The sequence below is a fragment of the Cydia pomonella genome, chromosome 2 (genome assembly GCF_033807575.1).
Source record: "Cydia pomonella isolate Wapato2018A chromosome 2, ilCydPomo1, whole genome shotgun sequence".
NCBI classification, from domain to species: Eukaryota; Metazoa; Arthropoda; class Insecta; order Lepidoptera; family Tortricidae; genus Cydia; species Cydia pomonella.
The window spans coordinates 9,034,997-9,179,175 of NC_084704.1; the positions used below are offsets into that span (position 1 = coordinate 9,034,997).

General features: G+C 39.9%; 8 protein-coding genes across 13 annotated transcripts; 2 read left to right on the forward strand and 6 right to left on the reverse strand.

The window, feature by feature from the left end:
* Positions 1-532: 532 nt before the first annotated feature.
* On the reverse strand, positions 533-1,083 carry LOC133533302 (protein Abitram). Its single transcript, XM_061872270.1, has one exon. The coding sequence runs from the start codon at positions 1,081-1,083 to the stop codon at positions 565-567; it is 519 nt and encodes a 172-aa protein (XP_061728254.1). The 3' UTR covers positions 533-564.
* A 49-nt stretch (positions 1,084-1,132) lies between these two features.
* On the reverse strand, positions 1,133-1,879 carry LOC133533313 (COX assembly mitochondrial protein 2 homolog). Its single transcript, XM_061872281.1, has 2 exons — positions 1,490-1,879; positions 1,133-1,312 (listed from the first exon to the last, which is right to left on the reverse strand). Exons 1-2 carry the CDS (start codon positions 1,568-1,570, stop codon positions 1,133-1,135), a joined length of 261 nt encoding a protein of 86 aa, XP_061728265.1. The 5' UTR covers positions 1,571-1,879.
* A 17,828-nt stretch (positions 1,880-19,707) lies between these two features.
* Positions 19,708-51,458, reverse strand: LOC133533454 (sarcalumenin). 4 transcript variants are annotated; one of them, XM_061872457.1, is made up of 11 exons: positions 51,329-51,458; positions 50,917-51,069; positions 28,393-28,473; positions 25,645-25,953; positions 23,710-24,419; positions 23,170-23,491; positions 22,722-22,894; positions 22,341-22,532; positions 21,252-21,515; positions 20,895-21,058; positions 19,708-20,699 (listed from the first exon to the last, which is right to left on the reverse strand). In XM_061872457.1, exons 2-11 carry the CDS (start codon positions 50,993-50,995, stop codon positions 20,489-20,491), a joined length of 2,505 nt encoding a protein of 834 aa, XP_061728441.1. In that variant the 5' UTR covers positions 50,996-51,069; positions 51,329-51,458; the 3' UTR covers positions 19,708-20,488. The 4 variants fall into 4 exon arrangements, with proteins under 4 accessions (XP_061728441.1, XP_061728425.1, XP_061728433.1 ...); XM_061872441.1 differs by having other exon boundaries at positions 50,917-51,098; positions 51,329-51,445; XM_061872449.1 differs by having other exon boundaries at positions 50,917-51,093; positions 51,329-51,440.
* Positions 51,459-68,896: 17,438 nt separating this feature from the next.
* On the reverse strand, positions 68,897-70,144 carry LOC133533692 (DNA-directed RNA polymerases I, II, and III subunit RPABC2). The gene is made up of 2 exons (XM_061872721.1): positions 69,797-70,144; positions 68,897-69,434 (listed from the first exon to the last, which is right to left on the reverse strand). The coding sequence occupies exons 1-2, from the start codon at positions 70,005-70,007 to the stop codon at positions 69,247-69,249; spliced, it is 399 nt and encodes a 132-aa protein (XP_061728705.1). The 5' UTR covers positions 70,008-70,144; the 3' UTR covers positions 68,897-69,246.
* Positions 70,145-70,486: 342 nt separating this feature from the next.
* Positions 70,487-72,529, forward strand: LOC133533713 (small ribosomal subunit protein eS27). Its single transcript, XM_061872749.1, has 3 exons — positions 70,487-70,636; positions 70,995-71,214; positions 72,373-72,529. Exons 1-3 carry the CDS (start codon positions 70,631-70,633, stop codon positions 72,399-72,401), a joined length of 255 nt encoding a protein of 84 aa, XP_061728733.1. The 5' UTR covers positions 70,487-70,630; the 3' UTR covers positions 72,402-72,529.
* Positions 72,530-79,414: 6,885 nt separating this feature from the next.
* Positions 79,415-95,440, reverse strand: LOC133533322 (putative riboflavin kinase). Of its 3 annotated transcripts, none has more exons than XM_061872304.1 (5): positions 95,355-95,440; positions 95,033-95,143; positions 90,900-91,051; positions 82,151-82,337; positions 79,415-80,691 (listed from the first exon to the last, which is right to left on the reverse strand). In XM_061872304.1, the coding sequence occupies exons 2-5, from the start codon at positions 95,115-95,117 to the stop codon at positions 80,660-80,662; spliced, it is 456 nt and encodes a 151-aa protein (XP_061728288.1). In that variant the 5' UTR covers positions 95,118-95,143; positions 95,355-95,440; the 3' UTR covers positions 79,415-80,659. The 3 variants fall into 3 exon arrangements, with proteins under 3 accessions (XP_061728288.1, XP_061728276.1, XP_061728282.1); XM_061872292.1 differs by having other exon boundaries at positions 95,033-95,184; positions 95,355-95,434; XM_061872298.1 differs by lacking the exon at positions 95,355-95,440 and having other exon boundaries at positions 82,115-82,337; positions 95,033-95,181.
* Positions 95,441-96,597: 1,157 nt separating this feature from the next.
* Positions 96,598-130,221, forward strand: LOC133515640 (uncharacterized). Its single transcript, XM_061848211.1, has 14 exons — positions 96,598-96,961; positions 97,049-98,652; positions 98,737-98,856; positions 103,136-103,263; positions 111,595-111,713; positions 112,027-112,097; positions 113,403-113,703; positions 113,763-113,988; positions 114,067-114,316; positions 115,537-115,610; positions 116,573-116,654; positions 119,591-119,775; positions 125,623-125,751; positions 129,843-130,221. The coding sequence occupies exons 1-13, from the start codon at positions 96,835-96,837 to the stop codon at positions 125,744-125,746; spliced, it is 3,411 nt and encodes a 1,136-aa protein (XP_061704195.1). The 5' UTR covers positions 96,598-96,834; the 3' UTR covers positions 125,747-125,751; positions 129,843-130,221.
* On the reverse strand, positions 129,533-131,433 carry LOC133533348 (uncharacterized). The gene is made up of 4 exons (XM_061872306.1): positions 131,021-131,433; positions 130,453-130,601; positions 130,259-130,370; positions 129,533-129,930 (listed from the first exon to the last, which is right to left on the reverse strand). Exons 1-4 carry the CDS (start codon positions 131,290-131,292, stop codon positions 129,795-129,797), a joined length of 669 nt encoding a protein of 222 aa, XP_061728290.1. The 5' UTR covers positions 131,293-131,433; the 3' UTR covers positions 129,533-129,794.
* Between the last annotated feature and the right edge of the window lie 12,746 nt (positions 131,434-144,179).

Sequence of the window (144,179 nt, forward strand, 5' to 3'; positions counted from 1 at the left end):
ACTCATAGTGTTGTGTTCCTGCCGGTGAGCAAGGTTCCCAGAGCTCAACGAGGGGAGGGGGGTTTAGGGTCAGCAACGCGCATGTAATTCCTCTGGAGTTGCAGGCGTACATAGGCTACAGACACTGCTTACCATCAGGCGGGCCGTATGCTTGATTGCCACTGACATAGTATTAAAAAAATGTGTGTTTAACTTAAATTAATTGGCGAATAAGTACATACAATCCAAGTTCACGTTGGTGCAATTATTCAATGTTATAAGTGGAAGCCACCATTTTGAACATTGTACTTTTACTGTTTTAATCATTAAAATTTGATTAATATAGGTATCAGTTTGGTTCTTTTCCTCACAAGGGTGTTTAAAAACGTTGTATGAAATGCGAGTGCATTGGTCATTACACACATCGGCTTTCTTATTACACAGTATCGCCTTGTGTGTAATGAATGATCAATGTAGCACCTTGTATCACAATGTACTATTTTAAAACTATTTGTAAAAAGGTTGATTGTAGAAGTAAATAAATACAAAGGCATTATTTATACAACCATTTAATAACTAAAGTTTCTACTTCAAAATTTTCACATACTCTTCATGAGTCAGCATTTCAGTTTTGTTTGCTTCAGAAACAGCAATACTTGACAAAATTATGGCGATAAATCCATCAGCATCTGGGAACTCTTTCAACAGTTTTGGATTTTTCACTAATTCCTCATTAATTTCAACAAGAGTCCCTTTCATACAGGACAACACATCAAAACTGGGGCCACTTTCAAACTCAACTTTACACACCACAGACTTTGGATGCAGCATTTGGCCACCCTTCTTACCTTTTCCTTTCACGGTGTTAGTCAATCGGTCAATATTACCAATAGTAAAGTTAAGCTTATAATCTCCATCTGTCCGGAAGAAGAAGTGGCTAGGAGCTAGTGTTATCAAAGTTATCCTATTAGAATGGAACATTATCATAATGTCATTATTTTCAATACCATTCACATTGAGCACATACCTTTTAGTAAAGTATCTCTCGGTGAAAGATTGGTAGGTGGATAAATCTGGGATATCATCTAAGATACTGTACTCCATAATAATACCTAACAAATACTTTATGCTGGTTAACAAAATTGAGTTCTAATTACTGTGCTTGACTTGCTTTTTCTCTCTGGGACTTTAGTATTCTAGCGTGTATTTCCGCATGCCGTTTTCGTGACTCGTCTAGATTAGCTTTCTGACGCCGAAGACGCTCTTGCTTCAAACACTTTCTCATATCACTGTCATAGTCGTTGCAGTAGCCCGTAAACTTCAGGAATGGATGCTAGAAACAATAAGGTTATGTTTTGATTTTTAATATTTGCCGTCAATTACTTAGATCAAAATAGGCAAATAAAACGTAAAAAATAAGTAACAACTTACAAAAATATAACAGGGCAAATAAGGAACACACTTCTCTATTATTAAATACAACGAGAAATTACAATAAACTGTTATCTACCTCGGAGTGGCAGTCCATTAACTTTTTTATCAAAACATTACACTCGTCAGTATGTAAATGGGGTGATAAATCTGTATGCATAACTTAGATGTTATTAAACAGTAATAGTATTCAATGAAGAAAAATAAATCCTAAATCGCATGCGATATAATTTGGATATAATAATATAATTGCAATGTATCAGTTGACATTGACACTGACGTAAATATGACTATTTGGCGGGGATGGTGGTAAAGTGGTGATTATCTCTGGTGAAACGGAAAAATACTGTTACTCGGGCCCGACGTCGGGTCTGATATCAGGCCTGCTAAAGTGTGGATGTAATTGGCACTTAAACCCGTGTTGTTCATTGTAAACAACACTCCAGTCCTGCGTTAACATTCACGATCCAAATCGCCACATGGCAGTCCTGATACGCAGGACACCAAGCCACTGACTATCCTGCGCCACGAACTGCAAGCTGTGGACGGGGCTTGCAGGATTTATAGAGCCATCCTATTAGGGTGTTGCAGGACGCCACGCAGTCCACGACCAATACACAATCCTACATAAAGAGTTAATGATCCTCAAGACAATTTAAACGCATATATAAATAGCTTACCTGTTCAATCGAGTTCCCTGGTCCTATTTACCGTAAGCCAAGATGAAGTCTTCAACACTCTGTCCAGTCTGAAATCTGGTAGCGCTCCTGGCTGGGACAATGTGTCAACCAAGTTTCTTAAACATACAGCAAAAGAAATAGTTCCAGTCATAACACACCTCATAAACCTGTGCATCAACTCAGGAATTTTCCCTGATTCGCTAAAAAAATCTCTCTCTAATCACTCCTGTTTATAAGAGTAGGGATAGAGGTGATGTCAGCAATTACAGGCCAATATCTGTTTTGCCTGCAGTATCGAAGATCTTTGAAAAAATACTCAATGCTAGACTGCTAAGCTTCTTCACAAAATATAATCTTTTATCAGAATCGCAGTTTGGCTTTAGGCAGGGGAAATCGACGGAAGATACTATAACAGCTCTCACTTCGGTAGTTGTAGATAACGTTGATGATAAGAATGAGAAATGCTTGGCAGTCTTCCTAGACCTAAGGAAGGCTTTTGACACCGTCTCTATTCCTATCCTTATTCAGAAACTTGAAAAATTGGGGGTTAGGGGAACTGCTCTCTCCTTATTTAAAAGTTACCTTTCGGACAGGAAGCAACGAGTTAAGCTGGGTGTGCATGTTAGCAATGATGAGTATGTATCGCACGGAGTTCCGCAGGGTAGTGTCTTAGGACCAACACTATTTTTGGCTTACATAAACGATCTCTGTGACATGACAATAACGAATGCTAAAGTTCTCTCATATGCTGACGATACAGCCATAGTCTTCTCTGGTAAAACCTGGATGGAAGCAAAAACATGTGCTGAACAAGGTCTAGCTCAGATTTCTAGATGGTTAAAACTAAATCTGTTAACGCTTAACACAGATAAAACAAAATACATGTGTTTCAGCATCACGAATTCCACCCAACCCAACTTTGATGTAGATCTCAAAATCCACACTTGTGACAGAACGAGTCCCAATAATTATAATTGCCCAATCATTGAAAAAGTATCAAAAATTAAATACCTGGGAGTCACCTTAGACCAGCATTTAAATTGGTACGCTCATATTGACCAGCTAATCTGTAGGGTCCGTAAGCTGCACTGGATTTTCAGAGCGCTAAGGCATATTGTACCAGGTAGAGCACTAACAACTCCGTCGAAACAACGGAATATACTGTCAGAAATTTACACATCCCTGGTACAGTCTGTCTTGGTGTACTGCATATCTGTCTGGGGTGGAGCTGCTAAAACTCGACTTATTAGCCTGGAAAGAGCTCAGCGTGCACTCTTAAAAACAATGTATTTTAAAAAAATCCGTTTCCCGACCGAATCATTATACCAACTAAGCGACCTATTATCAAGAAGGAAACTATATATTCTACAAATCACTTAAAAAAAACATAAAACCCTTTCTTACAGTGCCGAATATGACTCCAGAAGGACAACAAAAAACGTTGCAAGTATAACTAAAACTAAACCAAGTTTGCGCGCTCACAATACAATTTGAAGTCTAGTCACATTTATAACAAAGTCAATAGGTGCCTAAACATTTACCCAAAACTTCACTACGATTGTAAATCAGCAATCATAAAATGGTTAAAGTCGAAAAGCTACGAGGAAACAGAAGACTTACAAAATTAAAACATCCTATATCTTACTAGAGATCCACACATCAACTTACTAAATACACACACACACACACACACAATTACTGGCTCCATTATTCCATTTTTTACTTTTTTACTATTTTCTACTGCATGTCTGACAACCCCGATACTTACCTAGTTCTATAAACAATTGTTATATGTGATTTTAATTGTATACATATATTATTAGACTTACTTAAATTTTCGTGTGACAATCTGTAAATTAAGGAAGAGCGGTGTTGCCCAATACAGGCAAATTATGCTTACCGGGTAGCACTATCCCCTACTTTATAAACACCTGTATATTTTACGAAAATAAATAATTTTAATTTTAATTTAATTTTTTTTTTAATGAGGCGAACGGCGAACTGCTATGAAAATGTGTGAATGGGGGGCTTAAGAAAAAGCGTTTAAAGGCCAGTCGTGACGAGATGATCAAATCGACTGATTCGAGCAGGCCGCGTAGCCAACGTGCATATCGTTCACGTTCCGTGGCGAACGAAACGCAACTGTCACAGTCGTACTAATATGGAAGATAACTACGATACGCTACGGAGCGTGAACGATTGTAACGTTGGCTACGCGGCCAAAAGAAATTGGCGTCAAGCGACAATTCCATCCACACTTCCCGATTTCGGGCCTGATAATCGTTTTCTGTTTCACGGAATATCGTTAACAATATCTATTTGAAATGTAAAAAATTGTTTGTCTCTAATTGCCAAAAATTTTCAATGTTCGATATTTTTTGCATATGGAACATTTTTTTACATTTCAAATATTGTAAACAATGTGCTGATATTTGGTGAAACGGAAAAATACTCTTGCTCGGGCCCGAAATCGGGTCTGATATCAGGCCTGATAAATTGTGAATGTAATTGGCACTTCATTAGTGATATTAAGGGCCCTCCACACTCGTGCGCGAATCGAGGCGCGAAACGCGAACGCGAATGTGGAGGGCCCTCGCGTCGATTTCGCAGATTGTTCACGCCTTCGCACCTTATTCCCCGTTTTTTGTCGCTATTTAGCCCGCGTCAAAGGAGACGCGAAGCGCGAACTTGCAAGACTCCACAGTCGCAATCGCTTCGCGCCGCGATTCGGTCACGAGTCGGTTAATCTGTTAAACTGTCATAACCTTCTATGGCGGCTACTTGGTTATATTGGGAGCATAGAAATAAGCGAAGCGACTGACATGTCTCTGATTGGGTGCGAACTTGATCAACCAAAAATCAATTTGACAGTTCCCAGTTTGAATCAGTGCCTTGCCGCCTGTCTATGCTTGCCGCTTGCCGCAAACTAAATCCGATCAGCTGACACTTCGGCGCCATCTTGCCGCGAACCAAACTGCGAAATCGCCGTGAAGTTGTGCGAGTGTGGAGTCTACGTCAACGTCGCGGTACTCGCGGTATGTTCGCTCCGCGATTCACGCGCATAGTCCGGGGCTGGAGGGGCCTTTAGAACGCCATCAAACGCGAATACTAGTAGCGTCACAATTAGCCGGGTCCACACCAGGGGGCCTACCGCGAAAACCGAAATTCGCAAATTGCGGGGATCTTTCTCTTTTACTCTCACTAAAACGTAATTAGAGTGACAGAGAAAAATGCCCGCAATTGACGAATTTCGATTTTCCCGGTAGCCGCCCAGGGGGGCGACACTTAGAAACGTAGTTAACATTAGTAAAGATGGCGGTGGTTTCTATTAATGGCATCCGATAACCTACTTTTGCGTAAAGTTGACTATCGAATGTGCAAACTACATCACCAGATGTCACTATAAAATTTCATATGTCAAGACCTATCTTTATTCTAAACATGATAGCTAATAAGCTAGATTGTCCTCTGTTGTGGGCAATGGGTCAGCGGACAAAGTCGCTATTGTTTATAAATCATTTTTTTAAATTAGGTTACGGTTGCTACTAACATAACTGATAAGCTATAACTAACACATTTATGGACCATATGTTGTCTTTAATAAAGAAATTTTATTTTTATTTTTTATTCATAATGTTGTTACCTAGCAACTGTCGTTTACTGTCAAAAAAATGTAAACAGAGATTTTTTTTTTCTCTTTATTTAAGAGCTTGTCACCGAGGTGAACATGTCGCTCCATAAAAAAACAACAATACAATATTCTTATACAATTAACTAATTCTATTAACAATAGCCTTTCGTACAAGCTGTAGTAGCGCCATGGCAGAGTCTGACAGAGGAGCAGCCAGAACGCTATTGCAGCCCCCGACATCAAACATAGTATTATGGCTTGAAAAAGCCAGTTGTATCCTAGCGGCTTCATTCCGGACACATTCCATTATAACATGGTACACGTCTTCTAATACGTCACATTCATCACAATTAGGAGAAGAAACTTTCTTCATTAAATAACCGAACTGATTCAATGGGATATGTCCACAACGTAGTCTCATCATCAATACAATGTCACGTCTACTAAGGAAACAATCAATCCACGGTGTCATTAGAGGATGTGGTTGGATTGTCTTGTACCAAATACCCTTTTCTGTTGATCTCTTATCAAAGTATTCTTTCCATAAAGTATAGGTTCTCTGTTTGGCTGAAAAGATACAGTCCGTATAAAAAGGTAAGGTATTGCATTCTATTCCACCATGACAAGCCAGCCTGGCTATGGAATCCACTACTTCATTACCGGCTATACCTACATGAGATGGAATCCATTGCAGAATTATGGTCTTATCTTGCGATTGTAATTTGTCAATGAGATTCAAAATGGAATAGGCAACCGGGAGACATCGAGTGTTCGTGGTACACCGAGCGATATGTTGCAGAGCACTTTTAGAATCTGATAGAATGACTATGTGATAGCAATCTAGGGATTGGATATAGAATAAAGCCTCAACAATGGCAACCAACTCGGCGTGCATTATAGACATGTCATATTTTATACGTAATTTAACAGATACGTTCGATTGAGGGTCATAAATCGCATCACCTAAGGAGTTTTTTTCCTTAGAACTGTCCAGAGTAATTGGTACGTAAAAAAGTGTTTACAGTAGTTCTTAGGGAAACTTTGTCATACTCGCGCTTAGATTTGTTAATAGAAGTAATGTTTAACTTAATAGATTTAGAAACATCTATATGATTTACCCATTTGTCCAAAGCAAACATTTCCAGTAGTTTACTGGAATACATAGTTGTTAACTTATACATATTATGAATGGAAAGAAGAAGTGGTTGTTTATTTCGCAAAGTGACTCGAACTTGTAAGTCATTATTTAATCCTTCTAAGAGTTTGATAGTTGTGTTATTTTCAAAAGATCTAGATTTTAGCCAAAACTTAGATGCTAAATAGATGCGACGAATATACAACGGTTGTACACACAGTTCAGATTCCATTGCGTGTATAGGAGTAGACTTAATAAAACCGCCGATAGTCCTTAATGACTGATTTTGAATTTTATCGAGTTTATACAAATGAGAATCGCAACTATCATCATAAAGAAAAGACGCATAATCTATTCGACTGCGAATTATAGCAAAGTATAATCTCCTGAGATGTTTAGGGTAGACACCCCATCCCGGTCCAACTAAAACTTTTAAAACATTGTTATATTTCTGAATCTTTTGAGCTAATTCGTTAATATGTTTTTCCCACCTAAGAGATCGGTCCAACCACATTCCTAGATACTTAACACACTCGACTAACTGTATTTTTTTGTCATTAATTTTGATGTTTACAAGTTTTCTATTAATACCTTTTTTAAACACACATAACTTAGTTTTAGATGTAGATATTCAAGACCCAGATTATTCAAACATTTGTTAAATACATTAAGGGACTTTTGTAATACCTCCTCGGCCTCCTCTATAGATTTCTTTGTAACATATAAAATATAATCATCGGCATATTGTGAAAAGTAAACATTTGTAAGTGATTTTTGAATATGCATAGTGTAAACATAGCAATATGTATGCATAGTGTTTTTGAATGTGCATAGCAATGGCGAACTAGGATCTCCCTGAGCCAACCCGCGACCAGTACATCTTCTTAACATAAATGTATCAGTTTGTATAGTGAGATATCTTTCCCTTAAGAAATTCCATAAATATCGACAAATGTGATGTCCAACTCGTATCCTGTCAAGTATTTCAATTAAAATGGGAACATTTACATTATTATATGCATTCTCAATATCTATGAAACTTCCCAAAGTGATCATATTTTTTGAAAATCCGGTCTGAATCCGACTGACTAAGCTACTTAAATTATCCAAAGATGATCGACACTTTCTAAAACCAACAGTTTCCTCGGCAAACATACATCTTTTTTCTATGAACCATTCCAATCTCCTATTGATCATAGAATGAAATATTTTACATAGACATGAAATTAAAGAGATTGGTCGAAGAGCAGAGTCAGAGGAGGGGTCTCTTCCGGGTTTAGGTATCGGGACCACACTAATTTCTCTCCACTGAGTAGGGACAAAACCTAAGGAGTAGAAATTATTGTACAATGTTAATAATAAGAGTTTTCCCTTGTCTCTCTCGGGCAGATTTTTAATCATAGAAAATGCTATACCATCACTACCCGGAGCAGTATCTTTTGGTTTAACGCAAGAATCTAATTCATGTAATGTAAATGTTTCGTCTATAACCGTGCTAGCCGACTCAATCACTGGCGTCGACGGAGACACATAATCTGGCGTGAGAGAACAAAGAAGATTTTGAGCTTTTTCTACACTAACATGAGGCCGAGAAGACTTATAACCCTTTACCCATTTCATCCGAGACCAAACTTCAGAGGCTGATGAGGGCTCGCTTATGGAGTTGCAAAATTGTTGCCAACTTTCGTTTCTACGCGTTCTAATAAGTCTCTGAGTGTCTCTTATCTTAGTCTGAAGTTCCTCAAGATTTCGTGGTGTAGGATTTCGTCTGAACAATAAGTGAGCTAAACGTCTTTCGGCAACGGCTTTAGATAAAGCCTCGTTCCAGTACGGTTTTGGTTGGAAATTTTTAGTTGGTTTATTGTTAATTTTAATATATGGTATGAAAAGATCAGCAGCTTCATTTATAATACTTACAAAACAATTATATGATTCTTGAGGAGCTTCAGGCAAAGACAAATCAGCAAACGTATTTTCTAAATACATTCTATACTCATTCCATTGAGCCCCTTTATAGTTTCTCCTTGGTACAGATTTAACACAAGAGTTTAAAAAAGTAGAAATTTTTATAATAAGGTGATCGCTTCCTAGTGATTCTTTCATAACGTTCCAATTAAATACAAAATAAATATCAGTCGATACAATAGATATATCTGGAGACGACTCCTGTAACATTCCATTGACTAGGCGCACTCTTGTGTGGCTATGATCATTAAGAGAAACTAGATTACAGTCCACAAGAGAATCATATATTTGAGTTCCGCGAGCATCCGTTTTATATGACCAGTTGGTGTGATGGCCATTAAAGTCGCCCATGATAATCACGTTATGTTGCACTATTGAAAAAATGAAATCCCAATCACTTTGCTGAGTCACTACAGAAGACGGACAGTAAACTGAAATTACGTTTTTAACTTCATCACAATTAAACACTTTAACGTAAACGACTTGTACACCAGGATTAGGGTGTTGAACATGACAATGCTCAGACTTGATCGATTTATGCGTAAGAATTGCAACACCACCATAGCCATCCGATCTGTCCGCCCTATATATATTATAATTAATTACTAATGCGAAAATAACAGTCTGTATCTAACCATGTTTCACTAAGTGCCGCTATATGGATCTTCTCCTGAATAAGTAGATTTTCAAACGATACTAACTTTGGTCTAATACTTTGTGCGTTCCATTGCAACATGTTAAGTCTGCACTGCTTTAGGTTGTTAGCCATCTGTGGCGTTAAAAAAGGATTTTAAGCAAGACATGTCAAGTATATTCTTCATAACAAAAGATAAAAGCCATTCTAAACCAGTTTGAACTCCCAATTTTATTTTTTCAACTATCGTCAAGTTTTTCATGAATATAATATCTTTTAACTTATCAATTAATGAACTAAATTTAAGCTTATTTTCACTTACTTCCTTTGGTTTGCTCGTTATTTCTGGTAGAACGTCATTGTCATCAGTTTCCATATTTAAACAGTCTTTATCAGATATACTGTCATCTTTTTCTCTCACTTCGGGCTTCTTTTGTTTAGGTTTAGTACGGGTTGTCTTTTTAGGTGGAGTAAACAATACATTATTTTTACCTGGGGTATCAGCATGAACTACAGCTTGGGTCGTCACTATTTTGCATATGCTGGTTCGATTATCTCAGACTCCACTGTTGATGTTTCAGCCACTGAAGTCATCTCAGCTGGCCTAAGCGTCGGGGGAAAGTTTTCCTTATACATTGATGCCGCCGGGGCTGGCGGGCGGCTAGAACCTGGTTCGTATTTATTCAAAGCCTCTTTATATGTACAGTTAAATTCAGCCATAATCTTCCTTATATTTCTTTCTTTTTGGTAGGACGGACAAATTTTGTCTAGTGCCATGTGATTTCCTGAGCAATTGCGACAAGTGAATACAGTTGTTTCGCAATTCGTATGATGGCCTCCACACTTAGGACAAGTAGATTTTTTAGAACACGTTTTCTTTGTATGGCCATATCGCCAACAATTCGAGCATAGAGATACAGGAAATAGATATGGTTCAACCTTAACTCGCATTTCATGTATATAAACGTAAGATGGTAATATGGGGCCTTTAAAACATACACGTACGGTCTCACTGTCCTTCCATCCTGATTCATCCGAACTTTTTCTACTTAATCTTTTTACCGAAACTATTTCTACTCCGCATGTCATACTTTCTATCATATCTTTTTCATTTAAATCTAAATCCACATCTTTTATAATGCCATATGAAACACCAACTTCGTATGTTATTTGACACCGCCAGCCCAACAACTCGTGTATAGCAACCGTGGAAATAAGCCGCTCAGCGCTGGTTTCATTATCAAATTGGACAAGCACTTTATATGGATTAACGTACCTGACTCTAATGATACCTAGAATATCATGACTTTTCAATAGCTTCGCTAGCGCAAATTGTTTCGGCAACTTATCTTTGCAAGTTATGCTTATTTCTGTGCCCACGGATAAGTCTGGATTAAACACATAACGGCGTTTTGGATTTTTGGTGACTAATGTCCATTCATCATCCTTCCTCTTAGCTGCATAGGAATGATCTGTCGTAATAACTGCATCAGTACTAACCTTAGGAAACTGTCTAGCCTTAAGCTTCGCCTTGACCTTAAGTGGCTTTAGGTCATTTGATGGATTCGGTTCACTATTATCGGACGTCATTTCCTCTAACTCGCAGTCCATGTCGCGCTGAATTAAGTCCATAGAATCATTTTGTAGGATTATGTCAGAGCTATTTGCGCGATTAGTACCTTTATTTGCGCCATCATCTATATTATGGGACATTGGTTTCGGATCCCGACTGTAACAGTCGGGATCGCTTCAAATTTATGAAACACCAGATAGTTAATAATTTATGAATATTTTCAAACACAAATAACTGAAAGACACGCGTTAATTGAATATAAAATTAATAATTTTTTTATATACATATATGTTACTGTAAAAGCCCGAAGTACGGTAAAATCTAGGATATACCGGTAAGACCTAGGTTTTACCGATGCCGATCGGTAAAACCCCGAAATGTGAAATAATTATTGTTCACTTCGGGCTTTTACCGACATGGATTTGGTAAATCCTAGGTCTTACCACGGCGACCGGTAAAGGTTGAATCATGCACTGGTTTTTGACAGTATTAGATGAAAATCTTGTATCAGTGTAAGGGGCGTTACATGTAGCGCCATTTAGAGTGATGCTTCGTATTGTTTCGGCTATTTTACTAGTCATATAGGTCTAGGTTTTTCGGTTTTGCTGAAGGTGAGAGTGAACTCTACTCACTGCAAATTCGAACGCCGTGAGTAGGGATGTAGAAGTCCTGAGAGCAGAGTAATGTACAGTGTGTCACATACCCTTTGTAAGGAATGTGCCCAGTTGGTGGGAATTTTCGGGCTGTAGCTAGCCGCTGTAATGGGTAACAGAAACGCGTTCCGTATGTGCTTCGTTTTCCAGATGACTAGGGTGCACTGCATAATGCAGAGATTATTATATCGCGAACGATTGGCATCTTGACTAGGTACCAAGGTTTAGGTATAGTTTACAGTAAAAACAAATTAGGTATCTATTAATAGTTCTCGCTTGTTGAAGCGATCAAATAACACCCGCTTTCAATTAAATCAATCAACCTTGAGGATGCTGTTGCGGCTGTCGAAGCACTGCAGCGCGTCCGGCATGTTCGCTGAGGCGCGAGTAGATGACTTTTTTGCCATTAGGCAGAAAAGAATCGCCTCCATGCTGAGACGGGTGCGCGGCAGCAGCAATAGTCTACTCAAGGTATTGGCCGAGCGCCTCGAGTGCCCCGTTATAAAGTTTTGGGTGGAGGTGGCAATTGGGGCAGCGAAATAGAGTATGGCAACCTGCGCTCCTACTCTCCACACATCTTAGTTTTTAGTTATAAGTTCTCATTTTTATTTTTCTCTAAGTACCTAAATAGCATAGTTTTAAGTTTATACTAATAGTCGTTATGGATCAGTGATCTGAAATAAACGGTGTCTTTTGTTTTTTTTTTTATACCCAGGGTACGACGCGAAACTTAAATACGTCTTTTTCTACACATTAAAGGTTGTGCTAAACTATTTCTTTTATACCTAACATTTTATTCTGTAAGAAAAGGAGACCCTTGACCTGTCCGATGCGTCGCGTGTGATGTCACGGTGCGAAGCTCATGAACACGACCGCACAGGACCGTATCCTAAAGGCAGCAGTGCATCAGCGCCAGAGTACTCTGAACGTACCGCACGAAAGAAAAGTACGGTAAGCGATAAAAACTTGTACAAACAATGTTTTTTGTTTCCAAAAAAATACTAAATCGTACTTTTCTTCCGATTTACATAAACCAAAATTCAAGTGTCAAGTTTAGGTCCCAAGATTAAGTTTTATAAAAGCTTGTAAAAACTCAAGTATGCGAAAAACACATGTACAAAGAAACAACTTGATATAAATAATAAATAGTTTGTATTCAAAATACTACGGACGCCTTATAAAGAAATGTGTCGGAGAATTTTCCGGAGAATATTCTTAGGAGTAATGAGAAATTTGCTCTATTAAGTTTAAAATATTGTTTCGAGACCAGGTCGCTTTACTAATATCAATAAAACACACATAGGCATTTAATTTGAGCAAAAAAAGGAACATTATCCTAATAAATAAGTACCGAGGGACCGCGCTGGAGCTCAGGCAGTACTGAGCGAGGCCATCGCCTCTTGGAACTCCAGCTCGAGTAATAATTAATGCCCTTTACATTTTCGGGGGTCGGTGTGGGTGGTGCAACTAACACCTCTTGAACAGATGGACACATGATTCTACGGGGCATAATTGGATCGCCATTTAGAGGCGACGGGGTTACGTCAGGGTCACGCGGGGTAGTTATTCTGGAAAGCAACAGCATGAATGATAAGCGTGTTCTCCCTGTCCTCTTTTTTTTGACGCAGGGGTAAATGCATTTACGCATCTCACCTCGGGCTGGGGAAGCCCATTGGGGGGTGCACGGTGGGCTGCGCGCCAAGGGAAGGCGGCCATAACTAATATTTTATGATTTTTCCTGATTTCTTCTACTTTTTCTTTAAGGTAGTATATTTAAAAAAAACGTGTTGCATGCAAAATATATTCATAAATTCTAACAAAAAAGTCATTCTCTTACCACCCGGGTGGTATGTGGGACTCGCTCCTCCCGTAACTCCCTCTGTTAGCCAGAGGAAGGGGAAGAGAATACCCACTAACATCCCCTGCGGTGTCATCCTCTTTGCCGTTAGGGGAGCGTCAGGGGATCGCTTGCGGCATTCTATCCGCGACGCCCCTCGGCAGCCCGACTGACCTGTGTTGAACACCCGCGCCAATGAGGAAGAGCACCAGGACGCTTGGCTCTCCTCCCACACGTGCAGAGCCATTCCGTCTGGGCCCCCCAATCCACTGGCTCTACGAAGGGGAGGAACTAGCTGTTGGCTAGGGCACATTGCCTACCTAGGGAGGAGACCCTCCCTCTCCGCCTACGCCGGAGCGGTAGCGCATCAGCACTATCTTCGCGCAACCGCTCCGCTGCTTCCTTTAGGGAAATCACGGTTTCGCAAAAGACCTCAACTTCCTTCCATGCCCTCTTGCTGCGCAACATGGGCGACACGACGTCGTGCAGCGAGAGGTCCCCACTCGTGATTTCCGCTGCCACCACCATGTTTTGGCGTACCACAGCCCATCGCCTGCACGATTCAAGTGTGTGCTGGGCCGTGTCATGGCAGATTGTTGAAGCAACCGTGTCCGGTTGTTACCTGCGTCAATCTGTAGCTGGGCACCCCGTGTTCTCTATGGAGCCACTGGTTGAATGACTGGAGGAGAGCCCCTATACTGCGGACTCTATAGGAGGAATCCTCCTGGTCGCTCTTTCAGCGGTCCCACAGTCTCTTGACAGCCTGTCGTTGCTCTCTCTTCGCCTCCTCTGGGTCGAGGCGTTCTCCACGCGCTCTGGCCTCTGCTTTCATACGGTAATTTCCAGCTATCATTTTAGCTTCCAGCTACCAGGGTGGAGTACCTGCCAGGGCTCATGCCACCGCGAAATAAACCGTATGGTATGCCTTTATTATGCGCAAGGCCACCACCCTCAGCGGACGCCTTAGGAAGGACTTAGGAGAGGCTTGGCTTTAGCCAAGAGCCTGTCTGCCCAAATTCGTGCCCCGTATAAGGCCATGCTCCGAACAACGCCCACGTACAGGCACCGACAAGGGGCTATCGGCCCACCCACGTTTGGTAATAGCCGGCTAAGGGCCGAGGCAGCACCCACGATTCGGGGCGCTAACCTGAGGAAATACTGTTCAAAATTCCACCTCCGGTCAAGAACAAGACCCAGGTACTTCATGTGTGAATTGACCGGAACCCTCTCACCTGCAACAGCTATAGTTAAGTCCTCAGGTAGCGCCCTTCCAGGTCCCTCGAAGACAATTGCTTCAGTCTTCGAGAGGGACACATTCAATCCTAGGCGTTCGATGCGACCCACTGACATCTCTGTCGCTACCGCCGCTCTGAAAAAGTTATCGTCCATGTGCCTTCCCCGCACAGCCACCATGGTGTCGTCAGCATAGCAGATGGTGATCATGCAGGGAAGCTGGGCCCCCCTTATGGCCCAGTCATACGATATATTCCATATCAGGGGAGTGTTCTCCCTGTCCCACCTTCCGTACTCCAGAGAGAGCCGCCGCGGCTTGTTGTTGAAAAATTGTAACTAAACCTACAGCAAAACCAGAACATTAACAGTCAGCACTATGACTATTTTTATGAAATACGAGTGTTAAATATATTATCAGTGGGAGCGGGACAGCAATAAACAGTGTAACGATGCACGTTATTCTAATCAAAGTAAGATTAGGTTATACTCTGCGCGACTGTACAATCGCGAGAGTAGTTTCAGCGTAGCAACAACGTTAGCAGTTTTGATCGCGCGGTACGTTCAAAGTACTCTGGCGCTGATGCCTTTAGGGTCCGGTCCTGTGCGGTCGCGTTCATGAGCTTCGCGCCGTGACATCACACGCGACGCGTCGGATAGGTCAAGTGTCTCCTTTTCTTAGAGAATAAAATGTTAGGTATAAAAGAAATAGTTTAGCACAACCTTTAATATGTAGAAAAGGACGTATTTAAGTTTTGTCTCGTACCCTGAGTATAAATAAAAAAAAACCGTTTATTTCAGATCACTGATCCATAACGACTATTAGTATAAACTTAAAACTATGCTAATTAGGTGGGTACTAAGAGAAAAACAAAAATAAGAACTTATAACTAAACACTAAGATGTGTGGAGAGTAGGGGGCGCAGGTTGCCATACTCTATTTCGCTCTCCCAATTGCCACCTCCACCCAAAACTTTATAACGGGGCACTCGAGGCGCTCGGCCAACACCTTGAGTAGACTGTTGCTGCTGCCGCGCACCCGTCTCAGCATGGAGGCGATTCTTTTCCGCCTAATGGCAAAAAAGTCATCTACTCGCTCCTCAGCGAACATGACGGACGCGCTGCAGTGCTTCGGCAGCCGCAACAGCATCCTCAATATGTTATTATATTTAACGCGCAATGCGTTCTAGGCTGGTTGTGTAAACTTCACCCACAGGCTGCATGTGTAGAAAGTCTGACAGTAAGCTCTAAAGAGCGTCAATTTAACTGATGTATTACACCGTGGGAACCTGCGGGCAAGCATATTGCCTCTCACTGCTGTCGCTCTTTTTTCCCTTTCCAGATCCAGATCGTCATTCAATTCAGTTGTAAGCTATGCCCCAGATACTTAAAGCGATCTACAACTTTGAGGGGTACAACATGATCCTCGGCTCCGTAGACGGGTTATACTTACGAGCTTTGAATATAACAAACTGACTTTGGGCCGTGTTGTATTTTAGACCATGCTGCCCGGCGTATTCCTCACAAATATTGATGAGCTGTCGTACCGCGTCAGCCGAAGGCCTCAGCAACGCCATGTCGTCAGCGTAACTTATATTGTTAAAACACACATCATCTGTATGGCAACCGACATGTGCCCTGCTGAGTGCCTCGATCAACTCGTTTACGTAGACGTTGAAAAGGAGAAAGGATGTTAGCCCTCCCTGTCTCGCTCCACTTTGTAGTTTGTACTCGTCAGACTCCTTTCCCGCCCATCTCACTCGGTTGACCTGGCTGTTGTACCAATGTTTAAGCAACGCGATATATTCAATGGAATCTCCCGTTTTTGTAAGCTTGTACTATAGCTTGTCTTACACAACCAGGTCAAACGTCTTTGACAAGTCCAGAAAGTACGCATAGATCGGCGTGTTCCTGTCCTTGTAGTACCTGACAGCTTGCTTAAGACACAAAATCGCATTTTCGGTCGACAGCAGTCTTACAGAATAGAGCTGTAAGATTCCGGTTCAAATAACCCTTTACCGGCGCGGTTCCTTTGTTCCGACCGGCCGTACTAATAGTTCCTAGGGACGCGGAGGCCTCCTTTCGCATTCACATCAGCTGTCCACGGCGCTTAAAGACGTTCCTGGCTAACCAGGAGCGGCCCTCGGTACGACCAACTAGCATGACAGGGGAGTACCAACATACCACGGAACCAGACAGGCTTATTTCTCTCCCTTACGAACCACTACCATAACCCACGTTTGGCAAAAGGTTTTTTACTTAAAACAAAATTATTTAATTGAAAGCATCTGGGTGTCATTTGATCACCCATCCATAGTCGCTTCAACAGGCGGGAACTATTAATAGATACCTAATTTGTTTTTACTGTAAACTATACCTAAACCTTGGTACCTAGTCAAGATGCCAATCGTTCGCGATATGCACCCTAGTCATCTGGAAAACGAACCACATACGGAACGCGTTTCTGTTACCCATTACAGCGGCTAGCTACAGCCCGAAAATTCCCACCAACTGGGCATATTGCTTACAATGGGTATGTGACACACTGTACATTACTTACGAAGCATCACTCTAACTGGCGCTACATGTAACGCGCCTTACACTGATACAAGATTTTCATCTAATAATGTCAAGAACCAGTGGATGATTCAACCTTTACCGGTCGACGTGGTAAGACCTAGGATTTACCAAATCCATGTCGGTAAAAGCCCGAAGTGAACAATAATTATTTCACATTTCGGGCTTTTACCGATCGGCATCGGTAAAACCTAGGTCTTACTGGTATATCCTAGGTTTTACCGTACTTCGGGCTTTTACAGTAACATATATATATATTTTTTGTAAACAGAGATATGATTGATATGAACTTATTAGATTGATAGATAGATATAATACTCTTTATTGGCACACCTCAGTAAAAAGGTACAAGAAAAGAAACAAATATTTTAAATTATTATTCCTCCGACCGGTTTGGCCTAGTGGGTAGTGACCCTGCCTACGAAGCTGATGGTCCCGGGTTCAAATCCTGGTAAGGGCATTTATTCGTGTGATGAGCATGGATATTTGTTCCTGAGTCATGGGTGTTTTCTATCTATTTAAGTATTTATAAATATTTATATATTATATATATCGTTGTCTAGTACCCTCAACACAAGCCTTATTGAGCTTACTGTGGGACTTAGTCAATTTGTGTAATAATGTCCTATAATATTTATTATTTATTATTATTATTGTATCTCCTTGGATTTCACGGGCCTATAAATCCCGGTCTTTTGATAGGCTTGCATGGGGATATAAATCCAACACGTAGAGGCCTCTTGGAGAGCTTTAATGTCATGTAGAACGCCTGCTGGAACCCGTTCACGGGCGCAACAATAGACACCAATGAACCGGTCGCAACAGGCATTGGGACTATTGTAGTAAAGTGAACAGTATAACGGTCTATGGATTGAAGTTTGGGAGGACAATGAGACTGGGTTATTGCAAAGACGTCCGGACACCTGCCATAACAATGTTTTCACTAGTTATCGAGGCAGGCGGTGACTCGCCGCCCACTAGATGGGCCCCTGAAAATGCCGTCCTGAAGACGACCAGGAGCAACACCGGTGTGAGCGGCTCAGGGGTGTCGAGAGGTGTACGCCGCTTTCTACCCAGTGGCTGATAACAGCCACTGTGCCAACTCGCGTCTTATGCAAGTTTTCACTTCCACCCCTGAAGCATTTAGCTCTAACGACTCCTCTCTGGACGGCCAATGAAGGCAAGCCAAAGCTGAGAGTCCTGCGGGTCCCCTTGGGGTCCACTCCGACCGACGAAGACACGCCGGAGACGGAGACCCTGACCGACTCTCGGGAGTACTCGGGTCCGTGGGGTCGTTACTCCCCAACAGCTCGCCACAAGCTGCCCTGCGGTTTATTATTATTATTATTATTTGTTATCACACAGTACAGCTCAGAAAAACACGCACCTTGATCATTTAAAATAGAACCGGGAAATAATCTTCAGTACCAGTTCTCTAGGTACCGGGAATCCCGGGAGTTACTGGTACCGAGAGAACCGGGAGCAGGCCCTAGATTGAATTGAATATAATTATTTTTTCACATCAAACCAAGTTACTTCTCAAACAACCCTCTCGTATGCACCCATAGAGGTGGGCTAAACTAGCCACGGAGTGGGTGCCACAACGTAAACGCCGGTATGGTTGGCCCAAGAGGAGATGGCAGGACGACGATTTATAGGCGCGTTAAAAAAATAACAAAATACAAAAAAAAAAACCTCTTTTAATATACATGTTATATTTATGAAATTTCGTAATATTATCAATAAAAAAATTTAATTATTTTTATTTGTAATATTTATATATTAAAAAGACAAAATTTAATGATCGTTTATAAACTCGTCAACGCTCTTGTCTTTGAATTTAAAATTAATATCACTCATTAAATAATTGAATGAGTATCTCTAACGTCTTACCGTGCGATAAAACTCCGATGCCTACTTATGAGTAAAACCTATCTATAGTTAGGTATGTAATATTATCAATTATCATTGTATTTAGGAGGCATGTTTTAACTATTTTAATTAGACCGCGAAGAAAGCTATAAGTAAATGAAACCTAGGATTTATTTATACATATGTCTTTTCTGTCAGAAGCGTCTCAAAATGTGGACCTAACTACGTAATACAGGAAATAAAAAACATCGTTCAGCTGACCTATCACATGTTTGAGAAAGAAAAACAAAGACGGGTGTCGTTTAAAAATAGGAGCGAGGTCGAACAAGTGAAGGCCAGGACATGAACATCAGAAACATGTCAAACATGTTTATGTGTGGGAGAGGCAGATCGGACGTCTCCTAGAATTAATGTTGAATTAGCTTCCAAGAAAAAGTTATTTCCACGCAATTATTAAGGTCATTGAAGTTGTGAGTCTTAAGTTTACCTAGGTAAAATAAAACATAAACGACGGTTTTTATGACATTTTTATTAAATTTTTCTTATATAGTCACATTGTGTTTCATTAAATAATTATCAAAGAAATAATCAGGCGATAACAAAAATGATACACGATTAGTCCTCTAAGGATTGTAGGAATTCACTTCAAATAATAAATAACAATACCTATCTCTCTAACAAACTTTAATATAATGACTAGATTAATTTAATAGTTCTGCGACTCGTTCCTAATAAGTGTTAATTAGGACTTTGGAAATTGTCTTGTAAGATGTTATCAGCTATAAAATAAACCCCCGATACTAGACAGAATCAGTGGGGGAATACGCGAGTCTAAGAAAAACATCTGACCACTGAGACACGTTGCTTAATCGGCCATTCGATCACCTAAAGATTATTTTTAAATTTTTATGATCTCATGTTGCTGCAAGAGAAGTGTTCAGATATTTTAGCCTTTCGCGTAGGTAGATAGGTAAATTGGGCCCGTTCACAAGAAGGACTACTGGGAATTTTCAAGCTGAATAGCTAAACCCAAGAAGAAACTCATAATAGAAAAGTTACACGACACAATACCTCATCCATTTGATAAAAAGGAATAAGCGATTGTTCAAATTCAGAATAAGCAAAATATAAATAAGAATCAGAAATGCCGTTTTAAGAAAACGAATTATCCTGATGCCCGTTTAAAAAAGAAATGCAAAATGTGCCCAAAATAAATGTCCAATTTAAATATCTCAAATAAAAAGCAGGTTAGGACGGCGCGGTGCGCGGATTTCGTTCGTTCGGGACGGTATCAACTCTTGGGCATGCCCTGGGGCGTGGAGGTCTCCACCATCTTCTTGTATTTTCCGACTATCTCGGGGAGGTCGTACGCGATGGCGACGTCCAGCTTGTTGATGGGACAGCCGCGGAAGTACGTGCACGTCGCCGACAGCTGCTGGAACTCGTACAGCGGGTTGAGGCGGAAGAAGTCTCGGTATGTCTCGGGGTCCGGCAAGTCGTATCTGTGAATATAATATCCATTAAGTTGCGATGACATTACTTATTGACTCGTATACAAAAGGCAATAAAATTGTATTTACATATATGATACACTATACACCCTAAGAAAATCGGCACAGCGCCTAAGCAGACGATGATGATGCATCAAAGTAATCAATGAAATATGTGTTTATAAAAGTGTCATAGTTTACACAAACCTGGAAATGTTGGTGAGTGTGCTGAGACCCTCGTAGATGTGGTAGTTCTGTGGATTTTCAATGATAGCGTCGGCAATAAGCTTCTTGTTTCCGAATATCGTCTTGTGGTTGTAATACGTTGTTAAGTAGCAGTCGACCATCTTAGCGTGATTTCGCACCCGAACCTAAAAATAAGAATTAAATAATAAATAGCGGTGCATTTTTTACCAGCTCTCATGTGTTCGGGATTTTACCAAATTAATGTGTTGTCGATAGGGATTATGTGATGTCAATTCCCAATATTTAACATCGAGACACTTCGGAAATCGAGCATTACAACATTTACAACCTAAACATATAACGTATGTTTGAACTTACGGCAAATCTTCTTGCGCTGGAGATCTTGTTTTCAACGCGTTTGTCGATGGCTTGTCGCAGGTCTCGCAGGAGCTCGCGTTCCTGTGCCTGCAGCAGCCTGATGGGCGCCCCCGCCTCGAACGGCATCGACCACAGAGATACCGTGTACATCACTGGAGGTTGAGCGGAGCTCATAAGGGGAGAGATGTTCCAAATTAATGCGCTCTGGACGCGCATTAATTCTTCAGGCTTCACGGTATCCGCCTTGTTCAGCACGATTCGAGTCTTAAACAAACAAAATCATAGCAAGCATATTTTTTAAAGCATGCGTTTCACTGTTTTTATGTTCTGACCAGGCACAGAATGACTTTGGATGTATGGAGTATGGTTACCTACCTAACTAGGAAGCCTTCTAGTAAGTGATAGACTACATATATTGATTAGGGTATATTTTATATCTATAATAGTAACTCGTGCCCTTGCTATCGGAAAACAATACCTATTCAGTAAAGCGGAGCTGCTAATGAAGACCATAATACAATAATTGCACTTTAAACCTGCTCAGCGAGGCCTCGCGAGGTCGACTCTGATTGATAGTTATTTGTTTTACAAGGGGGCGATTGAACCACGAGCGTAGTGGGTGGTTCGAGAAGTGGAATCTTGAGCGTTGCGAGGGTTTCAAGACTCGAGGGTGAAACAAACTTTGCCTCCGAGTCAAATACTAGATGTTTACCACACCAACGCGAGGAAAATACTAACAATTCAATTCAACAAAAATCAAACCAAATCAAATCCAAATAAACGTAATAAAAAATGTATCATTGAAAATCATCATTTCAATGTCAATTCTACCAGCTAACATACGGAAACAACTCAAAATTTGCATCTGATTACTTTGCCCCACATGTGGTAAAATTAACTTTCCCATTACTTTTTGAACAATCAAGAGGGGTTTTACCACTTGGTGTGGTGAAAACATTATTTCATGTTATAAATAATATATTAAATTTTACACCCTGTTTCAAAGCAGCAGTTGTGACTTTTTTTACAAAAATAGCGAAACTTTCACGCTTTTTTGTGTCTTTTCTTTGGGTAGTTCATTGACTCTACCTGAGATTCCCTGCCCTTCAACTGGTCAAGGATGGCTTCAGTTTCTGGACCAACGTCAAGCTTAGAAGGATCATAGACGAGGAAGATGATGTCGGCCCGATCGATGAACCACTGGCAAGCGTCGTTGAAGGGAAATACGCGAGAAACTTGTTTCCTGACTTCCAGGATACCGGGGATCTCTACGATGTTCACCTAAAAATTACACCAACATTTATTAAAATTATATAACTAGTCCTGGTGCCAATTCTTGAGATTACCCTACCGAGCGGACCTCAGGGTTCCCAAGAGAGCCGTGTAAATATGCCGGGACAACACTCGTAAGAATAAGAAGTATATTTAAAAATATATCGAACGTTGGGAAATAATCAGAAAATATGTTACCTTTTCCAATATTTTGCTGGGATGCCTGAGCCCCCTTAGACGCTCTTCTAGACCCTGGCCGAACTTTTGAAGCCCTGAGAAAGTCCAGTCAGCGGCAAGCTGAGTGCCATCGAGTACTTCTGGATCCTTTCCGTGCATCAGAATATTAAAGTATGCAGGAGATGGCTCAGCACCTACCAAAACAACGATAAGTAAGTATTTCAATGTCTTGTGTAGCTACAGATTGTGAGGTAAAGGCCAGAGGAAAACTGTAAGTAATAGTTCATTTTACGATACTGATACTTAGTTAATCTTTTGCACCCGTTGAGTTTTCTTTGTGCTAATATTAAGTATACTCGTGTGGAAAATGTCTGCGTGGCCTTTGGGATCGCATTTCACGCCTTACTGAGAGCCTCAAAATAATTGTTAATATGTTATGGTTATAGGTATTACATTTTACTTAGCTTACCTGTTCTCAGAGACCACTCGGTAAATTCGAGTCCTGTCAAGTAATTCAAAATGCTAGATTTTCCGCCACTCCATGGTCCCATAAATAAAACGAGTGGCTTTGAAAAGATTTCTGGGTCACCAAAATGTCTGTTGCTCAAATCTCTGTACTTGTAAAGAGTTTCTAATGGTTTAATAGAATTTTCGTACAATCTTTTAATATCTCTTAGCACAATTTCAGCGGATCTTTCTATGGTCAATTCAGCTTCACTTGCTTCTTCGTCTAATCTGAGTATTTGGGCAATGTGGTCGCGCGACCTTAAATTCTCGGGGATTTCAGGAACCTAAAAAAATAAGGAATTGTAACAATGATCTCGAATTGAGGTACCAATGTACCTAAAGTAAAAGTTGTATTGTAGTTCGGGCGATTTTCCGCAAATCGACGACTGGCGCCTATTTTGCGTCAAAAAAAAGTAAAAGTTAAAACTTTACTAATATCCCAACTTCATGTAATTTTACTTAAACTGCATTAATTCGAAACTATCCTTCAAAAATTACTTACATTTAGCAACTCTTCTTCAGCTGCTTCTTCTTCTGTTTCTCCTTCCGTTGATTCTTCTGTCGAATCCTTTCCATCGTCATCTGCTTGTTCAGTCTCTTCTGATGCTTTGTCACCTTCTTCCGATTCTTTTCCTTCTATTGATTTTCCACCTTCCTCTGACACCTTGTCATCCTCTGTGGTACCTTCTTCAGCCTCCACAGATTCTACCTCTTCACCTGACTTATCATCAACTTCAGCTGTTTCATCGTCATCGCCATCGTCTTTTGATGGTTCGTCAGCCTGACTTTCATCGTCCTGATCTTCCGCTGTATCATCTTCATTTTCTCCTGACTTATCATCTTCTTGAGAAGCATCCTCTTCTTTCGTATCGCCTTGTTCAGCGGATTCATCTTTGTCCTCAGCTGTAGTATCTTCCTTAGAAGCATCCTTATCTTCAGCCGTATCTTCTTCAGATTCAGCCTTTTCTTGAGATCGATCGCCATCTTCAGAGGCTTTAAAGTTGTCACCTTCTTCAGACGCGTCTGCAGCTTCATCAGATTTGTTATCGTCACCGTCTGATGTTTTTTCTTCGGCTGAAGCGTCTTCAGAGTCTTTTTCTGATTCTTGAGTTTCTTTGCTGTCAGCGTCTTCGCCTTCCCCACCTTCTTCCTGGCTGTCTTGAGATTCGTCGGCTTGAGGTTGTTTGGACTCGTCTTTGTCTTCGCCGCTCTCTGTAAATTGAATAGTAATGTCTATTTATGGTACACATGATACAAGTAAATCAATTAATTCATCTCTTTCCAAATACACTTGGTTACTATGTTAATTGATAAGCCCTTGGTACGTCAGTTTGTTTATCTTGTTAATTTTAAATGACTCTTGAAGTTTGTGTTATTGCAAATGCTTAAATTGTGTGATAATAGTGGATTCATAAAAAAAAGTTTTACTTACCATAAACAATCTACCTATAATGGATGTATTTGATGTATTGTGATTACGATTGAATTATTCATTTTATGGTTATAGTGTAAAACAATGCTAATCAATTGGCTTAAAGATAAAAGCTATCTCGAAATTGAAGATCTCTTAACATAAGTGAGATACCATACATTAATCATAAAATCAAACTCTGTGTAATATGATAAATCCTGTTGCTTTTTATTATATACACTATTTGCTATCATAGATAATATTATTTACCTATAGACATTTCAGATACTCTCCCATACACACGGACACGCGCGCGTACTCACAGACACACACACACACACACACACGCACATGCACACTCACACACGCACACATACACGCACACGCGCACACTCACACACATACACCCCCCCCCCTACTCCCCTCTTAAGTGAACTGGAAACTTGGCATCTTTACCCTGTAAATTTATTAATTTTCTTTTCTATTTTCTACTCAACTCATCATGTAGTAATATAGTATTTTCTGTTTTTTAAGTTCATCTGTATCGCCTTTGTTAGTTAAGATACTTTACTGCGGAAGAGCGGTGTCTCTTATCACAAGTATCTCTGAATACTTAAAAAGAGACATCTACCCTGTTATTGTAAAAATCATGTATGCTAACGAATAATTTTTTTTTTTTTTATGGTCGAATTAAATGTCGATCGAATGGTCGTGAGACATGCTAACATTAAACAAATTTTACGGTTTACACTCGCCCACCTACTCTCGCCTACTACGACAGCGCAAGACCTCCCCCAAACCGGTTCTCTAAGCGCGCGCGCAGCATGCTAGGTGGCGCGGAGCAATGTGCGAAGCACGGCCATAGTAACCGCTGCTCGCACTGTTAGTACTTGAAATGGGAGACCTGGGCTCTCCGAAACATCTCGCGCAATTGATTAAACGTAAGTGTAAACCGTAAAATGAGTTTAATGATTTTATGGTGTCGAAACACCTTTGGGGTGTCAATGTTTGATGAAATGTATTTACCTGAATCGGCTGCCTGTTCTTCAGCTGATGCTTCTCCATCTTCTTTGCTGTCTCCTTCTTTGCTGTCTTCTGCGCTCTCAGCGTCCACTTCCTGTACCGTCGCTTCCTCTTCTTTCGATTCGTTGTCGTTGGCTCCACCTTCCACTTCTATCGAAGCATGAGCAACGTATGGCTCGTCAGCTACTTCAACCGATGGTCCATCTTCCTTGCTGTCCACATCTGCTGCTTCCCCACTATCTTCTGCTGAATCTGCTTCTTTCGTTTCGATGTCTATACTTAATTCACTACCGTCGTGTTTTTCTGAGGAATCTGAAATTGATAAAAATAAGGTCAGGTAGGAAGGAGCAGGGACGCCTTTGGAAAATACAGTAAAGCGTCAAAGGAAAATACAGTCAGCTGCGACCGAGGTGACCCCCCTGCATACAATCAGTCTATGCGAGGGGGGGGGGGGAGTCGCCTCTGCTGTTGAATGTACCTACTAACAACAACACGCTTGAGCTTGACTGATCAATGCTTAAATTATTACCTCCTTGCAATGAGGCTTAGGAATGAATAATAAATAAATATGACTGCTTCTTTATCCATATTTCCCCATCTGGCTTGGATCACGCTGGAAGACCCTTGATTAACCCTCACCCTCTACTTGTATTGATTAGTAGAGAAGGTGCAGACCAGGATCTCTAGAACTGTATCGTATCGTATGCATAATTGACTGCGGTTTGACTTCTGATAGTTCTGATCATAGTAATGGCGCTCCAAGACTTCAAGAGACTCGACTTTGCCAGGCTGAAAAGTGCCGTTTCCACTACCATCCCCTTGAATTTCCCCATACTTACAATTGTCATACATTCGCCGTCGAAAATAATACAACTTTTCACAAATCGGACTTACTTATTTGAATCTAGTCTTCGCGCACTTGCACTGCTTACCTACCTGATTGATGATATTAGTATAAATTAGAAGTGCCTACGTTTAATCAGTTTTACATTGACATATCTTGTGTTTACTAAAAATAATATTATTTTGTCTGAAAATGGGTAGATGATACTTATCCACTTACCAGATGTTAGAACAACGTGTATTTGAATCTCGTTTAATAACCCAAGCCAAAAAATTATCAATTTATGATCTATAATGGAAACTACTGATGCTGTACCAGTTAAAATGGTGCACTAGTTCTAATAAGAGTTGGGATGTGTAATATATTTACGATTATTCCAAGTGAAATCAGCCGTTTTGCCTTTTACCAGGTTTTAGAGGTTCAAGGGAAGGCAAAACTACATTTCATAGCCCGATTTGTGAAAATGGTGGGATTTTTTCGATGGCGGATGTATGAATATTGTATGGGGAAAATTCAAAGGTCTGGAGAAGGTAACGGAACCGCTTTCAGGCAAAATTGGATTTCTAGAAATGTAGAAACACTACTACAAGGATCAGAAGACATGATGCGGTCTAGTATTTAATGCATACGACACAGTTCTAGAGTCTAACATGACATGACAAAATGTAGCCATTACTTAATTGAAAATTATTATAATAGTCACATTACTGGATGGTAGTCTTGTCTTAACACTCTACGTTAGTAAGATATACGTCTCATCGTACGTATAAATATAAAATCGGCTAAAATTAGACGACCCTGCTTCAAGATATTTTGGAGGACAATGTTCAAGAAAAGTCTCATTTCTTATTTTTATTTCGCCAGCTGGCATCCATAGTTTATTCTTTTAAATTATGACATGATCATATGAGATAAAAAATCACACATATCAAATATCGGCATACAGTAAGCATATTTTAAGCCCAACACATTTTTCCTGAAATATATTTACCTACCTAGTAGCAAACATTTTGTAAAAATCAATAGGGACCGTGCGCGTTGGAGGGTCTGCCATCTTGTGGCCTGAATCGGAACCATAAACATGCACATGTACACGTCACGTGTTTTCTTGTGCATAGTACTTAGGTTCTGCCATCTTGTGGTCTACATCGGAATAAAACACATCACATTTACGCCTCGCGCCAAAAATCTGACGGCTCCTGTGCTGCCTCCTACAGTTCATGCACGCTCCCTATAGTGATTTTATCCGTTTAACATTATTCGTTTAAAATGTGATTGTTTATTCGTCAAATGTCCGTTTCGCTCCGATCGTTGAAATTTACGACGGGTGTGAAGTAAAAGTCGCTATTAAATCTGACCTCGATGAAATCAGAACAATCTTGGAATGACTTTGGTTTACTGAGGTTTGCTCTTCCTCAGTGTTTCAGTGTTGGAGATTCTATTTTAATTATGTAGAGTGGCAGAGACTGAGCGACATCACCGATATTTAATGCCGCTCAATAATAGAAGGCCAGCTGTGCTATTTTTTTATTTCATAGACGTGTTCAACTTTCGTTAATTATTCACAGAAACATTTAATGGTTAAAGTTTCTGAGAATGTATGAGCATATTGTAGACTTATAGCTACAACTATAACCTATTTTATTTGTTACAACAACAACAAACATTATTTAATGAATGTCAATTAAATAATTTACATTCAATTAAATAATTGACATTCATTAAACAATGTTTGAGTGGTCTAGGGGAACGCAACCATGGCAACGAGTGACAAAAAGAAGCTGATTCACGCACCTATTTAACACCTTTTTACCTACCTGCCTACTTTCTTAGATACCTATACGAAAGTGTCTTCTTATCAAAAGGCGACACTTTGTTATGGAAATGGGTGGTAAAATATTTCTCACCTGTGTCTGTGTCGCTTTCGAGCTCTTTAAGAGCTTTTTCGATGTAAGGTCGGCACTGTGACTCTGACGGCACGTCATCAGCTGAAAACAATTAAATTTTTTCAATGTGCTCTCGTGGACAGGATCAAAACGTATCTCTTAGCTAAATAGTACTTAAGTTGTATTTTAATCTAAAAGTCTCCTAGTAACCGATTATCGTTGAAGTCATTTCGGATATGGGTATATTTGATATCAATGCGTTCAGTATGATGTCCTGAACACAAGACAAGCGCGAAATGGTGGGGGTAGTAAATGTGAAATAAAATCTTTTAAGCATACCACTAATAACTTATTATTATCATTGTCAGTAATCACAATCTTGGCCATTTTTAGGGTTCCGTAGCCAAATAGCAAAAAACGGAACCCTTATAGTTCGCGGAGGCGCGAACGGATGACTTTTATGCCATCAGGCGCAAAAGAATAGCGTCTCTGCTGACACGCGTGCGCGGCAGTAGCAACAGCCTCCTAAGGACGTTGGCTGAACGCCTTGATTGCCATCTCACGAGCTACTGGGTAGACGTGTTGATAGGCAAGGCTAAATGAGCTGGATGATTTAGTTTTAAATTATGTTTTATGTAAATTAATTGGTACTAACGTAGGGTGTAAGATTTTTTTTTGCTGTTACTAACAAAATTTATGGATCCTATCGGTCTGAAATAAATGATTTTTATTTTATTTTATTTTATTTTATTTTATAGATTCGTCATGTCCGTCTGTCTGTTCGATTATGTCACAGCCACTTATTTCCGAAACTATAAGAGCTATACTGTTCAAACTTGGTAAGTAGATGTATTTTATGAACCGCATTAAGATTTTCACACAAAAATAGAAACAAAACAATACATTTTGGGGGTTCCCCATACTTAGAACTGAAACTCAAAAAATCTTTTTTCATCAAACCCATACGTGTGGGGTTTCTATACCCCACACGATAGGGATAGGTCTTTAAAAATGATATTGAAGTTTCTAATATCATTTTTTTCTAAACTGAATAGTTTGCGCGAGAGACACTTCCAAAGTGGTAAAATGTGTCCCCCCCCCCCGTAACTTCTAAAATAACAGAATGAAAAATCTAAAAAAAATATATGATATACATTGCCATGCAAACTTCCACCGAAAATTGGTTTGAACGAGATCTAGTAAGTAGTTTTTTTTAATACGTCATAAAATTAAAAAAAAAAATTTTTTTTCAGCAAACCCATACGTGTGGGGTATCTATGGATAGGTATTCAAAAATGATATTGAGGTTCCTTATATAATTTTTTTCTAAACTGAATAGTTTGCGCGAGAGACACTTCCAAAGTGAAAAAATGTGTCCCCCCCCCCCTGTAACTTCTAAAATAACAGAATGAAAAACCTAAAAAAAATATATGATATACATTACCATGCAAACTTCCACCGAAAATTGGTTTGAAGGAGATCTAGTCAGTAGTTTTTTTAATACGTCATAAATGGTACGGAACACTTCATGGGCGAGTCCGACTCGCACTTGGCCGCTTTTTTTTATGTATGTTCACTGATTATTCCGACACCCGTGGCTCGATTTGAGTAATTATTTTTCGTTTGAAAAGAGTTATCTCCAAGTTGGTCCCATTTTACGTTTTTAGCAACCTTTATGTATTTTTAAATACCTGATGAATGATGAGCCACAAGATTTTTTTTAACTTTTAGTTACATTTCTATGGAGTATATATTTGAAAATATATTTTTTAATTTTTTTTCGAAACTAAGAAGCGACTTACATAATACATTGTCACATAGCGCCATCTAGTGGTGTTAGCGTAACTTCGTTGTTTCTTTTTATTTCTCTTAGTGTTATATTTTTTTTTAGAAATATGAAACATGATTTAATTTAATTAGTTTAGTTACAAATATAAATAGTTGTATTTCAGCATTTCTTTCTGGATATTGTGTCGTTAGGTAATGAAACCTACATGTTTTAAAAGGTAGCACAATTGGACTGACAACACACAGTTCTGGCTGAAAAGAGCACTAAATTTGAAATGTAGGGAAAAAAAGAAGGAGAAGAAAAAACGGCATTGGTTTGTGTCAGAATACTGATTGTTACAAAAATTAAAATAGATATTTATAAAACTCAGCGTGGAAATTTATTGTCGCCATACGAGTATATTATATAGTTCCGGAGATTCAGATTTTGGTTTCTGGGTAAGCAATTCCCACAAGTGTTTTCATTGCAAAACAGCTTAATCCAAATTCGGAAGACTAAGTAATTTATTCTTTCCAGATTTTAATAGGTCGAGGCAAATGTTGCTTTCCTTTGCCAAGTTGCTGAGGAAAGAGGAGCGTGCACTTGAGCGTGGCAGGCTGATGTAAGAGACGGGTCTTCTCTTCGGCCAGTTCGGGACGCCTTCACGGCCATTGTTACCAGTTCCAACCCAAATGCTAATTTTGACTGCAGCAGACTTTTTCTGTCGTCTGTCTTGTTCGTCAGGTGGAATGCACAGGAGTTAATTCGGAGGAATAAACATCGTCTGTGGCAGCAGGTATGTGTTGGCCCTTTGAAAACCTTAGGAAATCCTTTGGAAACCCTTAGAAATCCCATAGGTAGCCCTTAAGAAGCTCATAGTTTACTTGTAGAACAAGTTTTGTCATTGTCATAGATCGGTAACCTTTTGCTTTTGTCACATTTATAATGAATAATTTTAATATCATAATCAAGGTTTACTGAGGTCTGATGGACAGTGTTGCTTGGCAAATTTAATGCTTAGGTGTAACTTTTCATATAATAATTACCAGAATAAAATTTAATTAAACAACTAGTTTGTTGGTGATTTATCCTATAGTGTAAGAATACAGATATGAATGAACCAACAGCTCTACCGTTAGCAGACTGAGCTAGAAGTTGAATTTTTTAGGGTATGTAGGAGTTTTGAAAGAAGAAATAAAACGACTATCAAGTGAACTCTTGTGTTTTCTTTCCTTTAGTACATCCCTAGGTATTATGTAACCAGCCGGGTACATTTCATAGATTTACAGGTTACAACATGTACACCTACGCTACGTTCCAAAGGTTATAAAATATATCGTATAGTTTTTGAGTAAACTGGCTGTGACGTACGCACAGACCGACAGACATAAGGACATGACGAAACTATATAATTATAATGGTAACACTTTGCCATTTTGGCTACGAAACCCTAAAAATACTATTTAATAGCGCTACGGATTGATTATGATAACTGTTTTGTGATAAATCGTTGAATTTCAATTATAAAACATTTTAGTGCAAAATTCGTTTTTTTTTTTCAATTTTATAAATTCTCGGTCTCGGTCTCGGCCGAGACAAAAAAAGCGTTCTCGGTCGGACCTTACCCATAATATTTATGGTTCTGATCTGATGAGGGAATCCATGAGGAATTGAGGGAAAATTCAATTTTTAAAGGCACATGTATGGTGATTTGACTGTATCCTTAAGCAACTCAAGCATTTCCTCTCGAAAACTACCAATTTGATGTAGTGTTAACTGTAGCCTTACTACGAGTTTGACTCTATATCTTAGCTGACGTGTTCGTAACTTCCTTTCTATACATCTCGCTCGCACTAATAGGATGCAAGTACGAGCGAGATGGATAGAAAGTAAGTTACGCTAGCGAATATGTCAGTGTTAAACTCGTGGTAAGGCTACTTACTGATAACATTTTTTTTGTTTGTTTTTGTTAACCTGTTTATGTGCAATAAAGTGACATACATATAGACATACATTATGAAAACCACGGGTGATATGTGGAACTTACCTCTTATAATTGGGTGTATTATGATTTTTGATGTAGGTGGTGTTGGAAATAAGAGGTGAGGGGTAGGTGTGAGAGGTGTGTGAGGTAGACGTTGGTGGTGAAGGTAGACGGGGGTCTGAGGTTGCGGGTTGAGGGGTTGGGGCTTGACGAGTCACGGTTTGAAAGGTTAGGGGGTTGAGGGAGCGGTGAGTTGATAGGTCGGGGACTGAGGGGTTGGGAGTTGAGGAATCGGGGGGTAGGAGATGAGTGGTCGGGGGTTGAAAGTTGAGGAATTGGGGCTTAGGATTAAGAGGTAAATGGAGGGGTCGAAGAATAGAAGTTGAAGGTTTGGTGGTTCAGGGTCAAGGGTATCAGTGATCAGGGGTTGATGTTCTGTGAGGTTGAGTGATCGGAGGGTTGAGGCCGTTGAGGGATTGGATCAGTGGCGGGGCGGAGGCTAGATTTACAGTAGTGGTAGGAATGATTTCCCATACGGACTCGAGGAAAATCCTGATTATTTATTAAAGTTAACGAATTCAGTGTTTAACATTATTGTGTTTTTCATTAATGCGTCACGCGTTACTCATCAGCTCTTCACTCACAATGCCTTAAAAGTAAAAATGGATAAAATATTTTTTTTTTACAAAAAAAAGTAAACCGACTTCAAAAAGGATAAAAAAAATTATCTTTTTAAGTATATGCGTTACCAACTGATATGTTTGAAGTCGGTGCCAAGCCAAAAAATAGTAACAATACCGGACAAAAATAATCAGCTTTGTCTATAAATCACATTACAACTGTAGTAATAGATATTATAAACGTAGAATAAATTTGATCTGTCTTTGTTAGCTTTTCGCGGCTAAACATCTGAATCGATTTAAGTGAAATTTGGCATGAAGGTTTAAGCCCTGAAGACGGTCCTTGTATTGTTTTATATTTTGAAATGAAGCTCTCTGGATAATAGACTGGAAATAACTCAGTCTCAATTCCACACGTACGAGCTATGGACAGTTCGAAAATAGGTCTTTAAAAATTACGACGGCAAAAATAAACGCATTGGATTTATACTAATATACCGACAAACATATATTGTATGGTACGGACTGGGCTAAAAAGGTTCGGCCGTGTGTTCTTAGGTAAGTACCTACCAACAGAAAGTACGTTCATTGCTGTCGTAGTAAGGCAAGCCAACATATTGTACATCCTTTTATAGCTGCATCTTTATCGAATCGCACCAAAATCATGGTATGCTTCTAAATTTGGCTTGGCACCGACTTCAAGCATATCAGTTGGTAACGCATATACTTAATAACTCCTTTCAAACAAAAGAAGAATTACTCAAATCGGACCACGGAGTAATCGGTGAACATACATAAAAAAAAATTGCCACAACCGAATACAGAACCTCCTCCTTCTATGAAATTGAAGTTGGTTAAAAAAGGATAATATTTTATTTTATCCTTTTTGAAGTCGGTTTACTTTTTTTTAAATTTTTATTGTTAGACGCTACTTCGCTAGGATGTGCTTCTACCGCAGACTTTATGACGCCAAGGTTAATACCCCCACCATTATCGCTCTTGTCATGTCATACATTTGTATTTAGGGCATCATACTAAATACATTAATACCATATGTACCCATATCCGAGATAACCCGAACGAAAAGTAACATAAATCCTGATTTGTCACCCTACTTCAAGTGGAACTTGATACTAGGCCCTATTATGTGATTATTATTTGAACCGAAGGGAGTAAGGCGGTAGGGCCGCTAGGTATTATAAATGAAAATTATTTAAGTTAAAAGTTATAAATAAATAATTGGGTCTCTTTGACTCGCTTCATACAAGCACACCCGCGGCTAACAAAAACCAAAGTTGTAGTTTAAAGTGTTTAAACCAAAAGTGACGATACTGATTACTGATAATCAGTGATAAGGATAATAAGTTGGTGTAGGTACATTATAGGATGTGTAGGTAGTAGTCGCAATGTTGCTCTGAGCTTTCTTCATTCGCTGATGGTTTCTTTGACTATTTTTGCTGTGTTAATAGAAGCAGTTCATTGCGTTAAAAATTTTAAGCTGACTAATAGGAACACGCGTATTTTTCATAAAGTTGATGCTCAGTTTGAGCAAGTACAGTCAGCGTCAAATACTTTGTAGCAACCAAACTAGCCAAATAGTTGGGTACACCATATATTTAGTATGGTGTACCGAACTATTTGGCCACTTTGACTGCTACAAAGTATTTGACGCTGACTGTACCTTCATGCCACAATGGCGCCTATTCGACAAATACGGTGAGACTGCACGTTCTTTATTAGATTCCGCTAAGAGAGAGTTTTGGAGTTAATCTAACCCTTACACCATAGGTAGAGGTACTAGAGGTACTCATTCGTCGTACGGGCACTTGTCCCGAACGACCCGATCGACGTTTTCTTATTTAGAACTCACTTATTTAATAATAACTAAATCAATGTCATGCTTATAAGTATATGTTAACTGATTTGTTAGTCTTAATTTAGGAAGAGGTACTAGAGGTACTCATTCTTCGTACGGGCACTTGTCCCGAATGTCACGATCGACATTTTCTTATTTAAAAATCACAATCAATTAATAACTTAATAAAAGTCATGCTTATAATAAGAGGCCTTTTCATCTGTGTGAGATGTTTTAACTTTTAAGCAGCATCCTGGTAACGACACTTGCGTTCGTGTTAATTTATTGGTGCATTAGTCTTAATTTATTGGTAACATAGTAAGCATTAGAAAGTACAACAGGATGTGGGGGTTTTAAAATATTTCAAGTGCAGCTAATTTTAATTCGTATATTAATTATTGTCATCGTCGACACCATATGTCCATAGCTACTTAACCTACACTAAAAAAGCTATAAGGGTTCCGTTTTATGCCATTTGGCTACGGAACCCTAAAAACAGGGGAATTTTTTCCTAAGAAGATGATGTAGATATGTAAATCGTTTTTGAGGTTTCGTTGTCACCTTAGCTACTCTTACAGTTTTGCCATATCCGGATATATTTATGATATTTATAGGGTTCCGTACCAAACAGCTATTATCTCCGAAATTTACCGAAAAAAGAAGGTACTTAAGAAATTTATTAAATAATTGAATGCCACAAAATGACAAACCAGGCTCAGTAGCTACTAAAAAGCATTTCATTACAATATAGTCCGGTTACCCATCAACCAGTTTCAACTAAGTAAGTATAATAAGTTCGTTCACGAATAGAATGCAGTAAAATCGTCATCCCTCCGTCAATCGTCCGGCCTAGCGATGCTCGAATAAGTTCGTTCACGAATAGAATGCAGTAAAATCGTCATCCCTCCGTCAATCGTCCGGCCTAGCGATGCTCGATGCTCGTAACCGATCAAACCGTTCCTTATTAGAAAGTATGCCTTCAACTGGTCACTGTAAACTTGATTTTCTAATTAGGAACGATTTGGTTGGCTACGGGCGTCGCTAGGCCGGCGGAAAATGACGAATTTTACAGCATCCTTTGCGAATAAACTATAACGGTTTTTGTAGGTTTACATACTGTATTTTAGGACCAACTTCGAAATCACTGGAAGAGTCCTAAAATTTTGTATTTATATAAATTAAAGGCCTCTTTTTCATGCCCACACCATTTGCATTTGGGGACCTGGAGGAATCGCAGCCATCGTGGAAAATGCGTACCATCCTGGAGAATATCAAATGGTGTGGGAATGAAGAAGGGGCCTTTAATTTATATACATACCAAATTTTAGGACTGTTCCAGAGATTTTGAAGTTCGTCCTATTCCGATTGTGGTATTCAAATACCGGCTAATGGCGTGTTAGACCAGCTATAATGGATGGGCAACGACGGCAACGTATGGAGTGTCCCCCTAAGTGTTATTGTCAGAGATCGGACAAATTTGCGTCATTGCTCGCAATAATGTGGACATGACTCCAAAATTAATCAAATATGTAATCATTTAATTAATTTCTTACTTGACTTAAATTTTAATTCCTAGTCAATAAATACAAAAGTTTGTTAAAGTATAGATTTATTAAAGAAAATAATCAGTATTTTTTCCAAATTTTCTGCAGTCAGTCTATTTCTTTTTACATCAAAAATATACTTAAGTGCTGAAAAACTCCGCTCGCACTCCACTGATGTTAATGGGGCAAACTTAAGTAGTTTTATAGGAATATTATTATTCCAGTATAATTCAGAGTTTATTTTCTGTTCTTTGTTTAGTTTATCCCGATTTTGAGGTTATCGCCTACAACTTAGCCCACAATATCGCCCACGTATATTTTTGATGTAAAAAGAAATAGACTGACTGCAGAAAATTTGGAAAAAACAATGATTATTTTCTTTAATAAATCTATACTTTAACAAACTTTTGTACTTATTGACTAGGAATTAAAATTTAAGTCAAGTAAGAAATTAATTAAATGATTACATATTTGATTAACTTTGGAGTCATGTCCACATTATTGCGAGCAATGACGCAAATTTGTCCGATCTCTGGTTATTGTATCCTAGCATACTTCATTCATTTTCATTTCATTTATTTATTTCTTTAACAATTATATATTGTGTTAGAAAACTTACGAACTAATTACATACTTATATTTTAATTAAACTAAGTAGGGAGGGGACATGTCAGCAAATAAATAAATTTTCTATGATTAAATTAAACAATTAATTCATAAGGGAATAGTTATATAAAATAAAATGTTAAAAATTCTTAATTTTTAGTAATTACAATTAAATAAATATTTGATAACATGTCAATCCATACAAAAACAAATACTTAACTAAAAAACAAATATATCTTAATTCATTTAATAATTTACAATGCACATGTCGGAATTGAATAGATTCATTATTGTATTGGAAAAACTCTTCAATTGAATAAAAGCATTTTGCTACGAGTAGCAAAAATGACCTTAATTTATTTTTAAATGTGAATGGGTTCGAAACAGCTTTGAGTTCTGTGGGTAGCTTTATTAAAAACTTTGATAGTCTGGTACTGAGCACAGTACTCAGTGACTTTTAGCCTTGGTGTAAAGGGGCGGTTCAGGTTTTTGGTCCTTGTTGCCAGTATTATCGCCTCTCTACAGTTTCACTACTTGCTAGGGACTTTACTAAGTCCGTACAAAGTATCATAATATAAAGGCATGGTACAGTCAGTCTAATTTTGCGAAGTAGTCTTTACATGAAGCCCACTGAGGTATACGCATCATCATTCTTATAATGATGCGTATGCCCGCTTTTGAATCATGAAAGCCCTTTTTATATTGTAACTATACGTTGCCCCCCAGAATTTAATACTGTATCGGAGTTTCGACTCAACCAAAGTATAATAGATAGTTTTCAATCGATCTATTCCGATGATATCTCTTAAAATTTTCAGAGCGAAGCAGGCAGAACTAATTGTGTTTTCTATTCGATTCAATTCATGTTTTCAGTTAAAAAAAGAATCAATTTCGACCCCTAGAAACCTGACCACCTCCACGGATCTTAGAGTGTCATCGTCGAAGGCTAGTTCTAGGATGTTCTTATTTTTTCGATTACTCTTAAACTGGACTATACTTGTTTTCTCCGTATTTAATTTCAAATTGTTATCTCTGAACCACTTATGAAAAACTGAAAAAGCCGTTTTAATCTTATTTTTAAGTTCAACTTCGTTTCTTGCACTGATAATAGCATTTGTGTCATCGGCAAATATTACCACGTTTAAATTACTTAGGTAGTTCTGTACGTATTTTATGACGTCGTTAATAAATATAATAAAGAGAATAGGACCTAAGATAGATCCTTGTGGGACCCCTCTAGTAATGGTGGTGATTTTTGACTTGAACACTTTGTCATGTACGTTATCATCTATCATCGTCCATCATCTACGTTACTGATTTCTACATACTGTTTCCTGCTAAGCTGTTACTGAGATGGATTGAGCTATATTATGCCCACGGGTGTAATAGATTTTTTTAATTTCATTACGCCTATATATATTTTTTAAGTAGGTATTAAGTGGTATTAATGAGTTTTACGTTAAAATACTGACCTTTATAAATATTTGTACACAATTTTAAATCGTGGCTGAATACCGGATAGGTCTGCGCCTTCGATGCCTAACCTGTCAAAAATGACAATATAGGGTAGACCGGGGACAATAGAAACACGTCATGATTTCACGACGTCAAATTTCTCGAAAACTATAATACCTACGCGTCTGACGTAACACTCGGAACACGCGGTCGGCCATGTTTGAATCCTTGGCCAGTAGCGCTCGAGCGCCGGTGCGAGACGGAAGTGTCCACGAGCCAAACCAGTTTTTCGCGGTAAAAAGTAAGTATTTGTGCTCTCGTATATTTTCTTATAACTTCTTTTACTCTTGTATTTTGACTAATCAAATTATTTTGGTGTTATAGTTAGGAATAAACGAATGTTTTTAATGGTCGTTGATCAGCGTTCGAGTCTTTTTTATACATAATATTTGACCTTGAAGTGAAAAACGTGGTGTGGGGACGATAGAAACAACTTGCTTGTGGACGATTGAAACGTTTCAATCGTCCTCGTGTTTTAATCGTCCCCAAAAGTAACCGACTTCAAAATATAAGGTTCTGTATTCGATGCACATGTTTATTCTATTAATGTTGACATTTATTTGAAGATATACGAAGATACACGAAGTTTTTTTTTAATCTGCAGTTTTTTTATTCGAGATAATGTAAACATTTGTTTTTAACCGACTTCATAAAAAAGGAGGTTCTCAGTTTGACCCGTATGTTTGTATGTATGTTTGTCCACGATTATCTCGCGTTCATCTTAACCGATTTTGATGCGGTTTTCAGAAAAGTTTTTGTCATATTCTGGAGAAAATTTTTGTGTATAGACCAAATGATTATTAACAGGTTTAAAAAAAAGAAGGATCTCTGTTTGACCCGTATGTTTGTAGGTATACAATTTAGTGAAAAAAAAAATTTAGTGATTGTGACGATAAGCTGATGATAAAAGCAAAAGATTAAATTTTTTTACTAAAAAAAAAAGAATGAAACTTAGATAAAATCAAAAATAAATGAACGGGTTCATGTAGATACAGATTACATTTGAATCACCTTTTAAAGTCGGTGACAAACCTTACGTAATTTTTTTTTATCCAACGAGCACCGCGATCTAAATTAAACTAAAATATTGCAAATAATGCTAATTAAAAATATAATACTATACTACTACATCCTATTTCTGTACAATACATTTATTTAACTGTTTTTTTTAGATGCCCCGAAAACGGAAGCATGTTACGGAGAGAACCTCAAAAAGCATGTTTGCCATTTTAGCAACAACCGACTGCTGCCAACCGGCTGATTAAACAGGTCGGCCACTGCTAAAATTTATATCAGAGAGAGTTAAGGATTTTTTTTTGATAGGCATATCGCCATGTTTTTGTTTACGTAATAAAACAATTTATACTGATTATTTTATTGCGTCTATTATTTCATTTTACATCCCGATGTCTACAACACTCGTTGTCACAGAGTGTGTGGGAATGGTTATGATTGAAACATTGTTATAGTTGAAACAAGCACTTTTGTATGAAACATAATTATGCTTGTTTTCTGCGATTCTATATCGTTATATCTTATAATGGCATTGAAACTACTTTGGTTAAGGTAAATTTAAAAGGTAGCAGCGACAAAGACAACTAAAAGTCGTATTTTCTTTTTTTTTTCTCAAGTTTTTTAGTCGAGATGTTCAGATGCTCATAAATTGAGAAATTTTTATGTTATGCTTGCGGACTTTTGATGAGCTCATTGTATGCCGAGGTAGTGATGAAAAAAATTAAAACAGATATAAGTACTTTCATTGTGCCGAAGATATTTGAGTGTTTCAATTGACCTCACATAGTGTTTCAATTGACACTCATGTGAGGTCAATTGAACCATACTGCCCCATTCTCTTTATTACATTATTGTCAAAAAACTATGGATTATAGACCATCCAAATACATTTTATTTAGGAACCAGATAACTAACCTTGAAATATTTTGAGCGTAGATCTTTCTACTCATCAAAATATAACGATCACAGGCGGTTAAAGGCAAATTGTTTCAATTGTCCCCGGTCTACCCTATATGGCATATTTACAGTCACATTTAAGAATAATTTCGATAAAATTTAGTTTTTTCCTTACAAGTGTGATGAAAAATATTGTGTGTGCCACGGACGGTAATTCAATTCTTGTTTACCGCCCTTAATTAATACACAATGTACTATAATAATGACTTACAAAACAAAACAGTAATAGAGTCAGACCACGCTAGCACGGCAGCTATTTTGATAGCACAGACTGCAAGTGCAAGTGTTATTTTAAAAGTCATCATTTAATAGACATAGACATAGACATAGACATAGACATAGACATAGAAAATTTTTATTCAACATCACATGAAATGGCAGAGTTAACAGACAGTGACATTTAATACAAATAAGCCTTAAATTCAGACTTAAAAACTAAGAAATTGAGTTGTGTATATGAGGGAGAAATATTCATGAGTGTTAAAAAGGAGCTTGCCTCAGCATAGTGTAGCAGCATTTTAATAGTACACTTGCACAGGCTGTGCTATGAAAGTTGCTGCCAACAGTGCCAACTTAGCTTGGTCTGACTCTACCTACATATGTTTGTAACTATGTAACTTTGTACGGGTCAAATCTTGCAAGATAAATTTGACTAACTTCCCGATTTCCGATGAAGCTGAAAATTTGCATATGATACATACAATATGTGTAAGTCGGGTGATATAGGTAATGGTATATTATGATACCATCGAGCTTATCTCATGATGAAGACAAGAGGTAGCCATATCTGTGATAAAACAACGCAACCTATTGTGTTTGGGGTTTTTAGAATTGGCTCGATAAGTATTAGTTGCCTGTGGAAAGAAAAGTACAGTCTGCGATAAAAGCTTGTACCAAAAATGTTTTTATTTGCAAAAACCTTATTTTAATTTCGAGCGTTCAAATATCACCATAAAACTGAAATTATTGATTGAATTTAGACCAAGCAATAAGGTATAGACGGAAATGCTTGTAACACAATTTTTAACTCCATAACTTTGTTTGGACTAGTACTAGCTAGTCCAAACAATGTGAACATATCAAAAGCCCCCGTCCGTAGTACAAAACGAGAGCTGATAAAATTTGCTACAAGTTTAATTCAGGCAAGTTTTTCGATATCTTGAATAGTTTTCGAGAAATCCTCTCTTGAAAGTTTATTTTAATCGATATATATGTACATAAGTGAAGGTACTAAGCCATGTACCAAAAATCATTTTCGTATAAAGGGGAGTGCCAAATTCATTTATGGTATCACATTGACACCATTCCGAAATAAATCATAAAAAAAATTAACAAATACCATTTTTTTAGGGTTCCGTAGCCAAATGACAAAAAACGGAACCCTTATGGATTCGTCATGTCCGTCTGTCAGTCCGTTTATGTCACAGCCACTTTTTTCCGAAACTACTAGAACTATACTGTTCAAACTTGGTAAGTAGATGTATTCTATAAACCGCATTAAGATTTTCACACAAAAATAGAAAAAAAAAACAATCAATTTAGGGGGTTCCCCATACTTAGAACTGAAATTATTATTTTTTTCATCAAACCCATACGTGTGGCGTATCTATGGATAGGTCTTCAAAAATGACTTTGAGGTTTCTAATATCATTTTCTTCTAAACTGCATAGTTTGCGCGAGAGACATTTCCAAAGTGGTAAAATGTGTCGTCGTCCCCCCTGTAACATCTAAAATAAGAGAATGATAAAAGTAAAAAAAATATATGATGTATATTATCATGCAAACTTCCACCGAAAATTGGTTTGAACGAGATCTAGTAAGTAGTTTTTTTTTAATGTCATAAAATAAAATAAAAATTATTTTTTCATCAAACCCATACGTGTGGTGTTGTGTATCTATGGATAGGTGTTCAAGAATGATATTAAGGTTTCTAATATCATTTTTTTGTAAACTGAATAGTTTGCGCGAGAGACACTTAAGTGGTAAAATGTGTCCCCCCCCCCTGTAACTTCTAAAATAACAGAATGATAAAACTAAAAAAATATATGATCATTACCATGCAAACTGCCACCGAAAATTGGTTTGAACGAGATGTACGAGTAGTAGGTAAGTAGTTATTTTTTTATACGACATAAATGGTACGGAACCCTTCATGGGCGAGTCCGACTCGTACTTGGCCGCTTTTTTTAAACTACTCTTCACGCTTATGTACAGTACATAGGTCACTAGATAAGTTTTGCAATAGACACATATGAAACAAACAGGTGGCCTATCACATATAATTAATTAAAACTACATGTATATATTCCCTAGACAATGATTGGCTAGAAAACAATTACTTTCTTTTTAAATTTACTTATTAAAAAATAATTACATTTTATGAAATGAACATGATGTTGTATAAAATATGCGTAAATCACCCTTAGCCCACGCCGACGTTCTCAATGTTTAAATCTATTTTTTAATAAGTAAATTTAAAAATAAAGTAAATGTTTTCCGTCCAAACATTGTTTATGGAAATATAGTTTAAAAATTTATATGTGATAGGCCACCTCATTGTTTCATATTTGTCTATTGCAAAACTTATCTAGTGACCTACGTGCATAAGATAAATTTTATCTCAAAAACCATCCCTTAAAGGTATGAAATGGGGTGTCGGGGGATTTCAGCTTCTTCGTCAAAACTGAATTCCTGAGGTTAATACTGTTCAAGTTTAGGTTTGACTGAAGTTATGTTTCGTATCACTTTCAACTCAATCAAAGATGTAGTCTATCCCAAAATTCATCTAAATCGGTCCAACAGTTATTGATCCCCCATACAAACTTCCACCCTACTTTTTACACCCGCAAAAGATGATTTTGATTATAAAAACTATCCAATGTCGTGTCTCGGGACTCAAACTATAATCATAATCATCATAATCATAATCATCATTTATTAATAATATAAAATTACATGTCAAATAGGTACTACAATATGTAGGTATTACTTAATTTATTCTTATGCTATGACATAGGTTTACTTATAAACAACTCTTTGTGATCATAGAACGTCTGCTCAAGGAGCCAATTTCGAAGTTTCGTTTTAAAAGTTGACGCACTTTTTGCAGTAACAATTTCACGCGGAAGGCAATTGTAAACTTTACGACCCATTACATGTGTTAGCTTTTTTGTTTTCGCAAGCCTATGCGATGCAAGTGGCAGCATTCCAGCCCGCGCGCTGCGCGTTGCGTACCTCCGCGGAGCTTCGATGATTGGATTGGAGTCTACCTCTTCGCGTGTGTTTATTGCCATTTGCATTATTAGTAGCGAGGGCAGTGTGAGTATTCCCAACGACTTGAATAATGGCCTCGCGGAGTGACATTGAGGGACGCGAACTATCGCGCGAACGGCGCGCTTCTGGAGTCGAAAGACCCTCTCCCAATCGGCGGCTCCAGCCCACAGCTCGACCCCGTACTGCAGGAGTGCGTGAACTGACGCGAAGTAGCACGCTCGGACCATTTCAAATGGAAGTACTCGGGCCAGCCGCTTTAACGCAAAACATGCCGTAGCGAGTTTTTTGCACATTTGATCTATATGGCCACCCCAGGCGAGGCAGCTGTCCAGCTCAAAGCCAAGGAATTTTGAGTTCATGACTTGGCTGATTACAGTACCATTTGCTATTACAGACAGCTGCCTAACCTGCCGGCCAGACAGATCAAAGCAGATGTAGTGCGTTTTGCTCGTGTTCAAAATGAGGCCGTTAATGCTAAACCAATTTGAGAGTGATGCGGCGATCGAGTTAAGCTTGAGTTCGAGCTCGTCGTATGTAGGGGCGGACACAACAACAGCTACGTCGTCGGCATACATGAAGGTCTCTCCACCAGTGATAGCCTTTGGCAGGTCGTTTAATAGTATGGAGAAGAGAATATTTGACACCGACGAGCCCTGTGCGACGCCCATACTTGTAGTCGCGGCGTCAGATCGAACTTTGCCGCCATCAGAGACCACAACCTGTGTTCTGTTCCGTAGAAGGTCAGATAGCAATGCGAGTGCAGAACCTTCAAGGCCATAGTGACGAAGTTTGCCAATCAGAACTTTATGATCAGCAACGTCGAATGCCTTTGATAGGTCGCAGCATAAGACTGCGACTTGGTTCTTGCACTCGCGGGCCTCTATAATCTGCCGAATCACGGCCCGGGCCAACGAAGTTGTTGAGCGGCCTTTTCGATAGGCGTATTGTCTCTCCGAAAGTGCATTTTTACGAGTAAGAAACTCCGTTAACCTGGAGCTTAACCCGTGCTCAAATATTTTAGCAATGACTGGAATTATCGCTATCGGTCTGTAAGCATCGATATCCTCTCTCTTTCCTTTCCCCTTGAATAACGGAGAGATTCGGCTTTCTTTAAGTGGGTTTGGAAAGACACCTTTGCGTAAGCACTTGTTATATATTATGGCAAGTATGGGTGCTAGCTCCGCAGCAACGGAGTGTACTAAGTTCACGGAGATGTCAAATACATCCCGCGTTGTTTTTTTAGCTAGTTGGGCCGTGATAATGTCAGATACTTCGTCAGGCGTAAACGGTTTGAGTCTGATGCAGCAGTTGGCGGGCGGGCGCGCGGTATATCTAGGTATACCAAATTTCAACGAAATCGGTCCAGCGGTTTAAGCGTGAGGAGGAGTTCTAAGAAAAGTTTACTTGTTAATTTTGTTTTTACTTCAGTATAGTATCAATATGATACCATAAATGAATTCAGCACCCCCGATTTATACGACACCAAACACGGCCTAGCAGCTTCACCGATGTAGATATAGAGATAAAGTTGAGAGCCTTAAATAAACTTTCAACGAAAACTATTCGAGACATCGAAAAACTTGACTGAATTAAACTTGTAGCAAATGTAATCAGCAGGGGTCGGACAAAAAGTGCGGATGACGTAAAAATGACGTAATCTTGCACACAGGATGATGTTTGAGTTTGTATTTAAACTTCCGTGTGACATGTAGTAACAAAGTAGTATTAATGAAGTAACAAAATAATCGTAAATAAATCCATGGAATTAATAATACAGGTGGTAGGGTGATGTAGTGAATAAAATAAATTTCACGAAACTTGTTACCATAAGGTATAATTATTTGAAATTAGTTAGAACAAGTCTGTGGGATTGCCACAATATTCGAGTAAAGATGATATTTTAGAGCGTTTTCTTATACATTAGTAAATATAAATTTTAGCTAAATATAATCGTGAACATACAATAGCTAAACAATAACGAAGTCAATTTATTGTTCATCTGATTGACAATGTGTCAGTCAAAAACGTACTTACTCATTTCAAGCGCCGATATCGTTTAATAAAGAGGTTGATAAATGATAAGTGATAATTGTTTATGTAAATCAAAAATACTATTTGAATCATCCTATAAGTGGTTTGACGTCATCCGCACTTTTTGTCCGACCCCTGGTAATCAGCTTTAATTTTGGTAAAAATGGCCATGTCGCTAAGACGCATAATTTCCGAGATATAATCGAAAAACTGAAAAATGGGACCTTCAACTTCAAACCCCCTCCTCCCCCCCGGCTCAAGGGCTGCAGCCGGGGAATTTTGATATGTTCACTTCCTAACCTAATTAGTCCAAACAAAGTTATGAAGTCAAAAATTGTGTTCCAAGCTCCCTCTGTAACTTTTTTTAAGCATTCATTTCCTGGCCTAACTGGAGATTGTCGCTAATTTTTTTTTCTGAACCATTCGACCGATTTGACCGAAGCCTGGACTGGCCTAATAGACCAAAATATCCACGGTATCCACATCTATAATGGCCCATTATCGATGAGGTGAAATTAAGTATCTAAACCTATCTCTTCAGAGATATTATGAATATTGTCCTTATGTATAACCAGAATAACCATAGAAATTCAGAAATTAACATTGGGTATTTCTACAGGAAACAGATACATTTTAAGTGTAGATAATAAAAGAAAATGTATTTACAAGCTTTAATTTTACTCGCAACTATGAAACGCGTAACTATGAAAGTTGGCTTCAAAATTTGCAAACCACTTCTAAAATTTAGCATACTTATAAAAGACCTACGACAAAGGAATATTTATTATTATGACATCGAGCTGATCTGATGATGGGGACCGGAGACGGCAGGTGACCATAGCTGTTCAAGAGACGACATACTAAATTTGTAATTTATTATGAAATGCACGAAACTTCGAGGTATGTAATTTTAAGTGTTTCGAAATCAGGCATGTAGGATGCTGCAAATTTTCTTGCTATTTGGAAAAGACCAATTTTCAGTGATCTCTTCATTTACCGGTGTAAAGTCGAACAGCGTAAAACCAGAATGATTTATATTGGAATATATAATATAATAATTAGACTTTTTATCGCGGTAAAAATGCCATAGTCATCTTGCTTAGAAACAAAATTACAGCGGCTTGAAATACAGTTTTTTTTTCGGTACAAAGGGTAATGGCTTTTTCTGTAAGTGATTTATTTCTCGAGTTCTCGAAGCATTGAATTTTTTTCCGCCTCGACGAAGGACAAATGTCTCGAGAATTCTCGAGCAGAAACCTTAACCTATAGAAACTTTGATATACGCGAAAAAAAAAATCCATTAGACATTGAATAACTTCCGTCGCGCACACGATCTATGCTTAGATTTTTATGAGAACCTTTAGAACGCCAGAATGAATATGTATACGAGTTTTCAGTTTATCATTCCGAGGTTGATACCCCTTTTTGGGGTTGGAATGACTGGTCAATATGGGTTCAGTTCAGTCAACCACAAAGTTACAATAGACTTCAATTTTCTTTTTATAATCAAGCCCACACTGCCCACGCATGAGAACAACATGCACCTGGGGGCACAATCTGGGGGCACAGTAGTGCCTCCGCCGAGGCGAGCGAAGCAATGCGCAAGGGTACTTCCTGAAGTCCTCGAAAGCTGAAATTTGGTAAGTAAGCTAGTATTAGTACACAAACAACAATACAAAACAAATCTAAAACTGAACTTTTACCCCAACCCTTTAAACTAGGGGATGGAAGTTTGTATGAGACTTCCTCAAATTTTGATGATCTGAAAATTGTTATAGGGAGTCCGTGTTGTAAATAATAAAATACATATTTCAGGATTTTTAGTAAATCGCCCTTTTAAATTATGGAATGGAAAATTGTCATAGCAACTTACAAAAAGTACTTAGTGAAATCCCACCAAAAACATTAATATGTAGGTACTGAAAATGTTGCTACGACTAGACCATATATAGACTCACACTGTCAAAAAGTTATCAGATACACACCCTAACTCTACAAGCCCTAACTTCACATACTCTACACTTTATTAGTCATTAACATCAAAGTTTTACAATTACTAAAATGAATGTTCAAAAGTTACATATACTTATATCAGCCCATACTGACTGATCATTTCGCATATAATTGCCACATTGTCCGTGTTAGTCACCGTTGTTGGCCTCCCGGGACGAGGATCTGCTATACTATCTCGTCCACGTTGAATTCAGCTGCCCATTTTTTCACCATCGTATATGATGGACAGGATTGCCCTAATGTACTTTGCATATCATCATAAATTTGCTTCGGTGTCAATCCTTTTTTATGCAGGTATTTAATCACAGCACGCTGCTCTAATTTCTCCATTTTCACGATATCTACCGACACGTAACTTTAAATATGCCGTAAAATTGCTTTTAAATATAGACGCCAATGAAATTTCGCGGGAAGACAGTTGAATAATGACAGTTCAAAATGGTGGCAGAAAAAAGAAAATAGTTTTTTTTTAAATTTGGTCAGGCCGCGAATTTTTTCAATCAACCCTCGTAATTAGACATTCTAACCCAAGTAACATTTTTTTGTTCAATAGCAGGCCATAGAACGTATCTCAAACAACACATTTGGCTCTATAAAAGACCTAAGAAGGTGCTATAACGGTCGATTTAGTGACATAGTGGAACTGTAACAGCGTTAGTTGTGACATTTTATCTCTATAAAGTTGATGTAATGGTGACTCGTTTGCCAATTTATTGACATACGGGGCACAGTAACGCTATTATAGTGTTTTTTATACTGTAGTAGCGTTCGTGATTCCATTATAGTGCTATTTTATACCATAGTAGCATTTGGAATTCTATTATAGTGCTTTTTTATACTATTGTAGAATTCATAGTTCCTTTACTACACAATTTGCTATCAAGTTTTCAATCAAGTATTGTAAGTGGTTATGTTGTGTGTTTACTTCACAAAAACGGCACTAAAGAAGTCGTTTATAAAATGGTGATAAGTAGTAATTAATATGAGTCATTTAGATGTCGAATAATTCGGTTCTTAGTGCAAAAAGTATATGCGACGGAAGTTTTACTGTTAGAATAGTAATAGGTTAATGAGGAATTTTAAATGCGACCTCGATTTATTTATGTTTTTAATAAAATAATTTAATTAAATAATATGATAATCACCATAGTTACTACAATACAGCCAAGAAGTAAATCCGCCGCTTTTATAGGCTAACTATAGAACTTATGACGAAGTATTCACCACTATCATCGGTAAAATTAGGGTTCCAAAAGAATTTTGTTGTGACCCAGTGACACCTACAAACTTTTTAGAAAATACGTAGGAGTTTTGAAATTTAGATAAGGTTCTTTAATTTAGTAATTACTGTTATTTTCTTTTCCAATGTGATTGGTAAAAACAAAATGCGCTGATAATGGATGTCGATAAATAGCAAAATCGTCACGACTTTATGCTTGTATTAAAACATTGCTTGAAAATTCTCAACTACAATCACTAATATTACTAAGATCTTTTTTTGTCACTTCATTAATATAAAAAATATTTTGTACTTAACCACATTATGTGGCTTTAGTCTGAACTTATATAAGCAAGATATAAGAAGCCATTACAGGTCAAAATTATCATATTAAAGAAGTCGTTTTCTAGTAGAAAACGACTTCTTTAATATGAATTCTTTAAAATGGTAGAAAATTTCTACCTTTATGTATCTAACTCAGTTTATAAAGGACATAAAAACTCAGCGATAAAGCTGTTGTGTTTTAAAAGAAAAACCACAAGCATTATACCATAGTTCTATGATATAAAAGAGTCAGTGTAACGTGTATAGCAATGAGGTATAATAGGGATGTAAAAACTACTAAAGCGCATTTTGACGGTATAAATATGTCCCAAAAACGCTACTATAGAGGAAAACAGTTCTATAATAGTGTTCATATGACTACTAAAGTATTGTATACTATAGCAGTGATCTCTAAAGCCTCTATATCCTAAAATCGTTGTATAGTTGGGTTTTTGTCTCTGTTAAAACACAACAACTATAGCGGCTTGCAGGTAACTTCAATAGCGTAAATTAGTTGCATAATAGTGATTCCAAATACTATTATAGAGTAATATTGCTCTATAGTGGTTATATTTGAACCTGTTATAGTACACGCCTATAACGGCTCTATAAAATCGTGAAGTAAACCTTTACATCAATTGCTAATAAAACATATTAGCTGTATAAGCTTATAGAGCAAAATGGTGTTGCCGAACGCTTTTATACGACTGGCGGTCACCTCTGACACCTTTATACGACGACTATACGAGCTTTAAGCGATTAAAACCAAAATTATAGGACTAAAATGTTACTTGGGAAACTCCGTGGCTCTTGTGAAAACGCGTACAAGTCTTGTACAGCTCAGATGACTAGGTATCCCTTTTCACTTGCGCTGCGCGAGACTTGTTCCCCTTTTCTCTAGAGCCACTGAATTAAGAGGAAGTTAAAAAGGATACCTAATAATTCCTTGGTACAAGTAGTTACTAGTAGTTTGAAAAAAAAGTAAATGCTAACATACCTTTTTTTTCTGAAAACCCCCACCTAGCCTAATAGACGATAAGTCTATAATAGGCCTATATATCCATACATATGATGAACTTAACCGCGCCATACAGTCACAGACTTTAATGAAATTGTCGAGCATGTAGTTTTTTTTTACATTACACATTTCCTTTTTGATATTCATAGACCAAATTCGGATGCCCCTAACCCTAGGTAGTTCAGTTATTAAAGTTCGTGGCTGTACAGGCGAACATGCATCTACAATTAAAATAAATTTAGTCATGATTAAGCTGTCTATTTATCTGACCGTTACAGCTTTGAGTTCTACTCATTAACTAAACTAATATACCTGTACCTAGATATACCTAAATAGAAAATCTATTGTTATATTCGTAGTTATAATCGATCTATTGACTAGATAGATACAATTTAGAGATAATTGACAGTTTGAGGTCATCCATAATTTTCTCTGTCTCATTTTTATATCGTCGTCACAATCCTATCGCTTTTCACAAGATGGCGACGTACAACGACAAATCCCTGTATTTCTATTTGCGTAGCTATGCGAGATCGCAACTGGTGACGTCTTTCTCTCGCCTAACTCCATGCGTTTAAGCGTCGGCAAATACAATTAGGCAAGCTCGTGATCAAACCGTGTTACTGGGTTAGTAATTATGTCACACAAAGCACCGCTAAGGTTATTGCCAGAAATAGAGCAAATGGGAGAGCTTTTTACATAATTTCAGCGCAAGTTGATCTGAAAATAGCAACGGTAGTGACGCAGAGCGCGAGCGCAGCGGTGCTCCCACTCGCGGCGGCAACTATACGAGTGCCGACTCACCTCTCGCTGCCGCGGCCAGCGCCGACACGGCGAACAGTAGGCACAACATAAACCTCCATAACTGCCTTTTGGTCCACATTTTGTACAGTTCCAGCCCGGCTAAGTCGGGCTATCAGTCATTTGCACTCACACACGCGCACCGGAACCACCGATCTACGGACGAGAATATTCCTACATCTACACTAAAAGAAAAATATCACTGATGCGGCTCGGCTTATATTCCAGGAGGAATGCAAGTCGAGTTAATTCGGGTCCATTAAATCGCGGTTCAAACGAGCATCCCGATTGGAATCGTAATGGCCCGATCGAGGTCACAAAGTTGGCTTCGTGTTAACCGCGATTTAATAGATTTCGACGGTGCCGATATAGAAGTATGTTAGGTACGCGAAACTGCATGTAAAGGCGAACGTACTCTATTTCCGGAGACAGCACAGCATCGCTGGTCGGAGGGGTACTGGCGCGCGCGCACTCGCTCGCCGCGACGGAGCTTTCAGCGATATTCAGTCCGGTGTCGCTGCCAACTGCCGCCGCGACGTCGCGACGAGGCGCCACGCGTACAGGACGTATCCACCTACGAGGAGCAAGGCATGACCGAGACAGAACTCACGCTACAGCAAGTCCGACACCATAGCCAGCTCCACCAGCTCGCGCCTGTCTTATATATAATATACAAAAAAAAGCCACACCTACGAGCAAACGGGCTTGTCTTCGCGACGCTAATAGGCCACCAATCGAAAGAAAACAGGGGAAATATATCGTGTATAAGCGAATTTTGGCATAGTTGTAGATGGGCGTTTTTATTTTTCGTTGTAAGTCGAAAAATTATTGTTCTTCAACTTTCATGTACAATTACTCCAACTGAGATTTATAAATTTTATCAATTTACAGCTTATTAACTTCATATTCAAATGAAAATAATGCGATTAGGTACGTTAAATTTTAAACAAGGCCCAAATAAGTATGAAAGGAAGTCTTATTTTAAGGGGCTCCCCGTGGTTTTCATCGATTTTTGACTAGTTTTGAGTCTTTACTCCTACATTTGCACTATAGATAGAATTATAAGACAAACGGCTATCGGTTCTTCAGTCTTTTATCTCCATTCTGGTCTGCCGGATTTTGAATGATACTCACTTTTTTTTTTACATTGTCAAAAAAAAACACTTTTTTCGTTACTATATTGCTGTGAAGGATTTTACATGTTTTACACGTTTGGGTTCGTCTTTGACGTCTCTAAAAACTGCTGTTCAGAGATTTTAATTTTTAACTAATTAACACGAAAGCTATGGCAAGTAAACCAGTTTTTTGGCCTAAAGTTGTTTAACTTTGATGCCAAATATCTCAAAGACAGATCTTTGAAGTAAATATGGTCTACCATATTGCTATTATTACAGCCGTTGCTGTTAATAAGATAAGCTACAAAAAACATTAGAAAACTAAGGGATTCAGATCGAAGGTCATTGGCGTCAGGGACCCCCTTAACGTGTCCCATACCCTCCGAGTAAAGATTGGTATCAAAAAAACCGGCCAAGTGCGAGTCGGACTCGCGCACCGAGGGTCCCGTACAAACCTGGAGGTATATATTATTATATGATGTTACTAAAAAAAATACGGTTTTTGGCAATTTTTCCTTTATCTGTGCTATAAGACGTCTTCGTACCAAATTTCAAGATTCTGAGTGCACGGGAAGTACCCTGTAGGTTTTTATTCCCTTGCGAGTGTCAAAAATTTGCGGCATAAACGGCTGTATCTTTTGATTGCGTTGGCTTAGAAGTTTGTTTTTTTTTTTCACAGCTCCAAGGGACAGTAGACCTGAGTATTTGATATAAATTCCAGCTTGATACCTCCACGCGTTCCTGAGAAAAAGGGTCTTGACCGATAGACAGACGGACGGACAACAACAAAGTGATCCTGTAATACTTAAAGCTGCACGATAACCAGTTTGGGTTTCGGCCTCACCTGTCCACAGAAAGTGCCATACTGTGTCTTAAGCATACCGTCAGATATTATACCGATCGCGAGCTTTCTTGACCTCTCTAAGACTTTTGATCTAGTGTCCTACGAAGTGCTATGGAAAAAGCTCGAGTCAATTAACCTACCGCTAGAACTTCTAGCGGTAGGTTAATTGACTCGAGTTCTAGCCTAGAACTAATAAATATCCTTAAGTACTGTTATGGTCAACGGTGTCAGGTGGGCGGGAGCAATGTCTGATCAGTCTGGGTTGGAATGCGGGGTGAGACAGGGTGGTCTGACTTCCCCCGCACTCTTCAACCTTTACATGAACGACCTGATCGAGGCGCTCAGCAGGTTAGCATATCGGATGTCAGGTTGACAGTTTGCGTTAATAATCTAAGTTACGCAAACGACATGGTGCTGTTGAGCGCGTCAGTATGTGGCCCTAGAAGATTATTAAAAATATGTGAGGGGTACGCGGTGAGTCACGGCTTGAGGTACAATGTGACGAAAAGCCAATACATGGTCTTGGAGGCCCGCAATAACAAGCTATCGAACGTACCACCTGCTAGCCTTAACGGAGCTCTCTTATACAAGGTATAGAGCTTTAAGTACTTAAGGCATATTATTACTGCGGACCTCAAGGATGATGTCGACATGGAGCGGGAGCGGGGGGCGTTGTGCGTGAGGTGAGGGCGAATATGTTGGCTCGCAGGTTTGCTCGTTGTAGTAAGTAGAGACGTAAAGAAAACGCTTTTCAAGGCGTACTGCACGTCGCTGTACACGTGCGGCCTGTGGGAAAATTACACGCAGTGATCGTACAACGCGCTGCACGTTCAGTATAATAACGCATTCAGGGCGGTGGTGGGGCTGACCTGCTACTGCAGTGCCTCGGGCATGTTTGCGGCCTGTTTTCACGCCACCAGACACATGCGCGCCGCCGCGTTGGTGCGGCGCGTGCGTGCCAGCTCTAACATTGTCCTGGCGATGATTGCTGACCGTCTCGACTGCCCCTACCCTACATCACCCACAGTTGTAATAGGCATGTGAGGACAGGCGTCGGCTAGCTAGGACAATTATTATAATTTGTAATTTTAAAAGATGTATATTTTATTGTAGTTATTCTTTATTGTCTATTTCTATTATAATATGTAGGTAAATCTTGATATACATTTGTTAATTTTAATCATTCATTTTGTATTTTTAACAGAATTCAAGGTTTTTAAAAGGAGGAGGTTATCAATTCGGAGTGTGTGTGTTTTTTTTTAATGTTTGTTACTCCATAACTCCGTCATTTCTAAACCGATTTAAAAAAATATTTTTTTGTTTCAATTTATATATATACAGATTGGTCCCGTTGTTGTCAAAACTGAGTTCTGATGATGGTATCCATGAGGAATCGAGGGAACTCTTCAAATGTGAAAGGCATACATATAGTGATTTTTGTATTGTCTTTAACAAATCAAGCATTTACATTTAAAAAAGTGACATTTGATGAAGTGGAACTCCTGATGATGATCAGAATGAAACTCTTCAACTACGCATAGAACACGACGTTTGGAGATTTGTCCTCTTCGCTGTGTTTGTTAAGCAAATTAGATTTTCAAGACAAATTTTTGACAAGTTCGAGTTCTGACGATGGGGTCCATGAGGACTCGAGGGAACTCCTCAAATATTAAATACAACAATAATCGTTCTTTCACCGGTCTTCGGTCATTGAAATCGGTTTTTTTTTCTTAAAAATTATTATATGTGTTGTGTATTGTACAAATATGAGCCAAATAGCTTGAAATAAATAATTTATAATTTTATTTATTTTATAAGGGTTCCGTTTCTTTCTTTCGAGGTACGAGACCCTAAAAATAAATAATATTTAAAAGAGACAGGTATATTGGTGTTGAGTTATAAATTGAGTTGTAATTTTATAACTTAAAGGTATATTTTAGTAGAAATTTATATGACAAAGAAAGATTTTATCCTGTCCCGCGAATCAGCGTCAGGCGGAATTTCCGTTTCGCTCGTCTAAAAGTGACGGGTATATTGGTGTTGAGTTATAAATTGAGCTGTAATTTTATAACTTAAAGGTATATTTTAGTAGAAATTTATATGACAAAGAAAGATTTTATCCTGTCCCGCGAATCAGCGTCAGGCGGAATTTCCGTTTCGCTTAATGACACCGCATCTCCTACGACTTTGCAACAAAATAGGGTAAAGGCACCTATTACCGTGGTAGTTAAGGAACTTTTCAAAAGAGATCCAAAAATTAAGGGTATCAATGCTGTCTAACAGCCAGGAATATTTTTTTTTCATCAGAGCATTTAATGAACTTTCCGTTTCACACATTTTTGGATTCATTTTGGGTTATTATATGTATTAAAATATTTTTTGAAGCCAAAATGACCAAATCTTCTATTACCGTGGCAAGGGCCAGGCTGTGATTCTATTATCGCGAATTGAGCTTTCATTACCGAGGGTACAATTGGCATGATTTTTCTGCACTCGTTAATAGAAACCAAACTCAAAATTCGAAACCTAATACCGAGGGTTAAAACAATAATAACGACGTGGGTTCTGTATATTATTTTTGTGCCATTAAGTTTAATAATGACACAAAAATAAAAAATAAAACTATAGGAGTATGTTTAAAAATAAGAGATATATTCGAAGAGATTATTATTACACTTTGGCACAATCAAATACTATTAAATAGTTAACTTACCAAGTACCCACGAGTACCTGTATAACAAGTTATAAGTTGAATGTTTTACATGTAAAACAACAAAAATTATTGTTAGTAAAGTTTTACTAAGGACGTATATGACAAATAGGCCTGCCTGTTATTAAATAAAGTAATTTTTAAAGGCTATAAAGATTGATAAGAATGTGTCTTACTGACAATTAGCTGCACAAAAAAAAACAAGTAAGTAACATTTTCTCATAAGGCACAGCGTAAATTATAGTCAAAATTTTATAAGCTGGACGTTTACTACCTGAGTGAAAGTTTACCACAGTGAAATGGTAAACGTCCACCTCATAAAATTTCGACTATATATAAAAACATGAAAATTTTTAATTCTAATATTTTTGATAAGGTAATTAAGTTAAATAAAGTCTCTCACATATTATGTGTTATAATTTACCCGTTTATAATTAAAAAATCACAGTACTTTTCTTATTGCTGATACTTATAGCTAAAAAATCATGTCTGAGATATTGGACTACTATATAAATAAAATTATATATAAAAAAATTTTTATCGGAACTGTCCGGCAGTTGGGTACCCGTCCTTGTCAGAGTAATAACTTGATCAGAAAACAGAAGAATTTAAATCTGATAATGATAATTGAAGTCTAAATTTTATCAACGAAATCTGTACTTGTGGTACCCTAAATGCGATATTTCAATACAATACCAAATAGTCACTCGGTAATAGATAACTCTTTAAGAGCCTATTACCGACCCATTCGATATTTCTCTGGGTCGGTAATAGATTTCTATACATTCTATTACCGAGGGTAATCTGATCATACCATCGGTAATAGGCTTAATTTGGAGTTTAATTAAACCTAATTCCGACCCATAAAAAGAATAAAACACAGATGGTTTTTCAAATCAAATCAAACACGTATATTACAAGCTTCTTGTAAAGACAAAATCACATAACTGACAAGTAAATTTTAGGTTTTAACTCAAAATAAAAAAAAATTGACAGATTAAGGGTTCCCATAGAAACAAGGAAATCGGTGCTGAAGTTTTTGTCAAAAATTAAGGGTTAGTTGAATACTTTCCATACCACGGAAATAGCTCTTTAATAGCGTGAATAGATCAAGATTGGAATAAATAAAAGAAATTATAAAATTGATAATTTGTACCAAAACTAAAGAGTAAATAACAAAACTGCCACTTTTTTTATTACCGTGGCATACCACGGAATTACTTACCACAGAAATAATTGGCGCCTATCACCGCTGTATTTTATTTTCAATTTTAAACGTATTTCCCGGTCAAAAACTAAGTTAAAAGTAATTCAAAATCGTGTAGAAAACAATGCACAACCTCTTAAAAGGCATTGCACTAGTTTATTTGCCATAACTATTACGTAAAACACTAAGTAAGATTGGAGTGCACTTACCTGTGGTGTCACGCGTCTGTATGGAACAACCGGTTCTTGCGCCGCCGTCGCACAAACTGACGAATCGCGAGTTTTTTGTTACACTCACACAAATGCACACTAATGGGCACGATAGACCAATGAATGAGCTTGTTTTGTGTATGCTTTATTTCTTAGGGAATAGATCTGGTTGCTTGCAAAATGAGTATTTGTAAACACCGCGGTGTTAGACGTCGATTTTGATACCCGCGTTAATAGCCGCCGTTACCCTATCGAGTAACTTCAAAATTTTTAATAATAAAAACATTTTAGTATGAGGTAAACACTATTTTGTTAAAATGAAAATTATGGTAGTATAGTTAGTCAGTGAATGCAGATTATTGTGGTCACGCACAGATCTGGATCAAAAACCAAAGTTCCACTAACAAGCCAGATTTTCCTAACGTAAGATAATCTGGTGTACTTGATTAATGGTTATACGAAACTTTTTGTTTAAGGATTATGCGAAATATAAAGTATAATTGACCAAAATATAACAGGTTACTAGCAATTTAAATTCAAAGTTTTATTGTCGTGACTCGTGAAAACCTCACCTCAATACCTCACCTCCATTTTGGCCACTGTTCGCGTTAATGGAACTAAAAAGTGACGAATGGGAATTCTAAGACTCATTTCATATTGGTTAAAATAGTTACCGTAAAACCACCCAACTATAGTCCAAAGCTCCCAACTATGGTCCACAAATAAACTAAATTTTTCTCGTTCAGGTGTGTATTTTACTATATTTTTGTAGTTCTAAGGCAATGTATGTTTATAAATGGAAGGTAAAACTAGGAGTAAACCAAAAGAAACATTGGTATAGATACTTAATTTCCTTTTGAACTTGTGGACCATAGTTGCAGTATTGGACTATAGTTGGGTAGTTTTACGGTACATGCAAATATAAAATACCATCAAAAACATAACTTGTAAAAAAAACAAGTAGGTATCCCAAGTCAGTTCTTCTACCGTAAAAAAAAAATTGTGATATCCATATAATTTATTCAGTCCCTCCTAAAGGGACCTTGTGTCTTAAGTTATTACGTAATTAGCAAACCTAACAACATCTTATAGTAACCATATAAATATTAAAAAAATTTTATGTTTTAAATAAATCGATTGACTTGGCAATCGCACTAAACAATCGAATTTAATATAATAATGTGATATGTTTTACTTGAGAGATATTACTATTAAATTGTATTTTCATGCAACGGCCGAGACATTCTGTTTATTAGTAATTCTGCTTAGCGCTTGTGCACAAATCACGCGAGGTTTTTTCGGCTACTTTTTGACCCCCCCCTCCCCCTAAGAGATACTTGGTGTGATTCTGCTACCCCTCCCACCCCACATAACCTCACGTGTATTATTTGAAACTTTTTCATTCGACCTAATTTTAAGATAAATATAAGATAAGATAATGTAATGATATTTTCGTAAAATAGACTCGCCATTTCGAAGTACGAAGTGAAGGCTTATGTTTAACGCAAAATTTGTTTAGTTTCGTTCACTGTAGAAAAATACACGTGAGGTCTCCTTATATAAAAAAGCGGCCAAGTGCGAGTCGGACACGCGCATGAAGGGTTCCGTACCATTTATGACGTATTAAAAAAAATCTACTTACTAGATCTCGTTCAACATTTTACCACTTAGGACACACATTTTACCACTTTGGAAGTGTCTCTCGCGCAATCTATTCAGTTTAGAAAAAAATGATATTAGAAACCTCAATATCATTTTTGAAGACCTATCCGTAGATACCCCACACGTATGGGTTTGATGAAAAAAAAAATATTTTTTATTTTATGACTTATTAAAAAAACTACTTACTAGATCTCGTTCAAACCAATTTTCGGTGGAAGTTTGCATGGTAATGTATATGATATATTTTTTTTAGATTTTTCATTCTGTTATTTTAGAAGTTACGGGGGGGGGGGGGGGGACACATTTTTTCACTTTGGAAGTGTCTCTCGCGCAAACTATTCAGTTTAGAAAAAAATTATATTAGAAACCTAAATATCATTTTTGAAGACCTATCCCTAGATACCCCACACGTATGGGTTACCCAAAATTTATTGTTTTTTTTTCTATTTTTGTGTAAACATCATAATGCGGTTCATAGGATACATCTACTTACCAAGTTTGAACAGTATAGCTTATATAGTTTCGGAAAAAAGTGGCTGTGACAGAATCGGACAGACAGACGGACATGACGAATCTATAAGGGTTCCGTTTTTTGCCATTTGGCTACGGAACCCTAAAAACCGCCCAAGTGCGAGTCGGACTCGCGCACGAAGGGTTCCCTACCATTATCTATAATAAAACCAGCCAAGAGCATGTCGGGCCACGCTCAGTGTAGGGTTCCGTAGTTACTCTTCCGTCACAATAAGCTAAACTGGAGCTTAAAGTATAGTAAATTGTTAACCAAGGGATGAAACGGTACCTTTCACGCGAGTTAAACAAATGGCAAATTTGCATAATCAGTACCTAATTAAAGTAAGTCTTTTTACTATGAAGGGGAAACTTTTTGCGATAACTCGAAAACAGCTAAACTGATCATGCCCGCTATAGTTTTCATTTAATGTCTTCCTTAAGCTCTACTTCCACGATTTTTTTTCATATTTTTTGGACCTATGGTTCAAAAGTTAGAGGGGGGGGGACACATTTTTTTTTCTTTCGGAGGGATTATCTTCGAATATATTCACTTTATCAAAAAATGTTTGTTGAAGACCCCTATTAGTTTTGAAAGACCTTTCCAACGATACCCCACACTGTAGGGTTGAAGCAAAAAAAATCACCCCCACTTTACGTGTATGGGAGGTACCCTCAAAAAATTAAATTTTTAGATTTTATTGTATGACTTTGCCGGCTTTATTGATTTATATATCCATGCCGAATTTCAGCTTTCTAGCACTAACGACCACGGAGCAAAGCCTCGGACAGACAGACAGACAGACAGATAGACAGACGGACATGGCGAAACTATAAGGGTTCCTAGTTGTCTACGGAACCCTAGAAACGGCAAATAAATTACGTTTGTTGTATGGAAGCCCCCATAAAAGTTTATTTCATTCTTGCAACCAGGACAATGTAGTTTTTTCGAAGGCTAGAATCTTCCCTAGATGGCGTCCCAGCCGCAGCACACAACTTATATGTATGTTGTACAATTGTACATGGTGGTGTTGTGGTGCAACTTTCCAGTTCATCTTTGACACAACTAACCATTGTCGTATCCGAACTCTCTCTCGTTAGCTGAAATCACTGCCGCCCCACCATTTCGCGAGCTTTTTTTTTCACATTTGCCATTTTGGCGCCCCCTTACCATTTGGCGCCTAGAGCGGCCGCTCCACTCGCTCTAGGCCTTGATCCGCCCTGATTACAAGCATACGGGACTAAGGGAGTAACTTCGGCCCTTCGCAGCGCTTTGTACGTCCATTTACTAAGAGAATGTTTTGTCAGTAACTCAAAAACGGCTGGACCGATCATGTTAGAGGGGTACGCGCCACTTTTTGATATTTAACAAATTTAACACATATCAGTGAAAGAATAAGAATCAAAGTCAAATGGCGTTCTAAAAGTTTTAATCAAGTGTCGAAAAATAGCAGTAAATTTATTGTGGCTACAAAGTTTTTTTTGACAATCCACCTCTATTTCAAATTCTCTTTGGCGTTACCAACTTACCAACTATATGTTTGAAGCCGGTGCCAAGCCAAATTTGATAAGGATGAGGCTATATGTATGGTGGATTACCTTCCATTCTATTGACGTGATCGAATCGACGAACATGGTAAGAACTGCGCCAAGGTGTCGGCTCGGTTCGACCGTATGTTAATAGATAGGTGTCTACACAATGTATATTCATTCCCGTTGTGTTTTTTAAAGAACAATTTTACAAATTTACGAACTGTCCATAGCACGCAGTGGAAATCGGATTGAGTTATTTCCCGTCCCTCATAATCGCTTCGGCTTCGGGCTTCGTAAATTCTTGTTTACCGCCCTTAATACACAATACTATACCTGCGTCCCTATCGCTCGAATATGCAAGAGCGAAAATAATAATTTTGATTTTCGGTGTGCGCGGTAGACGCTGATAATTCGGTGCCCTGTTTCTAAACCAAGTAGTACACGCTATCAGATTGTGCACTCGCAACTTCTATTGACGAGACGACTCTGTATTAGGGGAATCCCAGAATTACCACCTATTAACTAGAAAATTATTGTCTACCGTCAGTAAATAAAATGAAGCGTGGCACCAATCAAGATCCAGGGACTATAACTGTAGTCATGAATGTACCCGTCTATTAGCATTTGAATTGATGAATCCCACTCGTTACAGTAAGTTAGTATAGAACAAGAGTTGGCCCGCGGCGCTGCGCTACACCACGCGCTCAGATATCTCAACCTGTCAAACCGAAAATTACTGCCATCCGTATATTTGCACCTCGTTGCACTGACACGACCTTACAAAACGAATGTTACGTAAATAGTTTGCATGTCGATCTATTTTCGGCGCACTGTTAACGCACTGCGATGTCTGCGATGTAGGTACCTGCAGCAAACACGTGCTATAGAGATATCTTATATTAAATGTCTATATCTTTTATATCCGATTTGTTCGTTCGTGGTGTAATGTAATCATTCCATCTAATTGTCAGCCAGACCTTACTTATTTTCTCAGATATAAAATGTACGGGATAATATAGTGCTTAGTATGTACTTTTTATGTCTGCATACTTACTATATCGGCCCGACGGCCATTTGTCCGGTAGAAGTTGCTAAAGGTTGGTAAAAATAATACTAAATTTTATTAATATTCTCATGGCTGATTTATATTGTTAAAAATTGATAATCAACATTGCCAGACCATTTCCGCCGGCGGTAACTTAAAATAATAGGAATGCGATGAACACCCCAAAACTACTGTGGGAGACCATATAGAGTTCGCTTGGTAGAAATTCAATTGAAAAATTCGAAAATATGCGTACACCGTGTTTTATATCGAATTCCGTTCGGAGTAGAGAAAAAAAATATTTCTTACATTATTTATTAAATAGTACATTACGATACAAGTGCGAAAAATAGGAAATTCGAAACGAGTGGCGATAAATTAAAACACGACCGAAGGGAGTGTTTTAAATCGACACGAGTTGCGAATTACCTATTCACACATGTATCGTACAACGTTTTACAGTACATATGGCCCTTTAAATGTTCGACACAGTAACATAATATGCTACTTCTCGCACTAGTGCTATAAAGTAGCCCCATATGTACTGTAAAGTAATTAAATGTTGCATATAGTTGTTGTAAGGTTGTAACACGGACATTCACATTACATTTAACTTAAGTAAACAATTGAAAACTGCGACATATAAATGTCATTTACAGTACATATGGTGCTACTTTATAGCACTAGTGCGAAAATTAGCATATTATGTTACTGTGTCGAACATTTAAAGGGCCTGTACTGTAAAACGTTGTACAATACATGTGCGAATAGGTAATTCGCAGCTCGTGTCGATTTAAAACATTCCCTTCGGTCGTGTTTTAATTTATTGCCACTCGTTTCGAATTTCCTATTTTTTGCACTTGTATCGTAATGTACTATTTAAACACACTTGCTCAAAACGACGTTTTTATTGCACAGATTTTTGGCTCATAATCCTAGATGTTAAACACGCGTGCTTTTTCAGTATATTATACCATTTGTGCTTTTTCATTAAATTATCCGACCGAGTTAAAAAGGTAGCTGATTGCTAATAATGTGCATGGAAACGGAGCCTTCTTAACTTGGTCGAGTAATACATTTTTTTTTACCAACTATTAAGTATCAAATGTTAGTTCAAAGAGGTTGTGACATAGCCATGTCACCAGCGCGCCATGTCACCGCAGCGACGCGCCCTGAACGGAATCCGGCCACACCGCGGCGCGGGGCGCGACGGAGGGGAACACCGACCGCACCTATATAACCGCGAGCAGCGCGCATTCGAGATCCCATTCCGTCCCCACCGCTTCTCGGCAACACTCCTCTCCTTTAGTCGCGGCCGGGGTGAGTTCGTGCGCCTAGGCCAGGTTTTATCACACCAAACATAATTTATAGATTAAATTATCTCGTAAATTACATTAAGGAATAAACATAACATTTTATCGATTTGAATTCCATCCGTCGAATAAAAATACGAAAATATTAGCTTTTTTGCATTTTTTTAATTGGCTGGTTGTCGATTTCGTTCGCGCCTTTGACTTACAGCGCATTGGAATCGTGCGAAAAAAATAACGCGCCAGCCATTTTCCGTATTTGTCATAAGATTGGAATAGTTTTACATGTTTTTAGTTTATATATTGACGAAAATGTCATTTTCAAGCATTGAAAATGTAGAACGTATAAAATTGACGCTGCTAGTAATACTAATGAGGCAAGAGCCGAGAACGATAGCCTTTTACCATCAAAATCGGGTGAAAAATAATCGGCGGCATATGAAACTTTTATTCAATGGAAAATCAGCAACAACACCGTCTTTCTTGGAAAACGTGTTGGTAGCTTACTTTAATTAACTGGCGAATAAGTGTCTACAAGCCCAGCACAATTTGGTGCAATTATTCGATGTTAAAACTGTGATCCACCATTTTGAAAATTGTAAGTACTTTTACTGTTTTGACAAGAAAAAATCTAATTTATAAGTTTTGTTTTTTTCCTCGCAAGTGTGTTGAAAAACGTCGTATGAAATGCGTGTGCATTGGTCATTACACACATCGGCTTTCTTATTGCGCACTCGCTTACAGCTCGCGCGCACAATATCGCCTCGTGTGTAATGACCAACTTAGCACACTTGTATCATAATGTTACTCACTCAAACATCGATCGTCCGATAAGTATTTAGGTTTAGCAAATGTTTAAACTCGTACTAAATAAATATTACAGGACATTTTTACAATAATTGACTAAGGCAATAAGGCTTGTGAGTAATAATAATAATAATGACCCGCGGGGGCAGCTTGTGGCGAGCTGACGGTGAGTGGCGACACCGCGGACCCCTATTCCAGAGGGCCCTTTTACCCCTTTTGGCCCTCGCCTCTGCGCTTGCCTTCACCGGCCGGCCAGAGTGGAGTCGCAAGAGCGGGACCTATGCTCCAGGTTGGAAGTGTAAAATGTCACAACGCCGGCGGCCTGCTGAACGGATTACCGGGATCTAGCTTCCGCAGACTCAACTCTCGACAACCTCACAGCCGCTCCAAAGTGTTGCCCTATTGTCGCACTGTGCGTGCGGCCGTTGTGGGGCCCACTCAATGAGTTGGCGAGTCACCACCTGTCTTAAACAATTCCGAGACTGATAGTCACGGCAGGTGTCCGCTAGTCTCCTCCCATAGCCTATTATCCAGTCCATCCAACTTTCAAATCAATAGCCTTATGACCTTAGATCCCATCGCAACACAAAAGTGCTGCACTGCATTAGTCTTTGCACCTGGCGGAGACCATCTCCGGATGTATCATATTGTGCGCTCGGAGATGGTATCTGCCATGTGTATCCCTTGCTTTTAGACTAATTTGTCTTAAAGGGCCTCTGCGCTGTTGGCTTCGGCCCCACGCATGCCTCCCAAAGGTCCGGGACCCCATGGTCCCGAGATATGGTAAGACAGACAAATGTCATGACTGATTTCTGGCGTAGCATCTGGTCGGTGCCCGTTGAACACACGGAGGGCGAGTGGATAAGCGTTGTCGAACGTGAGTGACCCTCGAGCTTGGGTCTCTCCCACCTTTCCTAACAACTGGTGTAACCTTCCTGCTCTATAAGTCCGGTAGTACCTACCACGGAAGCGAAGAACTACAGACCCATCACGTGCTTGCCTACACTATAGAAGCTCCTTACATCCATTTTGAGCATACTGTCCACCAGGATCCCCTAGCCTGATCCCCAAGGGGATCCTGATGAACTTCCGAGTTCATTAGGATCCCCCACGTCAGATTCATAATGTTAAGCCTCATATAAGCGCCAGGCGCGCGGGTTGCTCCCACGCGTTGTGCTCTTACAATATCACGCTCCTCCAGTGCCACCCCCAACTTATTAGCGATAGTGAGGACAACATGGGTAGGATTTTCGTTGCAGGCCTCTGGTAAACATGCTATTTCAATGTCGTTTCCGAGCATTTCCTGGTCACGTTCTTCAATTTCTGCCCTTAGATTCGAGATGGTTTCCTCTAATTTGGTGATTTCACAGCTTTGGGGTTCCGTAGTCTGGCCCTCGAGAAGCTCAATTTCAAGTGTCGCAATGCGTTCGTTTTGCGACTTGATATGATGTTAAGTAATGTGTATTTTTTTTTAATATTATTAATATTAATGTTTTTGATTTTGATTTGGATTTGTATATTTTGCGACGTATGTAAATATGTTCTATAATAATTATAACGTGTAAATTGGTTTTACTAATAAATAACTTATGACTTAAGATTATTTGTATTTGTATTTGTATTATAAAGTGTACAAGAGCTAAGAAGCAATTTTGACAAATTCGACCCCTAAGGGAGTTAAAAAGGGAATGGAAGTTTGTATGGGGTTCAAGTTTTATTTTAAGCTAGGAACTTGATACTTTATAAAAAGGTATTTTATTTAAAAATAAAAAACTAATTTCAGCGTTTTTTTTAATTCATCCCCTAAGGTAGTGAACAGGGGTTGAAAGATTGTATGGAGATCAAATATTTTTTTGAGTCCGGGATTTGAAACTTTGTACGTAGGCATTATATTAAAATACAAAAAAGTTAATTCAGCGTTTTTAAAAATTCTTCCCCTAAAGGTTAAAAAGGGGTTGAAAGATTGAATCCATTACCAATGATTTGAAACTTATAAAGGCACTAGCTGTTGCCCGCGACTTCGTACGCGTGGATTTGTATGTTGGTGGATATAAACATGAGCATAGAACATTATGCAGCAAAAAGTTGCAGTAGGGAAGGTTTATCACTTGTTAATAATTATACAACGCGAGATTTGTCTGACACAACCTACGAAGTGAATAAAGTGAATAAAAGTGAAAAAAATTGTTCTCGATATAAAAAGATTTTCAAGTCCACTATTCCAATCGAATGCAAACTTTAAACCCTTTTTTCACCAATTTGAGGGATTAATACTTTCAATGAACGCCATTTTAAAAGCCTAGCTTAAAAAAAACTCGTACCACATATAAACTTCTATCCCCTTTTTAACCCCCTTAGTGGTTGAATTTCCACGAACGTAAAAATAACTTTTTTTAATCTTACAATATGTTTTTCTATGAAGTTTTCAAACTTTCAACACCTACTTAACCATTTTAGGAGAAGAATTTTTAAAAACGCTGAAATCATATTTGTTTTATTCTAATTTTTTTTTATTGATAAAAATGTTTACATGACATTACAGTTGAACCAATGCGTCACGAAACTTAGACTAACAGCAATAATAATTATAAGTATTAACAATTATAAAACAATAATGGCACATTAACAAATTAAATTGGGACAGTTGAGCACCTAGCATCCATCGCCTCACAGAATCTCAAGCATTCACTATACACTGCCGCCCATCGCCAAGCAAATAGATCGCATTCAGGCGTCGATGCCAGGAGCGCATTGAGCAGTGAGAGGGCGCGGGCAGCGGCGAGTTCCTGCGCGATACGGTGCGCGCCGGCGGTACGGCCAACAGGTCGCGTTGTCGTGGTCTGAGGGCCATTCTCGGGACGTCCGGAACAAACAGGCGCACGAGACCAGAAACAACTTCGGGACAGTCTGACTCCCCACGCAAGGCTCTGCATGCCATGACAAGGAGTTGGTAATTCCGCCTGACCTCCAAGGAATTGTACCCGAGGGAGCCGAGAAGATACTTTGTCGGGTACAGGTACGGATAGAATCCGAATATTTTTTTATAAAGGAACCTTAAAAACGCTTTCTGGACCTTCTCAAGCAGTAAAGCATACGTATAATAATATGCGCATATACAATGTTTGAAGTCCCGCACTCAAAAAAATGTTTGACCTCCATATAAACATTCAACCCCTTTTTCACTACCTTGAGGAATGAATTTTTAAAAACGCTTAAAATTATTTTCTTCTCTTTCAATTAAGTATCAATTTACGAAGTTTCAAGTTCCTAGCTTAAGTTAAATTTTAAACCTCTTACAAATTATCAACCCATTATTAACCCATTTCGGGGTTGAATTTTCAAATATAATATAACATATATAAAATATATATTATATAAACGTGAGGGACCTCACTGACTGAATCTAAATCAACGCACAGCCCAAACCGCTTAGACTAGAAAGTTCAAATTTGGCAAGTAGCTTCCTTATAAGGTCTAGGGGTCCACTAAGAAAGGATTTTTCGAAATTCATCCCCTAAAGGGGTGAAATGGGGGTCCAAAGTTTGTATGGGGAAACAAGATTAGTTAGACTATTTTATTTCAAATTTCACAGGCGTATTCCTAAAGATAAATGAGTAAACACGTGTTTCAGGTTTTTTTGAAAATTCAACCTCGAAGAGGGGGAAATCTCTAAATATCAATATGGGTATCGTTTTCATAGTATTTTGAGACGCTAATTACAAAAATGGCATCAAAATTAAAATAAAACGTAGCCGAAGTGAACAATCATCCCCCTGGTGGGGGTGCAATGGGGTTGAAATCTCAAAATATCAATATGGGTATCGTTTCCATGGTTTTGTGGGATCGGCTACCTATGACCTATGTAGAGTAGGGTCACTACCCACTAGGCCAGACGGGCAAAAATTTTAAAGTAACAATACTATTCAGTTTCCTTAAATGTACTTTTTTTAATAAATAAATAATAATAAATCTTATACCTTTAAACGACTAACTTTTGTTTTTTTTATATATGTTCAAGTTTATATATAATTTTTTCAGAGAGGCAACACGTCGAACGTGGTTCGCGGTAGGCCCTCAGCTTTCAGCTACAAATAATAGTTCCAAAACTCTCCAGAGTAGCGCTATAGTAGCTAAGAACCTAGACGTTATTGACGGAGTGAAGTGCGCTGTCTATGATTAGATTTTTTTTCTCAAGTATTCTAGGGATTGTAGCGCCACCTATTTAAGGTTTTTTGTCGGACACTTTGTGCTATTTGGAGATTCTGTTCCTTGCCTCTACCCTCCATACTTTCAGCTTTAAATAATAGTTCCCAATCTCTCCGGTGGCGCTAGGTAGGTTCATGGATTACATGAACCATAGAGGTCTAATAATTGTTTTAAATATTCAATGTGGGTACATGTAACGATATTTTAACACACCCTTTGTCTAAAAAAGCTAAAGATTTGTACAAACTTGTCAATTTAGGAATTAAGCGACGGTAAAATTGTGATTTTGATTTGTAACAATGGGGGTGACATCATCAAACATGATAAAACCCCTTTATTTAATAAAGATAAAAAAAAAAAAAAAAATAGTTTGTGGTATGTTAAAACGTGTTTTTAATTTTATAGCATTCCGTATGTTCTGTCCCTCACGGGCGCACGCGATTAGGCGGGTCCACACAGAGCGAGCACGTACGTGCGAGGCAATTTTCTGACGCACAAACCGGCCAGTGTAGACGTGCCTCGGCCGAGGCGGCGCGCTCGGGCGAGGAAAACGCATGCGCCGCCTCGGCCGAGGCACGTCTACCCTGGCTGGTTTGTGCACGAGGAAAGTGCCTCGCGCGTATGCTCGCTCTGTGTGGACCCGGCTTATAGCATATCTATATAAATACATTGACATTTTATTTCGGTGATTGTGGCGCCGCCTATTTAATGCATTTTAATGGACACTTTTCATACATAGAGATTTTCCTCCGAAAGGGATAAAACATAATTTAACTAAATCAGGCCCGTAAAGTTTTCACAAATCAGTCATAAAATTAAAACTAAGAGTCGTAAAAATAAAGTTTAATATTATCCTTAACCTTACATTATGTCACATTCAGTTTACCTATCTACAATAGATTTTGATATACTTTAATCTATGTACGATAGATAGAATGTAATGCAAGTTAAAAAATTAAGTTAAAAAATATTGATCTAAAGACAACTTTTTTCTAAATTGTGTTACACAAGTCTCAGTTCTCAGAAAGTAGCAAACCAGTTTATTTCAGGGAAATAACTCTATTATCAAAATCATGTGGTTTGTTTAAATATTTAGTAGCAGTTAACTAAATCTTATTTATCAACAGTTTCACCAAAGTTCGTCTTCAACAATTTAAAGAAAATGTGTATTGCATGAGCTAATGATCAATGATAATCAATTCGTCAATGCTCCAATCTTCATAGGAATGGTCAGGGAGGTATCTTCGGATGATGATGGGAATTTTCCTTTGCTTGAGTTCCTTCATGGCTATCTGCAGGGGGTCAGTTTCACCTTCCAGCTCCACCATCACAGGGGCACACATGGCTATTTGAAGTGCTCTGGTGCCTGAAATATGTAATTGGGTACATAAGGATCATGTGGACAATACAAACTAAAGGAAAGTATGAAAAAAGGTTTTATTTCACCTTGACAACCAGTTTTGCCTATTTGATAGAGATCCTGCCTACTAATGTGTGTTTGAATACTTGATGGGCATATATTTATATGAGAGGCTTAAATTATATCATAAATATTGTAGTTTGGGTAACACCAAGTCTGAGTGCCTATAATAATGTTGACTTGTGCAACCATGTCTTAAAACCATAGGTTAATTTTTATATGAAATTTCTTGATAACTCCTTGCTATGTCAGTGTTATTTTATAAATGTCGAATGTCTTTTTTAATAAATACCAAAACATAACCTCACCTAAGACTCTAGCTCGTTCATATTTTGTCATATACCGGGTGGTAATTCTTTTAGATTTTTCGACACCGCCTCCAGCCTGGCCGGGAGCTAGACACTGCACGTTGTAGCCCTCCTCCTCTTGCTCCTCGGCTTCTTCGATGTTGTCATCTTCTTCGGCGATATCATCGTAGTCTGCCCCCGCGTCATCAGCTTCATATTCCTCATCAGCCATTGGGTGTTAAATGCACTTTACAAATTTACAGTGAAAATTAACCTGCACCGTGTATTATTAAATTCAATTATATTGTAATACTAACGAGTATGCTACGGACCCACGCTGAACGTTCAGACACTCAGGCTTTGCAAATATGAAGTCAGTGCTTGTCACATTGACAGTAATGACAGTGACAGGTGGCGAGATAAAGTAGTTTTTGTTCGGTCACCACTTGGTCACAACCAACGCAACATAAACGCAACGCTCGCTTTCACATAGTTGCGTCCTTAACGGTCGACGGCGGACCACCTTCCACTCCACTCGATCTAGCAGGCCTCGGACCGGACCAAGTTCGTGGTCCAGTACGCCCGTCTGTTGTAGCTTTAAAATAAAATCACAAAAGCTACTTTATCAGCAATTTATTATATTAGAATTTGAAATGTATCAATTAAATAAAAATTTAAAATTATGAAGCTGCTATTTTTGATTAATAACATTTATTTCACACAGCTATTGTCAAGTTAATACGTGATAAATCGTCCTTATTAACGAACACATTATTAATTTGTCTATGATTCCTTCTACTGTTTTTGGTCCATTGGACGCTGTTCCTTTTCCGGTTCTGCATCAAAGCTGTAACCATGCCGGTGTGTATTTAATAAAATTAATTCGTTTAAATTAAACAAAGTTGCAGTTTTGTGATTTAGTTTTGCGCTCATTTAGTATCTACAAACGTTAACTAGTTCTATCATAGTGACCTATCATTCTAAATAAAAATAAAATTACGTCGAAAATGCGTGCTACACATGGCCTTTCTGACATGTCACATAGATTTCTAATGTAAACCTACTGGCCAATGTTAACCGCGTGAAATAAATGTGAAAGATATTAGTAACGATAATAGTTTATTTCAGTTGTTATGGACCAGGATAGGTGTGATTAATTGTATCTGACGGGAGTGATGTGTGATAATTGGTAACTAACCTCAACATAAAACGGTTTCAGCTCGCAGTGGACCTATTGCACCCAACTCCCGCCTCCGAGAGAAGGAAGCATAAATTGAAGAGGCTGGTGCCCCACCCTAACTCATATTTTATGGATGTGAAATGCCCCGGCTGCTACAAAATCACGACGGTATTCAGTCACGCGCAAAGGGTGGTCGTCTGCGCCGGTTGCTCGACAATCCTCTGCCAGCCCACTGGAGGCCGTGCCAGACTAACTGAAGGTAAGAGGTTACCCTTTTTCATTATTTAGATTCATGTAAGGTTGAAATAAAAGAGTTATTTCATTGTATTGATTAAGATCAAAACAATAGATATAAATGTTGAGACATGTTGATTTCACAACATTGTGGAAATATAATATTGGTTATGTTTTAAACTTTCGATGTTATTTGAAAATGTTATACCTATGCAAATAAACTTCACAAGTTTATTAGGAATGTCTAACAACTTCTAGCAATTTTAACTTTTTATTTCAAATTATTAAGTATATGTTAATTCACACTCACACTAGAGACCTTAGGAATTGTGATTCCTTGCTACTCTAATGCCAATTTAAGTATATTTTAAAATAAATAAAATAACTTCTATGGGACAATCTTGCACAAATCGACCTAGTCCCACAGACAAATAATTAGATGCATGTTATCGTAGCATGTCATAGTGTTAAAATTTTTATCTGAGTTTTGAACTCTTATATGTATAAGAAAGGTCCAAATTCAAAAGTGTAAAATTGGCCCCAGGTCTTACAAAGACATGCATTATGCATCCGGCATGCGCTGGCCTGAAGTAACTTTATTTTGATAAATGATAAGTACTTTGGCAGAGGAGAATTTTTTTTATCAAAGGTGTCTCCAGCATCAAATACTCTGAGCACCATAATGAATTTCTTTAATACATTCACTGCCAGAAACCCACCTGGTGGGCGCTCGTGAACTTTGATCAGATGCTGGACAACCCGCTGGGAGGGTTGTTTTGTACGCAGCTATAGACCACCGGGTTAGGTTAGTTAGGTCCTAGCTAATGTTTTAACACTTTTGCTGTGACAATTTGTTATAATGCAGTTTGGCCCATTGCCACAGCTAACGTGTTAATGTACTAATTTAAATTGAGATTGAAACTAGAAACAAAAGTTATATCATGCACAATTTTACCTGATCCTAAGGAAATACTATGATTTCCTCTGCTAAATTCATGAGATTACAAAAACATAAGTTGAATGATAACAGTATTTTATAAATACTTGAATCTTATTTAAGGTTGCATTTAATTGTGTACTTAAGCAATGCAATTCAATGTGTTACGAGTCAGAAATGATACCTAATTAGATACCATCCCATCCCAGGTTGTCCTTATTAACGAATGTTATTTATTTGTTGCAGGATGTTCGTTTAGGAGAAAACAACACTGAGAAGCCTGGAGAGAGAGCCCTAATTTAAGATTTGCATTTTATTTCCAGTTGTATGAAGGAGTGATATTTTACAAATTCATTAAAATGGATCCGTTGAAGCATTACAAATAAAGGCTTTTTCAAAGGGACTTGGTGTTTCAATCCAAAGATCCCAAAGTGAATACTGCCTACATGTAAATACCTAGAATTAGGTAAGATGAACAGGTAATGGTTAAGGTTATTGGCATGAATAATGTTCTCCAAATTTACTGTTTACCCTTTGACCAAAATTTAATCTAGGTAATTTTTTATTAATTTGTGTAGTGTGTTCATTTTGTACTGGAAACAGGGTACCTTCTCTTATAATTTCCAATTTACGAGACGGCAATGTTTGGTCTTGTTGGCCAATGAATGTCATAAAATCAAAGTACCCATTTTCAGAAATATAAGAATTATGATTAATTGTTTATGAATAAAATCAAGCATGACCAATTATATTCATAGATATTTTCTTGTTCAAATGTAGGCAATATCAAAGTATCTAAGACCTTCCCAAAGAATTAACATTTTACAAGGGATGGAATAACTTATCAGCTCTCCTTTTTTCCATAGATTGGTATGAGCGTATTCATCAATGTGAACTAAAATTTATATTAACTAAACAGTAGTCTTAAGATACAGGTAATAAGGCCAACCTTCACCATCTACCTACCAGATGAAACGTATAATTTCTGAAAGAAAATACATTTCTAGATGGGGTTGCCTAAAGAAATATGGTCAAGACTATTTTTACCGATTTGCCTACTGAACAAACTAAGTTCCAATGTTACTACATGATTCAGTTAAGTTGCCTATTCTATTCTGGTCACTGTTATGTGGTGGTAAAGTTTCTTCCAGTAGGCAGATTGGTGAAGGTTGGCCTTATTATTATTACCCGTATCTACTATACTAACGCGTTCATTGAGAAAATAAATGAGTTGTGATACGGCTATTAACTTGCCATTACCCACTAAAGGGTTAAGCCCGTCACAGACGGAGCGATAATATACCAAAAGATAGCAAGGCATCTTACTGTATATTTTTTCTACAGACTAATGATTGAAGTAAGATTTAGTATACCAAACTATAATTGCATACTTTTCATGTATGGGCGCCCAATCCAACTGAAATAAAAGTTTCGATACTTCAAAAAAATTACTAACAGGCGGGTCCACGCAAGAGCGAGCATACGCGCGAGGCAATTTCCTAGCGCACAAACCGGCGAGGAAAACGCGCGCGTCGCCTCGACCGAGGCACGTCTACACACTGGCCGCCTTGTGCGTGAGAAAATTGCCTCGCGCGTATGATCGCTCTGTGTGGACCTGCGGACCCGACTAATCACGTGCCGCCGCGCATCCGTAGAACGGGGGACGGGCGCACGGGGGCTCGCGCGTTTGTGTTTTTACTACATTTATGTCTACTGAGATACTATTTAGGTTTAATAGTAAAAAAAAGTATTATTTTTGATGACTCGTAGAAAAAGTATTGTATACAATAATAGTGATATAATTAAGTTTTTTAATCTCTTACCTTACTTAGGCAACTCAGCAAACTTCGTTGCCTAAACACGGTACTCTACTGATAAACTCTATATTATATCACGATTAGGCGGGTCTACACAGAGGGAGCATACGCGCGAGGCAATTTCCTCGCACACGAAACGGCCAGTGTAGACGTGCCTCGGCCAAGGCGGCGCGCGCGTTTTCCTCGCCTGAGCGCGCCGCCTCCGCCGAGGCACGTCTACACGTCTATTGTATAATAGTACATTACTATAGAGGCCGGGAAACGTAGGTTTGCAAGCCAAGTAGATATATACGGCTGAGCGTAGCGAAGCCGGATAGAGATACGCGGCCGGCAACCCTGTTTCTCGCCGAGATTTGCATATTGCTTTTCTCAAACTTGCAATTAAAAAAAAATTGTAGTCAATTTGTTTTGTGGCGAACTACTCGGCTCGCCACTCTACCAGCGGTGCCTTACGCGTGTAAGTCCGCGCGCCGGTACGATAGGCTACCGCCGTTGCTATGCAACGAATATGCACAACAGATCACCGTACCGTACCTATATTTTTGATGGTTGAATGCCAAGACGTTGCGTCACAATTTGACGTTAAAAAACATAAGAAGGTTGCTTTACAGTCCTAGGTGTGTAGTCTCATCGCATCTGATATCATGATATGTAGTATTTCCGGACCTAATTTGACGTAAGTCATGTCATCATTTCCCTTCCAGGGCACTATGTCCAAAGGTCAAAACGTCCAAGGAGTCAATATGTCCAAGGGTCAAAACGTCCAAGGAGTCAACACGTACAAAGGTCAAACCGTCCAAAGAGTAAATTTGCCCAAGGAGTTAAAACGTCCAAAGAGTCAATATGCCCAAGTGTCAAAATGTCCAAAGAGTAAATATATCCAAGTGCCAATATGTCCAAAGAGTCAATATGTCCAAGGAATCAAGATGTCCAAGGGTCAAAACGTCCAAGTAATCAATATGTCCAAGGAATCACAATGTCCAATGGTCAAAACGTCCAAGTAATCAATATGTCTAAGGAGTCACAATGTTTAAAGAGACAATATCAATATGTCCAAGGAGTCAACAAGTCCAATTAGTAAATATATCCAAGTGCCAAAATGTCAAAGGGTCAAAATGTCCACAGAATAGCTGGAGTTTACGTTATTTTGAAAACAATAATATTTATTTCTTTTTATACCTTTTTAGGGTTTCGTACCCAAAGGGTAAACGGGACCCTATTACTAAGAATCCGCTGTCCGTCCGTCCGTCACCAGGCTGTATCTCATAAACCGTGATAGACAGTTGAAATTTTCACAGATGATGTATTTATGTTGCCGCTATAACGACAAAAATACTAAAAAACAGAATAAAATAAATATTTAAGGGGCCTCCCATACAACAAACGTAATTTTTTGCCGTTTTTATAGATAATGGTACGGAACCCTTCGTGCGCGAGTTCGACTCGCACTTGGCCGGTTTTTTATTTGATAGAGTCGAAAAGTTAAAGAAGGAACAAAGTATAATAGTAGAGTCGACATAGTGTGTATTAATAAATAAACTATTTATTTATTATTTATTAGTGTGTTGTTTATTATTTATTAATATTAAGTAACATAATAAATTTACTTTAGACATATTGACACCTTGGGCATATTGACTCCTTAGAAGTTTTGACTCCTTGGATGTTTTGACCCTTGGACATTTTGACACCTTGGGCATACTGACTCCTTGGATGTTTTGACCCTTGGACCTGTTGACTCCTTGGACGTTTTGACCCTTGGACATTTTGACACCTTGGACATATTGACTCCTTGGATGTTTTGATCCTTGGACCTGTTAACTCCTTGAACGTTTTGACCCTTGGACATTTTGACACCTTGGGTATATTGACTCCTTGGACGTTATGACCTTTGGATGTGTTGACTCCTTGGACATATTGACTCCTTGGACGTTTTGACCCTTGGACATATTGACTCCTTGGACGTTTTGACCTTTGGACATAGTGCCCTGGAAGGATCATTTCATAGCAAGTTTGAGAAAAATAATATTACGTACCTTTTGACAGAGTCCACACACGAAGCCATAATATATTTTGGCTTCTTAAGATACCTTGCGATATATAGCTCGTATATTACGATATATTTCGTCTCTCACACTGTAGGTGCTAGACAGACAGCGATATATATTTTGGTATCGTTGGCGTATGTGGTGCTTAGCTCTCCTATATAATATCTGTCGGTATCTTGCGGTATATTTATATATATTATCGCTCCGTTTGTCACGGGCTTTAACCGGGTTGTATATGTCAAGGTAAAGCGCCAGAATGCATTCCGCTTACGAGGAATCTAATCGCGGCACACCTTCAAGAAAAGAACGTACTCCCATCTTAAAGGCCGGCAACGCACTTACAACCCCTCTGGGGTTGCGGGTGTCCATGGGCGGTGGTAATCGCTTACCATCAGGTGATCTGTCTGCTCGTTTGCCTCCTATATCTTTAAAAAAAACACGTGACTGTTTAGCTTTGTATTTTTCGAAGAGGGCCGCGCACTGCCATTGCCATCGCGCCACGTGAAGCCCGCGAGGGTGCGAGCGCAAATAGCGTACGCGTCTGTGTGCGCGCACCACACATACAGGGAAAGTTCTCGCTGCCCCCATCAGCGCGACGGCGATACTCACCTAAAAATCTCAAATTTGTGTACGGGCTCAGCTCCTGTTTCGTCTTGACTGTTAGAATATTGTAAAAATTCTATGATGGCACGCAACCTTCTGCGCGAGTAAGGGTAAGCAATCTTAAAAAAAAATCGGTCACGTGAGAGTTCGTTTTACTCGCGCACCGAGGGTTCCGTACAAACCTTGAATTATTTCGGGTAAAAAGGCGAAAGTATTGATCCAGAAGTCCCTATACCAAAGAGAATTTGAAATAGAGGTGGATTGTCAAAGAAAACTTTGTAGCCACAGTAAATTTACTGCCATCTTTCGACACGATTATAACTTTTAGAACGTCATTTGACTTTGATCCTTTCACTGATATTGTGTTAAAATTGTTATATTTTCTTATACAATGTTGCATACAATACTTTTCCTACGAGTCAACAAAAATAAATCTTAATTTAGGTAAACAAAGCAAAAGTGCTAATAAGATACGCGAGCATACCTTGTTACGCGCCCGGCCCGGCCGGTCGGCGACACCTTCTCGTAACTCATGACTCATGAGGCCCTGGTACTTGCTCTTCGCTAAATTAAATGTTTGGTCAGTTTTTGCTTGATTTTGGCCCCAGTAGCCTATGGAGACTAACAAGCAACGCTAAGCGGTCTTCGTAGTCTATGGGTGTTGTATGGAACCTTAAAAATGAACAGAGCCAAAGTAACCTTTTCCCAGGCCGCAAGAATCAAAGTTTTTCCATTAAATCTAGGGATTGCAATCCGGTCCGGCGGATCCGGTAATCCGGCCGGATCCGGCACTTTTCAGGCACTACCGGATCCGGTAAAAATCACCGGATCCGGTATAATAAAAAAACGCCTAAATACAGCACGCGCTGTGCGTTTCAGACGAGGAAAAGGCAACGGATACGAGGTATGAAGTTGAACAGAACAAAAAACGAATGAATAAGTTTAAATTTAGTAAGATAAAAATATATTTATTATGACGATGACTGGGAACAGAAGAGGATTTCTTCTTGCATGTTGGTGGCACGATATGACGATTACATAAATACTGTAATAGAAGGAAAAATGAAAGGATGGAGAAGCCATGGAAGGCATTTGTAATTTATGCTAAAGAGAAGGTTCATGTCGTGTCATAATGTTGTGATAGGAGATTAACCGACTACAGTTGGGCTCATCAATATGTGTGAATGAAGAATTTATGATAATATTGATAATCTTTAGTTTTCTCCGATATATGTATATGTATATATGATAAAATATAGATTCTTTTCTATTCAAATCTAAGAGAGAATCTTTTGTCTTTACAATTTCATCCAATCTTATGCAATTTCCTTCATCTCCTGGTACATGCTACTCTACGTCTAGCCAATTCTTTATTTGATCTATGTAACTTTCCCTTTCCGCGATGGTTTTCAATCCTACATTCTATTATTTTTCCCATGAGATCGTCGTGTCGTGTGTTGTTCCTTATAATTTGACCAATATACTTTTCCATAAATTAAAAAAAGTACAATTTTTTTTAAGTCATACAGTCTACTACTTTTTCGGACAAATAAATTAGAGCAAGATAATACTAGAGCGCATTTAATATCATAATTGGTTAAAAGTAAAATATCTTCGTTAAAAGTAATAAATAATAGTAAGCGTAGGCGTTGAAAATAGAGTTCCGGTTACTCTGGTTATAATATTAGCGGAAAATCGTTGAGCATTAGACTTTTTGTTTGCCGCGATATCTATTGTCGAGTAGCAGTACTGAGAGTTCCGCTACTCGATGCTAGATGTCGACTACGAAAATAATAAGCGTTTTGGTACCAAAACTGATGTATGGAGTGAGCAATCTATGTACTTCTTATTTCTCTATGCTAGAATGGATGTCAACGTTAGAGTTTGTGAGGAAAGAGAAGAGTCGTGGAATGTATGGGGCCCAATACATTCCACGGCTCTTCTCTTTCCGAACAGACTCTACAAAGAATTAAATCAAAGAACAGTTACGAAAACTTGTCCTTTCAAGGAGCTCCAATTCCCACCCCACATCCCATCATCAGGCTTTGGAAACTAAGCAAATTTATAATTGTAAACGAAAATTTGAGCACTTTTGAATGGTTAAATATAATAAATTACCGATTAATTTTTTTTTTTAAAGTGATATTGACATTGTGACACTTTTTACTACCAAGTTCTATTTTATTGTTACGAAGTTATTTATTAACTTCAAATTATAGATTTAGGAATACGTATTACGCAAAAAACTAGAAAAATATGTCATTTAGTTAACTTTTATATCCCTATACCAAACCGGATCCGGTCCGGCCGGATCCGGCCGGACTACGGCCAAAATCCGGCCGGATCCGGCCGGATTGGAAAACAATCCGGTTTGCAATCCCTAATTAAATCCAAATAGTTTTGGTAATTCATTTGAAGACGTGTCACATTTGCCACTCTAAATTGAACCTTAAACCAGATTACTAAGGTTGACATTTTATAGACACAAGCGGCCATCATATCTTACTATTATGCTTGTAAAAGGGTTACTTACGACCCCAGAGAGCCCCCTCTCCAGCCACCATGGTCTAGCTAGAGCAGAGGTCACCAATTAGTTTCTTTAGGGGTCCGGTTTTTAAAATAAAATAACCATCGCAGTCCGTTTTGACTTGAGTCATCTTGAGTTTATTAAATAAACAATGTAATGTACAGTACAAAATAGGTTGGCGTTCCGAATCCGGGCCGCGGTCCGCCATTTGGTTGATTTGGTGACCCCTGGTCTAGAGTCTAGGTAGCATAGATAGGCCTTATAGGAAGTCAATGTTTAATTCAGTACTGATATTTAAATAAATGAAACGAATAGTTTTTATTTTCACTTAGTGTATTTTTTTGAAACAATGTATAAAACTATCACATTTAAGGAATTATAAATTCTTAGACTTCTGTAAAATTAATTTAGTTCTTAACAAATATTTACCCCCTTATTCATAAACGTGTACTAAAGTTACGATGATTAGCGGCATCGTAACATTAGTACACGTTTATGAATAAGGGGGTTAATGTATAGCCTCACCTATATTCGTGTGAGCTACAGACGAACTGTGTGCATGCATAACAATTTTTATAGTTCGTGCAGATAAGTACTTAGTCTGAGGTATCGTACAGGAGCCCTGCTTGCCTACATTTGCGAATAAATTCAAAGGTATTTGTGGATTCCTCAATCCACGTTAGGCTTGCCTCGAGGCTCTCGGGGCTAAAGCCCAAACCCTTTCTTCCCAGAAAGAACGCATAGGCATAGGCATAGGCCTTGCACGTAAATATAGGCCAGTGTTGGTGATGATTTTTTTGAATGGTTACTTACCAAATTCCACAAAAATATATTTGACGTTATTCATAAACCGCACATGTCCTTTTTTAGCTATTAATCGTTTCGTCTTAATCTGTCATTGTAATAAAAGATAAATTAACAAATTAAGGCTTGTCAATTTAATGAATGGGGGGAAACGTATCTATTACACCAGCTCGGAAATGTTCCATAATAACAGGGAAAGCAAAAACGTTGTATAGGGACGTGTATTAGGTATAATTGTATACTCAAGACATCTCCAATACCACATTTTTTAATAAGGAAGAGCAATGCCGGATTTAGAGGTCTGGAGGCCTCGGGCAATAAAGGAGTGGAGGCCCCCTGGCCCCAAATTTTTTCCAAATAAAATGGTAAATTTACCGAATTCTCTATTGTGGGGGGCCCTCTTTTGTGGAGGCCCGGGGCAGTAGCCCCGGTTGCCCTCCCCTAAATCCGGCCCTGAGGAAGAGGGCGCTAAAATATCGAAGTGGAGAATCTCCACTTCGATTGTTAACGGTTTTAGCTATCTCCTCCTTATTAAATAATGTGGTATTATTTGGTAGCATTTCCTAGTTAGCAGTAGGTAATGGTCACGTCTACTTCTACTCAGCTCAATGAAAAATACTGAACATCGAATAACACCGCATACGTAGCGCAGTACCTAAGCTGCGTAGTACATTGCGTTGCGTGCCATAAATGAATGGGTAGGGTACGCTCCGTCAGCCATGTAGGTAGGGTAGTTATAGCGCGGCGGAGAAGTGCTGCATTACACCTACGGCGTGGTAGTTTGGCTTTAAAATGGACATATAATATATTTAATAACAAACGTAATAGACAATGCCATATTTAACTTAACATTTAAAATAAACTGTACTTAATAATAAAACAACAATTTATATCAACTACTTACTCGTAATTACAGTGTAAAAAATTACTTCATCCCTAATAAATAAGTATAGATACTAATATTACATTATAAGTGAGATTAAAGGGCGTTTATTATTTCTGTGGAGAGTTTAGAAGGCGATGGTTGAGCCAAATCAAATCAAATCTCATCTCACCAGAAGGGAGATGAGTCCAATAGGTAATCGTACAAAACTAAGACATAAATAATGGACGATCCAAAATTTTTTTCAGACAGTCGTATGTATGATGGGCTTATAATTTTTGAGGTCTGGCGGAGTGGGCACTGTTACTGTCATAGTGAAGTTCAATTTAACATTTAACAATTTCACAGTGCCACACAACTTACAAAAATAAGTGAAATCCCTTAATGCCTTTGGGCATTAAGTTCGCCATTTGTACATTTTTCTTTATGTGTTCAATAAAGTAAATAAATAAATAAATCCCTTATAGCATTTAACCAACTGGAGAGGCCTTGTCTGTAATTTTCTCAATTTTCTGTACAAAAGACAAAACAGTCGGCCGATTTTTGCGGGGGAGGGGCATACGTACAAATAGCAATGACAGATAAACGTCAGTCCATAATCCATATAAGTACGCCGTTAGTATGACCATTGGCCGAGGATTTTGACAAAGTGTTAAGCTCTTAAAGGCGACTACGGCTGGTTAAATGCTCTGAGTGAAATCCCACCAAAAACATTTTCATGTAAACTAAAATGTTGCCAAGACGAAACCATATCCGACTCGCAAGCTACAAACTCTACAAGCCCTATTAACTTCACCAACTCTACAGCTTAGTCAAAGTATGTGGCTTGGCCGTTTCGCTACGCTACCGTCACTTTTCTGTTATAGAGTTTTATGTTCTTGTAGTAACGAAACGGCCAAGTCACATATTTTGACTAAGGTGTAGGATTTGTGAAGCTAATCGGGCTTGTAGAGTTAGAATCTTGGCTTTACATAGATCTGATCACTTTTTGACAGTGCGAGCCATAATATAGTAATAGCCATAGTACATTTTACATGAAAATATTTGTGGTGGAATTTACAATTACAATACACAAGTGGTCTACATTTGTGTGAGCCGGTGTAGGCAATACCCGCAAATGAAATTATTTTGCCGTAATTTATTTACACTGTAATGCAGTCAAAATATTTTTCAATTGCAATTTTTATTCAACATTCTATAATAATAAATTCATAATGGTTTAACATATTAAATCATTCTAAATCCATAAAACATGATTCATTATTTAATTAAATACATAATATACATATTACTTCAAGGTGCTCACTTCGGAATTCTCAGTGCACTTTGTTCCAAAAAGTACCTGTTTTTAAATTACTTGCATCTGCATGCTCTAGCTTTTCGTCAGCATTTTTTATATCTTGTTGAATAGCTTCAATCAAGTCTTCCAAAGAGTTGAAGTTCTTTTCCCCTCTCAAGTAACCAACTATACATATTTTGAGATTTGAACCGTAAAAGTCGTTACTAAATTTGTGCATTACATGTGTTTCCTGCAAATAAAGGGAAATATACGAATGAAATAATGGGAATTCAGTTCGAATCCCGGTAAGGGCATTTATTTGTATTATGAGCACAGATATTTGTTCCTGAGTCATGGATGTTTCAATATATTTAAGTATTTGTAATTATATATATCGTAGTCTGAGTACAATATAAGCCTTCTTGGCTTACCGTGGACTAAGTCAATTTATGTAAGAATGTCCCTATAATTTATTTAATACAATTTACTTTCCGTTCACAAACTTATGTTTGCAGTTGGCCTATGCCGATATTGCCGATATACGGGAACAATGGTAAAATGAAGTCATTCGTCAGTACTTTTCGTCTTTATGAACTTCTTTATTATTATCTAGTAGGTAATACGCAATCCCAAGTGCGTGACTCCCTATCTAATTCTGCAGACCTACAATAATAAGTAAATATTTGTTAATTATTCAATGATTATCTAGTAACATAACAATAGGAATGTCCATGACACTTCATTTATTATCTCGGAATATTGCCATCAATTGTAATTAAGATAACAATCAAGACTAAATCTTGTGTTTCAATTCCAAATTGCTTTATGACTTTCAAAAAATTGTGTAATCAGCAGAACTAAGAAAGCAAACATTTATCAAATGATAAGTTCATAAGTGTGTCACATTTAAAGAATAGACAAAAAACCATACTAACATAACATTTAGTATTATGTAAATGGAATGAATTAGTTACCTATAGTAGGACGTTCCCTCCCTTTGTTAGGACCCGAACAGGCGCGGATACAAGGGGGGGGCCATAGGGGCAATGGCCCCCCCCCTAAAACCCTGGCTCTCACATTACTAAATTGAGTAACATTTTTTTTTACCTTATTTTCTGTGCAAAAATATATGATTTTCTCAAAATGGCCCCCCCCTAAGCCAAATCTTGTATCCGCGCCTGGACCCGAAAGCATTATACCATCAACAGCGAAAAATCGAAAATCGTTAGTTAACGATTAGGTAGTTACCTAAGATTAGAAAAAAATTAAACATGGAAAAATTACTGCCATGTGTGGGTGATCCAGACTATCCAGAGGCCGTGAGTTCAAGTCTCACCCAAGGCAGTAATTTTTCACCTTTAAATTTATTCTAATTAGCATCGTTCGCAGACGTTTCTACTTGTTATTAATTAATTTCGTTATCTTCTTCTCTATCACTCTTGCTTATTATATGTAGGTATATACTCCCAATTCATTCTACCTACAACCAGTCACTGAAATAGAAATTCATAGTATCAGTCGAAATTTGAAAAATAAGAGTAGCTTTGGACATGATGAACTCCCGCCATTTCTTATTGAACCTAGTTGACTACGGAACCCTAAAAAGTGTGCAGACGAACTCTCCGAGCCCGTAGCCTTTTTGATAAATCAATATTTTTCCGAAGCCCCAGATTCACTTCAATTATCGATCATTAAACCCATTAACAAAAAACGCATTCAACCGATTTGCAAGACCGAAGTGATTCCATGAGAGCTCCGTCAACAAAGTTTTGTACGGAGCTCTAAAAAGGTAAATACACTGACTATAACAACTATCGACCTATAGCTCTTTTGCCAACCTTTTCTAAAATAAGAAAAACCGCTATGTCAAAACGACTCTACACATTTCGTGAAAAATACTCCATGTTTAATGAAAATCAAATGATGTGCCCTTCACCATTAATACACCTAGTATCTTATTTGCAGATGATATCTCAGTAGTATTTCCGTGCATAAATAACAATAATCTTCATTCCAACCTTACCCATATCTTGACTGAATTAGATTCTTGGCTCACCGAACATAACCTAAAATAGAATTTCAGCAAAACAAAATTAATTCATATAAAACCACATTAAAGACAACCGTTACATATAGATTTCTCATACAACAACATTTAACTGGAATAAACCGATACATTTCCCTTGTTAGAATTAACCATCGACAAAAACATTAAATTGGAAAGACCAAATACATAAAGTAAGCAATAAACTAGCCAGACTTTCACATTTGAATTTAAAAAAAAAACAACATACTCTGTCCTCGCCTGAGCGAATAATTAATATTATATTCGTGTAAATAGCTTTGCAAATACCAGATTATATGTGATCTTTTTTTGAAGGTAAGAATGGGTATAGTTAGTTATCCTTAAACGAAAGATATATACCATCGCGGACTTTTTTGTAGACCAATTAAAATAATACAATCCCGTCATACGTTGTGTTGTTATATCTCAAACGGATTAGGCAGCGTTTTCAATTAAAGCTCCTAGACAGCGTGATTTATTCCGATATCTTTAGCAAACATCGTCATATTTCAAACAATTTACATAACAAATTATACACCTAAACCTTCCTCAAGAATCACTCTATTGATAGGTGAAAACCACATGAAAATCCGTTCAGGAGTTTTTGAGTTTATCGTGATCATACTAACTGAGAAGTACCGAAACACCGCGAGATTTTTCGCCAACTTTGGCAACATCAATCGGTGCGATCGTTTTTGTTTTCCCGCCAAGCCCTCTGCATCCGGCCAATAAGATTGCTGCGCCCTTGCAGGGTTCATATTATGTAATTTTATGTAATAGGAGTATTATTGTAATAAATGTTTGTCTGGTCTTATTTGAGCCACAGAGGTAGATAACATCAGGCTGACGCAACTAGGAACAAAATAAGTTTTGTATGGAACTTGTTTCGCAAATCTTTGCCAACGAAGAAAAATAAAACGTCAGTGCTATTTATTCTGTCAAGTTTACATCAAGTCAACTGTCAGCCTAATTGTTTTGTTTGTTATGAAGGCTTCAATGTTTTGTTCGGGTATTTCGTGCAATTTCTTTATTATTTAGTGAAAATATCGAAAATTGTGATTCGTGATCAGGGTAAAGAGCGACTTTGTTATAATGCCACCGAGAAAATGGTGTACTAAGTGTGAAATATGTGGCAAGCGAGCCACTCGAGAAAATCACGAAAAAAGGGATTTTATGGCGAAATTTCCCTTGGATAAAGACCGGTACGTATTGCTTTAGATAGTTTTGACCTTATTTTGGTGCAGCAGGCTTTAAACACATCGAAAATTTGATTTTTTATATTATTTTTAGTTGTGAACTAGGGATGTACTAAAACTATCGATAATTGTATGTTTATTTGTATATCAGTGTAAGTAATTAAATAAAATATGTGAAATTTCCTGAGAACTTGCATGCAATATGACACAAAATTAATTCGTCGAAGATTTTCAGTGGAAAATTATCTATCATCTATGCATTAATGGTCATTATTTGACGTATTTTTTTAATCTAGTAATTATTTAATATATTAATCTGAAATGTAAGTAAATTAATCTCTCTTTTTGTGATCAATAAAAAATATTATACGACATTATTACACAAATTGACTTAATCCCATAGGAAGCTCAATAAGACATGTGTTGTGGGTACTTAGACAACGATATATACATATAAATACATAGAAAACATACATGACTCAGGAACAAATACGCATCACACAAATAAATGCCCGTACCATAATTTGAACCTGGGACCATCGGCTTCATAGGCAGGGTTACTGCCCAGTAGGCCAGACCAGTTCTCATGACAGACATATAAATACATAAAAAGTTAGAGCATTGATAAAGGGTCGTTGATAACTGGATGCCGAAAAACATGATTTATAGATGCATATTAGCGCTAAATAATCAGTTGATCATCTCATTAGCAAATACTTGGAATATAAACTGTAGATAAAGTCATGTTTGTCCAAGGCTGTATGTTTTCAGATGCAGGCAGTGGGTCAAATTTGTTGGGAACGAAGACCTGACGATACATCTTCCCATAGAAAAGTAACATTTATTGAAACATGTATGTGCAGAACATTTTGAAAATAAAGAGTTAAATAAAAAAAACAAGACTTAAAAACTATATTAAAATAATTCGGGTCCACATTAAGCCCGACCAGATATTAGTCCACTCAAAGAACTATCCACTATATAACATACAACTTAAATGTGGACTCGATGCTAACCTGATTTCTAGTACAAAATTTTTAGACAGGAGCCTATGTTTCAACCCTCCCCATTTTATCGATATCGATAAGAATCGCAAGCGTGTAGCGTACTACACTATTTAAATCGGTTATGTTGGTATTATGGTTCCTTGACAGTTCTTTGTCGTAGATTTTGGTAATGATTTGCGAAATAAACCGAGTCCACTCGCTAGTATGGAAGTCCCGTCTCTTAAAACGTAGTGATTATATGCTCTTTGGATAACATTTTCGATTATTCAATGTTGGCAGTAGGCTCTGTTATCTTGTCAACCACTTAAAAGTTATTTATGTGTATTTAAGTAAACATAACTATCATACAATTCACGGCAAATTAGTCCTCAATCCATTAAACATTAGTCATCTGTAAGTTGCCACAAAATCTGCCTATATACTGTATTTAGAATAGGGTGGTCCACGAATGTAATAAATAATAGTATTTTATTCTCGCTTCACAAGTCTTTTCTCGTTCCATTGTTTACAATAATTAAATACTTATCCCAAAAATTAGCTTCCTATTACTTCATTCAGAAGTCGCGATGATTTGTAAGTAAGAGTACATTAGTATGGAAGTAGAAAGAAATAAAATTCTAAAATCAGCAGATATGACGGGTCGAGCGGATTTGGGAATTTGTATTCCTGTCCCCTTTCGTGTCAAGGCATATTTAGTATTTTTAGACAAAGAAATGCATGAAAATAAGGTAAAAGAAGAGGCTGATTGTTGACTTTTAAGGCTAGTGTCGATCTATTCCATCACGTTTGCACGAAAAATAGAGTGTAATACAATGTGATTGTCCACAAAAAATACCAGTTCTCTATATGTTGTGGACTTTATTTTATTGTCTACCAAAATGTCGAAATTTTATATGAAAACTGAAAAATCGTCAAATCATCCCGACCTCAATCACCATTATATGGAGGTGGGCACTCAACCCGAAAATTACCCTTTGGCTACATAAAACGATAATCCGCCCCCTACTCTGTTACGGTGCTCTGGTTTGGTGGCCAAGAACAAACCTAGGCAACGTACGAGACAAGCTACAAAGACTCCAAAGGCTCGCATGCGCGGCCACCACTGGCTGCACGAGCTCCACTCCGACTGCAGCCATGTAGGTCATGTTAAACCTTTCACCGCTGCACCTACACATAGAGCAAGAGGCCAGTCTCTAAGCGGTAAGGTTGCGAATGGGTGTATGACGAATTTCCAGTGCTTAGGACACACACCAATATATTAGGAGTGCACAGATCGGATTCACATACAAGCTATCTTCGACAAAAGGTACAAAATACAGTTATATGAGGACGACAATCACGAAGGACTCAATCCCCGCGAGTTTTCAATCTTCACTGATGGGTTCAAAACAGACAGCGGGTGGAACCTTCTCAGAAGACCTGAACATGTCAATCATCACTCCGCTAGGAGCCCATAACTCGGTAGTCCAAGCTGAGTGCATGGGCATCATAAACCCGGCGGCTGCCATCACTACAAGGAAGGTAGTAGGATCCTCCATCCGCATCATACTCTCTGCCAGTAAAGCACTCTTAATGGCTCTAAATAGCCATATAGTTACAACCAAACTTATACACGAATGCCACGAACGACTAATGGAGGTATGTCATAATAACAAGATCACCCTACAACGGATCAAGGGACACAGTGGATCCCGGGGTAACGATGCTCCGGACGAAATTTCCCAGCAAGGATTGAGTGCGGGGGTGATTGGCCCGGAACCGATTCTCCCGATACAGTTTAGCAAGGTACGCTCAATGCTGCAGGCACGTACAAGGAAACTACACACGGAACACTGGCTGAACCAGACTGGATGCAGATAGGCCAAAGAAGCCATGTCAGGCATCAACGGAAAGCTCACAAGGGCTCTCCTTCAACTAGGGAAGGTCCGACTGAGTATGGTAACCAGCGTCATAACAGGTCATGGACTATTTAACAAACATCTTTTTATAACAGGGGTCAGGGGGGAGACCTGGTAAGGGCATGTATTCGTGTGATGAGCACTGGATATTTGTTCCTGAGTCATGGGTGTTTTCTATGTATTTAAGTATTTATATATTATATATATCGTTGTCTAAGTACCCTCAACACAAGCCTTATTGAGCTTACTGTGGGACTTAGTCAATTTGTGTAATAATGTCCTATAATATTTATTATTATTTATATATTATTATCTTTGGTAATCTTTGTTGTTTGTCTATTTCTTATTCCGGGTCATTTCGGTATTCGTCAACATCTTCTTTGGGCATGTTCGATGCTAGTCTATGTTGTTTTTAGACTCACTCGTTATTTGTCCTGTCGTTTTTGGTATTATTCTAAGTTGGTATTTTTATTTTTTCGCCTCTTTTGGAATTTATATATTTCTTTGTTGGACACATTCTCTATAAGAGTCAGACAAAGCTAAGTTGGCAACGATTTTGATAGCCCAGCCTGTGCAAGTGTTAAGTAAACGTCATAATTTCATAGAAGTTTGACATTTAAAATAAGTCTATACCTAGAGATTTTTCTAGCACGGACAAGGCAACGCAAGAGACTTCCTTCCGATATTTAGTTTATCGATATATTGTATTATCGATATCTTATAACTGTCATAATAATGTCTTAAACAAATGTGGCATGTTTGGAAATAAATGAACAAGAATTACGAAACTATCAATTTATTAATAATTTACCTACATACTTTATATTTAAAAGAAAATCGATGACACACAAATACATGTATACCGAGATTGCCCTCCAAACGGCCATCGCACAATAAAACCACCATACAGGTTTTTTACATGATTCTCGAAGTAATCTATCATTTTTAGGGTTCCGTAGTCAACTAGGAACCCTTATAGTTTCGCCATGTCCGTCTGTCTGTCTGTCTGTCTGTCTGTCTGTCTGTCCGAGGCTTTGCTCCGTGGTCATTAGTGCTAGAAAGCTGAAATTTGGCATGGATATATAAATCAATAAAGCCGACAAAGTCGTACAATAAAATCTAAAAATTTAATTTTTTTTTACGGTACCTCCCCTACACGTAAAGTGGGGGTGATTTTTTTTTTCGCTTCAACCCTAGAGTGTGGGGTATCGTTGGAAAGGTCTTTCAAAACTAATAGGGGTTTTCAAGAAACATTTTTTGATAAAGTGAATACATTCGGAGATAATCGCTCCGAAAGAAAAAAAAATGTGTCCCCCCCTAACTTTTGAACCATAGGTCCAAGAAATATGAAAAAAATCGTGGAAGTAGAGCTTAAGAAATAAATTAAATGAAAACTATAGCGGATATGATCAGTTTAGCTGTTTTTGAGTTATCGCAAAAAGTTTCCCCTTAGTAAAAAGACTTCATTAGGTACTATGATTATGCAAATTTGCCTACATATTTGTTTAACTCGCGTGAAAGGTACCGTTTCATCCCTTGGTTAACAATTTACTATACTTTAAGCTCCAGTTTAGCTTATTGTAACGGAAGAGCAACTACGGAACCCTACACTGAGCGTGGCCCGACATGCTCTTGGCCGGTTATTTTACATATTTTCGGACGTCAAACTGCTTTGAGTCTTTGAAAAAATCCACATTTATTGATTAAAAGATTTTTCACCTTCCACTAATGTAATGGGAGTATATCGGATGCCATACGAATAAATAAATAAATAAGCGGGAATATGGAAAATGATTAAGGTTGAAGGGTTACTTATCGATAATAGGATTGTCGATGTTTTTATTTTGTCAAGCACTAACAACATGATGTTCGTGCTAGGAAATCTCTAGGTATAAAAATAACACTTGCACTGTCTGGGCTGTCAAAATTGCTGCCAACTTATCTTGGTCGGATTTTAATCTCGTTCGATATGTATCAGGAAATGAAGACATGACGTTTCTTGTTTATGGCTCCCTACATTACCTCTTGCCCTAGGCTAGGAAAAGACAAACAAAAAATATGACCAAAGATGACAAAGACCAGTGAAAGTGACGAATGCAGAATGAGATGAATTAAGAACTTGTCAAAAACCGAATAGGAATTTACGAATAACGATTGAGTATGAAAACAACATAGACAAACATCGAACATGCCTAAAGAAGATGTTGACGAATACCGAAATGAGCCGGAATAAGAAATAGCCGACCCACGAAAGTGACGAATGAAGAATGGGTGACGAAAGCAGAACGGGACGAATTTAAGAACTTGACAAAAAACGATTGAGACGAGCCAAGACGATACCGTCCCCCGAGAGACCTCCCCGAGGTCCTACTCAACATCAGATTTGATAGGATTCCTCGAGGAGCTGGGCTAACAGGACTAGCACACCCTCACATGTCATGCAAAATAGGCGCCAGTCGTTGAGTTGCGGAAAATCGCCTGAATGCAATATACAATACACCATTATATATATGTATTTTGCTACAATTTAGCATAGAGACATTTGAGATCGGATCAATAGAAAAAGCCTTGTGGAAGGAAAATAATAAAAATAAAAAAGTTTTTAATCCACCCTAATTTATAAAATTGTATGATTCAAATACTTACAATTGACATCTCTTTGTTGTTATAAAAGGGACACCAACCAATATTGGCAACCATTTTATGGACAGGGCCAGAGTCAATCTGCGCCCACCCGTAGTAAACGCCAGGCTCTGTTCCTTTTGGTAGAGATTTTACTACTTCCAAGGAAAAGTTTGCTGAAATATAAAAAATATTAGGGTTATCAACATGATTTGGTGTTCTAAGGTTATAAATTGTATGGAGATGACACATGTTACAATACCTATCGTGTCTCAGAAATACTATTGTGCGTAGACCATCCATTACAGAAGCAACCAGTAATTATTTAGTTTGAGAAATAACAATTAATAACAGTAATTTCTAAACTTAAGATAAAGAAGGAAGGAAGGCTGCGCTGGCATCCAAAAAACTCGGTGTGCTCAATAAAGCGAGGCAATACTTTACTCCGGGGCAAAGACTGCTGCTAAATCGCAAGTCCGACCCCATATGGAGTATTCCTATTGCCATTTGGGCAGCAGCACCTGCATGCCAGCTTGGACCCTTTGACTCAGTCCAAAGGCGCGCTGTGCGAATCGTTGACGATCCCAAACTCACAAGCGGTATTGAACCTTTAAGTCTAAGGAGAGACTTTGCCTCCTTGTGTGTGTTCTACCGCTTGTACAATGGGCTGTGCTCTGAGGAATTGTTTGACATGATGCCAACGGCCACTTTCTATCACCGCACCGCTCGCCGTCGGCAGGGTGTTCATCCTCACACCTTAGAACCTAAATGGTCGCGTACTGTGCGGTTCAAGAGGAATTTCCTCCCGCGGACGCTCCGGCTGTGGAATGAGCTCCCTTCCGAGGTTTTCCCGAGGGTCTACTCTCTCTCTCTACAGTATGGGGTTCTTCAAAAAAGGAGTGTACTCGTTTTTAAAGGGTCGGCAACGCGAATGTAACACCTCTGGAGTTGCAGGCGTCCATAGGCTGCGGTGACTGGTTACCATCAGGCGGGCCGTATGCTTGTTTGCCACCGTCGTGGTATAAAAAAAACTTCTAAACTATATTTTACCAGTTTTGTATTGTGTGCCCTTGAGCTGGGGATGTCACTATAGTGTTAAGATCTTAGTATTTAGAGTAAATGATTAGTAGGCAATGTCAATTTACATTTTTAATTAAAGCGTAAAAAAAATCATGTATTCATACATTTTAACATACAGTAAAGTTATATAGTCAGGTACCATTTCTTTTGCTAAAAATGTTGAAAAATAAAAGTACCCTCGGTGCAAAGAAATCGGACCACCCCAACATTATTAACATTTTTTCAATATCTGTAAAAACTGTAAGCTCGATCAACTTAATTTAGATACCACGTGGTAGATAATTTTCTGCCCTATCAAATGACATCAATATTCAGGGGTGGGGATGGATATTGTGCAAAAGATGGGCCTGACCATTTAGGTATAAAACCAGTCATTATCATTGTTTATGAATTATGATCATTCGTGATTAGCCGGGTCCACACAGAGCGAGCATATTGCGTAGTGCGTTTTCCTCGCCCGAGCGCGCCGCCTCGGCCGAGGCACGTCTACACTAGCCTGTCTACGTTGGCCGTGCCACTGGAAAGTTGCCTCGCACGTACGTGCTCGCTCGCTCGTTGTGTGGACCCGCCTATTGTTACGTCTACCTGAACCTTACTCTCATTGATTGAACCTGGAAAAACTGAAGAAATATGGATACTACCCCGACTGAAGCTGGCCAAGCAGTTGCCCTATTTATTGCAGGGAGGGCTTAGTCAACGTGCAGTGGTTCGGCAACAGAACCTATCGAAGTCATAGGTTCAACGTGACTTTCAGAGGTTCCGCAACGATCAGACGCTCTCCAGAAGACTCGGAACTGGCAGAACTCGCAGTACTTCTGAGAGAGATGACCGTTTAATCGTTGTTACTTCGCTACGAAATCGTCGACTGAATGCTGTTCAGCTTCAGCTCATAGAGACCACAGGAATATGTCTATCAGTCGATGGACGGTTAGGAGACGACTGACGGAGAAGGAATTGACAGCCCACAGAGCTACAAATGGTCCAAAAGTCACCCAAACACACCGTGGAGCACGACGCGTCTTCGCTCGCGAACATGAAGAATGGACCCTTCAGCAACGGAGTCCCGTACTTTTTTCCGACGAGTGCAGGATAACTTTGTTTAGCAATGACGAACGGGCACGAGTCTACCGAAGGCCTGGGGAGCGGTTCTCACAATGCTGCATCGAGGAACGTGTTGCTTATGGTGGGGGGTCAGTCATGGTCTGGACTGGTATTTCTCTGGAAGCGATGACGGACATTGTGTTCATCACAGGGCCAGGTACCAGACCGAATTCAGGCGGTTTGACTGCACGTCGATATGTAGAGGAAATCCTTGCTGATCATGTGGTCCCATTTGCAGGTTATATTGGTGATGAGTTCATCCTCATGCAAGATAACGCTCGGCCTCATACAGCCCGGATCACTAAGGAGTAACTGGAGGAGGTTGGCATCAGAGTCATGGAGTGGCCAGCCCGAAGTCCTGACCTAAACCCAATCTAGCACATTTGGGACGAGCTGAAAAGAAGAATCTGGGCCAGAAATCCCGCCCCTGAAACTTTATTGGACCTAAATACTGCGATTGAAGAAGAATGTGCAGCCATCCCTCAAGACACTGTAAATAAATTAATAAGATCGATGAAAAACCATATGACTGCGTGTCGTAGGGCTAAAGGAGGCAATACTCGGTATTAAAATGCTGAAAATTGTTTTAATTTTTCCTCAATTTCCTTAGAATCACAGTTTTCCCATTATGCATAAGTTTTACTCCAGTATGCTTTTTTAGGGTGGCAACGTTCTTAGCCCTGAAAGTCTGAAAGTATTGGCAGCAAACCTGTGAAAAGCACATCAACCAACCTTTCATTAGGTATTTAATGTTAAAGGAGCACTAGTTTTTATAGAAATTGATAAAAATATAAAAATGCTGGGGTGCTCCCATTTATTTGCACCCAAGTGTATGTTGAATCCTTGGCTGTGCTGAGTGTATGTATGAATCCTTGGGTGTGCTCTTTTTCTAAGAATTCTTCAGTCTTACACATAAAATACGTAAGTTTCAAATTCAGTCAAGTATTTCGATATCTTGACTAGTTTTCAAGATATCCTCTCTTGAAAGTTCATTTTAGGGCTGGGGTAATTTTATCTTAATATCTACATTCGTGAAGTTACTAGGCCATGTTTGGTATCATTTTCCTATAAATTGGGAGTGCCAAATTCATTTATAGTATCACATAGACACCATTTCGAAGTAAACACATATAAACTTTAACAATTACCTTTTTTAAAACTCCTCCTCACGCTTAAACCGCTGAACGGATTTAGTTGAAATTTGGTACAAAGATATATTGAATCCCGAGATAGGACATAAGATAGATAGATTTTATCTCGAAAACTACCTATTAAACTACCTATTTCACAAAATGGGGTGTGTCGGGGGAATCCAGCTTCATCACCAAAGCTGAATACCTGAGGATAATTATGTTTACATTTTGGTTTGAAGTTGTGTTTCATATCATTTTTAACAAAATCAAAGATGTAGACCATCCCAAATTTCATCTAAATTGGTGCAATGGTTATTGATTTCTCATGTAAACTTCCACCCTACTTTTAACACCATCAAAAGATGATTTTGGTTATAAAAACTATCCAATGACCTGTCCCGGGACTCAAACTATCTCTATGCCAAACTTCAATGAAATCAGTTCAGCATTCTAAACATGAAGAGGAGATTAATAAAACTCTATTTGTTTTTTACTTCTGAATAATGTCAATGTAATACGATAAATGAATTCAACAATGTAAATAAAAATTAATGTGATGTAAAATTCTCTTAATCTCATTCTGAAATTTAATGTGATTCTTTTTAAAACAGACTCAACAAACATTTTATAAATGGACAAAACACAAGTGCAAAAGGACATTGATGTGGACGTATCAGCTATAAGCTGCCTAATAATAAAAAATAATAAAATAAAATAAAAATATTCATTTCAAAATTTATGCTTTAATATAAATGATAAATGGCAAAGTACTAGTACCATTGCCATTTGCCATCATAGTTAGAATTATAATGAAAAGAAGATCAAAAATGTATTGACACTTACCTGTTGGGCATCCTAAGTCTTTAGATCCTCTTCCAAAACCTTTGATAACTTCGCCTTCAATGTACAGTGGTAATTCTGACGTCATTCTTCTACCCGTACTTAGTTTAATGACTGAATTTAGAAATCGAGGTAAATACATTAGTTCAGGATACCTTGAATTAAAGTGGTATTATTTAATATACACAAAAATAATATTCGTTAAATTATATGATAAATGAGTGAATATATTTTCTTAACCAGTTCTTTGACGTCTAAAACGTATACACGTGTACTAAATATTCTGAAAAGTTATTTGTCAATTTCGTTCTGGTTCAAAATTTACCTCACTTGCACACGACACCTCGAATTGGATGAACGATGAACATTTAACTGCTCTAAAGTAAACGTAGTGATTATATGCTCTTTGGTGATTATATGCTCTTTGGTAAGCTCTTGCTATGACATGACAGCGACATTGACAGCTTAAGGGGAACTATGGAAGGTAGAGGCAAGGAACAGAGGGCTTACCGCGAACCACGTTCGACGTGTTGCCTCCCTGTCACGCTTACGTACGAATTTACAAGTGCGACAGAGAGGCAACACGTCGAACGTGGTTTGCGGTAGGCCCTCTGATTCTCCACATACAATGAAGTACTATAAGGTCGGTCGGTTCCAAAACGTATTAATGAATCTAATAGTTTCCGGACTGAACACTAATGAGGCACGGAGATATAGAGTCTGTTCGGAAAGACAAGAGTCGTGGAATGTATTGGGCCCCATAAATTCCACGACTCTTCTCTTTCCGAACAAACTTTATTTGTAAAGTGGATTACGCTATAACTTTTTGTCATACTAAATTGAACCTTATCACTGAGTTAGAAAGGTATTCTTACCAGACAAGAGAAAACGGTCCACTTGAGATAGCAAAGGTGGGGCGCAGTGTCTCATTCACACATGTTGCTAATGTTAAAAACATACCATTGTGGTAGTATTTATATAATATACTGAAATTAAATACCTTCTTATACAAATTCATTATTCTATCCCACATACACAACTGATGGTTACCCTAATTAGAAAGAGATGCAACGGCTTACTTTGACCTCTCACGTGTACACATTTTTTGGCCAATGTACACTGTCCGGATTATTTTTTAGCTCCGTCTAGCGAGGACATTAAAGCCAGCGGGCGCCATAAAAGCGACCGCGAAACACGAAAATCAACATTTCGTTATCTGTATCCCTATCATTCTTGCAAATTCGAGCCCTACAGAGAGCTATACATTTTAATTCTCATTGGTTGTCTCTTTATCGCTCTTGCCCATACGTGCAATAGAGAGGAGGATGAAGAAATTTCATTTTGCGCGGTAGGCCATTACGAATTCAATTAATTGATTAAAAGCCAAAATACTTCAAAAATCGCTTGCGTATATGTTTTAAGCGCCAACTACATCCACCCTTTCCGATATCATATCAGGCCTGATAAAGTGTAGATGTAATTGGCGCTTATGGTTGGGGTTGGGCCAAAAAATAAGAAGCTGAATACTAGTATAGAATAATTTTAATTCTAATTTTTTATTTATTATGGCAACTGCAAAATTTTAGTTAGTTCTGTGTCTGAAATTAGTATCGTATTTGACCAGAATAATGAAAATAAATACAGTAAAATTAAGAAAGTCATGCGTAATTCACACATAATCAATGAGTAAAATATCACAAACAGTGTAAAAAATAGTTTTTCTAAAATGTCTGTTGATACTCGTCTGCTTTGATAAGTCATCAGTGAACAATTTATTATGACGATATAATTACCACTGATCAAAAATGACTGAAAAGGGTTACGAAGGTGAGCATTCGAGTCCCGTGTGGGACATGCCCGGCCCGTCATCGCTGGCCGCTATTTTGGACACTGCGTTTACTTCTTCAGCGTCTGACAACCCCTCGAGGCATGGTAAATAAATAGTAAACATTCATAGCATATTGTTATTTATTGCTCGTTTCGTTCTTACTCACTATTCATGTGTTTGTATATTTGTAGAAGATATGGAATGCGAAGCCTTGTTCGCCGAGAGCGACGACGACGTGGAAGTTTTGCCGGAGCCTTTAGAGGCCATTTCGTCTGGCAGAAGCGACCATGCCCCCAAACGTGTCATATCATCGAATTACGTTAATTCCACATCACCTGCTCAAGCGTTTCAAGTAAACGTCACGCCATTACCGCACCCCGCCTCAGCGCGTACACCCATTCCTGATGAGTACCAGCCGCTGCCAGATAGCTCCAGCTCACTAGATTATGTGCTTGGGGTTACTGGTACTGATGGTGCTCACCGCATGACCTCTATTGGCCATGGAAGGATACCAGATCTCAACATGAGGTACCAGCCTAAGCCTGTGCCTATGAACCAACAAAGAGGGTTTTACTTTCCCACCTACTCTCATTATGGGCATAGTGTGAGGCCCACACGGGACTATGTAGTTGGACCACACAACACTAATAATGTTATTGTGGTCAGTGATGACAGGAATTTCTTAAATAATCCAATCAATTATACAGTTCCTGTTGCTGAACCTCCTCCACGGGATCCTATTCCAAATATGACATATCAGACTTTACAACCTGCTGTAGAAAATATCTTTGAAAGTCATGGGTCTGCTGCCTCTAATCTTCTAGATGCCTCTTCAAGTAATTTGGAGAGACCAAGTCGTAAGCTGAATATATCTCCCCGGAGGAGACAATCTAAAGAGAATGAAGTCAATCCAAACTTGATTGAAGTAAGCTCAGAAGAAGAAGACAACACTTCAACCCCAAGGAAACGGCAGAGTGAGAACAGTGTCGAGCAGCAACAAGCTGCAGACTCAGAATACCCCGTCCATAGTGTCCATGCTGCTTCTAGTAGTGGAAATGGTGCATTAGATCTAGCCTCTCCTCAGATAAAGAGGGAACCAACTGAAGTTGCTACACAAGCAGCTGGAGATGCAGAGATGACCAGACACAGCCAGCCCGGGCATGTGTGTGCTGGAAGACTAGGGAATGGGCATTACATTACACCAACACAGCCCACCCATTATGTGCACAACAACCATGTGAAACAAGAAAATCGAACTTGTGCCAATGCTCATGGGCCACATTGTTCTTGTTCTATGAACCATGTCCATGGAAATTGCATGCACACTCACTTGGGGCATCATCGGGACTTTTGTCATAACAACCCTTCCCATATAGAAGCACAAAACCTACAACACCACCACCATCACCATCACAGAATCAGGCCTTGTGTTCATAATAATGCTGTCAACATGAATCCAACCACATCTCGGGTCAAGGAGGAGCCTGTCACTCAGATAGCAGTTAAACAAGAAGCAAATACTTCAGTTCCACCCAATAGTGAACCAATACTAGTGCAGGTTCCAGTAACTAAAATAGAATCTCAACAAGCTCAAGTCAAAACCGAGCCGGGACAGACAAGTTCTGAAAGCAGTAGGGTTGGGGAGCAAGTAAGTGTGAAGGCGGAAGGTGACACGCAGAGGCGGCGTGACATGGACGCCGCGGGCGACCGCCAGGAGCCCTCGCCGCAGCCGGGTCCCAGCTCTGGAAGAAGTGCACCAGATTCAGATAGTAAACCTATAAATGTGGATAATAAGGTAACTTCACTCATTAAGTATTTCAGTTTTAATATGACTGTCTACAGCTCATAGTGCATTGTATTGTAATGTTATGCTTTGTAGGAAGAAAGTTCCACGTCAACTGGAAATGAGACATTATTGGCCCCGGATTTGCAGTTGGATTGGGTGTCAGACTCAAGTTCAGATGACGATGTACAAGTGTTGGAAGAAGACCCCAGTTTTGTAAGTACTCATCTTCTTCGTTCTGGCATTCCTCCGGAGAGGTCCATTGATAATTAAAAACGCTTCAGTTTTTGAGTAGAGTGAAAAGTTTACTAAGAAAAGCAAAAATGAACAAAATTGACGCATTGTTGTTGATGTTTTTTTCGTGAATTTTACGAAATTTACTTTTTTTTGGGTTTTTTCCTGTTTTATTCAGAAAAATTAAATACGTCATACACAATGATGAGTGATGAGATCACAGTGTCAAATATATAAAATGCCAACTAACACATTAGACGTGCAATCTTAACCTTCCTTATATTGATATGGAAAAATACTTGTTTTTTTGGAAGTATTGTAACTGAAATTTGCATTGTTTTTTTCGAAAGAAACTTGAAAAAAAAACGAGTAGTTCAGAAGTTTTCCCGTATTTTTCCGGGTTTCTTCAACGCTATCCACAATACAAAGCGACCATTCGCGCGAGGCAATTTCCTAGCACAAAACGGCCAATGCCTTGGCCGAGGCAGCGCGCGCGTTTACGTTGCCCGAGCGTGCCCCGCCCTTCGACAATCCGACAGATTTTAAAGTTGTATTCTTGACCGCATCTAGAGGCTAAAATGTCATACAAAGTTTCCTGAAATCTAGTTTTAGAGATAATGACAATTTTTCTGAATTGCGCTGGCACTATGTGACTTGGTTTATACATACCTACTGACAGACATTAAAGTTTTGAAGTAAACTCGCAATTTTTGTCTGTAAATATAAACATTTGCGTTACTTATTCATTGTAATGATTTTTTTTCACCAAGGTGTAAAAATAAATAACCTGTCGTGAACAGAAAACACAAAAAATAATAAAAGGAAAGCAAGGATAGGTTAAAGGAATTGGGCTTGACAACCTTGGAGCAGCGAAGGCAACACAGTGACTTTATTATTATTTGTATGTCTTACAAATTCTCGGGTCAATGGGGTCCCGGGCATTTGGAAGGCGTGCGTGGGGCCGAAGCCAACACGGGCTGCAATGCAGGCCCCTTGTAATAAGACAATTTACTTTTATAGTGTAGGACTATGGTAAGAAAAAAGTACAAAAAGAGACCGGACTATTGGATTGAGTTGCTAGTGGACTTGTAACTGGGACTATGGAGGAGACTATGGCACCTGCCCTGATGTTAAAAAACACGAAAAAATTGACAGGTCGTGTCTTGTCAACTCACAATATGAGTTCCTGAAAACAGTCGCTCGCACGGAGCGATAAGGGGACAACATTACGTGAGCGGCTCGGGGTGTGGAGAGGAGCACGCCGCTTACTACCCATACCCAGTGGCTGTAAACAGCCACTCTGCCAACTCGCTTATGCATATTTCACTTCCACCCTGCGAGCATATAGCTCTGACACCCCACTCTGGGCGGCCGGTAAAGGCAAGCCAGAGTTGAGAGCCCTGCGGCCCCTGCTCAGCGTTCACTCCAGCCGGCCAATCAAGGCAAGCCGGAGAGAGGGGCCTGACCGACTCTCAGGGGTATGGGACCCAAGGGACGTTACTTCCCATTCAGGTCGCCACAAGCTGCCCTGGGGGCTTATTATTATTAGAGCTTTGTTATTCCACAGAGAATTTTATAATTTGATATATATATTATTTATTATTTTATTTGGTACACTAGCAGCTCTTGGAGCTGATGCGTGTCTATCGCAGCACTTGTGTTTATTTAGCACTTAATGTTCTGAAATGTATACTTAAATTATTTTTATTTTTCTGCTGTAGACCCCTTCTCAGTAAAAGCCTCCTCCAGCTGTCTCCAACTGTTTTTGTCGTTTGCTATGCTTTGCCATTCCTTTTCCGCAGTAGTAACAATTTCGTCCTGCCATCTGGCTAGTGGATGTCCTCTCTTTCTAGAGCCCAGGGGCCCCTTCCATTTGGTCACCTTTCCTGTCCACCTCCCGTCATTGAGCCTTGCCACATGACCAGCCCATCTCCATTTCATGCTCAAAGCAAAGTGTAAGGCATCAGTTACTTGTGTCCTTTTTCTAATATCAGAGCATCTTATTCTGTCTTTTAGTTTTATGCCTAAACAGGTTCTATCCATTGCTCTTTTCATGTATTTTATTTTTGGTTGCTGATTAAAAAAATATAATTAAATTAAAACCTTTATTTCAAGCTCAGGTTCATACGGTGTTAGTTACAAATGTTACAATAACAGAAAAACAAAACTATGTTAGTAACAATACAAGCTAGACATTTAGGTACAACAGGTTCACTATTACTGGGCTTGTGAAGTTCTTTAAGGGTTTAAGGGTTTTTGTTGTTGTTATTTAATGTCCAGGTTTGATAGCCATATGTGAGCCAAGGCAGTAGGGATGCATCCATCACTGTTTTCTTCAGGTGTAAGTACCTATACTTGTAAACGCAGTGACTTAATAGAACATAAAACATACAAAATACTTACAGGTCACAACAATGTACCCGCGTTGAGTGATATTTTCACTCGGAATATGTGTGACAGACTGAGAAGACATTCCCTAAAGCTGACACTGAGAGTAGTAGCAACCCTAGACGACACTTCCTGTTCAACCGCGTAGTGAAAGTGTGGAACAGTTTGCCAGAATACGTAATCAGTGCACCCTCAGTGAAACTCTTAAAAACTGACTCGACAAACATTTTATAAATGGACAAAACACTAGTGCAGGGCATTGATGTGCACGTATCAGCTATAAGCTGCCTGTGCATTCATAAATAATAATAATAATATTTTTTTTTTTGCTGAATTTGTCCAAAACTAATGTAATGTAATATTTATTGGTCCTTATGGCCTCAGGAATGATTTCCTCGTGGTTAAAATCTGTCGGGTTTAATTGGCCCACGGTGTAAATTACATAGGTGCTTAGTATAAATCAATTATTGAAAGTTTCTTATCACTAGTGACGTGATTGGCGGAGTGTGGTCGGCATTAGTCACGGCCGCGCTCCGCGCCGGCAATGGCTGCTCTGAGCGTGAACTGATAAAGACGGCATGTGTGTTCTACGAATACTACACTTTCAATTAATATGTTATTTTATTGACAAGTATGAACACTGTACCAGGTAAATTATAGTGATAAGATTTTGTTCTAAATTATAAGTACCTAATACCTATTATGTGTAATTGTCCTTAGTGTTCTAACTGACTGATAACTTGCGAGTAGCATAATAATGTTTAGCATCAAGGTCCCTCCAGTTCACATTGCAAGATCTGGTTTGAATGGACCTAAGTAGCCATTTCTAAGTAAGAGAAACACTAAAAAAGCGGCCAAGTGCGAGTCGGACTCGCGCATGAAGGGTTCCGTACCATTTATGACGTATTAAAAAAAATCTACTTACTAGATCTTGTTCAACATTTTACCACTTTGGACACACATTTTACCACTTTGGAAGTGTCTCTCGCGCAAACTATTCAGTTTAGAAAAAAATGATATTAGAAAACTCAATATCATTTTTAAAGACCTATCCGTAGATACCCCACACGTATGGGTTTGATGAAAAAAGATTTTTTGAGTTTCAGTTTTAAGTATGGGGAACCCCCAAAAATTATTGTTTTTTTTTTTTTCTATTTTTGTGTGAACATCTTAATGCGGTTCATAGAATACATCCACTTACTAAGTTTGAACAGTATAGCTCTTATAGTTTCGGAAAAAAGTGGCTGTGACATAATCGGACAGACAGACGGACATGACGAATCTATAAGGGTTCCGTTTTTTCCCATTTGGCTACGGAACCCTAAAAAGGGGTTCCGTTATCCCTTTTGAGGTATAGCTGAAATTTTCTGAGGTGATTTTTGAGCTCAAACCTTAATCTATTAAACAAAAGGCATTGTTTATTTTGTGCACCGCGGTAGCTACCAAATTTGTCAATAGTAATAAGAAACCATCTCTATAGAAAAAAAAACATTTAAATATATTCGAACCATGTAAGTAGAGTCAGACCAAGATAAGTGTCAAGTAAACGTCATAATTTCATAGAAGTTGGACGTTTAAAATAACCCGTGCACTGTCTGGGCTATCAAAATCGCTGCCAACTTATCTTGGTTTGACTCTAGAACGCTAAAATTGCCTTTTGAACGTTCCTGATCCTTATCTCTCCTGCCAAATTAGGTTGCTATCACGGTGCATAAAAGAAACAATGCCTTTTGCTTAACAGATTAGGGTTTGAGCCGAAAAATCATCTCAGTAAATTTGAACTATACCAATAACTAAACAATGCAAAGTCATATTTCCTTGCCTCAAAATAGCTTGTTGTACCCCAGTGGTGTTGAGAGCAGTTTGTTTGTAGCGCGAGGTGATCGACCTGACGTCGCCGCGCGCGCCGAGCCCGGCGCCGGCGCCGGCCGCCTGCTTCTCCCAGCCGCGCCCCGACCTGCTGCTGCAGGCGCCGCCGGCGCAGCACTTCATGCGCACTAGGTTGGTTGGTTCACGTATTTCAGACTTAGCATGTACTGCGATTTCAGTCTTGCAAGTGTGTGCGCTTATTAATGTATGCCGTGGCCGTGACCCGCCTGGGTATCTTTGGTTGGCGACGGACGCTGCATACAGCGTCAGGTAGGGTACCCAACTTTTAATGGGTGAGCTAGGTAGTGTTGCAAAATTACATATAAAAAATAAAGTTCCTACGTAAACTTTCCTCCAAATAAACGAAAAGTATGTTCAATTATACAGGTTGATTCATGAGACGTGAGCAGGACCACCTACACAATGAGTAAATGTTAATGAATCGTTCACAGTCATATTTAAGTAAAACAATTACGCTTTTTTCTGTTATCTAACTTTTTTAAGGACAAATTTGATTATGTACAATCATAGACACCCTACAATACTTAAGGGCCTACTAAAGCCGCGAATACCGGTTCGTAAGCCACGCCCGCTAGCTTCCTCCCTCCCTGCTAGCACGCACACATGGAATCGCTCCGCGGCGCACGTGAAGGTGAAAGCTCCATCTAGAGTTACAAAAGTGAACTACTATTATACGCGGTCGGCCAGAAACTTAAAGTCGGAGAAAATAGAAAAAGATGGCGTTAATACTTGATCATAGCAAATAAAAAAATATATTGTGATAAATTTTTATTGTTGATTTTTCTAAGATATTAACAGTATAGTTCATTGTAAGTATAACACTGCCTATCTTTTTAAATTCGGTATCTTACATTGTTAGTTATTATGTTTTATTTAGTAATATATTGTTGAGGTAAGAAATACAGGGTGCCGTTTTCCGACGACCAATTTTTCGGATGATAGTGAATCACAGTTGTCAGTGGTGACTACATATAAAAAAGAAATAATTTAGTAATAAGATTACAAAATGGCTGTCTGAATTGCTTTTATAGTGTTAGGGAAGTTTTAGAGCAGAAATTATTAAAGCAAAATTTTTAGTAGCAGAGCTTCTGTATATTTCTTTACATCTTATTTTTAATTTATTATCCCAGTGACTTTGAAATAAATTATACACGACATCCATTTTGTAATTTGACTTTAAATATGAAATTTTAATTTTTCGATGTTAGTTTTATTTATTCTTTGACATTATATTCTTTCATTTTCAAATTGTTACAAGTGGATGATTTTTTTTACTATGAAAAATTTAGCCACTGTTTTATATTTCTTCATTTTTCTATATTCATTTATTTTATGTTAAACTCATCAATTATTTGCATGTCGTGTCTTCGACTGAATACTGATACTTACATGTAAAACCTTTTCTGTTATCATCTTGTACCATACGTATTCTGGTAAATAAAGAAATTCTATTCTAAAAAAGTAAGTAAGTAATATAGTAAAAACGAAAACTACCAAAAAAATTGCAGTAAATATTTTTATTACGCTGAGATTTGTAATATTCAACTAATAACGTTCAAACAGTTACTCAAACAATCAGGGTGATTCTTAAATTGTGTCCAGAAAAATATTTTTTCATAAATGTTTTATATTATTTACATATTGTTACGTATAAAAAGCAATTTTTTTATGCATATGGTCAAGCTTAATACCCTCAGAAAAGGTAAATAAAATGAGTACATAATCACGGTTGTGACAAAGTGTCCCTCAGTCGTGACATTTCGGCATTTTGGCGGCCAACTCCACTATTTTTATTTATAAAATAATTTTAACATAGCCTAAGTCACTCCCATGACTGCGACACATCGAATGACAGCTCATACGTTGAAATCCGTCAAACTAGCGCTGTAGAGCGTGACAAAGAATTGGATACACATCATACATCCATATACACGCGGAAACCATTTTTCTGCTTTGGCAGCTGGGCAATAATAAATGATCTATAGCTAATTAAATCCATTTTCAAAGAGACTCTAAATTAATCAAACGAATTGAGAATGTCATGACCACGTGTCTATATGTCACGAACGTGGACTCAAAACAATTGGTCGTGACAATTTGGAACATGTTCGGTATTACCTAAAAAATACCTTTGACTTCGCAAATATTAAATAATTAGCTCAATCTCGAATGTATTAGGTATATCTTATGTTACAAACAATAACGTGAAACTAGTACTGACTTTTAAAACCCAAACACGGCGGTGACACGTTAAGGTTGACCGTTTTTGCAAATTAAAACAAATAAATAATTTTCGACAAAACTTCTCCCTTCAGCCATTTGCAAATCTGTCAACAACAGTATTGCTGTTCTAAAATAACGTTAAAAAGGCTGCCAGACGTAAAGATAGGTAACTTTCTACCGAGTACTGCATGTTTATATTACCACGCGCGGCGGTGACACGAAAACTGATGACAAAATGTATGTTATTAAATTTTTTATAAAGTCGTTATATATCCATACAATTTTTAAATCGTATTGTGGAATAGGTATAAGTGTTTACATTTGATATATATTCTTCCAAAATCACTTTCAAATAAAAATAAAATATAAAATCCGGGGAAGTCACACTACACGTTCCGTGACATTTCCAACATCTAATTTTTTTAAATACTTTTCTAATACTACTAATCTAATCTAATCTAATACTCTTAGGACATTACATTTAGGTTGACATAAAACTAGATGTAAATTGCTAAGTACATACAGTATACTTATTTTCTTAAAAATATATGCTATTCTTACAGGTAACACAAAATTGGCGTATGTATTTATGATTGTTATTTTGACTGTTTTTAATTTAAGTTAATTTGTATTGTATTTTCGTTTGTTTGTGATGTAATTATGGGTCTTTCATCTGAAATAAACGATTTAATAATATCGTTCCCCTGACTTTGGTTCACTGTGATTTTTATTCCCGTGTGTTTTGATATAAAATGTATTCTTCATGGGAATGTACAATGTTAAGTCATATGTAAAGTAAATGCATATTTACTTTCGCGAATTAAGTAAAAATTATCGTAATTATAACAGTTGATCAAAAACATAACTATTTCTATTCCCCTGGTGCTAATTCCATACGTTTCAAGGGTTTCAAGTAAAATCAACGTTTGGCACATCGTTCTATAGATCTTAAAAATAACATTAAGTTGCTAAGAGCGTTATATCATTCAGTGTAAAGCATAGTTCATATAGAATTGGCACATAATTAGCAATGTTTAAAAAATAATAATTCCATGGCGGGAAAAAAATTGACAATTACAGTTCAATCACCAACCTTCAAAGTATTAATGGTGAAAATATTATTTTCCTAGCTTTATGCATTTTAAAGTTTTCGGCCATGAAAATTGAGAACAGGAGATTGATCATGCACAAATACTTCGAAAATTCTTATCGATCCCGGACCAAGACAGCTAAGTCGCTTAAGATGCTAAAAGCTAGTATTTGTAGGGTCATAAAACGTTACAAGGAGACTCTATCAGCCGACGGGAAAACACAAACTAATCGGAGGTCTGGGACAAATAACAAGATTTTGGGAAAAAAGTCCCAAGGTCACTCAAACAAAATTCAGGACGGTCTAATTACGATTTATCCCAAAAATTCAAAGAAACTTCTAGAGAGATAAAGATGATTCACCTCAGAGGTGGCTATAAGAGCTATCGAGCAATAAAACAGCCAAATCGGACTGTTAAACAGATCCGACAAGCTAAAACACTAGCTCGACTATTGTACGACCCAGTATTGTCAAAATTCGAAGGTTGCTTGTTGTTGGACGACAAGACGTATGTAAAACTCGATTTTAATCAACTACTCGGTTCGAAGTTTTATATGGCCAATAATAGAGGTAATTTACCCGAATAATATAAGTTCGTGAAACTTGACAAGTTCGCAAAAAAACATGATATGGCAAGGAATTTATAATTTCGGCTGTAAGAGAAAAGTTTTATAACATAGTCAACAATGAAGTCGGACCTTTATATTAAAGAGTGCTTAGAGAAATGAGTATTGGTATTTATTAGAACCCATAACGGTCCTGTGAAATGTTGGCCAGATTTAGCCAGCTGCCACTACCCAAAAAAAGTTTTGGTATGGTATGCTAATAATCAGGCCAATTACATACCCCGTGAGATGAATCCTTCGAATTGTTCCCAATTTCAATCTATCAAAAACTACTGGGCAATCATGAAAAAAAAAAAAATAAGACTAGTCAAATTGTCCAGGGTATCAATTCATTGCGATCTACAAGAAATCAATACGCCAAAAATGTCGACAAAAGTGTTGTTCAGAAAATGACGGGGGTCCATTATGAAAACAGTTCGTAATTATTTACATAACAGAGTTTATTTATTTATTTATACATATTTGAAAGCTAAATACATTACTATTTAAAATTCACCATTCATAACTTTCTTATTTTATTAACTTAAAAAAATAACAATCTTCTAGTGCGTACCAATTCTATATGAACTATGCTTTATACTTTTGGAACAAATTGTTCCGAAATTAATTGCCATTCTGTCATTTCTTGTCATTCCCTTATCGTTTTTTTTTTCATTCCCTCGTTGTTTTTACATTCTCTTTATCGATTTTATTATTCTCCTGATAGGTAATAAATTGACCAGAATTGATGCCTATTCGATTAATGGGCTTATATTGAAATTATATTTAATAATCTGATTTCAAATAACGACCCTTCAATGCCCGCTATATAATAAGCTAATTGATAAAACAAGATGAATCGTTTCCAGAGCATGGACAAATAAAGTATAGACTAACATTGTCTACACAAAATCGCGTTCCTCTGAAATGAAAAGTTTGGTCGGGATATTCATAATAGCACAGCGCCGTCTATTAGGAATTACTTTAATTATCAGACAGTTTGACAAGAGGTTGAAGCACCGAACCAAGTGTATGGAACTGAGACTGCTATTAGCAGTTGCCTAAACTTACAGGAAAGCGATTTTGTAGAGATATTGTTAGTAAGCTATTTTGTAAAGTATAAAATTTTAATCGTCTTTGTCAAGACTAAGAAATATTATTAAGGTATAAAAGTAGAGCGGTATTATAAAAAATAATAATTAAAAACAGTTTCAATTGTAATATGTACATTATCAAAAACCATCCTGTATGTGTTATCATTTATATTATTTTTCAAACTCGATGGATAGGGTGACAGGTGCCATCTCCATATAATTTTGAACGACATTCATTTTTAATTGTAACGACAGCTGTCAGCGTACCCATATATTTACTATAGATATCCCAATGGTGTACACAGCGCACCACACACGAGCTAAATTTTCTTTGAACGGCAATTTTAAAAAAGGGACGATTCGGTACGTTTTTCTTAATGCTCCTTGTCAAGTAAAATCAAACTTAAAAGCATACTTACTTTACTCTTTGCTGAAAAGTCGTATTAGTCATTGACGTTTTGACAGTCTCCTGTTAAATAAATTATGTGAACTGTTCTTAAGGCATGCAGATTACAAATCAGAGGTCGCTGGTTCGAACCCCGGCTCGTGCAAACGAGTTTTTGTTCCCCATAAACGTGTTGATTTTTTTTTTCGTTTTCTTTATATAATTTATTTTACAGGACTCATTTGTAATATAATGTACCTAGGCCACAGTGTAAAAAGTAACAGTGGGCCGACGCCTTTGATGTTTGCGTAAATGCCGACACCGCTCAAGGTCACCGTACCTACCTAGGGTTGTCACAGACTTACACAACTGCCCAAAAGAGGATGGAAATGTTTTAAGGTTTCATGTATGTATGATGTATGTGTACTAGTTTTACAAATGGCGCCCATTTTGGAAATAAAGATGGCGGACGTCACTTGTTTGAAAAAGTAGTCATTGAGTGTTGTTTTCTGTGTTTTTAGGGGTGTAGATTTAAAAAAGGGCATCTATTTTGAAAATAAAGATGGCGTACGCCACTTTTTGTAATGGGTGTCGATGTGTGTAGCAGTGATGTCAACCATCTTTAATTCTAAAATGGACTCTATTTTTGAAATCTGTACCCCCAAGAATCCGCAAAATGGACGTCATTTTCGTAATCGGAACCCCAAAGACCCTCGGAGATGACACCCATATAGATTTTTAAGAAAAATTAATGTCCGCCATCTTGGATTTCAAAATGGATGTCGTTTTCGTCATCGGAACCCCGAGGAGCCTTGGAGATGTCACCCATATCGATTTTTAAGAAAAAAATATTGTCCGCCATCTTGGATTGCAAAATGGATGTCATATTTGTAATCGGCACCCCGAGGACTTTCAAAAATAATGAAAACATCTAATACTACATGATACAAACAGAAGCAAGAAACAATTTCTTGCATTTTAAAGTGTTAAACTACTCTTAATTTCTTAAAATAAGTTATAAAACATGTCCGCCATTTTGAATTTAAAAATTGATATCATATGATATATTTTTGTTTACACTGAAACAAACAATTAGCACATATCGTATGCAATATTTTTACTGTGCACAAATTGATTGATAATTACAAGACGCGTCAGCCCTCAAAATCATATCTCTGAATACGAACAACGGCGTGTATGAAACTCAGGGACCGCCCCTCCCGCCCCCGTCCCTCGCACCCCGCACGGTTGCCCTGTCTAGACGCCTTCGTCGACCGACTGTATTATTTCTTAGACTGTGCCTAGGCTATACAAAAAATAAACATTGGTATGAATAAAAAAAAAACTGTTCGTGTCATTAAATCATTTGAACATTTCCATTTTTACTTAAGATACGATCTTTTAAAGGTTGGTGCGGCGGACGTTATAGGCTTAGTAAATTAAAGAATCTTGTTGGCACATAACACTAAAAACCAGGGATCGGAAACCGGTATTTTTTGTATGGGAACGAAAACGGTAATTTTTTCGTTCTTTGTTAATTATTTCATTTCTAATTGGGCAATCTCATAATACGAAGTCGTTATCTAAAAACACAACCGAGTCCTATATTTGGAGTATAAAATAAACCGAAATATTTGTTTATTCCAAAGTTTTTCCAAAAAACCGGTTCCGATCCCTGCTAAAAACTTAATTTTGAATACACTCGGCGTCACGGAAATCGCACACCCACCAATTTTTGTTTCAAGCCGTTATAAACCTTATGTTGTTGAAGGTAAAGTATGAGTGCGTGGGTTCATTTTAAAGAGAATTTAACCCTTCATTTAAAATCAATGCAAAAGTTACTAAAGAGTAAAAAAAGGCATATTTAATAAAAATCGTATATTCATGCAAAAAATCAACAAATTAAAACACAATCAAATCAACAAATATTGGAAAGCAAATGCTTAAAACTAAACTTAAAACCTAGTGTTGCCTCCTTTGGCCTTAATTACTGCCTCCATGCGAGCCTTCATGGACCTAACGAGAGTTACGATGTGCTCTTGAGGAATAGCATCCCACTCCTCAATGACGGCATCTCGAAGCTGTTCCAAGGTCGCAGGTGCAGGATCACGTGACCGCACTTTCCGTTTCAGCTGATCCCAAAGATGTTCTATGAGATTCAGGTCCGGACTCCTTGCTGGCCACTGCATAGCGTTGATCCCAACCTGATCAAGGTAGTCCCGAACAATCAACGCTGTCTGGGAGCGAGCGTTATCCTGCATGAATGTGAATATTCAAAATTAAATACGTTAATTTAATTTTGCAATTTCATATAGTGATAGTGATTTATTTCAATTCAAAATATTTTTATTCTAAATTATTAAGTAGCGTACCAATGATGCAAAATAATAGTCAAATATCATTCATTGGTTCATATACATTTATCGATATACCAATTTTTGGGGTTGCCCATCTCTGTTGAGTGAATGAATGAATGAGTAGATTGAATGGCTGTCAAAATACCTTCGAAAGCAAAATGTCACATGTGTTATGAATATAGTATGAAGATAAGACTTCAACATAAGAAGGTAACTAACACACTCTGTGTGTGTACCAACCAGAGCGCAAGATCGCACGTGTAAGTGCACTGTCTATGTGTGAGTAGGCATTATGCGTAGAATATTGTAATTGTAGTTGAAATCCACACATTTTTAACAGAACTCTCAGCTGCCACTTCGTTCGTACAGCAAGAAGGTTATTAGCGGATTAATGTCGCTGATTGGTAGTTATTGACATTACATGCATTTAATATACACTTTGCCTGGTTATATTAGTGTAATAGAGATGACTATTATTTCGTTTCCCAGTTTCGATTATAGGCTCTGTAAACGTATCGTCTTATTTAAATGTAGGCGTAATTCTCTATGTGTGCTAATTTTCCCGATAATTTGAACGGTAATGTTCACAAACGCGGCTTCCCTGTTTTATTTCCGTTCATTGTATGAGCCCAATCTCGAAGGGTGTACTTGTAGCCACAAACAGCGTTTAAAAGGTGGTGTGTTACAGGGTACGCGTCGGTGGCTGCGTGGTGGCGTGCCGCGGCTGCTGCTGCGCGCCGCACGCGCCGCACGCGCACGCGCCGCTCGTGCGCGCCCCGCGCGCGCACCATGCGCCCCACCTGCACCGTGAGTCACTGTCACTGCTATCGCACACTCGCACAGTTAGCTGGTCACGAGTAAACCTTATTGAGACGACATAAGGTCTACTAAACGTCAGTTATGAAATAGGAAAACATTTATGTCTACCTAATTCTTATAAGCTACTGCAAAATATTCGGATTTGTCTGTCTTTGCAGTTATAATATAAAACTATGTTTCTTAGGCCAGACCGGTCGTTCTATGAAATTATGATTAAAATAGGTTTTCCACACTCTGTGCTATTAAACACGGTGCAGAGTTAGTTTAGACGGAGTCTAACGAGCATCTAATTGATTTCCAGCTCTTCGCGACGTACCGGCACCGCCGTACCGCGTGCACGAGCAGTTGTGGCACAGCCAACGGCACATGCTGGTAAATTATCCGTTTTGTTTATTTATCACTGGGTCACTAGAAATTAGCAGAGATCGATCGCGAAAAGATATTGCTGCGGTTGGCGGTGAGTATAAATTTTTATTTATATAAAGTGAGTTATATAAAGAACTGAATTTATTCTACCGAGATTATATTCCGGCGCAAGCACACGATTTAGAGTCGTAGGGTAGGGTACGTTTTAGGCCGGTACTGATTTCAGTCCGAGCTCCGAGGTCAGTTCCACAACGCAAGTACGCCCCTGGAGCTGCCGGAGCCACTGCGGATTGGTAGACAGAAGAGCTGAGGGACGTCAGCTAGGGCCGCTCTGGAACTGGTCAGACTGGTCGGCTTCGGCTACGGTTCCAGCCGTAACTAGGCTCCCCAATGGGGATTAAAGCACTAAAATAATTCCATCAATACTAAACGAGTACGGAATATAATTTATAAAATATATTAGTATTAATCCTCGCCGGGCACGACAGACGTCGCTGCCCGTAGGCAAGCGAGCGTGCACCGGTGACGAAAGCTAGATCTCCTCTCATCGACTGGCACGCAGGCCCGCGCGGAGAGAAAGTCCGCGGGGCAGGGACGCGGCTAGCCGGTTTACTCCGAACAAGGGAATGTTGCTCGAAGTACAGTGCGGCACAATAAGAAGGAAACAAGTTGTGTATTAATAATATTTTAGTGTACCTATTTTAGGCAAGTGTTTTATTATTAAAGTATTTATATTTTATTTATTTTATTTTATTTTATTCGGAAAACCAACAGCTTAAGTAAACTAAAACTAGGTTAACATAAATATGTATAAGAGAAGCCAATTACAGGTTTCCACAGACAGGATACAAAGGTAGTCATATTACAGGTTAGCACAAAATTAAAGACTTTACAAATATTTTGAATAGGATATAAGTTATTTACAATTAAATTATTTTTTTATAAATGTAACCTAGGTTACGTAACGTTACAATATGATGAATATTTTAGAAAGGTTTTTTTCATTTAGTTATGTATGTGTTATACAGTACCTCTTTCCCTAGCTTAGCGACATAACATACTTCCATAGCATATCTTCGCTATTAGAATCGCCACGGCTGCCCATGGTTCTCAAACTTTACATTTTAAATCAACTCCTTATTATGACCTTAATAATGACCTGTATAAGTATACAGTGAACCATATCGTTATCAAGAACAACGAACAAACGCAGTTTTATTCATAGTAGGAACAAAAATTGGAATAATAGTCAAATTAAAGTTTGGCGTTGTTTTTTTCAATTAAAGACTTAATACTGATCGGTCCCCTTAGGAGATGCAACGACGCAGCATGGCGCGCGAGTCCGCCGGCGGCGGGCTGGCGCACTTCCCGCCGCCCCCCACCACTGTGCTCGGGGTGAGTCCCCCCCCTGTCCCCGCAGGCGATGCAGCGGGCGGCGGGCTGGCGCACTTCCCGCCGCCCCCCACCACTGTGCTCGGGGTGAGTCCCCCCCCTGTCCCCGCAGGCGATGCAGCGGGCGGCGGGCTGGCGCACTTCCCGCCGCCCCCCACCACTGTGCTCGGGGTGAGTCCCCCCCTGTCCCCGCAGGCGATGCAGCGGGCGGCGGGCTGGCGCACTTCCCGCCGCCCCCCACCACTGTGCTCGGGGTGAGTCCCCCCCCTGTCCCCGCAGGCGATGCAGCGGGCGGCGGGCTGGCGCACTTCCCGCCGCCCCCCACCACTGTGCTCGGGGTGAGTCCCCCCCCTGTCCCCGCAGGCGATGCAGCGGGCGGCGGGCTGGCGCACTTCCCGCCGCCCCCCACCACTGTGCTCGGGGTGAGTCCCCCCCTGTCCCCGCAGGCGATGCAGCGGGCGGCGGGCTGGCGCACTTCCCGCCGCCCCCCACCACTGTGCTCGGGGTGAGTCCCCGCACGAGATGCAGCGGGCGGCGGGCTGACGCACTTCCCGCCACCCCTCACCACTGTGCTCGGGGCGAGTCCCCCCCCCCCTGTCCCCGCAGGCGATGCAGCGGGCGGCGGGCTGGCGCACTTCCCGCCGCCCCCCACCACTGTGCTCGGGGTGAGTCCCCCCCCTGTCCCCGCAGGCGATGCAGCGGGCGGCGGGCTGGCGCACTTCCCGCCGCCCCCCATCACTGTGCTCGGGGTGAGTCCCCCCCCTGTCCCCGCAGGCGATGCAGCGGGCGGCGGGCTGGCGCACTTCCCGCCGCCCCCCACCACTGTGCTCGGGGTGAGTCCCCGCACGAGATGCAGCGGGCGGCGGGGTGACGCACTTCCCGCCACCCCTCACCACTGTGCTCGGGGTGAGTCCCCCTCCGCCTGGTCCCGCAGAAGATTCAGCGGGCGTCAATCTCTAAATTGCGCGCGAATTGAAAGAATTCAAAAGAAATTATTAAAGTCACTTTCGCCATGGTTTGAATCTGTCTGAAAGTACAAGCATACGGCACGGTCTCACCCCATTAGCCGGACGCCGCGTATATATGGACCAAATATTTTTATATAAGCTTTTAAATAACTATATTGACTCTCCTGATCTTCTTGAAAAAATTATTTTTAAATTGCCTCGCCGTATTCCCACTCGCCACCCCCAAACATTCCATATTAGCTTTTGTGGCTCTAATTTTGCCAAGCATACTTTTTTTAAGACGAGCCTGTCGTGATTACAATGAAAAAATTTCAAATTCAGATATTTTTACATTATCATTTTGTAAATAATCAATCATTTTGGAGATAATCAATATTTTATTTTTATCGTATAATGCCCCTACGAGCGTGTACACGAGCCTTAGCCACACCACTTGGCGTTTGCGACCACCTGATTTGATCAGACAATTTAATCAGATTGGTGAATTAGGGTCCCCGTCTGGACTGACCTAGAGAGTTAGAACATGTGAAGTTAGAAGTGCAAAGCTATATACGCGGCTTGTTAGTCTTGGCAATTTAAAGTTATAGTTTTTAGCGATTTATAGTTACTCTAACATTGGACATGGACATTGATACGATATATTTCTGCCACATTGCATGCCCCTTTTATTCTTCAATTGAGTAACCAAGCAACCAATCTTATATCGAGTGTATCCGATTTGAATAAAGGACAAAATCGTCTTGTTACAAGCTCTTATCTGTTAGTGTGGGTTAAATTTTGGAAGCTAAATTTGATCCACTTCCCGATTTCCGATTGAGCTGAAATTTTGCATGTAAATCGGATCGGACAGTGCAATATTATGATGACATGGAGCTGATGATGGAGACAGGAGGTGGCCATGGGAACTCTGTGATAAAACAAAGCTAACTAATGGTGTTTGGGGTTGTTAGATTTTTCTCGATGAGTATTAGTTGTCTGTGGAAGGAAAAGTACAGTCAGCGATAAAAGCCTGTACCAAAAATTTTATTTTTGACAAAATCTTATTTTATGAGTAAATTTAAAATTAACTCTATCATTCATTCCAGTTTCCTGATTACTTCGAACGGCTAGACACAAACGGACCTAACGTTGATTTTGAATCAACAAGACCTATCTTAATGTAAGTTTACCTACTCATTACCCTTCTTGGATATACTAATAATAATAATAAGCCCCCAGGGTAGCTTGTGGCGAGCTGAATGGGAAGTGACGTCCCTTGGGTCCCATGCCCCCGAGATTCGGACAGGCCCCTCTCTCCGGCTTGCCTTGATTGGCCGGCTGGAGTGAACACTGAGCAGGGGCCGCAGGACTCTCACCTCTGGCTTGCCTTTACCGGCCGCCCAGAGTGGAGTGTCAGAGCTATATGCTCGCAGGGTGGAAGTGAAATATGCATAAGACCCGAGTTGGCACAGTGGCTGCTGACAGCCACTGGGTAGAAAGCGGCGCACACCTCTCCACACCCTGAGCCGCTCACGCAATGTTGTCCCCCTGTCGCTCTGTGCGAGCGGCCGTTTTCGGGGCCCCATATTGTGAGTTGGCGAGTCACCACCTGTCCATTTTTTCGTGTTTTTATAACATATGATTAGGGCAGGTGCCATAGTCACCTCTATAGTCTCGGTTACCAGTCCACTAGCAACTCAACCCAATAGCCCGGTTTCTTTTTGTACCTTTTTCTTACAATAGTCCTACACTAACCTGGGCTTGTCCTTGGGTGCACTGCTATAGTGTGAACAGGGATAATCGTCGGTTGGTGTCACATTACTTTTAAAGTAAATTGTCTTATTACAAGGGGCCTCTACGTGTTGGCTTCGGCCCCACGCACGCCTTCAAAATGCCCGGGACCCCGTGGTCCCGAGAATTTGTAAGAGACATACAAATAATAATAATAAAATTCTTTATTGTGCACTACTAAAGAAAAGCTCATATTACAAACAAAGACAGGACTTAAATTAATAATGTTGTTTAATATACATTAAATTTACTACAACTTTCCATTCATGTACATCGAGTTTGTGTATGTAGAATAACATCAAATGGATTCGTCTAAAGAATATCGCGTTAATGAAATGTATATGATTGCAGGCAAGGTCCCCACGTGCACCACCACATGCACCACTACCTGCAGATGTACCCGCCACACTTGCATATCTCCATACATCCTTCGGTAAATGTTACGTTGGACTTATTATGCTTTCGTTTCTTCCTGTAATCCCAATAGGTTAGCTTGGGAAAAAGTGGGTGCTTTTTCACAAATTTAAAATAGCACACCTGGTATGTAATCATATGAAATATTGAGTTCACAATAATTAACGTTTTGGAGTAAGCTATTTTGAGCTATGATATGCACTATGCACAGTACTCGGAACCGTAGCAGATCTCGAGCGATCTTCACATTGGATGCGGATCCGCACGTCGCTCCAGTGTACGGGACATCGCTATATACGTGCACAGCGGCGTACGGATCCGCATCAGTGTAATGTCTCTAACCGAGACAGTTTGGAAGTTGTTAGATCTGCGAGATCGTTAAGCCGCGGACCACACGACCGGAGGTGCGATCGTCGCCGTCGCCAACGTTCCAAAATGGATTCATTCAAGCGTTTACTGTTCGAGTCGCGTGCGTCCAGTTCGCGGCACTTGGCCTCTGTGTAACAAACAGAACTTGAAAAACTATAAAAGATTGACGTACGTGTTAAGCGTGTAGCAACATTAAGATTGGCTGCACTCAGTTTTACACAGAGTCAGTTCGCTACGACGCTTAGCCGTCTTAACTAACCCGTTTTAAGGTTTCTCCTCCCACAAAATACCGTAAAACTAGGTTACTCTGAACCATTTTTTATATTAAATATACGCTTTTTAAGCAAAAAAATAATATATGTAAAGATGAAATAATATCAAGGATAGCAATGGCGAAAACAGCTTTCAATGCCAAAAAACATTTGCTAAAAGCTAATCTCTAAGAATACAAAAAAGACGCCTCATTAAGATATACATCTGGATCATCGCTTTGTATGGGTGCGAGACGTGGACAATGAGGCAGAAAGATAGGAAACGATTAAAGGCTTTTGAGATGTGGTTGTGGAGAAGAATGGAGAGAATAAATTGGACTGAGAAAAAAACGATCGAAGAAGTGCTGCGAATTGTTGGAGAGAGGAGAAACCTACTAAGGGCCATAGAGAATAAACGAGGCAAAATGATAGGTCACTTGATAAGACACGTTAAAACTATTTTGGAAGGCAAGATCGAAGGTAGAAGAGTAAGAGGAAAACCACGAGTACGTTACACGCAGTAACTAAAAAGAAAAGCAAATGTCGTGTCTTACAGGGATCTATAGAGTTTGGCCGAGGACCGCGAAAACTGGCGTCTACTCCACCGACAAGAGCCTTGCTCTTAAATTAAGAGAGAGAGAGAGAGAGAGAGAAGCAGACAAAATATAACAATCTACAAGATATGAGCAATGATATGGTTTTGTTAGAAATCTATTTTAATTTAAATAAGTGAAGAAAAAAATCTTGAAGTCACCTCTATTTTTTTCAGCTGTATCCTTATTTATACAACCTTTCTCACAAAACATTATGAAATGATTTGGTTTTCTTGCTTTCTACAAATTAATAAAACTATGCCTAAATTCCTAAAAAAATAAGTCTGATTCCCGCCTAGGTTACTACCATTACCCCGCTCTCGTCTGTGTAGTCAGTGCGGGGCAAGTCATGTTGCTAGACGGACCCGTGCTGCGTTTGCGCGCGAGCAAGCGAAATTCTATTTCGAACACAGCTCTGCGCGCTCGATCTTTTGCAGCGGGTGGTGCGGTGAGGGGTATAAGCTCCGCCCACACGACGCGAGGTCGTTGGCGTCGGGTGCAGCCTTAAATCCTAATAACCGGCCAAGAGCACGTCGGGCCACGCTCAGTGTAGGGTTCCGTAGTTACTCTTCTGTCACAATAAGCTAAACTGGAGCTTAAAGTATAGTAAATTGTTAACCAAGGGATGAAATGGTACCTTTCACCCGAGTTAAACAAATAGGCAAATTTGCATAATCAGTACCTAATTAAAGTAAGTCTTTTTACTATGAAGGGAAAACTTTTTGCGATAACTCAAAAACAGCTAAACTGATCATGTCTGCTATAGTTTTCATTTAATGTCTTTCTTAAGCTCTACTTCCACGATTTTTTTCATATTTTTTGGACCTATGGTTCAAAAGTTAGAGGGGGGGCACACATTTTTTTTTTCTTTCGGAGTGATTATCTTCGAATTTATTCACTTTATCAAAAAATGTTTCTTGAAAACCCCTATTAGTTTTGAAAGACCTTTCCAACGATATCCCACACTCGAGGGTTGAAGCGAAAAAAATATTTCATCCCCACTTTACGTGTAGGGGAGGTACCCTAAAAAAAATTAAATTTTTAGATTTTATTGTACAACTTTGTCGGCTTTATCGATTTATATATCCATGCCAAATTTCAGCTTTCTAGCACTAACGACCACGGAGCAAAGCCTCGGACAGACAGACAGACAGACAGACAGACGGACATGGCGAAACTATAAGGGTTCCGTTTTATGCCATTTGGCTACGGAACCCTAAAAATGCCGCATGGCTCTGTTTTGGAGTGCAGAAACGCCAAATAACAAATATCACCCAAGGAGGCATTTCATACTATCATTAAATCTTATTTCATTAATTTATTTATAATTTTTACATATATCTATTGGATTTTTGCAACACGTTTGTATACTGCTGAATACAAAAATTTACTATATCTTAACACGACAAGGTCGATATCAAGTTAACATAAAACTGCAGAACGTTCTCAAATAAGTCAACTATTTGACGCTACATTTTTTTTTTATTTTATAGAATTTATGAATTATTGGGGGGTCATCAAGTAATAAAGTATACGGACTGTCAGAATAGCACGTGTACTGTTTCTTGCTGATAACTTTAAGTAACGTGAGGTAATTTTTTTAAAGTTATTTTTTTATAGTACAAATTTGGTACAAACAAATGGTATGTTTTTCTTTTTTTATTTAGGTACATCCGCCAACTTGACTCTCACTCTCTTTGTTCCATGGTGTAACCGATGGTTGATATGTCGTGTGGTGGCAGGGCTACGGCTCGCTGTCGGAGGCCATGTCCCGCGAGGCGGCGGTGGCGCGGCGCGCGGCGCGGGGCGCGTCGCTGGCGGTCATCGAGCGCAACACGTACCGCCACGCCTACCCGCGCCATCCCGGCATGCCCGACGAGAAGTGCACCATCTGCCTCTCCATCTTCGAGGTGGACTCCCACTGCAGGTGACTACTACCGTGACCCGTGGCTGTGTGTGTGTGAGGGCTAGTGCACGCTGTCGCGTCGCTGGCGGTCATCGAGCGCAACACGTACCGCCACGCCTACCCGCGCCATCCCGGCATGCCCGACGAGAAGTGCACCATCTGCCTCTCCATCTTCGAGGTGGACTCCCACTGCAGGTGACTACTACCGTGACCCGTGGCTGTGTGTGTGTGAGGGCTAGTGCACGCTGTCGCGTCGCTGGCGGTCATCGAGCGCAACACGTACCGCCACGCCTACCCGCGCCATCCCGGCATGCCCGACGAGAAGTGCACCATCTGCCTCTCCATCTTCGAGGTGGACTCCCACTGCAGGTGACTACTACCGTGACCCGTGGCTGTGTGTGTGTGAGGGCTAGTGCACGCTGTCGCGTCGCTGGCGGTCATCGAGCGCAACACGTACCGCCACGCCTACCCGCGCCATCCCGGCATGCCCGACGAGAAGTGCACCATCTGCCTCTCCATCTTCGAGGTGGACTCCCACTGCAGGTGACTACTACCGTGACCCGTGGCTGTGTGTGTGTGAGGGCTAGTGCACGCTGTCGCGTCGCTGGCGGTCATCGAGCGCAACACGTACCGCCACGCCTACCCGCGCCATCCCGGCATGCCCGACGAGAAGTGCACCATCTGCTTCTCCATCTTCGAGGTGGACTCCCACTGCAGGTGACTACTACCGTGACCCGTGGCTGTGTGTGTGTGAGGGCTAGTGCACGCTGTCGCGTCGCTGGCGGTCATCGAGCGCAACACGTACCGCCACGCCTACCCGCGCCATCCCGGCATGCCCGACGAGAAGTGCACCATCTGCCTCTCCATCTTCGAGGTGGACTCCCACTGCAGGTGACTACTACCGTGACCCGTGGCTGTGTGTGTGTGAGGGCTAGTGCACGCTGTCGCGTCGCTGGCGGTCATCGAGCGCAACACGTACCGCCACGCCTACCCGCGCCATCCCGGCATGCCCGACGAGAAGTGCACCATCTGCCTCTCCATCTTCGAGGTGGACTCCCACTGCAGGTGACTACTACCGTGACCCGTGGCTGTGTGTGTGTGAGGGCTAGTGCACGCTGTCGCGTCGCTGGCGGTCATCGAGCGCAACACGTACCGCCACGCCTACCCGCGCCATCCCGGCATGCCCGACGAGAAGTGCACCATCTGCCTCTCCATCTTCGAGGTGGACTCCCACTGCAGGTGACTACTACCGTGACCCGTGGCTGTGTGTGTGTGAGGGCTAGTGCACGCTGTCGCGTCGCTGGCGGTCATCGAGCGCAACACGTACCGCCACGCCTACCCGCGCCATCCCGGCATGCCCGACGAGAAGTGCACCATCTGCCTCTCCATCTTCGAGGTGGACTCCCACTGCAGGTGACTACTACCGTGACCCGTGGCTGTGTGTGTGTGAGGGCTAGTGCACGCTGTCGCGTCGCTGGCGGTCATCGAGCGCAACACGTACCGCCACGCCTACCCGCGCCATCCCGGCATGCCCGACGAGAAGTGCACCATCTGCCTCTCCATCTTCGAGGTGGACTCCCACTGCAGGTGACTACTACCGTGACCCGTGGCTGTGTGTCTGTGAGGGCTAGTGCACGCTGTCGCGTCGCTGGCGGTCATCGAGCGCAACACGTACCGCCACGCCTACCCGCGCCATCCCGGCATGCCCGACGAGAAGTGCACCATCTGCCTCTCCATCTTCGAGGTGGACTCCCACTGCAGGTGACTACTACCGTGACCCGTGGCTGTGTGTGTGTGTGAGGGCTAGTGCACGCTGTCGCGTCGCTGGCGGTCATCGAGCGCAACACGTACCGCCACGCCTACCCGCGCCATCCCGGCATGCCCGACGAGAAGTGCACCATCTGCCTCTCCATCTTCGAGGTGGACTCCCACTGCAGGTGACTACTACCGTGACCCGTGGCTGTGTGTGTGTGTGAGGGCTAGTGCACGCTGTCGCGTCGCTGGCGGTCATCGAGCGCAACACGTACCGCCACGCCTACCCGCGCCATCCCGGCATGCCCGACGAGAAGTGCACCATCTGCCTCTCCATCTTCGAGGTGGACTCCCACTGCAGGTGACTACTACCGTGACCCGTGGCTGTGTGTGTGTGAGGGCTAGTGCACGCTGTCGCGTCGCTGGCGGTCATCGAGCGCAACACGTACCGCCACGCCTACCCGCGCCATCCCGGCATGCCCGACGAGAAGTGCACCATCTGCCTCTCCATTTTCGAGGTGGACTCCCACTGCAGGTGACTACTACCGTGACCTGTGGCTGTGCGTGTGTGAGGGCTAGTGCACGCTGTCGCGTCGCTGGCGGTCATCGAGCGCAACACGTACTGCCACGCCTACCCGCGCCATCCCGGCATGCCCGACGAGAAGTGCACCATCTGCCTCTCCATCTTCGAGGTGGACTCCCACTGCAGGTGACTACTACCGTGACCCGTGGCTGTGTGTGTGTGAGGGCTAGTGCACGCTGTCGCGTCGCTGGCGGTCATCGAGCGCAACACGTACCGCCACGCCTACCCGCGCCATCCCGGCATGCCCGACGAGAAGTGCACCATCTGCCTCTCCATCTTCGAGGTGGACTCCCACTGCAGATGACTACTACCGTGACCCGTGGCTGTGTGTGTGTGAGGGCTAGTGCACGCTGTCGCGTCGCTGGCGGTCATCGAGCGCAACACGTACCGCCACGCCTACCCGCGCCATCCCGGCATGCCCGACGAGAAGTGCACCATCTGCCTCTCCATCTTCGAGGTGGACTCCCACTGCAGGTGACTACTACCGTGACCCGTGGCTGTGTGTGTGTGAGGGCTAGTGCACGCTGTCGCGTCGCTGGCGGTCATCGAGCGCAACACGTACCGCCACGCCTACCCGCGCCATCCCGGCATGCCCGACGAGAAGTGCACCATCTGCCTCTCCATCTTCGAGGTGGACTCCCACTGCAGGTGACTACTACCGTGACCCGTGGCTGTGTGTGTGTGTGTGTGTGAAGGCTAGTGCACGCTGTCGCGTCGCTGGCGGTCATCGAGCGCAACACGTACCGCCACGCCTACCCGCGCCATCCCGGCATGCCCGACGAGAAGTGCACCATCTGCCTCTCCATCTTCGAGGTGGACTCCCACTGCAGGTGACTACTACCGTGACCCGTGGCTGTGTGTGTGTGAGGGCTAGTGCACGCTGTCGCGTCGCTGGCGGTCATCGAGCGCAACACGTACCGCCACGCCTACCCGCGCCATCCCGGCATGCCCGACGAGAAGTGCACCATCTGCCTCTCCATCTTCGAGGTGGACTCCCACTGCAGGTGACTACTACCGTGACCCGTGGCTGTGTGTGTGTGTGAGGGCTAGTGCACGCTGTCGCGTCGCTGGCGGTCATCGAGCGCAACACGTACCGCCACGCCTACCCGCGCCATCCCGGCATGCCCGACGAGAAGTGCACCATCTGCCTCTCCATCTTCGAGGTGGACTCCCACTGCAGGTGACTACTACCGTGACCCGTGGCTGTGTGTGTGTGAGGGCTAGTGCACGCTGTCGCGTCGCTGGCGGTCATCGAGCGCAACACGTACCGCCACGCCTACCCGCGCCATCCCGGCATGCCCGACGAGAAGTGCACCATCTGCCTCTCCATTTTCGAGGTGGACTCCCACTGCAGGTGACTACTACCGTGACCTGTGGCTGTGTGTGTGTGTGAGGGCTAGTGCACGCTGTCGCGTCGCTGGCGGTCATCGAGCGCAACACGTACTGCCACGCCTACCCGCGCCATCCCGGCATGCCCGACGAGAAGTGCACCATCTGCCTCTCCATCTTCGAGGTGGACTCCCACTGCAGGTGACTACTACCGTGACCCGTGGCTGTGTGTGTGTGAGGGCTAGTGCACGCTGTCGCGTCGCTGGCGGTCATCGAGCGCAACACGTACCGCCACGCCTACCCGCGCCATCCCGGCATGCCCGACGAGAAGTGCACCATCTGCCTCTCCATCTTCGAGGTGGACTCCCACTGCAGATGACTACTACCGTGACCCGTGGCTGTGTGTGTGTGAGGGCTAGTGCACGCTGTCGCGTCGCTGGCGGTCATCGAGCGCAACACGTACCGCCACGCCTACCCGCGCCATCCCGGCATGCCCGACGAGAAGTGCACCATCTGCCTCTCCATCTTCGAGGTGGACTCCCACTGCAGGTGACTACTACCGTGACCCGTGGCTGTGTGTCTGTGAGGGCTAGTGCACGCTGTCGCGTCGCTGGCGGTCATCGAGCGCAACACGTACCGCCACGCCTACCCGCGCCATCCCGGCATGCCCGACGAGAAGTGCACCATCTGCCTCTCCATCTTCGAGGTGGACTCCCACTGCAGGTGACTACTACCGTGACCCGTGGCTGTGTGTGTGTGTGAGGGCTAGTGCACGCTGTCGCGTCGCTGGCGGTCATCGAGCGCAACACGTACCGCCACGCCTACCCGCGCCATCCCGGCATGCCCGACGAGAAGTGCACCATCTGCCTCTCCATCTTCGAGGTGGACTCCCACTGCAGGTGACTACTACCGTGACCCGTGGCTGTGTGTGTGTGTGAGGGCTAGTGCACGCTGTCGCGTCGCTGGCGGTCATCGAGCGCAACACGTACCGCCACGCCTACCTGCGCCATCCCGGCATGCCCGACGAGAAGTGCACCATCTGCCTCTCCATCTTCGAGGTGGACTCCCACTGCAGGTGACTACTACCGTGACCCGTGGCTGTGTGTGTGTGTGAGGGCTAGTGCACGCTGTCGCGTCGCTGGCGGTCATCGAGCGCAACACGTACCGCCACGCCTACCCGCGCCATCCCGGCATGCCCGACGAGAAGTGCACCATCTGCCTCTCCATCTTCGAGGTGGACTCCCACTGCAGGTGACTACTACCGTGACCCGTGGCTGTGTGTGTGTGAGGGCTAGTGCACGCTGTCGCGTCGCTGGCGGTCATCGAGCGCAACACGTACCGCCACGCCTACCCGCGCCATCCCGGCATGCCCGACGAGAAGTGCACCATCTGCCTCTCCATCTTCGAGGTGGACTCCCACTGCAGGTGACTACTACCGTGACCCGTGGCTGTGTGTGTGTGAGGGCTAGTGCACGCTGTCGCGTCGCTGGCGGTCATCGAGCGCAACACGTACCGCCACGCCTACCCGCGCCATCCCGGCATGCCCGACGAGAAGTGCACCATCTGCTTCTCCATCTTCGAGGTGGACTCCCATTGCTGGTGACGTTTTTTTTTGTACACTACAAATATCCCCACGGTTCGAGCGCTTTATGCAGGATTCGAATCAAATGGCCGGAATCGTATTACTAGGGTTAAGGAATATGAATACACGAGGGCAGGTTGATATGTTTCCGAAATGAAGGCAAAAAACAAATATATTTGAATCTGACTAATTTATATTTCTACATATACACCTTCTAGCTTGATACAACTGAACCGAAGCTTTTCCAAGGCCATTAGTCTGTTTTTGTATTCATTTTCTGTAGAACGAAAAGACCTTCAGAATTTAAAGTCAAGCCATAGATTTTGACTAAAGTGTAGAGTTTGTGAAGTTAGGGCTTATAGAGTTAGAGAAGCTTGGCTCTACAAGAGATCTGATAACTTTTTGACAGTGCGAGCCTTATGGTTTCGCCTTGGCAACATTTTACATTAAAATGTTTTTGATGGGATTTCTACTTACCTCTGCCGTTTTACCACGGATGAATTTAAAGCTACTATGCACTACTTTATTAATGGAATTATTAATCGACCCGTTCGTCGTTGCATTTGCAATAATGTAACATTATTTATATTTTTCTCAAAAATAATAAAATTGTATCTCGCAGGCGACTCCCTTGCATGCACCTGTTCCACATGGAGTGCGTGGACCAGTGGCTCAGCACTAACAAGCACTGCCCCATCTGCCGCGTCGATATCGAGACGCACCTCAACAAGGATGCCGCCTTCTAAAAAAGGTACCCACTGTCTTTGCGCATAAATATTCCTAGTTTTGGATCTCTTCAAAGTCAGTGGTCAGTCACTAATGGTTTTAGTCACCTCTAACTTTTTATATAATGACGATTGAAATTTATAAGTTATGGATAATTTGTAGATGAGAACAGTTAGTCGAAAAATCACTGATCTTGATTTTTTCTTATGCCACTCAACGCCATTTCTTTATTTCTATCTATGATTACAAGCTTCTTACATTAAATACCAATATAGGTAAGGACATTAGATTTGTGGCTTTTCTAAACTATTCCTCACTTTTATCACTGTTATTTATTGCCCAATCAAACTATAATATTTATTTTAGTATCTGGGATATCGAAACAGAGATTTGCTTGCAATATCGGACGGTTTTCAATTCCGGAACTGATTTTCGATATAAGTTCCCAATGTCCCGGAATTGGTGTTCACCATATTTTTATTAATTTTTAAAATAATAAACAAAAAATGTGAAATTCTGATACTTTACCTTTATCAAAGAAAGTATTGTTTCAATGGAAATTAATTGAGTTAAGGTTGTGTTCTATGTATTAAAGTATTTTGCTATACCTATTATGTTTGTGCATTGCCGACTGCCCAAAACTCAAGCCTTATTAAGATTAAACCAAATGGGCTAAATGATAAAAATTATTTTATCCTCACTCTGACAGCCGACACAGCCGGGTGTCTATTGACTTATTTTACAAACGCGTTGTTTGCACCCTAATTACCTAGATTGGTCTTTAAGTTTGCGTTTCTGGATAGAAATGGAATTGATTAGCCACAATATTTTTATGCAAACGTTTTTTTCTTTGACTGTGTAATGTGCGATGTTAAAATGCCACTGAGGGTAAAAGGAAAACTATATAAGACCGCGATTAGACCCGCCATACTCCATGGTTCAGAATGCTGGGTCACTACTAAACAACACCTAAACAAACTCCATTCAGCAGAAATGCGCATGTAAAAATGGTCGGCGGGCGTCACTCTAATGGATAAAGGAAGGAACGAATATGTCAGAGGCAGCTTTAAAGTCGCTCCTATTAACGAGAAAGTTATTGAAAAACGCCTTAGATGGTATGGACATATACAAAGACGACCGGAAGACCATATCCCTTCGGCCGTCTACGAAACCGGAGTTTCGAATATCGTCATAACAGCCTTAAACTTGCCGACGACGAAGCGTGAAAGCGGAAGGCCCCCCGCCACTTGGTTGACGACGGTCCAAAAAGACCTTCTAGTACAAAAGATCGACAAGAACCTTACCAGGAATCGTGCCACCTGGAGGCTTAGGATAAGGAAGGCCGACCCCAAATAGGGATACGGTCCAGGATGATGATGATAATGATGTTTTTTCCTTGACTACACCCAGCTGTACTATTGAAGCTCACAACAGCTAAAAGGGCCTGTTTTTTTTTTATACTACGTCGGTGGCAAACAAGCATACGGCCCGTCTGATGGTAACCAGTCTCCGTAGCCTATGTAAGCCTGCAACTCCAGAGGAGTTACATGCGCGTTGCCGACCCTAAACCCCCCCCCCCCCCTCGTTAAGCTCTGGCAACCTTACTCACCGGAAGGAACACAACACTATGAGCAGGGTCTAGTGTTATTTGGCTGCTGTTTTCTGTAAGGTGGAGGTACTTCTCCAGTTGGGCTCTGCTCTAGATCTGGAATGACATCCACTGGCTGTGCCCTACCACACAAAGCGAGATGACATTCACAATGCCCATACCTCTCTTTTGGACGTAGTTTAAGGACGGACGTACCCGGGTCCGTCACAATGCCCATACCTCTCTTTTGGACGTAGTTTAAGGACATACCCGGGTCCGTTACTGATTTGTGTTTCGTACACTAATCAATGTGTAAATCAGCTTTAAATAAAAAAAACCGGCCAAGTGCGAGTCGGATAATATATATTATATACATTGCATGGTAATGTATATAATATGTATTTTTTTAGTTTTATCATTCTGTTATTTTAGAAGTTACAGGGGGCGGGGGACACATTTTACCACTTTGGAAGTGTCTCTCGCGCAAACTATTCAGTTTAGAAAAAAAAAATATTAGAAACCTTAATATCATTTTTTAAGACCCATCCATAGATACCCTACACATATGGGTTTGATGAAAAAAAATTTTTTTTAATTTTATGACGTATTAAAAAAAACCACTTACTAGATCTCGTTCAAACCAATTTTCGGTGGAAGTTTGCATGGTAATGTACATCATATATTTTTTTTAGGTTTATCATTCTCTTATTTTAGAAGTTACAGGGTGGGGGGACACACATTTTACCACTTTGGAAGTGTCTCTCGCGCAGACTATTCATTTTAGAAAAAAATGATATTAGATACCTCAATATCATTTTTGGAGACCTATCCATAGATACCCCACACGTATGGGTTTGATGAAAAAATTCTATTTGAGTTTCAGTTCTAAGTATGGGGAACCCCTAAAATTTATTACTTACCAAGTTTGAACAGTATAGTTCATATAGTTTCGGAAAAAAGTGGCTGTGACATAAACGGACAGACAGACGGACATGACGAATCTATAAAAGGGTTCCGTTTTTTGCCATTTGGCTACGGAACTCTAAAAATACAAAAAGGTGATGTTATAGGGTGGCTATTTTTACCTTACAATATATAATATGGATTGTGCCCTGGGAAAAGGGTTAATTCAAAAGTTAGAGAAGGACTCTATAGTGGGGGAAGTAAGTTTAGTAGTGAGTATGCACTTTTGTCTTAGGCAAGCCACTTGGCACAATTGTTCCTTGGGTCAAACACATCTGATCTAGCCCCATAGCCTCGAGATCGCCCGTACCCCGTACCCCGTAAAAGAGAATGGGAAAGGGTAGGCTCCTCAGGTCCAATCTGTGCTATATTTCTGATGGGTAGGCTTCAACACATGGAATAACAAAAAAATAAGTAATTTCTAAAAATAAATTTACACCACCTAAATAAGTACTGAAAAATCCCTCACAATGGTATAAGTAATACTGCAATTGCATTAGTAAAGCTGAAGCAGCTAACAACTTTTGGAACAGCCCTCGCATGAGCGTGCACGCTTGGCGCTCGACGCCGGCCGCTATACTATACATTTATTTGGGTTATTCCCACTAGTTCCAACTAGTAGGAATAACCCATTTATTTTAATCAATGTTTGGCACAAGTTTCCTGTCTCTCATGTTTTGGCTACTTACTACTGAAGAATTTATTTATTTATTTTACTACTAAAGAGTGGTATGTCCTATGAGCCCAAACTTAATCGGATTGCGTTGTTTTATTAACTATTACTGTTCTTATGACCTCTTAAGGTTGATTTAGACGGAGATTATTTTGAAACGCCTAAATTACGGCGCCAGTGTCTACCGTACAGCACATCTTAAGACCGTCTAGACAATGACTATTTTCAGCTGCCTAAATCTCGCCGCCATTGACCAGCAAACCGACACTAGTCGTTTACACGGTGTCTTTTCAGTACCAGTCAGCGGGGGCAGCGAGACGCAGGCGGAGGTCACTGGCGCCAAAAAATAGGTGCGTGTTCTGTTCCGTGCCAACTGGCATGCCGCGAAAAAATGGCATCGAAAGTTGTCTACGGTGCCTTTTTAGGCGCCGTAATTTAGGCGGCTGAAAATAGTCTTCGTCTAAATGAACCTTACTGTCTCCACCATCTTATGAGATTTGTGGTTCATTGCATTGCATGAAGTTACGCTTAATTTCAGCTGAATCTAACTTGCAAGATTTGATTACATAAAGACAGGACAGATGAAACTGAATAAAGATGCTTTAATTATAACATTTGTTAACAATTTGTTAACATTTTCAATTTACGTTATTTACAAGATGAAGTAATACAATATTTTATTAACTTGTAACTTCTATTTTTTCTGATTATTATTTTGTTAATAATTAGAAAAAAATAACCAACTAGTGGCCAGCAGTGATTGCCGCATGGCTAGAAAATAAAAATAACTTCTGTCATTTGGTGATGTGGTAATGAAAAAGAAAGCAGTCTCTAAGTAGTACAATCACTGTTTAACAGCTTGTGAAGGTTGATCAACCAGTTTGTCTTGCAGTTGTGGGGCGGCGGCGATGGCCTGCTGCTGCAGCTCCAGCGACTCCTGCTGCAGCTCGTGTGTCTGCTGCTTCTGTGCATTACAGCTCCTGTACACAAACAATACTACTGCCACTATGTATATATGCATACAAACACATTTTATTCACTAACTATAAGTTTATAATTGTTATATTTTTAAATCTTATTACAATGTTGAGAGCCAGAGAAGTGGCTCATGTTGATTTTCATTAAGATATAAAAGGCGATTTCACTTAGTTTTGTAAAGAGATGATTTGTTATTTTGATCAACTTGATATTAAATAAGAAAATATAGTTGAACTTTATTAATAATGTTAGTATAAAAGTATATCATGCTTTAATAAAGGTTTTTTATACAAGATTTGATTTTGTTGGGCCCCATAAGGTAACACTTACCTGCATGCATGGTCTATTCTCTCACAAATGGCATCTGACGCAGCAATGTTACCAGACAAGTAAGATATTTCTGCAGCAACTGTTGCTAGTTTTTCTGCATAATCCATATAACCTGTGGTATAAAATTATTTCCGTTATAGGCATTGACTATTAAAGGGAACTCAAGAAAAGGCATGAATCTTATAAGAGCTCACTTAAAAGAACCCTAAGATTATGTTTAAGATCACAGAGAGACCCTCGCACTGCAACCAGCTGATCCCAGTGTTGTGGAGGAGTGCCATCTTCTCCCCACTCTAGTGCTTGCTTTACTAAACAGATTTCCTTGGACAGTGCTTCTCTTAATCTGGAACACAATTGTAATGACTGCATTTGAGACTTCTGTAATAAGTTATAATGTAATAGATACAGGACTTTCATTTTTTGAATGGTGTTATGTACACCACACACCAAATGGTACCAGAAAGTGACAAATTTGTTTTATTTTAACAATTCTTTAGTCAAATTTGTTCCTGCCCCAAATGACTGCTGCCATACATGAATCCTATTCCCATCTGTGCCCTGCAAGTACAATTTCAGTATATGTAAGTGTGGCCGGCCTTATCTGAGATAGAAATCCTAAGTGTAAGGATTCTCTTCCAGCATTCTTGCATGGTATATCAACAGATAAGCACCAAAACAAATTTCAGGCATGCAAGAATATTTGGGTTGTTGCCAAATAAATATTAGATTAATAAAAAAATCTTAACATTCACACAACCTAACCTCTCACTCGTGTCCTGTATAGCAACCATAGTCACAGTGAGAAGTTGGGTGGCAGCATTCACATTAACGGTAGTAGCCTGGCGAATGAGAAATTCATGGCCCAATTTCTCTTCATCCCAAATGCCTGGTTGCTCATCTTTTTGGTTTGCTTCGCAGGAGACTTGCGTAAGAATGGGTAATGTTACTGGTGAAACTATACGTAGTTTATATTGAATCGTCCTATGCGCCCTGTAAATTATTTTTATAGTATTCAGTAGTCTACGTGTAAACATTTTCTTTGGTATTGGTATTTAACTGCTTTTAATGAAATTATTATATTCCATTGTTGTGTTGTTCGAAAGAATCGGCAGCAAATTGTTTGGTTTGTATTGAATGGTAAGGATATGGTACAAAATGATTTTTGAATTGACAGATGACAGCTGTCACGAGTATGTTTCAAACACAGTTTTAAACGCTCTTAAGATGCTCTAATCAGACACCATAAATAGATTCGTATGTGTAAAGTGCCAATTACATCCGCACTTCCGGATAACGGGCCCGAAATCAGTCCCGCTTATATTGTATGTCTATGGTCCCGCTGAAATCGGGCTGATAATCGTTTTGCGGAATATCAGCACATATTCAGCTGATATTCAGTACATACTTTACTCTTTGTATTCAGTGTAACGAAAACGCTTATCAGGCCCGAAATCCGGAAGGGTGATTATCATTGGCACATACCCTGATTCATAATTAAATTCCATCAAATCTACCACTGTGTTGCCAGCAAAATTAAATGTTCCATAAATAGTAAAGTAAATATTATTGGCGAAAGAATGCACGTAAGTAAATAATTTACTCCTAATTTGAAATACAACATTTAAATGCTTAGTTTAAATAATCAGACGGATTAAAAAAACAGTCCCATTAATTAATTTGAATTTCGGGTTAAAGAATATTTTTATTTTCTCAAAAAGAAATTTACATTTCACTTATATGAGAAACATTTTTCTATCAAATTTGATGAATAGGTACATAGAATTCATAATTATTATTTATACATTTCGTAGATAAAGTATTTAAGTTTTACAAATGTTTGGTTCAACAAACATGCATTAATATAATACGATAAACGTAAACAATACTATTACAGATTTATTTCTAAGAAAATTACATGGTTTGTAATTAAAGTAATTATCATAATTAAAAAATATATGTTCGAGAGATCCAGAAATTACACATTAAAAATGAAAAATGAGGTAGACGTAGAATTTCAACGGGCAAGTTGCACAAACAAGGTGTACATAGTGAAACAGTAAAACAGTAGGTCAGTTATAACTCAGTAGGCTTTGGTCATTTAGGATATAGTGTTTTAATTTATTTTTAAATATTATAAAAGTGCGTGCATTTTTTATAGTATCAGGTAATTTATTATATAATTGTACTCCTGCAAAAGTTAATATTCGTTTTCCCTGAGCGCTTTTTATTTGTGGCAAAACAATGTGATCCTTTCTTCGGCTATTGCGTTTGGATATCTGGTGTTTTTTAATAAATGTGATTTGACTATGAATCATACCGCTTAGAATTTTTTTTATTAGTATACATGTACTGTAGGTATATAGTTGTTTAATATTCATAAGTTTTGTTTCTATGTAAATTTGTTTACTGGGTGTTAGATAGTCATAATGAAAAAGCATTCTGATGATTTTATTTTGCGCTATTTGAAGTGGTTTCAGATTCGTTTTACATGCATTACCCCAGATTTCAATTAAATACATTAGATGGGGTTTTACAAGAGAGTTGTATATAGTTTGGCGGACTCGTTGTGGAAGGCAGTGTGTAATATTACGAAGGGAGCCTAATAGAGACGATAGCTTTGACCTTACTTTTTCAATGTGTGTTGTCCAGTTTAGAAAGGTGTCTAATGTAAGGCCTAGGTATTTTTCGTTTGTTTTTTGTTGTAGTACTTCTCCATTGATTTTAAGAGGCATATGTGACGGTATCTTTATTTTTCGAATTAAAAATAACGTAAGATGTTTTGGAAGTATTCACTGTAAGGAGATTATAACGAAACCAGGAGTACAATTTATCAAGATCCTCTTGTGCTTGAGTAATCAACTCAGCAATCGAAGCGCCAAAATAAAAGAGACAGGTGTCATCAGCGTAAAGAGATAAGTGACCATTGAGTTCTACTTCATGTATATTGTTAATGTATACTGTAAATAGCAGTGGTCCAATTATGGAGCCTTGTGGCACACCAAATGTGATGTTTTGAGGTTTACTCTGGTGATTTCCAATCCTAACTACCTGTTGTCGGTTTTTGAGGTAAGATTCAAATATATTGTAGGCGGTGCCAGTTATTCCTATTTTATTAAGTTTTTGGAGTAAAATGTCATGGCTAACAGTGTCGAATGCTTTTTTGAGGTCGATAAATACACCCAATGCAATTTGTTTTTTGTCAATGTTAGATTTTATTTTTGTTACTAGATCTATGGTCGCGGATAACGTATTTGATTGGGGTCTGAATCCGTACTGCCGCTCAAAGATGAAGTTAATTGACGTCAGATGTTTTTCCAGGCGTTCATACAAGACTTTTTCAAATATTTTCGATATTACGGGTAGTACTGATATTGGTCGGTAGTTATTAGTGTCGGATTTAGAGCCAGATTTGTAAATCGGAGTGACTTTTGCAATTTTCAGTATGTCAGGAAATGTTCCGTCCACCAGATGCTTATTGATGCAAGACGTAAGGTTGTCTACTATTAAGTCAATAATGCACTTTATTGCTTTGGTGCTGACCCCATCAATGCCTACGCTGGTATTTGCATCAAGACCACGAACGATTTTAATGACCTCATCTTTGTGACATGGTGTAAGTGTCGCTAGTTGGTTTCGACAAAGACTATTTGGTTCGCCATTAACCTGCTCACAGTGATATTTTAAGGGAATTTCATTTGCTAGAGTTGACCCAATTGTTGAAAAGAACACATTGAAAGCTTCACAAATATCAACACTATTCTGAATTGGACCCGCTGATGAAATGAGTTTTTTTGGAATACAATCCGTTCTTATTTTATTATTTGACAAACTGTTGATTAGATTCCACATTTTCTTGGGGTCATTTATACATTTCTGAAAAGAGTCGTAGTAGTACTTATTTTTTGTCTTCCTGATCGCCACAGTGGTTTTGTTCCGCTCCATCTTAAATTGGTTTTCAATGCTCTCGTCGTTCGGTTTTAACTTATGCTCGTGCCATAGCTTGTTCCTTTTTCTGATCATTGCCAGTGAGTGAGCCACGGGCTCGTGATACTACTGCCACTCTTGGTCTCACGGAATTTTAATGTAGAAAAGATATTGGTGTATTTATTTTTCAAAAAAAAAAATTTACTATGGCGGGATGTGAAAGGCGGGGCGGGTTTGCGATACTTTCGCCGTTCACAAAACTTGAGAAGCGACTTAGCCTTAATCTAGGGGCTTACTTGGTGGGTCCTCGTTCTTCGCTCAGGCTTGATCTGCAGAAATCGGGTCCTTTTTTGATAGGCGCACCTCGTGGCCCGCTGGATGCCAAAACCACTGTTGCTTCTCGATTTTGAACACAAATCCGACGTAGTCCATATGATTGACAACCCCGGGGCGAAATACAACACATAAAAAACACTAAAAAACTAATAAGGGCGGTGCTACGGCGGCGATGCAATAATATGCTTCCAAACGTAGGAGTTTCAAGCGAAAACTGATTTTAGTAATGGCCGCGGGCGTTCACGCCTTGTTGCCCCTAGGTGGCGCTGTCGTACTCAGTTTTTAATAGGCGAGTATCGCATTGGCTCAAACATAGCCCCGGCCTTGAAAGGTTCCCTTTTCAAACCAGGAAATAAATTTTACTAATTAAATATACAGATATGCGTTACAAACTAGAAGGGCCCGCTTAAACAGCCGAGGGAATTTAAGAATAGAACGTAGTTATATACATTAACCTACTTTACTAACACTAATGATGTTACAAAAAAAAAAAAAAAAAACGGACTAAGGGATATTAGAAGGAAGTGGACACAAACGTACTACCGGGCGCCTATACGTGCCATTCTTTGTTTTTACTAAGACTACTCTTATCGCGCCGTCTTTTCCTGGGTACGTCTCAATAACTATGCCCATCGGCCAGTGCAACGGCGGGGCGTTGTCAGTGATAATAAGAACTACAGTCCCAACGGTGATAGGTCGCGAATCGGTGTTCCATTTTTCCCGCGTTTGTAACGTATGTAAAAACTCCAGGGACCAGCGTCGCCAATATGATTGTACCAGTTTCTCGAGTAAACTATAACGAGATAATCGATGAGTCCGCTCTTCTGTTATCTCCGCGGCGGGTAGGGACCTTAAGGGTACGGTATTCAAAAAATGGGCCGGTGTGAGCGGTGCGGGCTCTGCGGGATCGGCACTCAAGAGGCCCAAAGGCCTACTGTTCAATACAGCTTCAATCTGACACAAAAGCGTGTAAAGCTCGTCGTATGACAATATTTGAGCGCCAATCACCCGAAATAGGTGAGTCTTAAATGATTTTACAGCCGCTTCCCAGCTGCCTCCCCAGTGTGGGGCGTTCGGGGGGATAAATCTCCATTTTACTTGATTTTCTAGAAGCTCTTTCTGAAAGATGTCAGAAAAACCTTGATTAAGGAGATTTTTCAAATGAGAATCAGTTCCGACAAAATTCGTTCCATTATCTGAATACATAGTGTCTACCGGACCTCGACGGGATATAAACCGTTTCAGCGCGTTAAGGAACGTTTCTGAACTTAAGTCGGCGCATATCTCTACATGAGTGCTGCGCGTGGTCAGGCAAATAAAGACACAAACGTACATTTTTTGACTCTTAGCGCCGCGTCTTCGCACCAAGGTAACGTTGAGCGGTCCGCATAGATCAACTCCGGTATGCGCGAAAGCCTTGGAGATTTGTAGTCTGCATTCCGGCAGGTTTGCCATTGCTGGAGGCGTTGTTCCCTTTGGACGTGCCTTGAAACACCGCACACATGACTCAATTCTGGAGCGTACAATACCCCTAGCCGACAATATCCAATACCGAAGCCTTAACAATGAAAACAAATGTTTTTCGCCCGCGTGGCAATTTTTGCGGTGCATATAATCTATAATCAGATTAACGACATGATCCTTACGCGGCAGCAGAAATGGATGTTTGTGATCGAAAGTGAGATTAGCGTTGTCCAACCTACCTCCTACTCGCAACACTCCATCTACTAGGATGGGCCTAAGTTTCCGAATAGCCTTCGAGGCTGGAACTTTGCTAGCCTGATTGGCCTTCAAATACTCAGGAAAATGCACAGTCTGAATAGCCTTGATAGCGGCTACCTCAGCCGCTTCCGTGTCTTCTACCGTAACAGCGCCTTTGGATAGCAGCAATTTCATAAAACGTAATACGTAAACAATCACGCGTAGGTATCTTAACCAAGATGAGATCCTTTTGGACAACGTGTACAACACAGGCTCCTCCTCTGGGGGGGGCATAGTCGCAATAGTGGGTAAGGCTATCACCTTTTGTTCCGGCACTTCGCTCTCAGGGCTCGCAACGAAAGGTTTTATAGGCCACCTTGAGCGTTCCAGTCGAGCCCACGATGGACCTTGTAACCACAGGGGATGTTCCAATAGTTGGGAGGGTGTAAGCCCACGCGAAAGGCAATCGCTTGGATTTTCCTTCCCTGATACATGGAAGAAACAATCCGATGACAAATTCTTCTGGATCTTTGCCACCCTATTCGCGACGAAAATTTTCCATCGGTGGGGACTGGAGTGAATCCAGTGCAAGGTCACGGTCGAATCCGAAAACGCATATATTTGAGAGAGTGTGATTCGCGCGGTATAATGATCCATAACTACTCGAACCAATTTCGACATAAGCAATGCCGCACATAATTCCAAACGGGCCAAAGACACAACCCTCATCGGGGCCAATTTCGATTTCGCGCACAAAAATCGCAATGATATGCTTTGATTAGCTACCACATGTAAGTACAGTACCGCACCATAAGCCTTCTCACTCGCATCTGCGAAGGCTAAAAGTGTAACCGTACAGGCAGACGTTACGCCTACGTGACGCGGTATTCTCATTTGGCTAAGAAGCGGTAAATCTCTAACGAACTTAGCCCACGTGTCAATAATAGCCGAGGGTGGAGTCTCATCCCATTCGATGTGTTCTAACCATAACTGTTTTATCATAAGTTTAGCATATAAGATCACAGGAGCCGCAAACCCTAAAATGTCCCACAATCTTGCCACTACCGATAACATGTTGCGTTTGGTGCATCGTTCTGTATTTGAGTTTACTTCAAATGAAAATGAATCGGACCGTGGCTCCCACTTTACGCCTAAAACCTTTTGAGAGGATCCGTCACCAAACTCAACCCAACTCGGGTGTAGGTATTCTTCAGGTATGGCCTTAAGGAGCTCTGGTGAATTACTCGACCATTTCATCAGGTCAAAACCACCCGCCTTAAACATATCGATGAGCTGTACCGCCGTTTCTGCAGCTATTTTTTCAGACGGTGCACTGGATGCAACATCGTCCATGTAGTAATCTCCTCGCTTGATAAGCTCAGCTGCGCGTGGATGCCGGGGTCCCTCGTCAACCGCCAATTGTTGAATGGTTCGTAAAGCCAGATAAGGGCTCACGGATAAACCGAAACAAACGCGCTCAAACTCGAATAATCGCAAAGGGTCGCCGGGGTTGAACCTATACAAGATCCGTTGGTATTTCCTAAACTCGGGGTGCACACGAATTTGAAGGTACATTTGTTTAACGTCGGCACAAAACGCGACGGGAAATATTCTGAAATTCAAGAGTACCAGAAATAAATCAGACTGTAGGTTAGGGCCTGGGTTTAAAATTGAATTTAACGAAACGTTCCTGTCGGTTGGCGCACTAGCATCCAGGACCAGACGCAATTTGGTTGAAATTTTGTCGTTTCGCACCACCCCATGATGGGCAATTACATAACCTTCCTCTCTACTATCCCCTGTTACGGTATTCAAATAACCCTTCTCTAAGTAATCTCGTACAATGTCGTCGTAAGCGATTCGCAGGGCTGGCGTGGAGGTAAATTTCCTTTCCAGCGATAAAAAACGTTTCTGCGCATGCACCAGCGAATTCCCAAGTTCCTCTGGACTGCTTTTAAAGGGTAAAGCTACCGAGTATCGCCCTGAGTCATCCCGAGTGGTAGTATTTTTATAATTTTCCTCACAAGCTTGTTCATCGGCACTCATGAAGGTAGAAGTACAGGTAGGCACTTCTTCTAACTCAAAAAATTGTTCAACTAATTTATTTAGCGGTGCCCCCGTGAACGCACATAACGCCACGGTCCTTGGCTTTGACTGTGGTACTGCTAAGGGAGTCTTCCCCATTACTAAAAACCCTAGAGTGGATTCCAACACGTCCGGTGAGCCAGGTGGGCCGTGGACCCGACCGCTCAAAAGCAAGGTCCCAAATAGCTCGACTCCAATAAGTAGGTCAATGTCTCCGGGAACATGGAACTCATCATCCGCGAGCGGCACTCCAGACAGGAACGTAAGCGCGGCGCGGTCAACTCGAGCGGTAGGTACGGGGAGCGCTATGCGATCCGCTACTAACGCCGTAATATCGTAAACTACATCCCTCTTATAGCAAGACCGAATAATAAGTTGTGCTTTACCTTTAGTAGTATTAGGAGCACCTCCAAATCCATTTACGGTAGTCGGCAATTCTTTATTTAAATAATTTAATGACAGCTTATTAAAAGCAGCGGTAGTTATAAAATGATTTTGAGAACCGTTGTCAATCATACAGCGCAGAGAGTGTGTTTTCCCATACTTGTCTACCGCGGTCACCTTGGCGGTAGCTAACATTGCTGTCGTTAATTCGCGTGCGACATTTGCTTGTAAATAATTATATGATACCTGTGCATTATTCGTAGCATTTGCTACCGAGGCAGGCGCAGAGAAAGATGAGTCCCAATGCGCGGGCGAATCCATGTTAGTGGGCGAGTCCATATTCATGGCCATCTCGGCACTCGGGGGGGGCAGAGAGGGCGCAGGGAGCGCGCCGCCGCTGTGCATCGTGGACGTCGTGCCACATTGACAAACTGTGCGACCTCTGATCACTACATCACCTTGTGTCACAGCCAACGAAGGGACAGCTACCTCAGTTGTGGTTAGCGATGTCGACAGATTTTCAACGAAGTGTAACAACGAATGGTGCGAATTAGCATTACAGCTATCGCATACTTGACTCGAACGGCAATTCCCACTCTTATGTTTGTGGCTAAGGCACCTTACACACGCACCGTATTTTTTAATTGCATTGTAACGTTCACGCGGGTTCAACCTTTTAAACTCTTTGCATTGATAAAAATGATCGTGTTTTTCGTTGCACAATTCGCATGCAGCTGAGTTTTCCACAGTTGTTACAAATGACTGAGGGCGCTTCGCGTTCGCGATCGACTGTTTACCCTGTAGCCTTCCCGTACGCTGGGTCGTATTCACACCTGCTACATTAGAGGTGGAACTAGGGTCCCCGCGCCGTTCCAATATTTTGGCTTGCTCCTTAATAAAAGTAAGAAAGCTAGCGTATTTCGGCAGCTTCTCTGAACGTACAGAATTTTCAAACATACGAGCAGTTTCGGGATCGATTTTCTTTAAGGCTAAGTATAAGAATATAAATTCTTTCTTGTCCGATATTTCCAGTTTATCGAAGGCCGCGGCAGAGGTTGCAAAACAATCAACAAAGTCGTTCAACCCTTTCGCGGACGGTGAGTCTAACTGTTTAAAGTTAAATAATTCGTCCAAATAGGAAGTACCTAACAACCTTATATCTTCATATTTGTCGACCAGCGTGTCGTAAATTAATTTATAATTTTCACCACATGGAATAATTCCGGCTATTGTGGCTAACGCCTTACCCGAAAGTTGACCACAGAGATAAAACACTCTTTCCGCATCCGTAAGGGCCGAATTACGATGCACCGTACTATTAAAACATTCGATAAATGCAGCGAATTTCTTTTGCTCGCCATCAAACGTCTGAAGAACAATAGGAGGGAGCTTTAAATTCGGTTTAAGATGCGCCGGCGCGGCTGCCGGCACCGGCGCCCCGTCGGACTTGCCGGGCGTCAATTGTTTTATGACATGTTGAATGTGCGAAAACATTTCCTCAAAAGCTTCCCATGTTTGGAACGACGGCACGTACTCTTCATCAGCTTGCATACGGGCAGCATTGAGCTGTTCTACTAGCTTATTAAATTCCGAACGTAGCGTATCAACGGTCGCCGATTGCGACATAAACCGTTGTTGGGACTTGGCCGTCCCGACGTGTAACGACAAGTCATAGACACCTTGTATTCTACCGAAATACGCCTGAATTTGAGCTTCTAATAATTTAATATTAGGCCCTACTTTTTCTTCGGTATTTTTACCTGTCGACGACATTTTGCTCCAGCACACAAAAATAGTATAAGTAGACTATATGTATATAGTTATGGCGTGAGACGATATTCTGTTTTGATTTATAATTATTTTGAATAGGTAGGTACGCCTATCAAAACGGATACTTAACTACGCGACTCGTCAATCGATAAGTACCTACCGACAATCAACGATATGTAATGTAAGTACGTAAGATACGCGCAGGTAAAAAAATGGAACAGTAAATTCGAGGCCTATACGAAAGCGCGTAGGTAAATAAATGTAAATATGAAGATGCACTGTGATTAGAAGATTAGAACACGTAAACACGTTTTGTAGTGAATAGGTACTTATTTTTATATAGGCATAAGTACGTCGTATAAGGCACGTATAGAACGTCCGATACTTAACTAAACAGTTTATAGGTTAGTTTGGTATGGAAAAAATATCGTTGTTGTGTATTTAAAAACACTGAACTGATAATCCAAGGGCGAAGGACCAAATAAATGAGTGAGCCACGGGCTCGTGATACTACTGCCACTCTTGGTCTCACGGAATTTTAATGTAGAAAAGATATTGGTGTATTTATTTTTCAAAAAAAAATAATTTACTATGGCGGGATGTGAAAGGCGGGGCGGGTTTGCGATAATTTCGCCGTTCACAAAACTTGAGAAGCGACTTAGCCTTAATCTAGGGGCTTACTTGGTGGGTCCTCGTTCTTCGCTCAGGCTTGATCTGCAGAAATCGGGTCCTTTTTTGATAGGCGCACCTCGTGGCCCGCTGGATGCCAAAACCACTGTTGCTTCTCGATTTTGATCACAAATCCGACGTAGTCCATATGATTGACAACCCCGGGGCGAAATACAACACATAAAAAACACTAAAAAACTAATAAGGGCGGTGCTACGGCGGCGATGCAATAATATGCTTCCAAACGTAGGAGTTTCAAGCGAAAACTGATTTTAGTAATGGCCGCGGGCGTTCACGCCTTGTTGCCCCTAGGTGGCGCTGTCGTACTCAGTTTTTAATAGGCGAGTATCGCATTGGCTCAAACAGCCAGTATATCTTTATTAATCCAGTCTTGTTGAGGTAGATTAAGTATTTTTGTCTTCCTGATTTTAGCCCGTTCAATGCCAGTTTTTATATATTCGTGAAGAGTAGTATAGTCGCTAGAATTGTGTTCAAATGGTTCATTACTAAGAAGTTTATGAAGTTGGGCGTAATCCACAGACTGAGAGACAGACAGAAGAAAAGAACAGATGCCATCTCAATACAATTTTGCGAGATTTGGCATTTTAAGGTTATAAATCGTCTGAAGATGTTTTAAAAATACTCTCGACGTGAAAAGGGTCAGTGATAGGATCATAGCTGTAAAGTTTGCACTTGACAATCAGGAATGTATGAATGTTATATCAGCATACGCGCCACAGATGGGGCTATCGCAAAAGGAAAAGAGCGCTTTCTGGAAAGATCTGTATGAGTTGATACAATCTATACCAAGCACCGAGTCGAAATACATTGGTGCGGATTTCAACGGTCACGTCGGAGAAACCACTAACTCATTCAGAGATATCCACGGCAACAACGGCTACGGAAGAAGAAACCCCCAAGGGGAAGACATATTAAACTTCGCCGCCTCGTTTAACATGGCAATTATTAACACCTTCTTTTCAAAGCCCCAAGAACATCTCATAACATACAAGAGCGGTGGAAAATGTACACAAGTAGACTACATTCTCGCAGATCGACACCTACTTAAAACCTTCAAAAACTGTAAAGTAATACCTGGCGAACCTTTCTCTGACATCCCAACGTCAGTTGCTAGTTGCCGATTTTATCACACGGAGAACAGTAACAGTTAAGACAGGTAAAGTACCCAAAATACGCTGGTATAAGTTAGATCAAGAAAGAAGGTCAAAAACTCTGTGCTGATCTGAACACCTACATACATGACACACAAAAAGACAAAGATGCGAATACGATGTGGGAAGAATTCCATGAGATTTGCATTCAGAAGGCCACAACATATCTAGGTGTCTCAATTGGCATAACCAGAGAGGATAAAAAACCCACACTCTGGAACCCAGAGGTTCAAGAAAAGATTAAAACAAAGAAAGACCTATATAAAACCTGGCAGAACTCGAAGAGCGAAATCAGTGAAACCGAGTATCGAAACGCAAAAAAGGAAGCTAGGCGCGCAGTTGCCCAAACCATGGCAAAGAACAGGGAGGGCCTCTATGATGTGCTTGAAAATGCCAAAAACGATAAACAGATCTTTAAAATCGCCAAACAGAGACATCAAGACACTCGCGAATCTCGCGATACCAAGGCAGTCAAGTATATACTCGTAAAAGATCCCCAAGGAACCATCCTTACGTCTGACAAGGAGATAAACGAGAGGTGGAAAAAGTATTACTCAAAGTTGCTGAACGAGACATACCCATGCGAACCAGTTGCTCAGTCACCAACAGTCAAAGGACCGTGGCCTATCATTACATCTGACGAAGTCAAGGCAGCTGTTAGAAAAATGGCAAACAACAAAGCTGTTGGCCCGGACAATCTACCAGCCGAACTGTGGAAGAAATTGGGTGACACCAGAGTGTACTTTTTGACAACTCTTTTTAACAAATTTCTGTTCGATGGCATTCCTGAGGCATGGAGGAAAAGCTTCCTAGTGCCATTTTATAAAAAAAAAGGCGATATAAGGTTGTGTGGGAACTACCGTGCCATCAAACTGCTATCACACAATTTTAAGATCTGAGAACGAGTTCTGGACCGAAGACTTCGCGAACTAACATCAGTGACAGAAAACCAGTGCGGCTTTGTCACCGGAAAATTAACAATCGACGCAATCCACACCATCCGTATCTTAATGGAATCCTACAGAGACAACAAGAAAGATTTACACATGGTCTTTATAGACCTGGAAAAAGCGTTCGACCGAATCTCAAGACCTCTGATTTGGCCGGCGTTGCGGTCCCAGAGGGTCCCCTGAATGTTACATACAGATGATAGCCGATATGTACAGGAACGTCACTACAAACGTAAGATGTCCAGCGGGAATAGCTGATGAGTTTCACATAAATGTTGGAGTTCACCAAGGGTCAGCTCTCAGCCCGCTTTTATTCAACCTCGTTATGGACTACCTCACTTCTAATATCCAGAAACCAACACCTTGGAACCTTCTTTACGCAGACGATGTTGTCCTCATCGATGAAGAAACAAGAGCACTCCAAAGAACGCTGGAAGGCTGGAGGTCAGCCCTGGAAAAAGCGGAATTAATAATAAGCAGAGAGAAAACTGAATATATGCACTGCAAGTTTGCCAACAGTAACTCCTAACACACTTACACCTGCAAAATACGGCGCTTAAAACCGTACAAAACTTTAAGTACCTAGGCAGTGTAATAACCAATGACGGTTACATTATTGACAACGACGTAGTGCATCCTAAAAGTACGGGCTGGCAAAAGTGGAGGGAGCTTACAGAAGTACTCTGTGACTCGAGGATGCCCATCCGCATAAAGGGCAAAGTGTACAAAACTGCTGTCAGACCAGCAATGTTATATGGTGCAGAATGTTGGCCTCTCAAGAAGCAACAATCCGACCAACTTCACATCGCTGAAATTGCGAATGCTTAGGTGGTCTGCAGGAGTGACACTCATGGACAAAGTACCGAACCGTTACATCAGAGGCTCGTTCAAAATAAGACCCATACAGGACAAGCTAACAGAAACACGACT

Coding starts and splice junctions, on each gene's coding strand:
- LOC133533348 (XM_061872306.1), bottom strand. CDS start 131,292: ATGTTTACACGTAGACTACTGAATACTATAAAAATAATTTACAGGGCG. Junction 130,371..130,452: donor TAATCTTAGGGTTCTTTTAA/GTGAGCTCTTAT, acceptor TTTATACCACAG/GTTATATGGATTATGCAGAA. Junction 129,931..130,258: donor AGAATAGACCATGCATGCAG/GTAAGTGTTACC, acceptor GTTTGTGTACAG/GAGCTGTAATGCACAGAAGC.
- LOC133515640 (XM_061848211.1), top strand. CDS start 96,835: ATGACTGAAAAGGGTTACGAAGGTGAGCATTCGAGTCCCGTGTGGGAC. Junction 112,098..113,402: donor ACAGCCAACGGCACATGCTG/GTAAATTATCCG, acceptor CGGTCCCCTTAG/GAGATGCAACGACGCAGCAT. Junction 116,655..119,590: donor ATATCTCCATACATCCTTCG/GTAAATGTTACG, acceptor GTGTGGTGGCAG/GGCTACGGCTCGCTGTCGGA.
- LOC133533713 (XM_061872749.1), top strand. Junction 71,215..72,372: donor CCGTGCCAGACTAACTGAAG/GTAAGAGGTTAC, acceptor TATTTGTTGCAG/GATGTTCGTTTAGGAGAAAA.
- LOC133533302 (XM_061872270.1), bottom strand. CDS start 1,083: ATGGAGTACAGTATCTTAGATGATATCCCAGATTTATCCACCTACCAA.
- LOC133533454 (XM_061872457.1), bottom strand. CDS start 50,995: ATGTGGACCAAAAGGCAGTTATGGAGGTTTATGTTGTGCCTACTGTTC. Junction 25,954..28,392: donor CGAAAGCGACACAGACACAG/GTGAGAAATATT, acceptor TATCAATTTCAG/ATTCCTCAGAAAAACACGAC. Junction 22,533..22,721: donor CCAGCAAAATATTGGAAAAG/GTAACATATTTT, acceptor TGTAATTTTTAG/GTGAACATCGTAGAGATCCC.
- LOC133533313 (XM_061872281.1), bottom strand. CDS start 1,570: ATGCATACAGATTTATCACCCCATTTACATACTGACGAGTGTAATGTT. Junction 1,313..1,489: donor TAATGGACTGCCACTCCGAG/GTAGATAACAGT, acceptor TATTGTTTCTAG/CATCCATTCCTGAAGTTTAC.
- LOC133533322 (XM_061872292.1), bottom strand. CDS start 95,171: ATGTATTTACCTCGATTTCTAAATTCAGTCATTAAACTAAGTACGGGT. Junction 91,052..95,032: donor AGACTTAGGATGCCCAACAG/GTAAGTGTCAAT, acceptor TTTATATTTCAG/CAAACTTTTCCTTGGAAGTA. Junction 82,338..90,899: donor ACAACAAAGAGATGTCAATT/GTAAGTATTTGA, acceptor CTTTATTTGCAG/GAAACACATGTAATGCACAA.
- LOC133533692 (XM_061872721.1), bottom strand. CDS start 70,007: ATGGCTGATGAGGAATATGAAGCTGATGACGCGGGGGCAGACTACGAT. Junction 69,435..69,796: donor TGAACGAGCTAGAGTCTTAG/GTGAGGTTATGT, acceptor TACATATTTCAG/GCACCAGAGCACTTCAAATA.